General features: G+C 39.6%; 6 protein-coding genes across 18 annotated transcripts; 3 read left to right on the top strand and 3 right to left on the bottom strand.

The window, feature by feature from the left end:
- Nucleotides 1-2,125: 2,125 nt before the first annotated feature.
- klhl13 (kelch-like family member 13) lies at nucleotides 2,126-38,593 on the bottom strand. Of its 3 annotated transcripts, none has more exons than XM_051401648.1 (8): nucleotides 38,340-38,593; nucleotides 36,682-36,753; nucleotides 17,877-18,018; nucleotides 14,952-15,084; nucleotides 13,586-13,782; nucleotides 11,945-12,740; nucleotides 8,912-9,025; nucleotides 2,126-3,729 (listed from the first exon to the last, which is right to left on the bottom strand). In XM_051401648.1, exons 2-8 carry the CDS (start codon nucleotides 36,732-36,734, stop codon nucleotides 3,242-3,244), a joined length of 1,923 nt encoding a protein of 640 aa, XP_051257608.1. In that variant the 5' UTR covers nucleotides 36,735-36,753; nucleotides 38,340-38,593; the 3' UTR covers nucleotides 2,126-3,241. The 3 variants fall into 3 exon arrangements, with proteins under 3 accessions (XP_051257608.1, XP_051257606.1, XP_051257607.1); XM_051401646.1 differs by lacking the exons at nucleotides 36,682-36,753; nucleotides 38,340-38,593 and adding exons at nucleotides 22,501-22,572; nucleotides 31,505-31,863; XM_051401647.1 differs by lacking the exons at nucleotides 36,682-36,753; nucleotides 38,340-38,593 and adding an exon at nucleotides 31,505-31,861.
- Nucleotides 38,594-41,311: 2,718 nt separating this feature from the next.
- wdr44 (WD repeat domain 44) lies at nucleotides 41,312-50,629 on the top strand. Of its 2 annotated transcripts, none has more exons than XM_051400800.1 (20): nucleotides 41,312-41,881; nucleotides 42,936-42,969; nucleotides 44,010-44,093; nucleotides 44,495-45,104; nucleotides 45,442-45,590; nucleotides 45,695-45,790; nucleotides 45,921-46,057; nucleotides 46,476-46,559; nucleotides 46,659-46,765; nucleotides 47,174-47,325; nucleotides 47,410-47,548; nucleotides 47,637-47,698; nucleotides 47,836-47,952; nucleotides 48,066-48,188; nucleotides 48,292-48,483; nucleotides 48,616-48,717; nucleotides 48,830-48,945; nucleotides 49,177-49,304; nucleotides 49,409-49,543; nucleotides 49,627-50,629. In XM_051400800.1, the coding sequence occupies exons 1-20, from the start codon at nucleotides 41,805-41,807 to the stop codon at nucleotides 49,713-49,715; spliced, it is 2,733 nt and encodes a 910-aa protein (XP_051256760.1). In that variant the 5' UTR covers nucleotides 41,312-41,804; the 3' UTR covers nucleotides 49,716-50,629. The 2 variants fall into 2 exon arrangements, with proteins under 2 accessions (XP_051256760.1, XP_051256761.1); XM_051400801.1 differs by having other exon boundaries at nucleotides 45,460-45,590.
- A 121-nt stretch (nucleotides 50,630-50,750) lies between these two features.
- On the bottom strand, nucleotides 50,751-61,649 carry zgc:163098 (uncharacterized protein LOC100037380 homolog). Of its 6 annotated transcripts, none has more exons than XM_051400797.1 (24): nucleotides 61,357-61,649; nucleotides 60,076-60,160; nucleotides 59,781-59,892; nucleotides 59,151-59,257; nucleotides 58,904-58,971; nucleotides 58,678-58,802; nucleotides 58,499-58,563; nucleotides 58,253-58,418; nucleotides 57,947-58,146; nucleotides 57,181-57,224; nucleotides 55,841-55,945; nucleotides 55,686-55,752; nucleotides 55,362-55,531; nucleotides 55,105-55,267; nucleotides 54,912-54,991; nucleotides 54,586-54,673; nucleotides 54,371-54,499; nucleotides 54,039-54,228; nucleotides 53,663-53,752; nucleotides 53,527-53,590; nucleotides 53,262-53,412; nucleotides 52,279-52,389; nucleotides 51,227-51,405; nucleotides 50,751-51,128 (listed from the first exon to the last, which is right to left on the bottom strand). In XM_051400797.1, exons 2-24 carry the CDS (start codon nucleotides 60,151-60,153, stop codon nucleotides 51,008-51,010), a joined length of 2,673 nt encoding a protein of 890 aa, XP_051256757.1. In that variant the 5' UTR covers nucleotides 60,154-60,160; nucleotides 61,357-61,649; the 3' UTR covers nucleotides 50,751-51,007. The 6 variants fall into 6 exon arrangements, with proteins under 6 accessions (XP_051256757.1, XP_051256756.1, XP_051256758.1 ...); XM_051400796.1 differs by lacking the exon at nucleotides 61,357-61,649 and adding an exon at nucleotides 61,114-61,132; XM_051400798.1 differs by lacking the exon at nucleotides 61,357-61,649 and adding an exon at nucleotides 60,845-61,074.
- A 1,997-nt stretch (nucleotides 61,650-63,646) lies between these two features.
- lrch2 (leucine-rich repeats and calponin homology (CH) domain containing 2) lies at nucleotides 63,647-92,995 on the top strand. 3 transcript variants are annotated; one of them, XM_051402072.1, is made up of 21 exons: nucleotides 63,647-64,025; nucleotides 72,240-72,384; nucleotides 72,639-72,765; nucleotides 72,852-72,957; nucleotides 73,716-73,852; nucleotides 74,078-74,208; nucleotides 74,324-74,411; nucleotides 75,229-75,325; nucleotides 75,450-75,547; nucleotides 75,665-75,732; nucleotides 76,530-76,634; nucleotides 77,103-77,150; nucleotides 77,794-77,856; nucleotides 78,500-78,548; nucleotides 78,672-78,812; nucleotides 79,521-79,571; nucleotides 79,672-79,735; nucleotides 81,855-81,967; nucleotides 86,370-86,507; nucleotides 86,735-86,812; nucleotides 87,519-92,995. In XM_051402072.1, the coding sequence occupies exons 1-21, from the start codon at nucleotides 63,785-63,787 to the stop codon at nucleotides 87,636-87,638; spliced, it is 2,208 nt and encodes a 735-aa protein (XP_051258032.1). In that variant the 5' UTR covers nucleotides 63,647-63,784; the 3' UTR covers nucleotides 87,639-92,995. The 3 variants fall into 3 exon arrangements, with proteins under 3 accessions (XP_051258032.1, XP_051258033.1, XP_051258031.1); XM_051402071.1 differs by having other exon boundaries at nucleotides 63,650-64,025; nucleotides 77,082-77,150; XM_051402073.1 differs by lacking the exon at nucleotides 77,103-77,150 and having other exon boundaries at nucleotides 63,649-64,025.
- Nucleotides 92,996-97,717: 4,722 nt separating this feature from the next.
- On the top strand, nucleotides 97,718-107,781 carry il13ra2 (interleukin 13 receptor, alpha 2). Of its 3 annotated transcripts, none has more exons than XM_051402079.1 (10): nucleotides 97,718-97,881; nucleotides 98,166-98,293; nucleotides 98,656-98,807; nucleotides 99,878-100,034; nucleotides 100,141-100,261; nucleotides 100,996-101,180; nucleotides 101,320-101,474; nucleotides 102,106-102,253; nucleotides 106,601-106,718; nucleotides 106,812-107,781. In XM_051402079.1, exons 2-10 carry the CDS (start codon nucleotides 98,203-98,205, stop codon nucleotides 106,897-106,899), a joined length of 1,215 nt encoding a protein of 404 aa, XP_051258039.1. In that variant the 5' UTR covers nucleotides 97,718-97,881; nucleotides 98,166-98,202; the 3' UTR covers nucleotides 106,900-107,781. The 3 variants fall into 3 exon arrangements, with proteins under 3 accessions (XP_051258039.1, XP_051258040.1, XP_051258041.1); XM_051402080.1 differs by lacking the exons at nucleotides 106,601-106,718; nucleotides 106,812-107,781 and adding exons at nucleotides 102,639-102,705; nucleotides 103,087-105,672; XM_051402081.1 differs by lacking the exon at nucleotides 106,601-106,718 and having other exon boundaries at nucleotides 97,719-97,881.
- Nucleotides 107,782-112,447: 4,666 nt separating this feature from the next.
- LOC127364488 (transmembrane protein 47-like) lies at nucleotides 112,448-119,557 on the bottom strand. Its single transcript, XM_051402084.1, has 3 exons — nucleotides 119,226-119,557; nucleotides 116,532-116,672; nucleotides 112,448-113,451 (listed from the first exon to the last, which is right to left on the bottom strand). Exons 1-3 carry the CDS (start codon nucleotides 119,440-119,442, stop codon nucleotides 113,270-113,272), a joined length of 540 nt encoding a protein of 179 aa, XP_051258044.1. The 5' UTR covers nucleotides 119,443-119,557; the 3' UTR covers nucleotides 112,448-113,269.
- Nucleotides 119,558-121,161: the final 1,604 nt, after the last annotated feature.

The raw sequence follows: 121,161 nt of genomic DNA on the forward strand, positions 1-121,161 counted from the left end.
TAAAAAAAAAAAGGGTTAAACAGGGGCATTAAACTGTCAGTGCATGTAACTGAATGTCTTCTCTCAAATCCATTTAAAAATCAATGAATGCCTTAAAATGTGTCTCAAACTCAGACGAGGCTGTCCTTAAGCACAGCGGTAGGCTACTTTGAGCTAAATGCTAACACCAGCAGGGTAATATTCTCATTATAGTAATGCTATGTTGATGTTTGGCAGTAGCTTGAAAGGTTTTTACAAATTCACCATCTTAGTTTAGCCTGTTAACATTTTAACGGATGCTAATTAACGCAAAACAACATAACAGCCTACAGTCGAGGCCAACAGCAATGATTTTTACAGATATAACGAAGTACTGGAGAACTAATACTGACTTGGTGCTAGATGAAAAGTCATCAAAGGTCGTGTAATTCATTCCAATGACATTTTCGACCAGAATTCATGACAAACCATCCAATAGTTGTCAGGATGTGTCAGTAAAAAACAAAAATATCAATCTCATAGTGGCATTAGTCAAAGGATCACCTTAGTCACACAGATTCCTCCTCTGGGAACATGAATGTCTGTGCAAACTTAAATGGCAATCCATCCATTCCTAGAGCCAGGCTGCCATCATGGCTAAATATCCAATATTCCAATAAAGCAGTCCTGCACTGATTTGCAAATATACTGACAATTGCCCCATACATTCAGAAATATTAAAAGGTGGCGTCAGTCATTCTGGAGAAAGATAGTTGATTATTGAATCTCATTCCCCGGGAGCATGAATGCCTATTGCATGGCTCTCTCCGAGCCATTTGGTTGTTTCTCCATTTACCAAAACCATAATAAGTGTCGGTATTTGACAACCTGGAAAAATCTCTGAGGGCTGGCTAATTTACATCATCTTATCACATATAGTGTCACATCTGTGAGCCTTAATGAGGCATTTTATTGAGCAACGCCTCAAAGAGAATACTTTTTTTTTATTGAAGAATCAGTCTCAGTCTTTCAGAGTCGTTGCAAAATGGTCACCCTTTTCCCAATAAATTACACAGAGGCAACATATTTTCAGTCCTTTAATAGCTTAACTGGAGCTGCTCTGTATCACCTTCTCCTTGTAATAGTCCTTAGGGTCATGTGGGTGTGGGTTTGAGAGGTCATTTTTCTACAGCATCACTTCATCTACCCGTTTGACTCTTGCTCATGCCTTCAGATCCAGGTGATAAGAGATGGTTAACAGTGGATGATTTATTTCCAGTGCAATGTGCAGGGCGACATAGCACTGAATTCCTCCACTTTCACCATCTTCTGTCATGAATGCCTTTGCCAGCAGCTGAGCCAGTTACAGTTTCTATCTTCTGTTTATTCAGTGACTTTCCATTAGCATTAACAGCCTATTTTTAAATTTGTAAGAATGATGCAAAAAAGGTTCCATTAGAAGTACTTAACAACGAGCTGCTGCACAAAATAGAGCTTTTGAAATGTCACAAAAAAGGTATTAACATAGCACTTCTAAAAACAACGTGACAAAGCATCATAAATACAAACTAAAAGAAACAAGAGTCGCTGTGTTGTAAGACAACATGTAATTGTTACAAATTTGGCCAAGAAAAAAGGAAATATAACACACAGGAGTTTCAAGAGCAAAAATGTAATCACTAAAAAAGGCACCAAAACTAAATCTGCTGGTCATAAATTTAAAATTACCTGTTATAATGGCAGTCCTGAACTCTGAACAACACAGCCATTCAAATCTGAAATCACAGGCTCCACTGCAGCAGTGTCTCATTAGTGGGATATAATGAGAATATAATGAGGATTTAAAGCTCCAGACCAAACTCACCTGATGGTTACACAAACCTTTTGTTCCTGGTAACAGCATGAAGCAGACGTCTCGGACACCATATGCTGCTATTAAGGCTTTAATCGTCCAGGAGCAGGTGGGCAGATTGTGGGTGACATTACCGTCTGTCCTGATGGCAGGAGGAGAGGCGACAGCGGTGGTAGCTCCGGTTTACAGTTGACACTAGTCAGCAGCATAATGTTTATATCACAGGGAGGTAGTTCAGCAAATGGACCGAGCCATTGACTGCTGAGGAGGAACGTATCTCACCACACAATGTAGAGATTGAAACACACCGAATGATACTGGTTACAATTTACAATTTTATAACCCTTCCTTTAGATAGCGCACATCAGATAAAGGCAACAATGACAAAGACAATATCTGACCCATACATTATTTACTTACCTGACCGTAGTTAGTTCATTTGAGCAATTTATATCAAAAAGACAATCTTGATCATAGCCAGATTAATAATTTAACTCCTTACTGTTTACATCCAACCATCTCTTAATAAGAGTTAAACAAACTGACCATTTGTACAAACACTGCAGCTCATTCATTCTCTCACAGTCAGAGAGCTTCAATCAAATCATCAACAGTAAACCAAAACCAACCAGTCAACTATCCATTATAAAGAAAAATATAATATAAGAACACATTCTATTCTTTGGAAAGAGTCAACACGGTGAACCATAGTCTTAAGGATTGGCTGCCTCTGCTGAAGTCAGTAATGACGACAACATTTTAATTACTTTCAAAATTGTCTTTATTAAATTTAGAAAACACCATTTTGTTAACAGTTTCATAGCAATAGCAGGAAAGGACTGAAACTGTGAGAGAGGGAGAGAGAGAGAGAGAGAGAGAGAGAGAGAGAGAGAGAGAGAGAGAGAGAGAGAGAGAGACGTAGATGGGGCCTGGGCCAACCCCTGAGTTAAAAACCGGCTGTGTTTTGGAGCTCATCCATCCCTACGCGTCTGCTCTCTGGGGTCACCTGCATCTAACCTGGCATAGACTAGAAGAGAGAGTCAGTGTGGGAGTCAACAACATCTCAAGGTAGAACGCCTAAAGAAACCAGACATAAGAAAAACTTTGTAGACATCAGGTAGAAAAGTTGATTTGCAAAGTCACTTTTCAAGTCAAGGTATTTCCTGCCAAAATATACCGAGTATGCAACATTAACATGTAATTAGGTTGCCAAACCGTATCGGTATGTAGGTTTAATCACTTAGGGAGTGGTTTCTGCACAGCTTTAGGGGAGGTGGGCTTGGTGGGGGGGGGGTACTTGGGGATGCAGTACAGATGTTGTCCAAAGAGGAAGTGCAAACAATGTCTATAAGGAGTGTTGGTTGAGGGGGTTAGGTGGGCGAGGGGTTACGGGGGTATGAGCAAAAACAGGGCCCCCCCCCCCTTTACTCATCAAGGTGCTGAGAGTGGCGACTCTCTGGAGGGTGAGCCCGAGATATCCTCTGGGGGAAAAACTGTGAGTGTGCAAGCTCGGATCCCGCCCAGCGACTCGGGTAAGTCAAACACTTTGTGCCATTCGTCTTTCTCTGGGTCGTACTTCTGTACTATTTCCACCATGCAGCGATTGTTCCACGAGTAGCCGCCCACCACGTAGATCTTATTCTCAAACACGGCCACGCCCACGTCGCTCTGGCCCCGCAACATGGCAGCGATAGGTGTCCACAAGTCGAGGGCGGGGGAGTAGTATTCGCAGCTCAGCACGTCGTCGTAGTCGCTGGTGCCCCGGAAGTGATTTCCCCCGATAACGTAAAGCCGGTCGCCGACAGTGCACATGCAGTGGAGGCCGCGCACTGTTGTCATAGGTGCTTTCTGAGTCCATTTATCCGCATCTGGGTCGAAGCACATCAATTCCTTCTGAAAAGTGTCATGAGTGATTCCCCCTGCAGCAAGAGGAAAAAGAGAGAGCAAATTAGCCTCGTCACACATCATTTGGGGGAGGAAAACAGCTTTCTAGGCTTGTCAATCAGACCAATCTGTGACTCATTCGCCCATGTCAACCTACATTTTCATTTATCTAGGCCACGACCACCCATAACACTGGAAAGGCTGGAAGTCACATTTGCTTCAATAGCGTTACGAAGAACGAGAATCAGGATAAAGGCTGTACATCTCTCTTCATTTCACCTTTCCCCGATCCCCATTTCTCAAACCTCAACTCTAACTCGACAACCAGTACACAGGGTAAAACGTAAATTGTACAAACTAGTGACATCGATATTTGTTCAGCCTCTTTTCTGCACAACGCTGACAACGAGCACTCAGTACAAAGAGGAACAACATTACAAAACATTCATGCGCATACGCACAAACAGACTGTAGACAACGGGACACAAAAAGCTGAGGGAAAGTGGGGAAGAAAAAAAAAAAAAAACAGGACATGTCTACAGGGAAGGCTTAAAATAAAGAGGAACACAATCCCAGCATGCATTTGGGTAGAAGCCAGCCCACCCCTCCCCCCCAAGGCAGAGTGACTAGGAGCAAATGCAGTGAAGATTTGCAGAGCATGCCGAATAGAGGCAGAATCCCTCTTTTGCTGCTGCCCAGTGATCGTGTGCTTGGTGTATTGTTGAGGCCTAAGCTGTCTATTCAGCTGCCATGACTCAGATCTGTGATGCTGCACCTCCTTAACTGATCAAATCCAAAGATAGCCCGACTATCCATTTTCTTTATCCAAGTAGTCCACGGGGCAAGTCTGCTATTAAAATCCTGACAAGGGAACAGTGGTGAGTCGACGTAAGGTCCTTATAATTCCTCTCAAGAGGCCCTGCTGCTATTCTGATCCAATTCAAGGGCTTTGGCCTTTTCCCGGACACAATGATGTCTGATCAGTATCCCGGTATCCTAATGTCTAATCAGTGCCATTAGTGAGACACTAAGAGGGGAAAAGGTTTTGCCAAATTGAGCAAATCTCAGAGAGACGGGCTAAAAGCTTTTGCCCTTCCACAGACAGCACAGGACAAATTGGGGTATCGCTTGTATTGTCTGCTACATATGCCACATAAAAAAACATTCAGCCATGTAGAAGAGTCCCCTTGTAAAACCAGTGACCTGCTGGGTTGGTTAAATTAGTGCCGGCACAAGAGGGACCCAAAGAAAAGATGGCGAATAGATACAGAGGTGAGGCAGGAAAAGGGGGCTCAGCATATTCCAAAAATACCCCATAATGATAAAGAGGGTCCGGATATGAGCTCCGGTACAAATAACAACCTGTGCTTGTTCAGTCGAATCCCTCAAGGATGAACAATGAGCCACAACCAAGCTTAAGTGTGAACTGATCAATTTTTCTATATGATGGCTCAGAACGTATGAGTCGACAGTGAGTCCTGTATTGATTAGAAATGCCACTAAAATTTCCTGGGTTCCTCTTTTCACTTTTCAGCTCAAAACTATACTTTTTATTTATGGTCCCCATTCAGGTAAGATATATTCAGTAACTTGCATTTCTCCACTGACCACAGGCACACTCTTGAAGTCGGAAGGTCAGATTCCTGCAGGGACTGATTGACTGAAATGTCAAAAGGTTGTAAAATGAATCTGAGATCTTACAATCAAACACATTTCAGTCGTTTCTAAAATCACGCATTTACTACTCCCTACACAATAATTTACCCTCTATACTATAATTTACTCTCTATACTGAGCAGCAAATTTAAATTTCATGCACTTAATGAATCATCGTCATTTCTGGATGAATGTTGAGTCACACAACGGTAATTTTCACATCTATTAAATTGAACACACTGCATAGTGGGACTGTTAGCAGAAATCGTGCATCAACACTAGATTTTTCATTCCAGTGATCAAATGGGGAGAATGCTTGCAGATATTACAGATCACCACCCTTTTCTGCATAAAACAATCCAATTAAGAACCACTGCGATGTGGCCATTTCAACTAAAAATCAAACGCTGGCCTTAACAAACCAGCTTTCTTGCAAATACATTTTAAGCTTCCACACCTAGTTGGCTTCTAAGATAGTCCTTACTTGGGTTGTGGATCAACCTCAACGCTAATGAAATTCTCTGCAAATCATTTGTAACTTTAAACCTAAGTTATGAAGCTTACGCAGTACATGGCCTGGAGGAAAATTCAGGGCGAAAAAACAAAAAACCCTCCCATGAGAACGTTTACAAACCAGTTACATCAACAATACTTGTACCTTGTACCAAAGATCTAACCACAGCTAGTCACATATGTATAAATACGGTATATGATGTCACTATATATATTTTTTTCTTTAAATATCAATACTAGAGGTATACCGAAAAAAACAGCCAAGCTGATATTGAGACACTTTAGGAACAGTGTCACCATTACAGACTTTGCCCACCAGAGAGCACTGACAGGTTGATTTTTTTTGTGGGGGGACTCCCAAATATTCATATCAATATCGACCTAAAAAAATATTGTAACTGTCGGGCTAGAATTACTACAAATCATTGCAAAATATTTTAAAATCAGTAATCACAACAACTCTATTCTATGAGTCCGCTGTCACGACATCAACGGTCAAAAACGGTCTAAATTGTAAGAGCCCAGGATCTTCACACAGATCCTAATCTCTCAGGTGAGACGGTGAACCAGAGGCAGTGTGGCCCTGTGCTGGTTCACTACTCATGTCTGAACTCTGCCACACCACTTGAGCTGTGATGGTCTGTGGGCTGAGTGCATCTGTCAGGTCCATCCAGCTGACAGAATACTTTCAGACAGCTCAGCAGCATAGCCGGAGAATGTGACCTGATCTGCTGTGACAGACGGACACAGAACTGCACTTCAGCATGGGTCACCTTGCACGGCAAGACTGTAACCCCCGGGACTGCGGGCGCTACGGCAGGGCCCCAGCGCAACAAAATTCCTCAAACGGGCGATACTCGTTTACCTGTACCATCGCACTATTACGGACAGTTTTCATATGAGCCGTTGTGCGTGTTTCTTTCTAGCGTGACAACCCACAGCTGTATTCACATAACTGCTCGCCCAGCTGTATCCAAATGTTCATTTTCCCCCACACGCAGGTGCAAAGCATGACACTGTGTCATTGTGTTAGTGGCTACTGGCCTGCTAACGAGTGCATCACTGAGACATGAAACCAACAGAAAAGGAAACCATTAGAATATCAAAAAGGGTGAGCAATAAATACTATGTAGTGCAGAGTAGAGCCTGAGGCAACAAGATGGAAAAACAGCTGGCTACCAGCAGATTAGCTCAGTCCCTGACTATTATGTTATTCATCATTTCAGCTTATTTATTTAAAAAGTAAAAATTTATCTTTCATCTTTGCTCCACAGTCATATTAGGCTCGTCAAATCATGTGGTCTGCGTGGTCTCGCGTATGCCCCAGTTCCTTTGCTTGCCAAGTGAAATACTAACCAATTAAAAATGTTATAAAAGTTTTAGCTTTTGCTTATATAAACAATGATAGTAATCATGTCTGAAGTTTGTTGTTTGTTTCTCTCCTGTTTCCAGCCAGTCAGAGTTAGTTAATAAGAAATCAAATTAAAAAAAGGGGGCTACATGGACTGTTACCTTTTTCACATGCATGCACACACAACTGTTGCAGAAATGTAACGTGTAATGTTTAATTTAATGTGTGGAATTGAAAAATAAAAAGATAACTTTAATTAATATGGCAGGCCATGTGTTGTGCATGTCACTACACAGTATCGACAAAAGATTTGCAGGAATAATGAGATCTGTGGATTATAAAATTAAATTCACTGGTTGCGTGCACAGTAATCAAAATCAGGGAGTGTATCTAATAAACAGTGTGCATGCTGGTCAGCACCTTACATTGTAAATAAGCTTAATACTACTGCTGCTGAAGAGTTTTTTTTTAATATTTTATTTTCATTTGCCAAAGCCTCCCAGTTTGCACGTACAGTGCCAAGATATTAATGTTGTTAATGTTAATGTATGTTAATTCACCACAAATGTAGAGACTAAGCCTATCCCCCAATACCAATACACTTTAAACCTCTTGCAAATTGAAATTCTGACTTTGCTAATTTGTTTATTTTAATTTAGACTTTACTTGATCAAGCTCGGACTGCTTTGACACTACATACCGTACATGTGTTTAGAGATAACTTGGTCATGTGACTGTTGTTCAGCTGTGACATTCAGGGTACGGACTGCAAACTGTAGGAAAAAATCTGCACTGTTGGAAATATCCAGTGATCTCCTTTTTTCAGGTTTCTGAACACTTTTTATGTTCATGCGTTGTAGAGCGATGACAGTACCCACGACCAGGAGGGATTAACACAGGCTCTTCAGTGTTACACCTCCTACACAGGCTTCAGTCCTCTACTTTGCTCCATCCTTCCCAATTTCCCTTCCACCCCTCCCTCACCCCTTCCTTTGTAGAACCGCTGTGGATTAGTCACACTGAGAAACTAGGGCTCATCTCCATAACGCAGGATTTGTTTTCAACCCTGTGAAGTGAACACGTATTGACGTGACACCTCAAGAGCAAGTAGTTACTGCCCAAAGGCCCGATCTCAGTGTCCAGCCTCTGGTGGAGCACTGAACCCTCACCAGACTTTAACTAACTTCACCTGCATGCTTGGATAAATCAAGTGTGTGAGGAATCATTTGTTCAAAAGATACAAACCCAGCATCGGCATACTGTTAGAAATCTTATCACTGACTCACTGAAAACTCTCAAAAACCTCAGTGTGATCCCACCAACCTGCAGCACACTAATGAGTGTGTCAATCACAAAAAAAAAAAAAAAAACATGAACAAAAACACACACAAACTTCTCTCAGTGACTCATGGCGATGTACGAGACATGCAGTGGAGTCGGGGGGAAAGGGTATCACATGAGGTAAACTCAGAATACATTTTATGGTCTGGAACGTTATAAGATGTATTGAGCCATTAAATGCTTGGGAAGAAAAAGATCTATTTAGAAATCACAATGCACAGAAATTCACTTACTTCAATTATGACTGCGAGACATGAAATCTATTTTTAAACTCAATACACATTCACACATTACATATCCCTCTGTATTTGTGCTGGTTACAAATTAACTTACTTAATCTCCCAGGAGTCACTTACCTGAAATATACATATAACCGCCATACACCGTCCCAGCATGGCCATAATGCGGCTCATTCATTTTGGCAACATATGTCCATTCATTTGTCCTTGGGTTGTAGCACTCCACAGTAGCTTGAAGAAAAAGATGAAGAAAAAAAAAATAGAAGAACGTATTAGTAGAAAGTAGGTCAAGACACAACTAAGGAGGACAAACAGCAGCAAATGAGGCCTTCGAGGGTCTCAGCGTGGGAGCTAAAACACGGATTTAAATACAGAGTACACATCCCCACAACCCCACCAGCACCGACTGCACAGGAAATAGGGAGATTGTAGGATCCTTTATTGTAAGGTCCCTCAGGATGGTTCTACAAAATCTGTGAGAAAGAGGAACTGTGACTCTGGGTTGCTCATAGGTGAATGATTGGTGAGCAGCCGGGGTCCAGAGCAAGTTGGATAACCAGCAGGAGTAATGTAGACTTAGGCGTCGTCACCTCAAAGAGCCTTGATGAAGTGTTATAATTAAAGTGTGCTTTGTAGCCTTTGTATCAAACTCCATTGTCAAACATAAGGAGGAGAGAACATTTTACCACAGCATTATGGGCCATAGATAAGTTGTCTTTCCAACTGAGGAAGGACTCTGTATTTTTGCATGTCAGTAAGAGGAGTGGAGATATTAAACAAAATATCTTGTTTCACAGAGTGCAGCTATTGGAAAAGTAGTGGGTGAACTGATTTACGGTGGCCAGAGACAATAAGCAGCCTCAGCTGAAAACCACGAATAAAACTTTGCACTTTTTAAAAAGGTCTAAAGGTAAACTTTAAAATAAAATTCATACTGGTTCTGAAATACAGCAGTAAGCTGTAAGCCTTCCCTGGACCGGCTGGGGAAATCTCAGCGGGGAAAATGAGTGAATACCTTACTCTGCTTGCTCAACAGCCATCATCAAAGTGACCTTGAGCAGTGCAAAAAAAAAAAAAAAAAATCTTGCAGCCACTCAGAAGAAGTAGTACAATCTCATTAGAAAACAATGGATGTACTGAGCAGATGTAAAACACAGTTAAACTGAATACAGAGCAGGGCCAGACTTACAGGGCATCTATATTCAAAATCTTTTAATAAATAACGATAAACTGACTTGTGTGTATGTATGAACTCTGAATGCTGATTTACCAACATAAACCAGAGGCCGATATCCTCACTAATTTTACTTATGGGTATACTCATTTAAATAGAAAAATCAGATTTTCCTATGATCACCTGAAAAGGTCACATTCCTCTACAGCATGATTTTCTCTCCCTGCAGGTTGTTCACCAAAATGTAATAGAGCTGCAAGGGTGACATCTGGTAATAATTACTATGCAGCATACTGCTCTGACCTAGAGCATGGAGGTTGAGACCCCGTAATGGGATTGATAGATACTGTAAATGGTTTGTGGAGTGTGATTGATCCCAATAATCTCAGATGATTAACAGGAAATGAAAGAAGAATAACATCCAACTCTTTTGCTTTGTTTGAAAGGACTGCAAGCCAAAAAACACTGAAGACCACTGACTTGGAGGCCTTGCATTTTCTGTCATTTTTTCTTCAGTAGAGCAGGTCCTAAAAAGAGCCTATTTAAGCCTAGAAGATCATTAAAAGCAATTTTATATATTCTTAAGTGCAGCTTTTCTTTTACATTAAAATATCTTGTCACTACTGTGGCCTAAGAATATCATTTACAAAATCAACAATCTTGAATAACTGTCAAATGATTATGTGACACTGAAAATGCTTTTTTAAAATTAAAGTATGCATCAACAACCCCCGCCTCCAAATCTAAAGATATCATAATGAGGAATGGCATCTTAAAAATGAGACCCTGTCGTTCAGTCACATCAGTTTTCTCCAAAATATATTTTTGTCATGAACAAAACCAAGCCTACTGGCCATGGAGTCTGTCTACGTAACCAAAAAGAAAAACAACAAAACAAAAAAAAAAGAAAAAAGAAAAAAGCAAAGTGCACCAGTTAAGATTGAAAGCTTCCTCCTGTAAATATACATCTTGACGTCGTTATGCTTTTCTTTTATAATCTGGGCATTTTAGACATAACAATAAAACCACACCCATATAACCTACCCAGAGTAAACAGATATAATGCCGGGGCTGGGCACATCAAGGCCAAACCAAATGCAGGGAAAGGGCAGTGGAACGTAAAGTGAAAAAGACAGTTGTGTAGACGGGCAGTGAACCAGGGCCGTGTTCTTTGGTCTAATTATAACCCAGCAGAGAAGACTGCTCACACAGTGGCCTCCATCTCTGTCCGCTGCAGTTAGCTGAATTTAAGTATTGGGTGGCACCTCTCTGTGGTCCACAGTTACGGCTGCAGAGATTCCAGATTGGTTACTCAGCATCAACAACCAAACTACAATCAACAGATATAAATATATCGGTCCATTCAAGTGTTTCTACCAGCAGGGTGAACGATCAGTCCAAATATCCATGTACTGACTAAAGATGAGCCGGTACGACACCTTTATAATCGCTGACAAAATGTACACAACCTTTCACTTAATCCTCTCTGCTAGTGCAGTTCCTGTCCCAGCTTCAGCTGTGTCTCAGTAAAGTCTTCAACTCAACATGAAAGGGTATAGGCTGTGACTTTATTGTATTAGATTGTACTATATTATAAAGTGAAAAAATATAAAACATTTAAAAATATAACAACCAAATACAGCCTCAAAAATGATGAAATCACACAACATGTTGAAATGCTTCTACACTGATTTACATTAGATTGTGAAGGTGCACATCCTTAAAAATAATGTGCACATCCTTAAAAATCTATTAAATTAAACAGAGATTAACGCATGTGACATGTTGAAACAGCAAATGATGTGTAGGCACAACATTTGATTACCAGCACCGGTGTGCTTGCAGCCTTAATAAACTGCACATTCTTTCTCCTACTGCTCCTTGATATTTAAGTGTATAATCTACAATATTAATTAAAGGCTTCTGTTGTTGCTTAAAAGGAAAGATAAAACAAACAAGCAGGAAAATAAACTCACCGAGCTCCCCGGCAGCATTCCTTCCACCAACAGCGTAGAGGTGTCCCTTGAGTGCACTGAGGTGGAAGAAGGTACGTTTCTCATTAAGGCACGCCACCTGCATCCACTTGTTGTAGCGAGGGTCGTACCGGAACACGGTGTCCACTGCCGTCTTGCCTTTGGTGTCGTAGTTGCTTTGGCCACCCACAACGTAGAGAAAGTTGCCGATGACTGCAATGCCGTGTTGGTAGCGGGGTGCATCCATGGGTGCCAGTGCCTTCCACTCATGAGCCTTCTCATCAAAAAGACGCAACTCTTTACTCACAACTAGCTGCTGGCGCAGAACACCACCCAGGGTGACCAGGTGGGCACTGTCTGAGCGGATGGCTGTCCGTTCTGACTGCATAACTGGCTGCATGTAGGGCATCATTTGGTAGTTGCTAGCCTCCAGGAGAAGGTTGACACACGTGTTGTCCGTGCGCATAAAGTCCACTGTCTGCACGTGATTGATGAGCTCTTGTGGGTTCATGAGGGGAAAGCGGATGTTCTTCATGAGCTTTGGGGCATAGTCCATACGACCGTCTTCGTAGCGGAGCCAGCGGCAAGCAGCCTTGAACAGGTCCAACTCAGTGCAGTGTTTCAAGCTGTTGCTGGACAGTACAAAAGCCAACCTTTCAAATGGTAGCTTGACAAACTCTCCCGTGCCCAGCAGCGAGGGGAAGTTCTTCAGGATGAAATTGTTGACATATTTGTCCACCTCTGTGAGGTTATACGTGTTGGCAATGCGCCCCACCTCTACACAGTTGTCAAGAGAAACCTGCAGGGAAGAAGAAATCAAAATCTTGGAAAGCTTGAACTAAGACTGACAACACATCTGAGGACATGGATGATCTTTCCAACTTGTATAGAGAAACTCGCCTCCTCAGACAGTGATTTCTAATTATAAAATATCAGTGATTTAGCATTGAAGGACACTGCAATCAGAGGCAAATTAATACATAGTCTACACCTCTAACACAGAACATAAGTGGCGTACAAGAGCATTTGCTGCTTTTCTCTGTTTTATACCACTATGTAACTTAAAACATTTCAACTTTTGAACTGTGGGCAAAATACATAGCGGTTATACTAAATAGCAACTTTAAGATGTCAATAAGAGCTTAAGGAATTCATCGTATTTAAAAGTATAAACAAGATCACACTTGATCAACACACCAGTGTTGTCCACTTTCTACATACAAATGAAATCTTCATAGAGACTGACTGCTGTTGTTTTTTCTTTAAAATGTTACCTGTTGTTCTTCTCACCAAGCAGGTTTATCATGTTTTAAGATTTTCATCGCACTAACTGAGTTAAAATTATTATGAAGGATTATTTCTTTTGACTTCTTCTCAATTTCTACTTACAGAAAAACATCAACCGACAAATGTTTTATGTACGTACTTGCCTCCTCCTCTAACCTGGGAGGAATATTAAGAGCAGTTTAAAGCCAAAACATTTTGGGAAAGAAATTATTAAAATTAAACAGAGCATTTATTTGAAATTCTAATATCCAGTTAGCCAGTGACCCTTAACATGTTAAACAGCAAATGTACAACTAGTGAAGACTAGAGGGAAGCTGTATAGTGTAGTCATGTGCAACTTTGGGTCTGCTTACTTACCCCAGATATAAGAAAAACCTTGCAGAAGTCCAGCACAGGGAGGATTTGTAAGAAGCTGGCTGCCTCAAGTGTGTCTTGCAGATTCTCCATGTTGAGTGACAACTTGGCTGTGTAGATAAAGTCAATGATTTTCTTCAGGCCTATTCGATTGACTCCGTGAAGCTTGATGCACATTAAATCCTGTTCCTTCATTCCACCTGCATCAGGAGAGAGTTGGGGGATAAGAAAAAGGAGACGCTTACACTTGGTTCAGCTGATACATAATCTTATTTTGACTGACAGGTCGCCACATTTATTTGATTTCTGAAAAGAATTTGAAGAATAAAGCTTACATAACTCAACAAATGTTATTAAGCAGAAATATTAAAAACAAAACAAAATATCAAAAATACAAAAAAATCCATCATTTCATTTGTCTTATTTTGTGTCAATGAAATGTTTTCAGTGTCAAAAGGACCTGAATGTGTTAGGCAGAATCCCATTGCTCAGCATCTATGCTCACACAGCTCCCTTATCACTAATGAGCTATCCCTCACTCCAAGTCCAGTTTCCCCTCACTCCTACTTTAACAAGCTCCTCTTCTGTTCTCATTGCAGAACCTTCTTCATCTTAATCATATACTTTAAATGCCAAATCTCCAAATTTACATCCACTAGTGATAATATAGTATCAGACCCAAAATAACCCCGCCAACTGTTCCAATATCTAAATTCCTTTCTCCTTATATGCTCTGTAATGCAAAGAAATGACCTCTAGTCGTGAAAAAGAAACACCTTAATTGAAGTAGACTATAGTTTCATACAATGTCCGATCAAAGCAGTAAGGTCACTTTTACTTAAAACATCTGTTACCAATTTTCCTTGAGTTTAACTTACAAAACCTGATACATTACAACTGTATTTTCAGTTTTATTACCTTTTTGCATCCTAAAATTTTTGCCATGTTTAAAAAACGAGGTACAAGGTCCTTCTACCTCTGCATACAGTGCACCAAGAAGATCGAACGGGCCAACTAGTCACATTTACAATCATAAGTACTAATGACCATGTACATGAATGCATAACAATGACCAGGTTGGTTTTATAACATGGAAATCTTTATTCATATACAATACCGGAGGGATGTGGGCCCGAGGTCAATTTGAGTCATTTCTCAGGAGACAAAATGACAGTGACATGACTGCGACTGTGTTAAAGCATTAAAAGCTCATGAATAAAAAATGTTTTATTAGAGAATACAGTGCAGGAGGGAAGAAGATATAAAGCAATCAATGCAACACAAAAAAAGGAACATCAGTGTAGCTGGTACCAGTAAAACGGCTAACCCACAGATGAGCAGATGTTCTGGTCATGCTTTGCAGACTCACCTGTGAACATGGCTTTGAAATAGTCGGAGGAGGAGGCCATCATGGCGCGGTGTACAGGGAAAGCTTCATCACCGTCCCCAGCCACCAGTGTGACGTCACATAGTAAACCTTCTATCCTCAGCTGGTCAAATCCCTAACAGGAGAGGAGAAAGGTGGAAGATGTTACTGAGCCAAGCTGAGAGAAGTAGACCTCTGCAGAGTCCAGGCCAGGCTAAGTTGAACTGTATTTCCTGTCTAATCACAAACTTGAACTTCAATGTTTCATTAAAGATCAGTCAAAACAGTGTTTGGCCACAGCCCGCCAGATGTGAGCTCATGGACACAAAATGGTGTACGTCTGGTCTACTTGGCCTGTCTGACTGATTAGGGCCTACTTGTTTTCTTCACTGTCTGGCAAGTAACAGAATTACATGTTTGGAGCTACAGCTACACTTCATTGGCCCTTTGTAGGCATAGCAACATAGTATGGATTTGTACAGCATGGAGGCATTGCCTGCAGTATATCAGACTCCGGCTACACAGATTGATTCACTTCTTTTTTAATCTCTTCTGGGAAATTGTTGATATTTAAAAACAAATAATCCTATAATCCCCCCCAAAAAACAGAATGTACTCACAACATATTCTTCTTACATGTCTTCACTTCCTTCATTTACTACCACACTGTAAGCTTTTGGCATTAGATGGGGAAATGGATCAAATGCATCCTTTGTCTTTGTCCCTTCATTTGCCATGGCTTACCGGGAAGTCAAAAAATGTAGCCTCAATGGCATTCACGCACGAAAACATGCTATTAACATACTACTATAACATAATGAACTCCTGTAATATTCAACGGTTTTAGGTGGACTGCTTTTCAAATGCACCACTAACTGAGACTAAGACTGAGTGAGTCCACTAACTAACTGTGGCTAAAGGGTGTAAGTTCAGATGTCCTAGAAAGATCATTATCATTCCCCTTACTGTGCTCTGACACCAAAAGATTAATGTGCAGCAAAAGCAGCCAACAGCCATTCATTTTAAATGAGAGCTGTTGACGAAGGGCAGCCATTGCTGTGGCAGCAGCAAACAGCGCGATGCCAACACCCACCGCTACGGCTTTAGGTAACTTAATGCAAATTGGTGGTGACGTGCTAAAGCAGCAACCGAGAGCACACTGGAAATGTATGCTGTAATACAGTATCTTGCTTCTCCTTAACGGTGGCATTTTGATGGATTATTTAGTTCTCTGCTACATGGGAGCTGTTTTCTTGTTCTTTTTGTTGCTAAAATTAGAAATATAAGATACAAAAGAAGATATAATGTGTGGCTACACTTCAATGAGAAGGTGGTTTGTGTTCTTCAGTATCAATATGATGCTGTGTGCGTTAACTGTGAGGTGACTGCTTATAATGCATACATGTTTGGGAGGAAAGTAGGTCGCTTTAAGAACTTATTTAATTCTGTTACAGCTTTTCTGTTACATTCTTGGGGATAATTTCATAATATTCTTGTTGTGCTCACTCTTCATATCATATCAAATTACACAGAAACCAAATCCCAAATTATTCTGATTAATCATTGCAATATTACACAAGTTATTAAATTGTATCCTGGAATTCCTGCTATGAGCTCTTTGAGGTAGATTGGATTTTGCAGTGTGGAGGGTTTTTAAACTGCAGAGACATTTTCCGGTTTGTAGTCTTGTAGTAGGCATAGATTAACTTGGATAGTGCTTTATCTAATTTCAAAAATTATAATACATCTGAATCACTGTCTTGCTCGATAAATCAGCACTATTTCATGGATATATCATATCTGGATTTTTATTTTATTGTATCACTACTATGTGTAGTTATGATCAATTTATATTATGAGTCAAATGTATTCTTCTAATTATGTCATAGATCATAAATCAAAAAGTCACACACCAACTTTCCCTACGGTACTGGTTTCTTCCAAATGTTGCAGGATGAAATCAGTTCGCAACAGCATGCACGCACGTAGCGCTGAGCACTCTGTTGTGCATCAACGCTGGAGGAGATGTAGGCTACAGCTTAAAAGGTGTGTTGCTGAGGTGATAAGTCGAGCATCAATCCCTTTTTCAAATGTATGAAAATGAAACGCAATTAGGAAGTGAACTTGGAGAGAGTTGGTGGAGTTGGAGGCTTGCAGACAGACGTTAAGGTAGGCATGAAAATCCTATATTTGGTTATTTCTGCTTACCCCCTTCTCGCTTGCTCTCTGCTCTGATACAAGCAGTGTGTAGGTGTGGCTACAGGTTATATGTACTTAGGCTAGTGGTGATAATGGATCTTTCACAGAAGTGGAGCAGTTTGGAAAATAGGTTACTACTGCTCAGTCTGAGCTTTTATTGGCAAGGGAGTAGACACTGCTATGTGATGTCAGCACAGTCTCATCTGTACAATGTATGCATTGTGTATACAGCTATCACAATGTTGGCAGGTTCCTTCCCTCGGTCCTTTAATTAATTTGCATTGTGGATATGTATTATTTTTATGGGACTTTATACCCCTTGAAATTTTTGGGTGAAGTATACAAGATGTAGCTCTTTTTTAAAAAAAAGTGGCAGCAGTGTAGAAGCTAGTTTACAAGTGAGTGAATCAGTGAGTTTCATTTTCAATGACCGTAACAGATAATTTAAATGAAAACCTCTAAATAAATATGCAGCATTTGCCCTAATGTAAAGTGGGAGATTACTGAGCTACATAAACCGATTTAGTGAAGTTTTAGAATCATCCCAAGTCTTTGAGTACATGTCAAATTGCAGAAAATTGCATCATTTTCTGCATGCTGCCCCTTGTATATATCCTACATTATTCAGAGCATCTCTAAAGAAACCATGATTCAATTCTCCATTAGACAATAAGTGACTCAACATTTACTTCTTCATAGGACACTGTTGCTACGTGTCTGAACTCTCACCTGAAGAACCACTGAGCTGTGTGTGTTGCTTGTGAAAAATCGAGTGTTTCCTGTCTTTGATGCCTGAAGGTGGGCAGATATGCCCATATCACCATAGCCCAGAGCAACTTTCATGTGAGCGTCGTCGTCCTCCACGAGGGATCTGTTAGGAAAAAGCAAAGAAGTTTTTACTTCAAAAGGGTAGCAAAAACACGTGTTTCCATCTAATTTTAGCTTATGGAAAGTAGGACAGAGAAGTTTTCAAAGTGACACTACTTAAGGACATATTGCGTGGTGGTAGCCTAATTGTTAGACAAATTGTCATCTAGAAGTTGCAGTTCTGCAAGGTCTGAACAGCTGGGGAAATTGTGGCAAGGGAGGAGACAAAGGTGTACTCCACCCTTCCCAAAGTCTACTAAGGACAGTCAGGGGTTTTAACAGGGAGGGAAATTAGCACCAGCCAATAATTAACATCTTGGAGATGGAGCTCAGAATAGATTAGATAACTCTGTAATGAATCAGTAATGAATGACTCTTACCATTTAGAAGTCAAATGTCTCTTTTTTGTAAATTGTGAAATAGCAAAGGCAAACACTCAATAAAACTACAATAATTGCTTCATATCAGCAGTTATGTTGTGCGAATATGCAAACATCCCTAATTGATGAAGGATAAATACACAAACTGTAACTTTTTTCTAAAACAATGAATGTATTGTGTTGCTACACTGCTATTTTAGTGAAACCCTGACCTTTAGTTTAGTGCCACAACTGACCATTTCCATTTATCTGTCAGTGTTGTGAGTGCATGTGTGTGAATGAGAGGCCAATTGTAAAGCCCTTTGGATAAAAGTGGCACACAAATGCTGCCATTTACCACTATAATATCAAATATCCAAATTTAGAGAGCAGTTTCCCAAGAAAATGCACTGAACACATTCATGCTCCTTGGATGATGAACCCTTTCCATTTTGAAGCAAATTTGAATGACCTCACAGCCTTTCCTCTTGCACCACACCAAGGACCAGTGTTGCTTATTTCCAGGTTTGCTCCATCCACACTTCTTTTTACTTTATTTTGGGTTATGATGAACATTGTGGCCTCTAGGGGCCGCCAGCAGCTTTAAAACCCAAAATCCAAAGAGCAACACAGGAAGGTATTATAAAACCAAAGTATTTGCAAAAATAAGTAAGAAGGTGAAAGTGAAACAACTCAATTGAAGTTGTGCTTTACTAGAACATTTTGCAGTGCAATAAAAATATTGTGGAGGCTTATTGATAAACAGACTATAATGCACTTTTTTCTTTAGTGTTTTGACTTAAGCAGGACACTGATGGATGTGAAAGCTTGCTTCTGCTTCCTTCAATAAACAACACAGCTATGTGATGTATAATTTCTGAGTTAAATAAGGACACAAAATTAAATTAAAGAATTTTAAAACGGGTTGCACAGCATCGAAAAGATCATTTGTTTTCAGAAAAACTGTGACTAAAATATGAATCCCCAATACAACTCAATTTTCAGAACTCTGGAAGAAACCAGAATAACTCAAGACAAAACACTGCTAATGATGATTGAAGTGAATGAAACTTAATTTCAGAATGTGTAATTGATTTATAATCCAGAGATGCCACACTGAAACAAAACTCTTTGTTGAGTCTCTAAAAGCCGAAGGAAAAAAAAACCCTGCTCTGTGGGAACGTGATATATTAGTGATTTTCATCTATATAGTAGTAGTAGTAGATATAGTCCAATTCTTATGATTCCTGTGCTCTAGGACAGTCTGACTAAAATATAATGCAAAGTCCTTAACTGCTCCACAGAGAATGAACATGGAAAGATGGCAAGTGTGACTCAGAGCCCCAAAGGGAATACTCTGGGGATGGGAGTAAATTGTGTTCTGACAAAACTAACATTAGAGACTGACGCTCATTTGGGTAGAATAAAGAGTCTGTGGATCAACAAAATCAACCAAGCACTTGTCATCTATCAAATAGCATATCTGTCTCTAAAAGGTTGCATCATAAGCAAACTGCTTTGACTTTTATGCCAAGCTCAGTTGAACCTTCTTTCAAAAGTGAGTTTGCTGCCTCTATAAACAAACAAACAGCTGACCTCAGTGTATAATCTGTTAAAATAAGGTGAAACGAGTCATCTCTTACAGCATTTCTAGAAAAGCAGGAGTGGTTGAGTTGAGGCAGGTCAGTATTTTTTTGAAGTAAGACGAAGTTAAAATGAATGACTTGTGGTTCGTGCCTTAACCTACACGAAATATCTTAATTTTCAAACACTGAATGAAAACCGAGCTTAATACATTACAACTATTTTCCATGCAATATAAAGACATGACAGAATAGTCAATGAATGTGGCATCCCAGACTTAAAAGCTGCTCATTTTTAGATGAAGGTTGGCCTGGTTTTGATAAAATATTCTTTTACAAAAATGTCTGGCTCAGCATAGCAGTAAATTTGTGTCTTCAAACTGGCCCATGAGCAGGCAGAGCTTGTCAGATGTAGAAGACTAATGGTTTTTGGGTGGACTATTTATATAATGAAGTATTCTAAGTACTTGCGTGGATGAACACTTGATTTTTTGCAGTTAACAGAGTGGTTTTATCATTTGTAAGCGAATGTCCCCTGTGCCTTTAGGGGATATTGTTCAACATTTCTAAATAAAACATAGCTTTTAAATGCAATTAAAATGTTTTGCAGGCTATTGTTAAAGCCACGCGTCTTTCATGCATTTGAAATTAACTTGTTGATTAAAGTGGCAGGTTTAGGCTAATTATCTGATATTCAAAACTTATTTTACTTCCACTGAAAACAATCCTCTTTCTCCTCCTTACTCGTAATGACAGGGACACTAAAAAGAAAGGGGGACAAATGTGAAGATGTGCATGAGGACATACAGATGGGTGAAAAATTCAAGGAAAAACCTGAATGAATGAGTGGAGAAACATGACAAATGCAGATGTGTTCATACAGGACAGGCAAGGTCACTGAATGGTTTGATAAAAATGAAAATTATGTGAATTAACTGAACACAAATGAGAGACTGGAGAGGGTTCCAGAGACTAGGAGGTTTGTGCTGGTGTTTCCTTTAAACTGTCACTCATCTGTACATGCCAACAATAAAGAACGTCCTCAATTCTGAGAAGCTCCCATAAAAATATATTTTCACGATATCAGACCATATAAAAAACATTTATAAGTGAGCCACTCAGTATTGTGAATTCTATTTGAAACAGAAAAGCAGAGCAGTCAGAATAAATATATAACTGAGAAAGTGCAAGATCCTTCTTTGAAAACAATTTTAAAATGGATTTAGGAGATTTGACATTAAATTAGTGTCATTACATGTAGACAGAAATTTGGGCATAAAGGCTCTGAATAAGATTGCACTAATGGCTGAATCAATTATCTGCCAGTTTAATGATTTAAATGATTTCTTTGTTATTTCTACCTGCTTCCATTGGCATTTTAATATTAGGGGTGGGGAACAAATAAGGTATGTAAGAGCAGCAGAACCTTTTGCTAAAGTCGACTTTGTTTCTACACAGAAAAATGGAGTGGACCCTCTCATGTTCACAATGTGCAGATTAATAGGAAACTGTCCAGCTTTTAATAATTTTTATTAAAGTAACTATTGCACAGTGACGGATTAACTTTACAGAGTAAATGAGAATGCTGGGAGTTGTTTTCTGTTGTTCTTCTTGCAGTATACAAAAAAAAGAAAATTAAAATGAACATCATGCTCAAAATGCATAATCATGTTTATTTGCAAAGTTGTGAGTCACAATTGTTTAAGGTCACTTGGGGGTGTGAAGAGTAAACACCATAGACATGTTACCACGTCTTAGACTGCATAAGATAGTTAGAAAAGTCACTGAGGTTAAATAAAAGAGAAAGTTATGCAATTTGACCATGTTTAGTCTTACTGAAAGAAAAAATTACATGGCCACTTTATTGAAGGAATTGTGGGATGGAAACTTCCCTTCTATTTTCTTCTCAAAGAAACTTCACTTTAGGGCTCCGATACTCTGAGCCGACCTCAAAGCCAACAAAGGCTCACTGATCAAACGTTTTGTGCCACCTCAAGTTGCCTCACATCTTTGCACTTGAACACACCACAAAGACTTCAGCCGACAAAAGTCAACTGCAGTCTTTTTATTCAAGACTTTAATGAATAGGCAAAAGACATTTAGGATATATGATGGATAAAAATTAAGAGAAGGTCAGGTGGAATTTAATTGCCATTCCTTTCACATGCCGTACAAGATTTGAGGAGCTGGTAGGGTGATCGATGAGGATATAATCAACAACAAAGACAAAATAAGCACAAAAACATTTAAACTACTACTACCACAAGAGGTAAGGTAAAGCTCTATAATCTAGGCTACACATGCTTAAGGTCTATTACATTACACAGCTTAACGATTAATGCTCAAATACAGCACCATTTAGAAAATGAACGATGAGAGAGGATGGGATCGGTATGAAGGTACAGTTTATAGAGAGATGATCATGGATCAAGTCTAGCAGGAATTTGTGAAACACCACCACTAAACGCTGAGAAACTGGCAGGGCTTAAACAGTGGTCACAATCACACTGACACACAGCACAGGCAATGTACTGGTACATTTACCCCGTCAGGTGGTAAGTCGGACAGGCAGCGAGGAGAGAGTGGGTTGTCCAAACCACAAAGGAGTGTTGGTGGCTGCCGGGAACGAAACAAAGAAGACAACAGCTACAGCATCCCACATAAAAGTTCTGCTCCCAAAGACACCCGAGAACAGAGAGACCAAATCTCTAGTCGCATCTGTGGCATGTTTGAAGATACTTCGACTAAAATAAAATAAAAAAACTAAAGCATCACTGCAGCTCAGCCCTGACCAATGCAAAATAATTCACAGAATTAAACTATTAGCCTGTCAAATGCCTATTACTGATGCCAATTATGGGTTTATTTCAGGTGCATCAGGTTTTTTTTCTTTACTAATACTTTGATGATACAAAATGAAGATGAACCTTCAGATACAAAAACTGTTTTGTCTAGATATAATAAACTAGGTTTAAATGTTTTTTATGAGTTAAATGATTCATAATGTCACAGTTGAATTTGATATGGATGATGCCATCATGATTCAACACCACAAAAACAGTGTTTTAACAAAAGGAGAATAAATGGAATATAAACCCTCACAGCGAATAATATATCATGATATGTATTGCTCATGTCCTAGAAAGTATACTGTTAGGTCAGAAGTCTTACATCGGGGGGGTTAAAAGGATCACAAAAGGCTCCAGTTTCACCCATTTTTCATCACACAGTTCAAATACAGGTCTGAAATGATAAATGACCATATACATGGATATAAAAGCCTGTTATCTTTGAGTTTAAGAAAAACACCAACACTTGATCTTACGCTTGTACGTCGTATCTTAGATTCCCAGTATGATATTTAAATCTGGTGGTATCTTAGAGCCTCAGGTGGATGGCACATTTATTATACAAAAAACATTGGGAGAAGAATCAGAACTTGGTATGTTTGGTTATGGTACAGAAAAAAGTTGTTTTCTTAATATTCTAACTAGCAACAACATAAAAGCAAGACCTGTAATTAGTTCAGACAGAAGGAACTTCTCAAATTTACACTGTAAAACATTTAGCTTTTCTTCTGCAGGAAGATATGTTGTTAACTACAATGGGAAGGAGAAATAACAACAATGATATGCTCCAGATCCTATTTTCAGGTCTGTGACAGTTTGCATTTAGATTTGGAGCAGGATTAGGAGAAAGAGAGGGGTTGAAGGAAAAGAGAAAGTTGGAGGACTGAAAAAGAAGTAACAAAGAAACAAGGCTGGCGGTCTATCTAGTCCCTTCTTGTCAGTGGAAAGCTTACATCCTTCCTCCACTGACAGTTCAGGAAGCTAAAGTCAACTAGGCTTTTTCCCTGGGATGACAGTGGAAGGGTCTTAAAAGATTAATGAGTATAGCTTTGCTGTCTCATCATGCCTAGCCATGCATTGATAGAAACTTCATTAATCTAATCTATTTCAGGTTCTGAACATCTGAAAGACCATTGTCATGGTTTCTGGAGCAAAATATCTAAGAACTAAGAACAGTCGTTTAAAAAAAAAGAAGCCAGAAATCACAAATAAAATGTGTGTATTGCTAATGAAAAATTTATTGCGGCCCTTTTTTCTTGGGCTAATTTAGGCGCAAAATGCATTACGCAAGCATTTAGAAGTTGCATTCAATGTTTCTAGTTGCTTACAGCTACAGTGGACTAATGTGACACACTTTTAATTTAACCATACTTTTAACTTTTAAGAGGAACACAGGAAGAGCCTCAGAGCAAAAAAGATGGACAATAAGGCAGCAGTGGAATTGGCAGAGCAGCGAGAAAAAAAGAGAAAACACCAACATCTTGTAAAAAAAACAACAAAAAAAAAACACTATACCGCTACCTCATTGACAAAAAAAGATCACAAGACTCCTACAGTCTGGCTGGTGTTCTCAGAACAGCTGAATTCAAACCACTCACACAGAAAAATAGAAAAGGGATAAGAAAAGGTGACAAGGTCCATGGAAACAAAACAAGGTTTCTTTCTTTCTGAAAACCTCTGAAGTGATGTGAGTGGAGTCAGGAGGGAAATCCCTATTTGTCTTAGCAAGCAGAGCAATGACAGACACCTACACTGAAGAGTCTTCTCAATCACTGAGCACGACAATGCAATAAAGCTTCTACTCCCGGCAGAAAAAAAACATCTAATGACACAGTAGTGCTCAAGTACTGTTTGTATAAATGCAGAAAATAATAACCCTTTAAAATGTATTAAGCACTTTCCACTAAAACTTGGTGTTAAATGGCCTTTTATTGTCAAAAAATGTAAGTACCAATACAATGCAACATAATACATCAGTACCACAGAGAACACAGACTCATATATTACTATAAGCAGTGATGCTACGGCAGCAGCATTATTAAACTGAAGCCCTTTTTGCAACAGTACAGTATAGTATCACCTGGATTTCTCGTATTTCAGTGGATGTCTGTCGATGTCATTAAAACAAATATTTGGCTTTCTTTTTAGCGTACTTCAACATTAACATCAAAACATCAAGGTACAGCATGAGATAACTCATACGAGTATCCAATGTTATTATATTTTAATAGACAAATATGCTTAGATGCTTAGCAGCTGCATATTTTCTCAAGCTTCTACACCTTCCCTGCAGCGCCAACACTTTTTTTTTCTCTTCAACTCAACTGAAAAATTAACAATTGAGAGGGAAAAAAATAGAATTTCTCTCAACATTTCAGAGAATTGGGTGCAGCGCTTATTTCCCCTTTCTCCACCACACACAGTGAGAAGCAGTAGGGCAGTGAAAAGTCGGTAGTTGTGCGGTCTTAAAATTCTTCTCTCGTAATGCTTCTATTCCATCAAACAGACTTTTAGTGCATCTAAAATGTGACAACGGGTCTGGCGGATAGATTGCAATAAGAAAATGTGAATGTGTTCATCATCATAATGAATACAGTCATTTTTAATGCACCAAAATACAAAAATTAGCCATAATCTATTCAGCGGAGATACTCTTTTTTTCCTCAGTTCATACAGTTCTAGTAAAAAAAGGAAGCAGTCACTTATCAGACCGTTTCAAACATCTGTGCCCCATGTGTCTGACAAATGATGTTTGCTCTGCCCATTCTGATCAAAATTGGCACGTCTCTAATTAATACTCTGGCTTAACCAACTGAATGGATAGTTGCAAAGTGCTATTCACAGACTCAACAGTTACTCTTTCAAAGGCTGGAAATCACACATGGAATTCTAATTTTAACAAGGAATATCACGGAAACTGTAGGTTTAAACTGAACTGTTGTAGACTGAACAAGCTGGTTATTTTGAGATGGTCATATAACATAAAAGAAAAACAGGAGTACAGCATTGAAATATGGCAATATTTATGAGAGGATGTCTTTCTGTGCTTCAGCAAAAATACACAGTAAATTAGCAAAATGGGAAACAGAAAATGAGAAAACACCCAGGGTGTCACAAAGTTCATGGTGACAGATATGTGAATGGTATGTCTCCGTGTTCATCTGCTAGTCTCTTCATATTTTTCATCAGGTATAACTGCAAAGGAAATGGAATCAAGCATTATGCCCACTAATATTTCAAAAGTATTTGCTGCTCAATCTGTCTAGGACAAACTATCCACGATCTCCAGATAATTGCTCCAATCACTGCTAATAAACTTAGCAGTCTGTATGGCATAACGAGTCTGTAATTACACTTTATAATCAAAGAGCACTTTAAGGTCAGGGCTTTTGCTATAAAAAAAAGGTTGGGGAATTTATGAGTACCTAAAATTAAGTTTCCAAAACACAGTTTCAACAAGCACCACAAGTAGTCAAGCCAAGGAGGCTTCATAATGTGTTTGCGTGTGGGTGGAGCAGACAATCTGTCAACATGTACCAAATGCTTAATCAACCTGAAGGATTCTGTAAGAAGGAACACAACCCAGCTGAGTATGTGTGAACCAAAAGGACAACTACAGCCAGAAAAAAACTAATTTGTAAAGAAAGTTTGCATAATAATTTTTAGAAATAGCTACAAAATACACTGAACTGTGCAGTCACTGCAGATATGTGGAATAATTCAGCCTAATTATGTACACTAAGCGAGGGATGAATCAAGACCCTAAACAAAAAGCCAAGAGATGTCAGAGCAATGAGGAATAAGAAGTGTCAGCGTAATTTTGCCTGGACTCAAATTAGTAGAGAGCCATAGTTTAGCATACAAAGGGGCTTAATCTGTCACTATCTAAACAGGGATGCCTCATTACTTGCAGATCCTTTCATGATCATACAGGTCAGCGATACTGAAGTCTATATGTATTTTTAATTCCTTCCTATTATGTGTGACCAATTATTATTACTATTATTATTATTATAATCATTATTATTATTAATATTATTATTATTCACAGTATGCAACTATGCGAGCAGAGCAAAAGGTTTTGGGGATGGAGCTTTGGTGGGTATGAGAGGAAGAAACCTTGCACCTCTATGAAAAAAGCAAAGCAGCAAAGTGTAAAAAAGATGGAAGTGGTGAAGTAGCTTTGACCTGACCTGCTGATAGGGTCAGGATACTGAATTACCTACTCAAATAGGAGTTTTGGGAACCTGTGCTGTCGACTGGATTTTCTAATCCAGTGTTGAAACCTGCAATAACAGATTTTACGGCTTTGATTGTCCTCTCAGGGCTCGACAGTAACAGTTGTCCAGATTTGTTCAGTTGCCCTATAGATTTCTTTTCAAGGCAAACAGCAATATTAGTCATCTACATGTCACACTTGGGGTTCTGAGGGGTAATTTCTTACTCTAGACAATATTATGTCATCTAGACAGGTGAATCTGATACGAAGAGTCCGGTGAGGAAGTTCAATCATATTTCAGAGCATAAGGTTTTGGTTTTATTTTTGACAAAATGACATCCACTGACTGGTCAACTGTGTGGTGAAACTTCATCACAGTTCAGTTTCGCGTAGGTGTGTGTGTGAGATGAGCACAGACATGACAGTTTCACCCGACTGAACTCACTTGATGCTGTGCCAGTCAGACTGTCCGTGCTTCCCCTCAGGCCTTTCAATGAAAATAAATGATCCCTCGGTGGCTTCTGCATTTTGTACAAAATGGCCACAAGTCAGCAAGAACTTAATGTCCATTCCAAAGGGAGTGCAGGTGAATTAAAAGATCCACCAGAAATCTCTCTAACATCTCCATCTCTAACATTTTGAATTTTTCCAGCTGCTGACCAGCATGTGTCTCTGCATCCATCAAAATGGAAAAGCCAATACATGTAAGAACAAGACCAAGTAACAAACAATACATCCATTCTGACAACAGCCCTGAAAGACACATATTCTGTACATTCAAGTATTCCAAATAATGTGTGCTACTTCGTTGAGAATGCGCTCTTATCCATACATTCATGTACTGAATTTGTGATCTAACTGTAGCTGCACTTTACAGTACACTCATACAGTATGTTAGCTAAGAACGGCATTGTGGCTTTAACATCTCTGCCGGCATATCATCCCTGACTGGGTCCAATTAACAGATAAATCACAGTGGTTAGACCCTCGAGTATAATTCCACTGTTTTATGCATTTTTAACCATGAAAAATGTCTTTTGTCTGTAGATGTTCAAAGTCAGAGTAGATGAAAATCCTCCAGCACAAAGCCAGCTCTTATTCAGTTTGATGTCATCTGTCAAATCAACTTTGTTCTGATTATTTTAAAATAGATGAGCTGTTTAATTGATGGAACAAATTAATCTAGGTTGGTAATAGGTTTCAAAGAAACGTCCGTAAACTAACGGGCCATTTACCTCAGAGGCTGCACAAATCTTCCCACAGCAGTAGTGCAGGGGATTCAGCAGCAGCAGGATTTGTCAGCCACATGAGACATTTGAAGCATCTAGATTCACAAAAATCTGTTTCAAAGCTTTAATTTTACCTATAGATCTATGGAGTTTAATCTGGTCACACTAGCTTTAACTACATTCGAAACACTAGAGACATTCCTAAAGACTAGGCGTCATTCAGTACAGTGTTAAGCCATGTTCGAGCAGCCAGCACGTTTAGAGAAAGCTGTATTTTTAAAAACTGTGCATTTCTGTCAAAGAAAAAAATAATTTAAATCAGTAGAACAAACGGACAGCAGGAGATATATTACTTTTAGACTCGGATGTGCTGAAGCAAAAGATGAAGGTCAAAATGTGCAAGATGTGACTTCCTTTTTTTGATTTTCTTAAAGCTTAATTTTAAGCGTTTTTCCTTAATGAGACTGTTAACAACGACAAGGAACATGGGCTAAGAGAAAAGGTGTATGATATGTCCTAAAGATCCCTGACCAGAATCTTACAGGCTTTGCCGCAGTTAAGGCTGCTGGCTCACCATGACGCCTCCAAGAGGTGATTACTAAAGGCAGCAGTCACACATATTAAGTGCTTAGTACTGAACCGCTGTAAGATGAGGGATGGCATTCATTTCAAAGACTTTTTGTGGAATGAATGACCAACCCAATGAACGTTTACTGAGCTGAACGGCATGGCATGGCAGTGAACCTTAACCATTCCTTGCTAGCATGATATCTGCACCACAGGCAGTTGACCAGTCTATATATAGATTAGGGTGGTTTCAAAACAGGCACAACAAGCACATTGTGCAAACAAATCTTAATTCTTAATACAATGTATGTCAGTTGTCTGTATGTCAGATATTCCAAAAACTCTGTCTTCTGTGTCCCCCATCATCCTGCTGCTTTGGATACATATACAAAGATTACCCTAGCAGCATACCAAGTTTAAAATGTCTCTAAATCCAAAACGGATAGAGGCACCACTCAAAGGGCCTATAAACAGTGACTTCTCCCTGACCACAGAGTAACCTATAATTGGGGGCCCAATATCAGCCTGCTTCAAAACACAGCTTACAATATACACGTTTCAAAATAGTAAGTGGTCTGGTGGGGCAGAGCCACACTGGGCAGAATAAGGTGGAGCCTCAAGGCTTAAATATGCTTCACTTGCCAGCGTGTGCACACAACCTCCTATGAAGACATACAAGCATTGTAACGCCTTAAGTACACTTGATGCAATCTTGTCCTTGTGGTTTCATTTAGATAGCTGTCATAGCCTTCAAAAAGACACGCTGACATGAGGGTGTGAAGATCCTCTTCTTGCAATGTCAAGTATTGAAAATAATGTAAATACTGTGCATACAGTCTCTGCCTGGGTCTTGATTAATGCCGTAGCAGGAAGAGATACCAGCAGCACTCACTGATACTATACAGTTGTTAAGTCACTTTAACACAGTGACACAGCATGATAAAATAAAAATAAACTGCCAGTAAACCAAAATGATACTAGTGAAAAAAAGTATATATCGTATAATTGAGTATACGATACAGAAATGTACAGCACATGGCAGCATGTGACTATGACTATTTATATATAAATTCAAAATATACACCAGTATAAACATATGTTTTGTAGCTACAGAAATACTACAGGGTATTTTAATAAGTGACAAAAATACACTCAGAACTACAGACAAAATAGGTCCATGACAAACAAAAATATTTATCACTCCTATATTTTTTCTATGGTCCCACTTTGGTGTTACTTGTGCTGCTTTATTTTGAAGGAGTTTTATCACACACCAAGAACCAAACATTTTTGTTCACTGTTCACAACTTATACCATTACATTATGTACTAAAACATGTTTTTGACCAAAGACCACATGCCACATTATTAGCAATGAAACAAAAAATAACTGGAAGGCTGCCTATGTAATCTTCAGACCGTCTCAAATCTGGGCGGGGAAGTGGAAAAACCAGTGCATGCCCCTCAATTGCTACAGCCAGTAAGGTGCCCTTGAGCAAGGCCCTTAACCCCCAACTGCTCCAGAGGAGCTTCTCAGTGGCCAACAGAAGAAGGTGGTTGTCCTGGACAGCTTCCAGGTTTTGAATGTGTATGACTGTGTGTGAAGCAGGGTGTTCTAGCTAAACTAACTACTCTGGTTAAAGATTAAAACCGCAATATCCAAGTCAATAGTGTCAATAGTGAAGCATTCATCATGTCAAGAGCTTACAATGTGACACCATTTAGTCAAGATTTCCGTGTGGTTTATTTGGTAAGGGCTGTATGGTCAACGTACAGTCATATTTAGTACATTTAAAATTAGCCATGTTGCAGATGTCATCTGTTTCATGGAGTAAATTTAAAGGAAAATGTGCAAAAACTGAGGTTACAGCATAGATTTATCTTGTTGTGATGCAGTAATGTTCAAAATAAACATCCCGGTAAAACTAGCAAATTTAAGCTCTTAAGCTCATAAGTTAAGCTGTATGATAACTGGAAACTGTATAAATCCAATTTTGTAAAAGTCTATCCAAGTAAGCCCGGTTAGGCTAGGAATTTACCTTTAGGCTATCAGCTAGCCTAGCTTGTCATGAAAACTGTTCTTTTACTTCTCGCTCAAGATTTTGGTTCTCACTCTCTGTAGGCCAAAGCCATGTTACTGTTCAAAAGTCAAACGAGACACTTGTCCATTTAAGCAGAGCTCGGGAAAAGGGGTAAAGAGAGGGGATGGCGAGAGGCTGTGAGAAGCACTCCCATTCTACCCTTCCCCCCCTCCTGAACAGTAGCAGATGACAATAGCTTCTAAACCAGGGCACGCCAGACATCCTGACAAAGGCAGGCTCCTCCCAAGCTGCTGAGTCCCTGTTCCCAAATAAACATAGCCACAGGGAGAGGGCAAGAGTCGGGATGTGGTACTTGCCATGTCCAGACTAGCGGCAAAATGAGTCCCTCTGCCCAAGAGCAAAGCAATTCTGCCAACGAACCATAAAATGCATGCTGGACAAGGCAAATCTCTTGACACACTACAAGGCTCAATCGCATTCTGCCTAATTAGGGCTGCAACAAAAAAATAATGGTGTCACAATAATTTATAAAAAATAACAAATAAAAACCCAGAAAGAAATCCAAAACTGAAAAGCAAACAAATCAATCTCCATATACGTTGCCACAATGGTATAATGTGAATGCTATTTAGCTCTTACTCACATGTAGGCAGGCGAAAGGGGTGAGGACCTGGATGTCTTAAGAACTGGCACTGGGAATTTCCAGCTGACAGGAGAACCGCTTTTCCATTTCAACGGCATGTTGTTGTCACCAGAATGGTGCTACAGCAACACCAACAGCAAAGACCATTTCCATGAAAAGGTTTCCAATGCAGTCTTCCATCCCACTCTGCCCACACCATTTAAGGGGGAGGGAGAGCAGCAGTGGCAGCAGCAGCAGCAGCAGCAGCTACAGAAATACACTAGTAGAGGCAGTGCAGGCTACAGTCAGGGTTGTGACTTTAGCGGCAGCACTGAGAAGCCAATAGATTGCATCCACCACGACTCCTTGCCCTGCTGCATTCGCGGTTGTCTCGTGGTAGGAGGGGGAAGTAGCCCTGCCTTCACATCACCCTTTCAGGGTTTGTGAATAGCCCAGTAGCTAAGCAACAGTGCCACCTTGTTAAAGGAGTTGTGATTACAGTTCAGGGCAGAATTGGAGGGGAGATAAAAGGAAAAATAGAAAAATAACCATTATGAAATTCATATTACTTGACTTTGAACCAGACACATTTGATACCCTCTAGGGTTTAAAATGTGATTTTAGGGAAGTCCAAATTAAATTTCAGTCAGTGGTAATGATTAAACAAATTCAACAACTACAACTATCCAATGATGCCCAGTTATTATTTATGCTTTCAACTGTGGATTTTAAGTTTATAAATTATGTTGCAGCAAAAAAGCGGATCACTAAAGACATATTATTTTTCTAGTGGAAGTAGTAGTGAAATACTACGGATTAAATATTTTTTTATCTTTTCACCATATGGCATCATGGTATTCCAAGTTTTAGGACTTGGGAAGCCACAAAAGCGAATTAACTGATAATTCTAAAAACATGCTCACAAATTCCTCTACTTAATATATACAGTAGGCTTTATCCACATATCATTTTTGGACATGGCTGTATTTTAGTTCTTTGGCTAAACAAAACAGGCAGTGGGACAAATTTGTATTATTCTGAGCATTCTTGGGTGTAGCCAGCCATAGCCTGCCCTCGTGTATTCAATGTGAAGCAATAAAAACGTGGACCTGCACAGTTCAGCAAACACCTTATTTACCTAATGACTATTGCAAGCTGGTAGAAAGTGCCAATATCAATTTCACGTACTCGAGTTTTAAGCTATGCCATACATTTTAATACAACAAAATTGACAGTTATGAATAATATGTGCCAAAAGTTGGGTGAGCTTCCCTTCTGAAGCCCAGTAATCATGTTAAATTATGTTTTAACCTATCATTAGGCCCTGCAGTGAGTGGGTATCGAGTCATAAATCTACTGGGCTCTCCAACAGGTGACACCACTCTCTAGCTCTGACGTGACTTACCTTTGAGCTGACTTTAAAAATTCTACTCTCACCAAGCAAGGAGCAGATACTCCACAGCTTGACCTACCCTTATGTGTATGCATCTGCATGCTGAACTACAGTGGCTGTCGCAGCTGCCTTGAATGGTGAATGTGTGTGAATCCCATGGCCCATTTAGCTGTCCAACCACCACCACTTTATGGTTCTACTAGTCTTACCATAAAGCACTAGTTAGCAACCCCACTGGAATTTTTTTTTGTCAGTAATGTCCCTTGACCGGTCTTACAAAACAATATCAATACAGTATGAATCGATATGAATTTGTGTGCGAGTACAGGCAAGTCTAAAGGGTCAATGGTTGGTCCCATAGGAAAACACAGGAAAGGTGTGAGGAAAGGAGGTTTCTGAAGCTATTTGACCCTCTGACAACTTCTTCTAATGCAGTCTACTGGTGCCTTAATCCCAATGGCCACCTGGATGCCCCACCCTCTCTTGTGTAAAAAATATTAAAGAGGGTTTAAGCAGATTAGTACAATAGTAGTATAATTAAGTATAATTAGTTAATTAGAGTATATTGAGAGCAGCCTTTATTACATATTCTGAGTTGAAAACATACTTCCCCATTCTGTCCTTAATTGGTTTGCCTTGATTAGGCAAGCAGAGTAAATTGACTCTCAATTCATATCAGTATATTTCTCATAAGATCCTTTAGTGTTAATAGTGCAAGCAGAGAAAAATAACTTCCACAGCCACAACTCCAAATTGGTTTAACCCTGTATATGACAAAAGGTGAAAATACACACTGCTATGTTATTCTACTGAAACCATCAACTTAACATGGATGTTTGTCAAGTATAGAGAGTAGCTCTCCTGACAATTTCCACCCTTTAGGTAGCAATCACTCTCCTTAAACCGCAGTCCCACTGGATTCTGTCCTGTCCGGTATAAAAAGCTGCATACATGTCCAGATATTCAGTTCTTGTGTCAGATTGCAAACACACTGCATGTGTGTACAGGCACAACACTCAGTCTGTAGGGGGATATTTCTGCATATGACAGATGTCCTGCAAACCCAACCCAAACCATGATGGCTATAGTACTGTTGTTGACCTAATCACCACTTTAAACCAAACAGTTTTCTCTCCTATAGCATTATTACAAACTCTTGAAAAATATTGAACCAACTGATGCCTTTATTAGCCTAAATGACTACCTTGTGCTGTTTGTATAACTTTCAAACCTGCAGAGTTGGTTTACAAGGCCCCTGGGGAAGCTTCCTTACATCTTGGTCATGACCCTGTCTTGGTCATTCTTCAACCACCTGCAGCTCCATCCTCATGAGAACCTTGTCATCACACTTTCCGGCTTTGACTATTCCTCCTCCCAGTGTACGCTGTAAATGGCAGAATGACCTTGCTTCCATTGCAAGGGCAGCAGTCATGCCGTCTCTTCTGTCAAAGCCTGAGAGCTCAGCGCTACACCTGTTACCCTCAGTTCTACTATATTACTCTCCTCACACCCCACGTAAAGACGCCCATTTCAAATAATGCCTGTACAAGCACGCCTTTCAATTGTAAAGATCTTAATTTTAAAAGAATTTTGGGAACCCTTCCCCTGGGAATAGCAAAGGTTACATGTTGTATATGACAAATGCAAAAGCAATAAACTGAGGGACAACTGATGCCATAGTTAATCTATTTAAACTAGCCAACAGAGTATCTGTCTAGTATCTAAAAGCTTATGCTGTGGACAGACAGTCTGCACCTGTATTAATTACAGTACTTTACACAGAAATTGTGTTCCATAACTGCCCATCCAGTTGGTGTAGTGTCTCATCCACCTCCACACAGTCACAATTCTGTTCACCAGTAAAGGAGAGTCTTTTGCCAACAGACTGGATCACACAAAAAGAAAATATCATGCAAGCTCCTTTCTCTAGTATTTCAACACGCAGGTCTAACTCCCAGATGAGTCTGTCAGTGACAATTTGTCACTACCTACAGTAAAGGTACATAAATAAAACACAGGATCAGTAAAACTCAGTAAATATGTCACCTGATCTTTTATCTAAACTCACGCTTGACACATCTGTACACTGCTGAATACAATGTATAATGGCAATCTCTTACACCACTTTGGTTGTTGCCTTTCATGTAGACCTGGTCCGTAACTGTATTGTAAAACTGTAACACAAGGTTAGCAATTTTCCGGTTCAATAAGACTGGTCACTGCATCGTGTCTACAATATAGATCCAACACGACTGCAGTGCAAATAAAATGATGCAAAAAAATACTGGGACTCCAAGCTAATGCAAAAACTGAGGCGCTTTACCCATGTTCCAAATCTTTGTGATTGGCTGAGAGTTGTCACTTCTCTACTATAAAGGTTTCTGGAACCTTATAGTCGGTTGTCAGCAGCATTTAAGGTGTCAACGGTAACCGCAAAATATATAAGCAATGTTTGAGGATCCTACTACGAAAATATTTGACTTTCAAGTCCTAACATTGACATAATGTGACACAGATGCTTCCACCCTGTTCCTTGTCTTTGTCTTCTGTCATGGATCTCAAAACAAAAATTACAACTGACATATTTTATCTCATTGGGTAGTAATTACCACATAAACACACAAGTCACTGTTTACTGGAGGTCCCAGAAATAAGGAACCTTTGCAAAAAGCACAGAGAAGGTTTTTGAATTATGTCGTATAATAAGTACAAAGTATATTTCTTCCTGACATTCATGTGTTTGGGTGCGCCCAGTCATGGCCAACAGGGTGTAACAGGAGTTCCTGTTGAGGTCACACGAAAGATGTTCCTAATGCGAGATACATACCCTGCTAATTACAGAGGTTTCTGTACCTTCTACATTCGTCTTACTCTCGGCTTTTCTGCAGCTTCCTCAAACTAATATTAATCTGTAACCTAGTCAAGAAAAACAAATGCGTCATTTTCTCTCATACTAGAAGTCATAGACTGCTTATTAACTAAAGACAGAGAGCTATACAGCAACCAAAAGCTTAGAGTTTTTACATACAAGATTTAATTCAGTGGCCATTGCGTGATGGCTTTTCTTATTTGCTGATATTTTGTTGAAAGTTAAGAACAAAATCATGTAACAAATCTGGTAGATCATGTACTGTTGCTATTCAACTCCTAGATAATTAGACTTAACGGCAGGGACAGGGGGTCAGCTCCTAAAAACATTTGCTTGTTTGCCAGCACCAACACTGCGTCCAGTTGAAAACCCCTATTTCAGTATTTGTATATCAAAAATGCAGAAGTGGCTGTGACAAAACCATCTGAGTGACAGAATGACTCCTGGCAAATAGTGATAAATTAGCGAACATTATGCACAAACCATTCAGGCGTGGTATGGTGCCACAGATGAATTAATGTAGCGGAAACACAGTAATGTCTTTAAGTGACACTCTGGTCAGACTCTTAGCAGTGGTACTTAATCCTGGTCATTGAGCACCACAGCCCTAATGGGTTTCTTTCTAACAATCCAATCAGGGATTACCTGATTAACACCTCCAATTACAGGTGGAAACAATTTCCTAGCCACCAGGAACAATAACTGCTGAACTGTATACAACAACAGCCAACCATTAATTATTAATTAACCGGTTGCAATTATTAATTCAGAGCAGTGAAAAGAAAACCTTGAATTTTGTCGAGATTGCTTAAAAGTAGCTTGTGAAGTTTTGGCAAGGTTTGTGAGCATAATTGGAAATCTGTTTAATTAAAGCGAATCAATACACATATTCACAGTGATCAACGAAATAACAGAATACAAGACATTGTGCATTACCTGTCATGCAGTACGATGGGCATTGTCTCCCCTCTGTGTACAGGGTGCTCCATACCCTCGCCAAAACCACACCTCAAAAACAGAAACACGGTACATTCAACACAAGTCTTTCTTTCAAAACAACAAACATTGAATCTTAGCCAAGAAACACAACATAAAGCTGTGACATGTATGTATGTTTTGATTCAGCACTTATTTGTAATGTTTTACAGTCTGCAAACTATTCTTGATACAACATATCTCAGTGTTGTAATTGAGAAACCGTACAATTAGTCGTGCATGTAAGTTTTCTTATCCTGGTAACAACAAAGTCATTATTGTACTATAGATCACAAGTAACTCTGCCTTTCAGTTAGACACGGTTATATATACACATCTCAATGCTTTTTTTCCTGCAACTGAGCAGGACAGTGAAATAGAAATAAATAACTTAAAAGTTTCTAAACTGTCTGAATAAGCCTAATAATAGTACCAGACTTCAGTAAATATCAAAACTTATCTTTCAAGTTTATCCTGAAACCAAACATTTGTGTGCTTCACAAACTTTAACTCCAGTGTATGACTCATTTATAGCCTGTGGTAAACACTAGGAAGGGGAGCATATTTGCATTCATGTTTATTTTGGATTTAAAAGGTCCTAAAGACCTTAATGACAAGATGTAAGCTCATTTCTCGACTCCCCCCCACCCTCCTAACCCATCCGCTGCTGAAATGTGACAGTTGCATCATATTTCTAACTTGTTGCTTTACACAGAACTGGGCTAATTAAAGCTAAATATATCTGCCGTGTGTGTTACTTGACAGAACAATCTCCCACTTCTTTTAAAATCCAGCTGACATTGCGTACAAACTTTAAAAGAACCTGGTACACAGGTTATAAAAGTAGTTTCCTCAATAGTTACTGCTCCTGTTGACATAACACGTTAAAGTGACCCAAAGCTGGTGGAGTTGACAGCCTCTTGCCTCTGCACAGTGCTGTACGCCGAGCTCTCAGACAGACACCGAGTCGCAGAGGTTAGTCCTGTTAAAGCTGAGTGTGACACATGAGGGGAGAAACTAAGTCCACGCCGAGGTAGCTGCCTGCTAGCAAAAGCCTCCAAAGCTACCACCGCTTGAAAGTGTTTATTATGCCTGACTAAACCATTACACTGCCACAAAGAGGCGACGCTGTCAAATTGGAGCTTTATTAATTTTTCTGGCCATGTTGCCTCAACACAGTCTCAACCCCCCTCCTCCTCCTCCTCCTCTTCCTCCTCCTTCTTCTTCTTCTTCTTCTTGCATCTCCAGTGGGAGCAGGCTAAAGCTAACTAGCCCAGCTAACCATTTAACGTTCACATTTGCTAGCTTGAAATAACATTAGATCAAGACAGTCGGCTGTGAGGCTGTCAAGTTGACAACTGTGAGCTAAATATCGTCCGCTAGCTACATTAGCTTCACTACCGACAGTGTAAACGAGCAGGGGGTCTTAACATGAGTTAGTTGGGTTGGTAATTAGTTAACGTTAGTCTGGTTGGTTGGTAGGTTTGCCACCACCAACAAATGACTGTGACTGACTGTCAACCTGGTGTTTGCCGAGCTTCATACACTGTCTATGATATTTCGATGATTGTACGTATCTTAAATACACTCTGTAAACTTTTAAAAAGCAGATTCCATACCTTCAGAAACGAGATAACGTTAACTAGCGTCCTTGTTTTCCTTCCAAGCCCTCAAATCCACTTATACCGACCGGAGCCTCCTTCCTTGTTTTATCCAATCCAGTCGTCGTTTACTAGGAGAGCAGGAGCATCCAAACTTTCCATTGGCGGAAGAGTATGGCAATCTTTTCTCATTGGCTCAAAACTTCCGTTACTAAATAAAGTGGTTCTGAAGAGGAGTCGTCTTTCTTTGAAGCGTTTGTAGTCTGACACAAATGTCTGCATTGCTTTGCTTTAAAGCGATTCGTTATTGTAGTTTTGAGTGTGTCCTCTAGGGAAGAAATAGGCTCCCTGTTGCAAGTATAAACTCACTTATTCTCTTAGAAATTACTTAAAAACAAGTACTCCCGCAGTGTCGTTGATGCATGTGGTAATGTTCACAAAAGCAAAAGTGTGAGTTGGTGGGTTTTAAAGTGATTGAAAGGGAGATGAGGTAATGAGAGGCTATCATTATCCTCTGTTTCTACAGTAACCACAGAGCACTGGATGTGGTTGCTGGCTATATTACACTCAACCTACATTACTAATAATCTATTACAATAATTAAATTAATGTGTCGCTTACTTTATTGCATATTATAATAACAAATAATATTATTATCTCATGAGTCAACACTCATATCTTTCTATCAAAATTCATCTTAATATGACCATAATAAAGTTTGGTTTGATTATAATATGGTTTCTCTCTCTTTCTTCCTCTCCACATTCAGAAGCTCATATCTAAAATAGACTGAACAGTTGAACAACCTCTGTTGATAGATAGATAGATAGATAGATAGACTTTATTAATCCCCGGAGGGAAATTGGGTCGTCATAGCAGCCAGCTACATTAAAATACAATAAAATACAACAATAGAATAAAATACTTGGATAGAAAAGATTAAAAAAAGATAAATAGGTAGGTAAGGTGCAAAGAGTTGTAGTTGCAAGACGGTGGTAATAGTACTGATGACATGATGGTAGTGTTATTGTTAATAACAGTATATAATGATAATATTTATAATATTTATAATAATATTATAATAATATGTATATATAATTTGATGACTGAACAGATATACATGTATACACATAGATATTATACATTAATATTGATAATTGGTGGTTCCATCATTATAAATGACCTATTTCACATTGTCATTTGATTCATTGTTAATATGAAAATATTGGAGAATGCAGCTTTAATGTCACAGGTGAAAGGTGTGACTGATCGTTTGTGTTCTCCATCTCTTAAATACGTCTAAATACACAGATTTATAAGGCTACACTAAACTAAACATACAGAATCCTGAGTGTTTTATACCATGCTAGAATATATAGGCTATGCTACTAGTTCAGGTTTATTGTTTAGGTTTGTAGACTGTTGGACACATTCACAACATTACTATTATTATATAACTGTTTTAATGTACAGAAATAATATTTATTAATGTATTAATGCCAGATGTTTCTCTTTAAATGTTTTATACATCTCAGCATAGTGTTATTGTTATTACAGTAACTGATACATTTATTTTGTATCTACAAAAGATGAATAAAAGATTAAAAGTCAACATTAGAAAACCTCTTATGAAGTCCATTTTTAATTGTTTATTATACGTCCCTCAAAAAGAAACCTTATGATACAAAACACTGTGAGTTTGGGGTTTAGTTACCAACATTTCAATTTGTTTTAGCTTGACAGCGGTTATTTTTGCAGTTAATATCTGACCCATGTTTGATAGCATTAATGCATTTACAGTCTACAATTACGACATGACCAAAACAAAATAATGAATGCATTCATTAAAATGCAGTGAGGCTCTTTCAGTAATCACTTCCACCTTTTTCTGTCCTCTCAAATCACCAGTTAAATTGCAAGCTCATTATTAATCAACTGATGCATTGATCTGGAACAAAGACTGCTTTGGAACAGATCAAGTTCAATGGTAATTTTGCTGAACTGTTGGCTGGTTGTACAGTTTTAAGTGCCTGCCTCCATCATGTGTGAATGAATAGGACCTGCAGCTGCTAATTTATGTGAATGTGTTACCAACCAATTCCCACCTTGTGAGTTGCACTGCCGGCTGAAGAAGCATCCAACTGATACTGACGGTAACATGTAATTACATTTCAGAATCAGTTATTCCTATGATTTTAAAAATTGGTTTTATTATCACAGTGGGTGGCCCTCGGGTTACAAGGAGCAGAAAGAAGCAAATAAAGTTAGGTAGTAGCCTTTTACGTACAGAAGGGTTTTTTAGAGAGGATAGGCTAGACTCACGATATTAGAAGCTTATATCAATAATTGGAGCTGGCAGGGAAGGAGGCGGTAATTCAACAGGACTCTGACGTCTTCCTACAAGTTACAGAGCCAGACCATTAAATTACAATGATTGAGTGGGCAGTTTTAGCACAATACAGACATATCTGTGTAGGTTCATATGTCAGCTGGTAAGTAACAAGAAATTGCACTGCAGTAGAGTCAAGATATGTTTGAGGTGCTGTAGAAACAGCGTTAGTATGATAGAGATTGTCCACCAGAGAGCACTGACAAGTTTATTTTTTCTAAACTGTAAAATGTCCTTCTTGACCACATTTCTTTATTAATCAAAACATTATGATCAGAAATGTTAATTTATCTTATGTGTTAAACCTACATCAGCTCATAAATGTTATAAAATTTCCTTTTATATTGGTGCCTCAAATAGCATCAGTGAGGCTCTAGACTCTACCTATTATCTTCTCATGCTCGGCTGATGTTTTTCCAGCCTTAAAGATATTATTGCTACTGTTTTCTTTAAACGAAAATCTCCCTGGTAATACCAAGTGTCACATGACAGCCCATCCCTGGTTTTTCCATCCTCTTTGCTTGCTGTTCTTCAATGAGTCCAGTAGGGGGCAGCAACGTGTCGTAACCCCCCCCGTTACAAGCTGTCATAATAAGTGCAGCAGAAGAAGAAGAGTGCCTGTGCCCCGCCCTTTGACTAACCTCGTCAGGATGTTTTATTATTTTTTTAATTTTTTGTTGTTACTGGTTTGTTTATGACGCGGCTCAACGGCTCCGTTAGCCTGACAGTTGACAAAGTGTGTGCCGTTGTAAGCGCGCGCTCCCTGGTGTCCGCTCTCGTGGGAGCCGTTGGAGAGGATAGAACGCGTCGGTTAGCATTAGGCGTTGGTCAGTCGCACGGGCAGAGTACGTTGGTTAGCCTAGCATTCTGGCTAGCGTACTGTAACGTTATGACGTGACGTTGAGCAGGAAAGTGGTTGTTTTGACGACGCCTTTTTTTTACATTTATAACGTGTATCTCAAGAAAGCGACACACACGGAAAGAAAGAGGGAGAGACGACCGCATGTGTGTAACGTTTCCGTCCGCAGGTTAGGCTTTCAGACAGCTGCCTGGCGACTAACTTTGACGAGCTAGCGAGCTAAATTCATGTTAGCATGGCGTCAGATACAAGTGACACCGAGGAATTCTATGATGCTCCCGAGGACGTGAATTTTACTCCATCTCCTAAAGTGTAAGTTTATTCATTTATGGTGTTATGTGCTGTACTGCTGCACAGGCTGCTTGTTTTGTCTCATGTGCCTTTAGTTACAAGTATCCAGCCAACTTAGTAATGGCAGCTGAAGTTAAATTAGCAGTAAATCTCATCTTTTATAGAGCTGTTTCCTCGAGTCGGTTGCACATTGAGGTTGCTGTCTAATTAGTTTTATATTTAAAGTGTTAAAACTGGTTGTAATTGTATTGTTACACGGTAGTTCGCCAGCTGTTTGGTGTTTCAGCAGCTGTTTGATGCAGGCAGGGAGAGTCTACCTCAACAAGTCACATGATGTTATTCCTGAGACCAGGTCGACAGTTTATATATATATATATATATATATATATATATATATATATATATATATATAAACATTGTTTGCTGTAACACCAGACAGATGTTACCAGCTACCTGTCATTATGGGAGATTGGAGGCTTTTGGCAGGTGGACACAATGGCTGATATCAACAGTAACCAGGAAACATTGCTATCTATTCAAAGTAATGTTAGGAAATGCAACCACGTCATGATGGATTTAAGTAAATTATACCAAGACACCAACTGTTACTCTGCCAATTGGACTTTGCTTTGTCCATTTCACATTATGGCTCGGGACTGAATGAGAATTTGTCACAATAAATATAAAATGTAGATGCCACCGAGTTAGTCACTTCATTACACATGCATTGTTAGAAATACTATAAATTGAAACCATACTTCTGGACATATCAGGTGGTTGCTCAAGTGTTGATCAAGTTATATTTAATAAACATCAGCACATCACTGTATCAAAGACCACCCTTGTATGTGTTTGCTTTTAGACTCAGGCATTTGTTAGAAACTTTATTTAATGATAGAGGAGGTATGGAAATCTGTATTTCCTTTTTGGTCATAAGAGAGTCATAATTCACACACATTAATTGAACTCCTGAAATAACAACACATTTGGTTTCAGATTGTTGGATGTTGTTGGATGTTTTTTGACCTTCACTTTCATTGCAGTTTTTTAAAAGTGCCCCTTTATGCTTTTTTAGGTCACCTGCAAAGTTTGTCCTTCCTTCGCCTCAGGTATGTTTGTCTAATGCCAGCCACTGTTGAAACAAGCCAGTATTTGCTGAGTCGCTATTGGAATGATTATTCTTGCAGAGATTTAATGTTACCAAGGCATGTAGATAAAGTGGAGGAAGCTAATACATAAGGCTGCAGAGATCAATCAAGTTTTATCACATTAGTGTCCTTTTTTTGAGTCCTTTTATTTAATGTGTTGAGATAGTTTGTTCCAATTTTTTTTTTGCCAGATAGATTACATCTGATTGTGGTTGTTATTTGGCTAAATGACTGCTAGTTATAAAAGAGAGAACTTGTCAGACTCAGACATTAATAAAGGTACCAGGAACTGAGCACTTCTAACAGTGCACAGTTGTTTGAAGTTTTTAACTGTCTAAAGGTGATTATTTAAGTGACTTCAAGGTAAGATATTAGTACCCTGTGTGAAAACATTAACACAGCCTGTTTAGTAATGAGTCATTGACTGCCAGTATTCAACCTGCGTCTTACAGTGGTAAACTTGTGCCTCCCTCCTGACAGCTTTGAAAATATAAATAAAATGGAAATGAATCATCTGGCCTTGTTGCTCTGCCCGCCCTTCCCACTCAAACAGTTACAACTGAAATTTAAATTGCTATTTTCATGAGAGATCGTCAATAAGAACTACTACAACACAATACTGAACTGATATTGGAATGGACCCAGGAGTGAACCTTGCTCACAGTTCAGCATTAACCCTTCACCTTAAATCAACAAAGGGTACTGAAAACATTGATTTTGCAGCAAAAGAAAAGTGTGTCATGTAACAGTGTTTCATGCATGGATAAAATCAGCATGAAGATCCTAGAATTAACTTTAGAGTTAGTTCTTGGTGTTCATCTTCCTATCAAGCAGTCTGCATAACAAACACAGTAATTAAAAGTTAGCTGGATGAGAGCTAAAGATTTCCCTAAGTATGGATGTATTTTATTTACCTTGTCAAGTCAAAGCTGGCTTGTGACTCCTTATTCCCTATGTGTATGTTGGTAAAACATGTTTTTTTTTTATTGTTTTCTGAACAGCTTTCACAGAGATCAGTAAATGCTGCACAAGATGTGAGCTGCGGAGTGGCCGCAGCTGAGAGCCAGCAAGATGATTCCCTACTGGTATGGTTTTCTCCATTAGTGCCCACAGTATGTCCCACACAAGATGACTGACCAAATGGAAAGAGAAAAGATCTTTGACAGAAATATTTCATCATATTCTCCGATTTGTGTTTTGTATAAGAAAGGTGTAAGTTTGTGTCTATCTCATGTCAGATGTAAGATTGAGCGAATATGTTCGACGGTATGTTTGTGGCAGTGTGTCCTTTGCCACACAGCAGGTTTTTATGTGGGTATTACTCTGTGCTAGCTGTAAGAGTTTGTTTTGTGTTAACTACTGTGAAAAGAAAGAAAGAAAAGGTAGATGTGGAGACAATAATATATTTCTTTTGTTGACATAGGAACTTGGATCATAGTTGCTGTTTTTCTAAATTAACTTAACTACTATTTTCTCTTCCTCATAGATCATTGATAGCATCATTGAGGAGAGTCAAAAGGGAAATGTTGGTGAGGTAGGGCAGCTGTTAGATCAGCTACATGTTGATGTAAGAGAAGAACCGGAGCCACAGGAAGATAATAATGCTCAGGAAGTTCCCATGGACGTACCGACGCCTGCTCTCAAGCCTCAACTTGTCGAGAGGCCGGAGGAACAACAGGAAAGTGCAGCAATGAACGGAGCATGCTCTATACCTGCCGCTGAACCCACAGATTGCCCAGGGCCATCAGTTGGACCACAAGAAGGTGTTCAGCCCCCAGACATCACCAGCACTGTAGGACAGAGTCAGCCTGATGGGGCTGTTGCAGTTGCAGAAGGGGAGCAGGAGCAGAGACCTGCAGATATATTAGACCAGATCCCATTCACAGACAGGCAGACTGACTCGGACTCCTCTGGGCCTTTGAAACCTCCACGGCAATTCACAGTGGAACCAGACATTGTAGCCAGCACCAAGAAGCCTCCTCCCTCACGCCCACCCCCTCCCAGTGGAGGTCCTCCACCAAGACCGCCTCCACCATCTTGGCAGACTCTACCTTCCAAGAAGTCTCAGGAGTGTCTGAGGCTGAGTGGACTGGAAGGTAGGGAAAACCTTGCATGCACAGTTAATGGTATTAAGGTCTTACAGCTATAGTCAACCATCATTTTATAGCTGTTCTAACAATAAACTCATACATGTAGTAACCTTTTTGTTTACAAAAGGAAAAAATGTGCTCAGTGCTACCAGAATACACACATTTCTACAAGTATGTCTTTCAAAGAATGGAAGAATAGTTTGTAGCGCCGCCATCTCTATATTTGAGCACCTTGGCAAAAAGTGTTTCCTGATGTTTATTATTAATTACAGTGGTAAACCGCCTTTGCAAAGCAAATCAAAATAGATGACCACTTGGAAGGTTCTGTTGTGTGATTGTTTAGTATCTGCGGTCTGTCCAGTCAGCGGTGATGCTCTGGAGCCCTCCGGCCTGGTGTCTCCCAGCAGCACAGTGAGGAGTCTAACCAAAGAGCTGCAGCATTCCTTGGATCTTGCCAGCGCTACCAGTGGGGACAAGGTGGTGACGGCACAGGTCAGTGAGGTTGCGGACATGACCTCTTTATCACATTCACTATATATAGTGCAGCAGTTTACTTATCTATTGCATCATTGCTTGCTTTGTTTTTTTTTTTTTAGGAAAATGAAGATGAACAGGCCTCATCTGAGAGTGGCAGCCAAACTCCAGGCCCTCAGCGTCCACGTTCCAACTCTGGTAGAGAACTGACAGATGAGGTAAGGGTCCCTTTGTGTTTGTTTTTAGTGCCTTTATTGAGCTTGAAACTAAGCCAAAGCCCAACATCTTGCACATTCCTCTTACCAACGTTACCAACTATGCACTAAATATATACTTGTGTGTTAACAGGAAATCCTAGCCAGTGTAATGATCAAGAATCTGGACACTGGGGAAGAGATCCCTCTTATCCAGGCAGAGGAGAAACTTCCTGCAGGGATTAACCCTCTCACTCTGCACATCATGAGGAGGACCAAGGAGTATATTACGTAAGCAGACATTTATTTTTACACATACATTCACTAAACATGTATAAGGATTCATTCATTTCAAATGAATGAAACAACAGGCATTTTGACGACAAAGAGATATGGTAAGTTGTGCTTTGTCTAGTATTACAATATAGTTTACAAACAAAAAGTCAAAGGTTGAAAGACTACACTGAATCGAGACACCTGACCATGCAATTAAGCTTCCAGGAAAAAGTTTTTTCCTGGCAAGGGAATAGGCTTGTTTCTGTGGGCAGTATTGCCAGTGCTGACAGTATTGTAATTGTTATTACAGTATTCTCAGAGTTTGCATATGCACACTTGCAACATTTCCCCACTTTTTTAAAGCCCAATCATGTAAAAACAATTTGTACATTTTCTAGAGGAAGTTGATCTGTTTTTATTTTTTTCCTCTCAGGAACGATGCAGCGCAGTCAGATGATGATGACAAGTCTCAGACTCCACTGGCAGACACAGATGGAGGAAAACTGAAGCAGAAAACGTAAGTATTAGTGAGTTATTGTAGCCTGTTGCTGTCCTGTTTTCACCACGATCAAATATAGAATATAACAACTTGTTGTCCCCTTTTCTTTCTAATTAGAACTCAGTTTAAAAAATTCCTGGGCAAGTCTGTGAAGAAAGCCAAGCATCTCGCTGAGGAGTATGGAGAGAAGGCAGTTAACAAAGTGAAGAGTGTGCGTGATGAAGGTAAAAGGACACAACAATATGAAGTCGTTGTTCAGATGGTTAGATTTTACAGTACATTGTGGGTTTCTGTTATATTTTATGCTCTTCCTAGAACAGTGTATATTACCTGATAGAGTGGTTAGTTCCTTTTGATAAGTGGAAGCACAGGAAGATGCAGAGCACATTTTAAATGGATGTGGTGTTGAGGATATTACAAGACAAATAGCTGAATTCTAACTATAAATGGCAGCAGTAAAATGAATGCACTACTGAATCCTTAAAACCCATAAATCAATAGCATCAAAGATATTTTATTTTCCTTTCCCGTGTATCTACATGGATTATGTGGATGTTTATTTTGCTATGAAAGCTCAAGACAAATTTTGTTTTGATGAGCTCTGTCATGTTTTTTGTTTTGGGTGAGCTCAGTTTTCCATACAGATCAGGATGATCCATCATCAAGTGACGATGAAGGCATGCCCTACACCAGGCCTGCCAAGTTCAAGGCAGCACACAGCTTCAAGGGTCCCTTTGACTTTGATCAGATTAAGGTTGTGCAAGACCTGAGCGGAGAGCACATGGTAAGAGGATCTGTTATTTATTTTTTTTATTAATGTTTAAGAGAAGATGTGCACCATTAAATGTCACAACATCTTTTTCCCTAGGGGGCTGTTTGGACGATGAAGTTCTCTCACTGTGGCAGGCTGCTGGCAACTGCAGGCCAAGATAATGTGGTTCGCATCTGGGTCTTAAAGACTGCCTTTGACTACTTCAATAACATGAGATTAAAATACAACACTGAAGGTAGCCTCATCAGCATAGCAGATTTTTTTCTTGCATGATGATTGATTATTTGAATTAGTTTTTTTAATGATTGTTTTGTCTTCTCCAGGTCGAGTTTCACCTTCTCCTTCTCAGGAAAGTTTATGCTCCTCTAAATCTGACGATCCTGGGGTGAGTGAAAATAATAACACCCGATGTTTCAAATTCAAAAATATCTAAAAATATTACTATTTTTGTGATGGTGTGAGTATTGCAATGTTGTATATTTTCCAGTCTTGAGACTTCAACAGATTGTACTCTCACCCTAGGCAAGTTGTGTACCAGAGGACCCAGAGACAGAAGATAGGAATGCCCCTTTCCGTCAAGTCCCCTTCTGCAAGTATAAAGGTCATACAGCTGATCTGTTGGACTTGTCCTGGTCAAAGGTGATGTCCTACTGCCCTCTCTTTATCCTTTTTATCCCTCCTCTTTACACATTTTAGACTCTCAGTACCAGTTTTCTACCTCCTCTCATTTTTCCATTTTTGTGTCAATCTAGAACTTTTTCCTACTCTCCTCTTCCATGGACAAAACAGTCAGATTGTGGCACATATCCAGGAGAGAGTGCCTCTGCTGCTTTCAGCACATTGATTTCGTCACAGCCATTGCTTTCCATCCCAGAGTAAGTTGAGTCACCTTGCAGTACTTCTCTCAGCACAAATCACACTTCTATTAGCTTGGTTCGCAGACTGTATTTATAGTAACACTTGCTTCTTGTTTCCCAGGATGACAGATACTTTTTAAGTGGCTCTCTGGATGGAAAGCTACGGCTCTGGAACATTCCAGACAAGAAAGTGGCGCTGTGGAATGAGGTGGATGGCCAAACGCGCCTTATCACTGCAGCTAACTTCTGCCAAAATGGGAAGTATGCCGTCATCGGCACCTACGATGGCCGATGCATCTTCTATGACACAGAGGTACCCAGCCTGGCTACTTTCCCCCCCTGCTAATACATGATTTCATTATGTCCTTATTATCAATTAATCAGTTATTTTAGTGTGACGGTATTAATTTCATTGTGAACCACGTCTATTTTTGTACATTGTTAGCGTCTGAAATACCACACCCAAATTCATGTGAGGTCCACCAGAGGCAGGAACAAAGTTGGACGCAAAATCACCGGCATTGAGCCTCTTCCTGGAGAGAATAAGGTAACATCTAATCTCCACTACAAATACACTGCAGTATGTTTCATACCCCCATAATGAAGCATGACAGTCAGACTGGTTAAGTAACAAATTCCCACTTTCTTGCCCCCAATAGATTTTGGTGACCTCGAATGATTCCCGCATTCGCCTTTATGATCTGAGGGACTTGTCTTTATCCATGAAATACAAAGGTTATGTCAACAGCAGCAGCCAGATCAAGGCGAGCTTCAGGTGAGGATTTCATGTAGTTTTCACTTCAGTATTTTCAAGTAGCATTACTAACAACTGCGTGACAAATCCTTCTCCATCAACTGCTTCTCATGCAGTTTTCTTTGTCAGTTCCACTATTTAACAACCCAGACACCACTAAGCACAAAAAGTGCTTAACGTTTTTTTAATTGTTATTGTTGCACTGCACCTTGAATGCAGAAACTGACTTAATGTGGGATTCTCTTCCTGCAGTCATGACTACTCCTTCATAGTCAGTGGCTCAGAGGATAAGTATGTGTACATCTGGAGCACTTACCACGACTTGAGCAAATTCACATCCGTACGAAGGGACCGCAATGACTTCTGGGAAGGAATTAAAGGTAGCTGTGCGTTAGATGACAAACATAATTCTACTGTATCTATCTGTCTAATTAATTTGTTTGTGGTTGATTGAGCTGATGCTAAAGCTTTTCTTATCTTTCAGCACACAATGCAGTGGTCACCTCAGCAATTTTTGCACCCCATCCCGGCCTTATTGTTCCACAAGAAATTGGAGCAGAGAAACCAGAAGCAGAGTGTAAGAGCCTGGACTCGACAGACTCTGAAACGATACCCTCAGGTATGTTGAATTATTGTATGGACAGATTTCATGGCGTCAAGCCTGTCATTTCAGTGCTATAAAACAGTGTTGTCCTTTCACAGGAGCCCTTAAGACAGATCACACAGAGGTTCTACTTTCTGCTGACTTCACTGGAGCCATCAAGGTTTTCATCAATGTAAAAAAGTACTGAGCACTTCAGAGGTTGTCAGCGCCTCACATTCAGGCCTGCCTGTCGGAGATCAGTCCTAAAGACGAAGGACAGCCCGTCAGGGGCCAGCTTACATCGCCCAACTACCTAATGACTAATGCTCTGAGACGAAGAGCCGTCTGTAGCTTTCTCGGGAGAACAGGCACCCTAAAATGGAAGATGAGGGAATGGGTGGAAGAACTGTACAAAACAGACAAGGTGTGATTCCCTGTCACATTTCTATTTTTTATCTTTAATACCAAGCAACTGTGAACGGTTTGGCATTAAGAAAAAAGAGCCGGAAATGCCAAGTGTGTTCGGTTTGAGCAGAAACTAAGTCTGTTCAGATACATGTGTAAATTTACAGCTGTATGGTCATGGCTGAGTATAGCTAGGAGGCTATTTGTAACTGTATGGGCACCTTACTAGTTTCTTTCGCTCCCACATTTCAGAAATTAAGTTAACTGCTAAAAAGTGCAAGACACTGTCCTAATGTCAGTCACAAATTTTAATGTGTCATGTGTTAAGAGATGTAACCATTTGTCTTGAAAGCAAGGTGGTTTGAAATGTTATTTACAAATTATTTATGTTTACCAAATCTAGATCGCTTTTCTAAATTCAACTTCTGAAGCTTTCCTCTAAAGTATATCAAACATGTCAGTGGATGACAGCAAATCCACGGTGCAGGAAATCTGTATACAGTTACTAATGATTAGGGCTGGGTATCATAAATTTTTTCAGAAACAATAATGGCTTTTAAGTACTTTTGATAAATTGTTTTGTTCAATGAAAGCACATTTCATTATATGAAATAGTACTGTAAATTTAGTGTGTAACATTGCATACTTACTGCTTTTGTAAACAGAACCAAACGATGCTCTATTAATTTCCTCAATAAAAATTCCCACAAACTTGAATGCTTGTTGCTAACATTTTTTAACCTTAATAAAAAAAAAAAAACAATACCAACATTTCAGTAAAGTAAGAGTAAAAAGACCTTGATACCTGGCCCTACCAATCACATCCTCCACACACACATTCATCACCAACAGTGATTTATTTAGTGTCAGAACTTTGCAGCAACATTTCTGGTTATCATTTTAAAAACAAACATTAAAACAAAAATATATATAATTAGTTACAGTGTTCAAACTTTATCATACAAAAGAGTGCTGAATCTTGCATGAGTAGTGTAAGTTGGGACCAAGAGAAACAGACCTGTCAGTCTGTTTAAAGGGTATGTGTAACCCATGGACACTGGCAGGCTAGTAGATGACAAAGCCCAGAGTTGAGCATCAATGTTTGCTCTTCTTCGTCTTCTTGTGGGAGCGATGCGGTGACCGGGACCTGGACTTCCCTGCCTTCCGGTCTGGAGATGGTGATTGGGAACGTTTGGACCATTTGGGAGATCTTGTCCTGTTAAATGGGCAGAACGTATGACGACAGATTGATGTCAAGAATAACAATCAGGATCAATGCACTGGTACACTGGAAAAACATCTCATGTCACTTGCTTTAAGGGAGAGATGCTCCTTGATTTTCGAGTCTGGTCATCAGGATCTCGACTCCACGGTCGTCGTCTGACCCCGTCTTCACTTCTTTTGCTCCTTTCTTTGTCCCTTCTGTCATCCTTTGACTTGTCTTTAGACTTTGATGTCAATGTCTCGTTCTTTTCTTCATCTTTTACAAACTCCTATAGTGGATAGGGTAAAACATCCCAATGAAGTCAGATGTAGGCTTCTATGTGTTTGCCTGGCTTGTAACTCACAAACCCCCACATTCACACCTAATAGCTTGCAGGTTCTCCACAAGGGGGAGCTGTTCAACACTTGCTATACCTTTCCACCTACTGTAATGGAAAAATAATAGTATTTCAGACCTGCAGATGTAAGTATATAAAGGTTGACACCTACAAGCAGACAAAGTTGTTTGGTTGTTTTTTTTAACACATGCTGTTTTCTGTGTGTTGCCAAAAATGCAGCATCTTAATTCATTCAGTGAAACCACTGTATTGGCACAGTACAGTATACAAGTACTCCAAACTAACAATGAGTAAAGAACACTTGATAATGCTTGGAGCGGTGTAAACTGTTTTGAACAGAGACGATGCTCCAGTAAACAAAACATCAATTTTGCATGTTTTACTTGTGAAATACACAACACACAAACAGAAACCAAAAAAACTGTAGCTACACTTTCCTTCCCCGCAGAATGGTGCACTTTGGACTAAATCTCCAGATCTGGAGTTGTTCGTTCTGTGGCTCTGCAGTCGCACATTGGCTGTGTCTGCTTTTGAGTGCTTTGCATCAGTATCACTGTTTTTTTTTACTCTGCCAATTGACTAATTTCATAGTCTAACTTTAATGTACTAATAACAAGCACTTTTGTACATTTTGCTCCATACTGTTCGTGATTAAAGAAATATTTCTGGTAAATGAAAGTGATGGTTGCATTTTTGCTTTAGAGACCCCCCCTCACTGCAGAACAAATACTTATCTCTGGGTAAAATTAAACATGCAATATGAAATAAAAGGTACACTAATAAAAGAACTGTGCAGCAGCCTACCTTCTGTAGCAGTTTGTTCCTGTAGTGCTCCACTTGTTGTTGTATGCTCATTCCAGAATTCCTCGGCCTCTTGCCAGATTCCAACTCATCTTGGATCTGAACAACTTTTACCTGTGTCAGACAAATCTAATCAGTTCTGCATACTTATCAACAAACTACCATAGGGAGGCAGCTACCAATAGAATCAAATGGAAATGTAAGAGAATTAGAATATGCCAATGGAGCTAAAGCTCTAACTTTTCTTTTCAACAACTGGTGATAAATAAAACTCAAAAGGTTCGGTTGAGTTGAGCCACGCCTGCTCGATCACCCGGAGATCGTAGCGCAATGCATGCTGGTTAGATTTGTGTCCGACGTCATGCCTACGTGGGCAATGATAATCTCGAGAAGATCGAGGCAGCTGCAGTTTGGAGAGCCACGAACCGCAAGACCGCGAGGCATGAGGGGAAACGTCGGGCCGTAGCCTGATCAAAGAGCTGATAGGCTCTTAGTTTTGACAACAAACGCCACACAATTTTCTGTGTGATTTTAATATTTGGCTGGACATTGTAAGCTGTTTCATGTCTCATGTTGTGCAATGAAGATTCCATCCGTTAACAAACAGATCTTGTGTGGTTGATAATAATAACAATGTTTATTTATATATTTCTGTGACCTGTATATTCTTTGAAGGCTGCCGGAAACTGTCCCAACTTCACAGCAGCTATTTGTCACTGCCTCCAGCTGCTGCTGCCTGATCTCATCCACTTTCCAGGTGAGGCGCAGTTCATCTTGAACGAGCCCTACATTTCAATAGTATCTTCCATCCTTAATTAAATACGGTACATTTATTCAGGATATTGAGGTGGACATGGTGTGATGTGTGACTTTCGAAAGTGGATAGGTTGAATTGCAGCAAATAATACAGGAAGGCAACTTTGTTTCTATAAAAGCAAACACTGTTTTCAGCTAATCTTATCAATTTACAAAAGAAATGCACTTGCCTCCAGCTCTCTCAACCTTTTCCTTTTGCTCTCAGACATTTGAAAACTTCTGAGGGAGCTCTGGAAGTCTGCACTGTCATATTTGGACAAACTGCAGGAGTCATCACTGCTGTCGCTCTCTGAGTCCTCTTCTCCAACCTTTGAGTTGACACTGGGGAGGGGGAAGAGTACAACAATAAATCTCCAAACCATTTGACTGGTTATGTGTCCTGTGTTTCACAAATGTAGACAGATGATGCACTGATACCAACCGCAGAGGCCTTACCTTACATTCACTCCATCTTTGCGGTCTTGCTCCACCACCATGTCCCACTTCGACTCAGTCTTGGCTTAGACAGAAAGGAGAAAGATTAGCGGGATCGTAAGGGGGAGGATTGATATGATACAGAGGGGATCTTTACCTGTGTTACCTTGAGAATAAGTGCCAGTATCACCCGTCTTCTCCCACTTAGACAAAGGCACTCTGGAGAGAGGAATATTGCTCTCATCCACTAAAGAACAAAAGAGAAAGCTAGGTCAGGACAAGGACCAGGATTATGGTTTATGTTTGATACTTAATGATGTTTTTTTTTTTTTATTAATCCCTGTAGGGACAATTCTGTATTTGCATGCCATGTTCTCATGGAGATCAGAGTACACACTCAGCTGACAACCCGTGAGGGGGTGGATCAGTGTATTGATCTAAGACACTTGAGTTGGGCTGATAATCGACAACAAGAACGGGAAATTGTGGTATTCTGGTTGAAGGATGCTCTTTTCGATATGTGGTGGACTCACAGGGCATTCCGTCAATGTCATCAATGGCGACTCCTAAGGGAACACCGTCTATGTCGTCAACACAGACTCCATCCAGAGGGTCCCAGCCCAAGGGGCAGCCGTCGAGGTCATCTACAGGAGCTCTGTCCAAAGGTAACGCACCTACAGATGTGCTGTCCATTGGTGCACCATCAAGATCAGAGGATACTTCCTGGAAAGAGACAGACACACAAACATTTGAATCATCTTCATGTTTAAAGATTCTGCAACAAGAACAGCTGTCCAATTTGTTGAAATTCCGTTTAGAAAAGAGGTAACAGTGTCCATAATGAGCAGGCACATTTTCAGCTTACCTTCGCCGTCTCGGTCAGCTCCTCCACTGCTTTGGTAAAGCCCAGAAAGATGTTTTGAAGGTGGATTAGATAAGGCTCCGGGTATATGGCCCAGTCTTCCCATGCTCTAAAACAACTCATGACCTTTTGCTGTGGAGATGGGAGATGAAAATGTTCTTTTGTTGCTCTATTTTTAGTAAATGTCCTGGCGTGAGGCAAATAAAAGACTTCATTACCTTGAACTGTTCAGCCTGCAGCCTGGCTTGTATGTTTTTGTGTGCCGCGTTAAGGTCTCCAAATATCTGCGTCAGCTTTGTTTCAAAACTGAAAAGACGGAGACAGATTGTCAGATGGAGAAGAAATAGAAAAGGGATACAAGTGTGCATATTTTCTTTTTCAGACAGAAAAGGAGGAGAGAGAGGGGATGACATGCATTAAAGGGCCACAGGTTAGATCCAAACCATGGCCACTGCAGCAAGGACCCAACCTCGGTACATGGGGTGCCAGCTCCACCAGGTGAGCTATCAGGGTCTTACAGCTAAAAATTGAGGGAAAGACTTACTATTTACGGTAATATGATGCACCGGCTACTTTGGCACATGAGTTGTGCAAGATGTCTGACACAAGATACAGCCTGGCAATCTGTGGGAATGAGGACAAACAAAGTAAAATGTGATGTGAGTGAAAACACTTCTCTTTATATCTAAATTCTGTGTAACTTTGTTTATATAAATATTTAAAGGAAGCAAACTAGCCTTCTTCTGAAGGGGTGTCTGAAGCAAGGAAAAAGATTCTGTGATGTGTCCCACTACTTCCTCTGCTGCATCCGCTCGCTCGAGACAGAACAGCATGGTATTGGCAATATCTTCTCTGCTTGGGGTGAGCTCTTTAAGCAGTGTCTCCAGCCTCTGTCTGTGCCTGAAGGGGATTTAAAGAAGAACAACAGAGGTCAACATTCAGTTCAACTTCCATTACAAACATAAATGTCATCATGCCTGACACGCATACTTACTCAGCTCTGAGCTGCCCTTTCTTCACCTCCTCCTCAGGGGGAGCATCCTCCTCCACCTCTGCACTATCCTCACCCCTCTGAGAGTAGTCGTTTAGGACAGGGGGTCTCCATACGGAACCCCCCCGGAACATGCGGAAATCTGTGGTCCTCCACTCTGTCGGGGACTCTCCCTGTGGTGAAAATGAAGGCCAAGGACATAGAAACTTAAATACAGATACACCACAGTTAAAGCATCGATGAGACCCATAAAATGAGATTATCAAGTAAATGATTAGTACAGAACAGTTTAGTTCCTCCAGATACACTCCTGCAGTAAAAACTTACCTGGAGGATGGAGAACAGTTTCCAGCGATAGTATACGTGATCTTGGCTTTTGTTGTCAAAAAGGAACCTGAGACAATGAAGAAAGAGCAGATTAAACATGTACCCTACAAGGTCAACTATGAGACCAACACATGTCCAGGTACAGCAATACTGACCTGTAATCTGGATTGTTTTTCTCCTTGTTCATAATTACAGCTTCAAACACGTGGCCTTCACGCACCACAAACTCTATCATCCTGTGAATAAGGAATAATAGATTCCTGTGGGGAAAGAAGAGTGGATCAGACCAGGGTTTGTGTCAAAATTCTGCCTGTCAATTACATTTAGATTTACATTTACTAGTGGCCCATGCAAACGGCAGGCTGACTGCTAACAGTGTAAATTCATGTCTTAGAATTCGCTATTTCAAAAATGTAAAGACATGTACAAAATGTTACCGTCACTGTGGGACAGACACTATCAGCATATTTTAATATTCCAGTGTGTCCATGAAAGGGGTAAAACAAATCACACAAATCACAATATCTATTCATGAACACTGACTTAGGTTTTAAGAACTGAAAGCCCCAATACAAAGTTTACATTTAGCCATTTTTTCTAATAAAAAGATTGGTCTCAACTACAAAATTCATACATGGTCTGTATTTAGTTTTACAAATGCATTTTTCTTTCAGATGTAAAGTTCTCAAAATGTATACTTTCAGACAATAAAACAACATATTTAACTCATAATGAGTCAGCATCAGCATGACAGGATTTTTGCAGGACAAGCTATATGGAGTAGTTACTGTGGATTGGGGCTTCAGGCCTGAACAGTACAGTATGTTCATGCAGTGTTGCTGATTTTGTGTCAGAACTACCACTGCAGTTAGACTTTCATATTACTTACGCTACTCTAACCTGAAGCAGTACCTAGTTTGATTTATGGCACTAGCATGAATCTACTTCTGGCATCGTCTGACATGGGTTAAAATTAAATCTATCTGCCTTCTAGCTGTATCGGTCTGCAGTGTCTCAGCCAACCCATTGGAAACCCAGGGCTCAAAGACGCTGGTATAATGGCTCCAATGGTCATTTACAAAGGCTACAGCTATTCACAATAACACACATCATTTTTATTATTATTATGATGATGGGAACAACATGAATTATCTGAGGGGTTTGAGCAAACTAGAAGGAGAAAATACAAGTGTCAACAAAAAGTACAAATTACATTCACTGCATGTAAGTCTGAGGCCATGGGGACCTTTGACATCTACAATAAGAGTCCTCAGTCCTACACTGCAGATGTCAAAATGTCCACTAATGATGGCAAGTGTTGCAACACTCCAAACTACAGTTTTGGGTTGTTAACCATGTCCTATGTGTCAAATGCATTAATAGCTCTTAGGACTGGAACTTCCTGCATAAAATAATCAGTATGGACACAAGAACAGTGCACCACAGCTTCTGTCCCATAACACTTGGTCAGTGGTAGAAAGAAGAGTGTGTGTACCTTTCGGTTGGGATAACCACTTTGACTACGGCTTCGGACAGAGTCTGTTTGTGAAGTCAAATCAAATAGTGAAAATATTAAAAAGTGAGCACTTGTACAGATGAAACACTGCAGGATACATACAGCATAGAAAACGACGATAGCATTCACAGTCGGTGAAAATGGCGGGAGAGTGACACAGCTTTACTACTCCAGTACATTATTCTAAAATGCTAAACCATCTATACAACAAGCCAATCACAAAAGATTCAAAGCTACAAGTTTATATTAACATTTTGTATACACAGTCCAACTGTGCATTGCCACACCCTTGCATCCTGTAATATGGCACTTGCATGGACACAATGGTCAGTTAAATGAATGAACAAACGTGCAACAGAAATATAACATCCACTTTTCACAATGGCTGATGACATATTACAGTTTTGCTTCTTAGACATGGATTTATTCTCATCCAGCTGCAGTTGGAAATTTGTTTTTTTAATTAAAGATAAATTCAGAATTTTTAGTTTGTGCATTTTTCTGAAGTGGAAAGCTACTTCTTATACAAGTATATAGGAAAACCTTCTCTAAAGGCTCATGTTTCCTTCATTTTCACATTCTTGCACAGACTGTAACTCCTGTTCTACCAACGCCATCATCCCCAATGCAGTTAACACCCATTACTCATCACCTAAATATGAGAGCCTATCTGTGCCAAGTCAAACTCCACATTGCAGAGAAATAATGGTCATGCAGGTACTCCAGAGAACAGAGACACTTTTACCTTGTCAAGATCCCCTTTGGACATGCCCAGCGGCTTGGTGAAGTCATTGCGGAAGCGATCCCTAGGCTGAGCATTGAAAGGCAGACCAGATGGGGGTGGCGGTGTGGCCCTCACCCCCACTGGTGTGTAGAGAGGCTGAGGTGGAATGCGAGCTGGTTTACCCCATCCCAGCTTCATTTCAAACCCCATAATCACTTTACCTACAATTAAAAAACACATAAAACAAAAGGAATGGGAGGAAGACTATTAGATAAACCTTCTACTGCCACCGGTAAATCAAACCGATTTTTAAAGATTCAACTGTACCATCAAGTGCAGCCAAGGCTCTCTCTGCATCTTTCCGTGTCATGAAAGCCACAAAGGCTCTGTTGGAGGTCCTGCAGCGCTCCTCGTCTGTTCGGGGCCACATGATCTTCACACTGGCCAGGGGACCATACTTACCAAACTCTTTGCAAAGCATTTCCTCGTTCATCTGAAAAATGATACAAATGAAGAGTGAGTAATGTACGTCTATGTTGTGCTGAGCCAATCAAAGTCAGAGTGCACCTTTACCTTTGGGCTAATGCAGCTAATGTAGAGGTTAGTGGTGGTTGGCACTGTTAGGTCATCATATAATGCTGTCAGGAAAAACAGGATTGAAGTTAGCATGATTTAGGTGTTAGCAATTTTCGACTAATATTATTATTATTTTAAGAGGGACTCTTACTTAGATGACCTAGAGGGACTCTTACTTGATCGTCCTGACAATGGTATGTCCAGATCTCCATATCCTCCTCCTCCCCCTCCTCCTGTTCCTCCTCCTACGCCCGGGTCATTTTTCTTCCTTTTATGTCTTTCCTCACGCTCTTCTTGTATTCTGCATTTTTTTTAAACATAAAAATAGGCTTACGTAAGCCACAAAGATATCAACGGATTAAACTGAAACATGGTATCAGGCACATTTGCAAAAAGACTTACAGCTTTAGTTCTTCTTTAAAGAGCTCGAGGTTACTCTTTTTCTTTTCTTCAGTCTTTCTTTTAAATGTCTGTTGATAAAACAGGAAACAATTGTGGTTATTGCATTATTGCTATATGTGACTGATTGTACAACTGCACTGACCAAATTGAGAGATCATGAGCGACATTTAAAGATACGTGTAACTAGTGAGGTGCCATATATACTGTATTTCAGTGATTATAACATTACATCAGAGGACAAACTTACTGCTTTTTTGCTTTCAGCAGATGACACTGGTGAGACGTGCTGGGGCACGGGGACAAACTTCGTACCAGGTCGATACAGCTTACTTTTCTTGACCTCTGCTTCATCCTCTGAAAAAAAGTATAGCAATCCCTGAACACTGAATATCCAACAATGCATTAGGTAACAGTAATTTAGGTCTGTAAAAACAGGAGGAGGGCCACTGTTCCTTTGTTGGTCAGAAGGATATGAACAGCTTCCTGTAGAATAAGGCAGACAGATGGACTGTGGTTTCTTGCTGCTGTGTTTGCAGTTAATATTTAAATTAAAGGGATTATGTGTAACAGTAAGTTGAAGAACTCCTCAGTATTGGACAAGCTTTGTTTCTTTAATTAAAAGTGATAATGGACTGCTGACTATGGGTCCCCCAGAGTGGATGAATTTTATTAAACCATTCAAAAGATACGGGCCCTGTAAAAACTATTCCGCTGCTGAGTCAGCTCAATATTCTTTAATAATTATATTCTCTTAAGAGTTCCAGGTATTTCAGATTAACATTACTGGAGCAGATAATAACTCACGGTTCATCTTTTTGTTCATACATGCCGTTTAGCCGCATCCAATCATAACGCTAGATAAAGTCCGGCTGCTGACCTTTAGATGCATTTACGATACCCCCACGGACAAAAGTTTTCACTCCGCCTTTCTCACTGGTCTCGAATGACGCCAAGAATTCTTCAAAAACCTCTGCTGCTTTTTCTTCCTCCTAGAAGCAAGACACACACAAGGAAACATGCACAGTATATGTATTATATCCCTTCCCTCACTTCACTGCTGATCAAATACAATATTTTCAGATCATAAATGGGTTACTAATATGCATTTATTTCACCATCTTTGTTTTTATTGGGAAACAAATCCAATATCATAACTTCTATAACCTCCATACCTTTTTCTTGAGCTCCTCTTGTTCTTTCTTCGTAAGTGTTTTAATTGGAGTGGCAGGTTTTCCCTTTCTGTCTGCCATACTCAAACTGCAAATGAATAAATAAAACAGGAATGGAAAGGTTACTGTCAAAATGCCAAATGTGTACAAATCAATTTAGTAATTTATTGTTTAACATAAAAAAGGACGAGAGTGGCATCAATCTATGACGATTATCTCCTTACTTTTACCATTTTCCCTTAAGCTGTTTTTCTACTGTATAAATCCAATTATATGCATCTTTGTCTCAAATATGTCTGACACCCTTGATGTTATGTGTACAAACTGTGCATTACTTTCAGGGTCACTGGCCGAGAATAAACAGTAAGACACCTCCCTGGTCCCCTGGGGGACAGACAGGGCCCACAGCAGACGTACACTGGAGGGCAAAACAGCACAAATCTGTGTTTTCTGTTGTGTCATTTTACTTTAATTTGTATCATTTATGACACCCCTTCTTTGGTCAGAGAATACATACAAACAGTGTGTGAGTGAAACAAACAGAAGGAGCTGCCACAACTGAGAGTTTGCACATTTGAACAACACAAACCAGAATCGAATACTATTTATACCCCACATGCATTACAGATTGCTACAAAAAAAACAGCAACATAATAATCAGAGGGGATGCAAACTTGGGATGTCAAACACTCATAATAAGTTGGCTACAACAACCAGGCAGATTAACTCCATTACCTAGTGTAATGTGGCTGAATTTGATAATACCAAATACCCTGTATGTCCTCTGCTGCAGAGGTTGTTTTAGTCAGCATGGAGCACAGACGGTGTTTAAAAGGCCTGGACTAAATATAAGCTATCACTCCACTATGCTAACGTTAGCTAACAGTAATGTTTAGCTTAGCTGGGACTCAAGTGAGATGGTCAAGCTAACCCAGCGTTAACCTTTTAGAGCAAGCAAATGCTGAATACAGCTCGTATATGTCCATAATCCCGATAATCCCCCGACTCATACATCCCTTTCTAATCGCTATCATCTGCTACCTCTGGTATATCACACAGTGCATTCAATCCTCTGAGCTAGCTAACATAACAGTCTCATATTTTCTTCCAGCAACAAGCACCGACTAACCTCACCGGAGGAGGCTATTAAACCACACGGACATGCACACACACACACACATACACACACACACACACATACATACATACATACACACACACACACACACACACACATATATATATATATATAGCTTCATGGCTAAAGCTGAAACTGTAACTTACAACGTGTGTCATCTCTATTGCTTCACCATTTTGGTTGCGACGACAACTTCATTTCTATCACAACATGCTATCGAGAGGCGAGATATCCGACTGGAGCTGCGGAGCGGGGACGCCTCCTGCTCGGTCTGCACGGTGACACACACAGTCCGCCTCGGTGGTCTGCCTCTGTGCGGCTCTCATTCAGGAAGGAGGCTCACAATAGTGGACATTTCACTGATTTGGTGAAGTAAAAAGTCTTCATGTGTGTTTACTGCTGCAGTTAATAGACTGCTTCTTCCTGATGTTTCCATGTCACGTTTCCATGGTCACGTATTGCAGGATACATCAGCCCCAAAGCTTGTGTCACCTTTTCTGTTGTTTTTTGTAGGGTTAAATATATATTTTAGGACAGAGAATAGCATTCATTATTTTTAAAAAGTCCCTTTAAATTTTACCCACATTCCTCAAATTATCCTCTTGATTATTATTATTATTATTTTACAGAAACAGTTTGAACACAATGTAATATCAACCATAACAAATCTGATTTCATCATTTGTTTGCATGAATATTACATGTTTCATTATATACTAGACAAAACAGTGTAGATATTTTTCCTTCCTGGTTTCCGTGAACTACAGTTCATATGTTGCCATTCAGAAATAATAATATTAACTATGAAGCATGAAATATATTTCATTAATCTTTCACATACACTTTGCAGTGCTAAAATAATCTGATACAGAGCACTAAAAAGAAGTGTCACTGTAGGGTAGGCCTATATTTGTGTCCATTACATAAGATATGGAACTTTATTTATCCTGGGGGGAAAAGGGGCAAGTTCAAAAATATCAGTGAACAGATATCTAAAATATACACAATGCCTAACAATATAAACAAGGTTTTAAGGTGGCTTCTTGGTAAGGTGCAAATAGATATGTATAAGAAGTGGCATACAGCCAGGGTTGGGAGGGTTACTTTGAAAATGTGATACAATACACTTACTAATTACCTGTTAAAAATGTAGTCAGTACCCTAATCCAAGTATCACAATATTAAAGTAACGTTACTTGTTTAACTTCCCTTACGTTTGGATTACCTCAACACCAAATATGCAAAAAAAGACAAGAGAAAATAAATATTAATAAGATGTTTTGATGTAAGACGATAGAACAATGTAACCTTTGAAAATAAATCAAAAGTGTGTTGCTCAGTGTACGTTTAAAGAAAAACTGATCCTTCTAATAATCCCTATTTCTACTAAATGTAACTGTAATCTGACTACACCTTTTTTTTACTTTCTTTTGTATTCTGATTATGTAACTCAGTTACATGTAATCCATTACTGCCCAAGCCTGCACATAGCTCTGAATGTCCAATATGAAATCTCAAGTACTGTCAGTGTATTTGGTTAATTAAAAATGTTCAATGATTAATAATATTATATAGTAATGCTCCATTATTGCTCATTATATCTCATTATGTCCCGTAAGTCAGAAAGTTTTGACTGTAAAAAACACCAACAAAAATCATCAGTGGGTCAATCTAAGAGTGATTTATTTGCTGGTAGAAAGAAAAAAGGATAACATATTTTTGACTAATCAAGTTAAAGGTGTTGGAAACAATGGGACATGGAGGAAGTCAAGGCTAGAGAAAAATGTATTTTCATCTTTGAAGTTATCTTTTAATCACCATATAAGGCTGATCAGAGGGGCAGTGGGGTCAGTGTGTTTGGGACAACCAGAAGACAAATAGGGGCTGACATGAGGACCATTTGGGCAGATAAGACACGCTTGAGCTGACGGGAGGGGCATAAAATGCTACCATTTGGACCCAGACATATCTTGCTTATTTTGCTCATAGCTTCCACTCTTCAGTCTACCAGTAGCTACTCCCTAACCAGGACCCACATTAGGCAGGAGAGGATAAACCACAATCAAGGAACAATAGTAGGCCATAGGCTACATATGGTTTATAAAATAATCTCCTATATCATAACATTGTCATGTTATGAATCATCATGTTATGAATCGTATTCAGAAGGATATAGCAGTACATTACACACAGCATTGTCTGAATATCTGATATTGTTTTGATCACAGTGATTAAGCAGAATTTGTCAGTAACCCTCCACTGCCCTCCAGGCATTGAGGGCCAGATTTGAGGAAATCTGATTATTAGACTGCATGAAGGGCCCTTGCCTCCTGTCTGCTCCCAGCAGGGGCCCTGCTAGGAGTTTGGTATGAGCAGGTGGAGGAAGGGTAAAAGCCTAAAATGGCCACCATACCCTACTCAACATCACCATCACTTGCAGCAGCAGCAGCAGCAGTACCACCTCAGAAGCCCATCCCCTAGCGTCCGTCCAGGGTATGTACCCTGTATGCGCATGGGCGGAGAGACTGCCGCTGTGCGCTGATATTATTGTAAGAGTAATTTCTTTTTTACGAAAATGGCGTCTAGTCAGGGAGGTGTGGGAGCTGTAACGGCTCTACAAAGCCATCACTACTCTAGCGGACCTCACTGGAGCCCGGGTATCAGCCAGTACCAGCACCAGCAGCAGCACCACACGGCCCGCAGCCTGGACCGGGCTCTGGAGGATGCCGTGTGCTCGGGGCTACTGAACCTGAGCGGTAGGAAGCTGAGGGAGTACCCGGGGATGAGCTACGATCTGACCGATACAACACAAGCAGGTGGGTTGCTGTGTTGCGTGCATGGACTTACAGGAAAAACCACGAGAGTCAGTGCGCTTAATGTAGAAATGCGCTCACGGATTTACGCGTTATTAAGCGCAGCAGCATGCCCGTGTTGTGCGTGGATTTTTGTCTGGGTTTCTGGATAGAGGCGCATTAACGTGGATGTGACAATATTTAAAGGGGTATTGCGTCCACTGGGCTGGCTTCTGTAAATTCACATATACACCCTGGTTGTAATCACTGTCCACTCGGGCTCATATATCACTCCGGTTTACTGCACAAGGGGCTCGGCTGCCGTTCGTGTGGTTGTTTTGGTCGACGCCAACAGCTTTTTATTGCCCCCCCCTTGAGGCACATGAATGAGACGGCAGGCGCACCCAAGTCAGGCGCTGTGCAGTGGTTTGTACACCGAGCTGCAGTTGATTTGGCTCCGGGCTGCTGGAGCAGAATATGAATGAACCCACAGAGCCCAGTTGTAAATTCTTGCTCACTGAATATCTTTTTTTTTTTTTTTTTGCTGAGCATGTCATACACGTTCGTTTCTTCTTCTTTTTTTTTTTTTTTTTTTTTTTTGACATCTTCGGCACAACCAGACAAAAGATGCAGCGTACTTGCAGCCTCACCCCCCCTCCGCCCCCCTGCCTGCCTGCCTGGGTGCATATGCCCATATATCCCATAATCTGTCAGAGAGGAGGAAGACACTGGTCTGCTTTTGGTTATGAAGGTTGATAGCAGTTTATTTGGCTTTGGTCTGTTTTATCGGGTTTCTGCAAAGAGGTATTTAGAATAATGTGCTCATATAAGTCAGTCAGTAGGTCAGCGTTAGACTCACGTTTTCTGGAGGCGGTGTTATCAGGGTCAGGTCATACATACTCATTTGTATTAGACATGGCGCTTTAGGAGAAGGGCTTCTCTGACTTATACACATGAAGAACCCCATGATGGCACCTGATAAGATTGTATTACACTTTAGAAGAATATCTGTGGTTGTGAATTAGTGTAAAAAAAAAAAATATTATTAATTAGTCACCCTCCGTCATTATGTTGGATAGGTCTGTTGTGCTGGATCTCAGAGTGATAGTTTCCTCCTCTGAGATGTCCACATACCATATGGTGTTACTTTGTCATGTGCAGCTAGAGCCCTAACCCCAAGGGGATTTCAATTTTCTGCTCAAAGATTTTGGTTCCTCTTCATACCCAGACAGGTTTTTTTTTCTCGTAATCCTAACCTTTTTGAAAACTGGAATCTAAAGTTAGGTAAAGATATGTAGTAGACCATAATATATTAATTCTAGACATTAATTAAGCTGGCTCCAGCCTCTGGGGACAAATCACAGGTAGGTTATAGGTTTGTTTCACACTAACCAGATATTTTGAACATGAGTGCCGATTGTTGCTTTTCTGTGTCAGTGATCCAGATGTGTAAAGATAATGTGCTTGCAATGGATCCCTGATCTGACATGAAGCAGTATTTTATTAAGTAGCATGGTGATATGATGTAATATAATAATGTCATTTTCTTGTGCCAGAATAGTTATGCAGGTTGCCTTCGGGGGAAGACTGACACAAGAGGAAGTTAGTATGCACTATTTCTGGACTGCTGGGCTGAATGTACACATGATACAGTCTCTACCTAAAGCGAAACTATCTGGATTAATCAAGATTGTTGCATATAGGATTTTAAAATGACTGCCGTTATCATGAGCGCACATTAAATAACACTGGTAGTGTCATACGAGATACATATATACATTTCTGTCACACCTTTACTTACACAGTGAATAATCCCCATCACTGTGAAAGCTGCAGTGTTTTCCTCTCTTTTTCACATCTTCATTTTGACGCCTTGATTAAAAGGTGTGCCAGAGGGATGTCTCACTTACTTTCGAATGTGCAAGGAGAGATCAACACCTCGCAGCTACCATCCTTCACGTCGACTACAATCTCTGCTGTGAAAAGACGCAGCTCATTCAGATTTAAAATGGCAATTTCTTCCGAGATGAAAAGACAAATCCAGTAATTAAAACCAGTTCTCTCTTTGCAGGACTATTGGAATGTTTTGTAATGGAAGTCAGCAGGTGCAGCCTTTTTACTCTATTTTTAGTGGAAGAAATGACAGACTCCCCTGAAAACTAATTGATAGTATGAGTCTTTATGTCTGTGGAACATTTAGATTAGGACCCTTAACTGAGGCATTATCATGGTACCCCACATTAATTGGGTGTTTCATCCCATTGCTGGTTTTGGAACTTAAAATATTTTTTTTTATATAGAACAGGGTCTAACTGAGTGGCCCCCATCTGACTAATGAGCAGCAGAAGGCTTCAGTGTGTGCAGACTGAGAAAGAGAGAGGCCTGCTCACACAAGGGTGTCTGTTTGCAGTGTGCTACTGGCAGTTTGTCTCCAGTCAGTTTGTTTTCCCATGGGAAAGTGCGAGAGCTCTGAGCTGCTGCCCTGACCTTGGAGAGCGGCTGGTGAGCAGTGCATCAACCTGGGCAGATGTTCAGGTTCATACACGCCCCTGCCTGCCATTACCCTGCTCCCTAGGGCGCACACACACACACGCACACACACACAGACAGACACACACACACACACACACACACACACACACACACACACACACACACACACACACACACACACACTAGATGGTGTGCAAGGTGCTTCCACTGCAGCACCATTCAGTCGGTTTACATGTGAGCCGTCATTGTCAGACATACAACAAAGTGTAGGAGGCTCAGCTGCTGCACTGTGTGTGTGGTAGCTCAGGGGAATCCTAATAAACAGATGCATTTTTAAACCCACAAATTTGTTTGGTTTCTGAGAGAACATAATGACTTATTTACAGTATACTTAAGAATGTGGGTCATGCAGTAGATTGTGGTTTTAGTTTATATTCCCTTGTTTTATCACTCTGTTGCAAAATTGAAGGCTGCACAGAATCACACACTACAAATCTATCGCCTTCTTGCACATTCTTGCATCCTCTATCAAGGGTTTGGTGTCATATATAACAGCCAAATGAAAAGAGGTCAAAGAAAAGATAAAAAACTTGTGATTTTTGACGCCAACTGAGGGTACATGTGATGTGATGATTTGACAGCCAAGAACAAACCAAAAGCTGCAAGATTCACTGCGTGTCATGCCCAAACTCCTATAGAGTACTGCTGAGAGCTGGTTGAAACAGGTGACCAAATTAATTTGATTGTGTGTGACTTAAAGCACACAGTATGTCTCACACTGTAAGAATGCTTCTCCGTCGTTACATTCCTGAGAAGTTTAGCCCTTCAAGACTGTTTGTGAAGGACAATCGCCACAAGGACACAAGAATTATCAAGCCGGCATTCTTGGATTAAATAGTAGACTAGTGTAAATACCACAAGTGTCACTGCTCATTAAAGAGTGCATTGCAGGCCAACTCATTCAAAAGACTTCAAGAGACTTGGCAGTTAAAAACACAACACAGCACTACACTGTGCTTGGTGTTTCTTGAAATCAAATCAAATATTCTGGGCGTCTTATGAAAGCCTATCGTGTCTGCTCGTGTCATGGCTGCTCTGTGAAGAGTAACAGAAGCTGTTGGGAGGCTGTTTGAAAGAACGGGCTCCCAAAAAATACATTTTTACATGACCCACACAATATAGAAGATACAGACTGCACCCTTTACTCTTTTTCTTTACTTCTAAATAGTTTTTGAGCAATCACATCCATATAAGTGTAGTCTGAAACTGGTGATTCTTCCCTCAGGGCCCCTTCTGGGTGTATGTTTGCATGTCTAGACAACACATATGCATACCTGTCAGCAAGAACACAATGCCTTATCAAATGAAGGATGCCACTGATATTAGTATGATACTCATAGACCTTTTTTTTCCACAGCAGCCATTTTGACATGAAATAGTAGGTTAAAAACTTACTAGGTGTTATCAATGACACTAATTAAGGTTCTGTTCCATTCACTGTAGCAGAGACTACCGCTCCAGTGAGCCAACATTCACAGTAGCAGCACCCGGACTCTATCTGACCTGAATGTAACAGAACCTTAACTCATATTCACCTGTGTTTACCCTGTTATTTCATGTCAAAATGGCTGCTTTATTGTCACACTGTAAAAAAGTTCCTCTGTAACTAGAGGTTTTAATCATACAATATGATTGAGGGTTAAATAACTAACACTGCAATATATAGGAAACAAACATTGTGTACTATACACTGTGTGTGTATATATTATGTGGACATTAATATTTTGTGTACGATTGAATCTGTCTGCATATACCCATATGTGTGGGGTTGCTGAGTGTGGACTGATGAAGTTTATATCTTAGGGGACATATGTGGTGGAGAAGTGTAGCTTCTGTGTGACTTTAAAGCATGAACTACACAGTGAGTAGTGAAATGCCCCACAGACAACCCCCGACGAAGAAGCTGAGCAAATACAGCTGATCCAGAGACTGTCCAATCCCCCTGGCCAGACCACCCACAGCCCAGCCCAACCACTCCACCAACATCCGCCAGGTCACCCACAAGAGAACACACCTCTGCACTTACCCACTCCCAAACACTGCCAGTGATTCGGTGACACCCAATGTGGTCCAAAAGGTCCTGAGTCATCCTGGACACCAGCCTACCTTCCTACCAGATCCCATTAGGGTATCTATTGGAGCAGATTTATAGCAGGAGCACAGTTGACTCACCATCAAACACCTGAGTCCATACCCAGACACGCTCTATATGCACAGAAGGTACCTGCCTGCCCTGAACACCCAGCAGCACTCCTGACAACACCCAAAACCTCAGCCAGACACTGTGGTCACGTCTGCTGCAGGGCGCAGATGATTAACCACAATTAATCAAGTTTTTGTCATGTTCCTTCCCTGTTTTCATTCAACTGAACCGTATAGTAAAGTTGAGGTGCTACAGTAAATACCTTTATGATTTCAGTATTTTATTTCTGTTTCTCTGCGGATTTCTTGAAGACCACACGTGATATGGTTGTGCTTTTGTATTAAGCAGGGCTGCAACTAATGACTTCATTATCGATTAATACGTTAATATGTTTATGTTTTCTCGATTAGTTGTTGTCAGAAAATAGTGAGAAATGTTTATCACTGTTTCCCGAAGCCCAAGGTGACTTCCTCAAATCTCTTGTTTTGTCCACAACCCAAAGATATTCAGTTTACTGTCAAGAAAGGACTAAATAATGTTTTTCTAAAAAATTTACTCAAAACAATGAATTTAATTTAATTGTTAACAACAATCGATTAATCGACTAATAGTTGTAGCTCCAGTATTGGATGGTAACAGGTTTTTAATTGCAATCTTAAAACTATTATATCCTGTTTACTATCCCCCTGCAGCTACATGCATTAGAGAGTGAGAGAGAGAGAGAGAGAGAGAGAGAGAGAGAGAGAGAGAGAGAGACTGAGAGACTGTGGTCTGTTATTTGCCCCAGCACTCAGCAGGACATCTATTAGTATGGAGTTTGCTGTGTCATGGGAAGACTTAGCCTTACAATATCTGCAATAGCAACATAAATGAATAGATTGCTGATGTGGCCAGAGGGTGCAGCAGAGTGGAGCCTTGGTTTAGGGCTCGTCTGCCTGGCGGGCTCTGTCCTGCGGGAGCTCAGGGCGACCAGCAGGTGGATAAAAGGCCCACTGTGGGCTGCAGATGGTGCATGGCCTGGGTTGGAGGAGGGAAAAGGGGATGGAGATGGACAGGCTCACAAAGACTGCCTCCACCCACCCCCATTTCTCATCGACCCACATGATTCCACCTCTACAGAAGAATCCCCCAGTTGTGGGGCTGGAGGGAGTGAGGTGGGGAAGTCGTCTATGTACAGCTGGGTTACAGAATCAAGGTCTGAGCCTCAGGGAGAGGCAAAATTTACTCTTAATGGAAAATGAGTATACCCTGTGACCTCAGCTTTAGTCCGTCCCCATGTGCTAATTTCTGTTTCCCTTAACCCTTTCGACTTCTTTTGCCTTTGTGCCACTGACTGACTCATGGTCTGCTTCTCACTTCTGCTTACTGGCTGCTGTCAGTGCACACAGAGTGAGGCCTGTCTGGTCTATAGTTAGTAATTTAAGGCTTGACAGAAAAAATGCATATGCCTATTTAAAGGCACGGACACAACTCACACACAGTTTTATAAACATGACGCCATATAACCTCAGGGAGGTTACATTACAAATGCTATTTGAATAAAAGCTATTGATACGACATTTTGTTTATTCTTTATGCTATGCTTATCTGTCCAGGGTAAACAGAAACCTCTTGACAGTAAGTCAGTGAGTGTTACAGTAAAGTCCATGTAGCTTAATTGACTAATAAAGGGTGGTAGCTATATGTAACTGCACGCATTAAAGGGGGTGGTGGTGCAGTAGTGTTCGCTTTTCCGACAGTACGGATATAGCACTTCAGTTAGGTGGGACCGAATAATTGAAAGCTGTTTTTGTCTGTGGCTCTGCAGCTCCTCACATAGGTCTTTAAGTATTGTGTCACCCGGAGATAATTCAGAAGACAGGATCGTTCACACACACATACGCAGACGCACACACACACACACACACACACACACACAGACACACACACGCCATTTGCAGCTACTGAATCAATACATGTCTGAAGGTGAAGTCGATGTAAGGCAACCTCTATACGTATTGTTCTCATAAGTCCCCATGTATCCTCATGTTTCCTGGTTAAAAGGCTACTGTTTGTGTCGCACTTTAGAGAGTACGAGAGAAAGATACTGTGGAATTGTGTGTGTGTGTGTGTGTGTGTGTGCATGGAAATGTCTTGGGATGTGCAAGCGAATCAGCAGCCTTGAGGGATAATGTGCCTTAACTCCGGCTTTTTGCGTGATCCAAAGGCATGTAGACCTCCGGGATTGAGTCTGATTGATGATGTATATTAAAATTTAGTACATGATGCGTGTGTATGGAAATGTAATGAGCTTAACCATCGGTATCTGCCTGAGCATCCTCCTCTACCACCTCTACTCTGACACTCTTGGGGCAAGAGAGCCAGTATCTAAATATTTTATCATGAGAGGCAGATGCAGATGAGAGGCTGTGCTCATATTCATTGACTGGGGCAGGGATTACATTCATATTCTTGTTGCAGATTAGAAGCACCCACTCTTAGCTGATTAATGCAGGGCTGTGAGTTTGCAGCTTCAGTAGTAAAGCAGAGCACATGAGTTATAGTCAGGTCTGTTCGAACTGTGTTACACTTTTAATTCCAGCTGGTCTTTTATTGATATAGCATCAGTATTTACCAACTTTACCTTTCTCATGGAATAAATGTAATAATTTATTGAAAAATATAATTTAAAATATATAGAAAATATACTTGGATATATAGAAAATATACTTGGATATATAGAAATATGACGTGTTTTACAATACATGCCAATGCTTTATTTTCTTTTCAACAATACTTTGATTTACTATATCTCAATATCCATGGAAAATATATGGCAATGCTTTTAGCTTCTAGCATGGCGTGGCTCAAGAGATGGTACTGTTTGTCATTCAGTCCATGGCTTTGGTCCAGACTGAAATATCTCAACAACTGCAAGAGGATGGGTTGCAATGAAATTTTGTCCAGAGATTCATCTTTCCCGGAGGATGAATTTTATTGGCTTTGGTGATCTCCTGACTTCTCCTCTAATGGAGGTTCACATTTCTGGTTTTCAAATAAATATTTTTAACAATTTTTGGATTGGTTGCCAGGACACAATGTCTCCCTCAGGATAAATTTTGATAAATTTGTTGATTTCATTAATTTAAACCTCCCTTTTTTATTACCATTTGCTTGTTATCTTCTCTTGCTTGCAACTGATCTTTGATCCAAAAGAAAAGATGTGGAGTGAGTTCTAAAACTTTCCATCCATTCATACTTATCTAAAGCCATTACTGTGCCACTCCCAGTGACATCGATATTGGAAATACTGAGATATTACACTGCTACGAACACTCAAACCTTCAAGGCCCAAGACTCTGGTGTAATCTTAGACTAGTGTTCGATGAAGAGGCGCACTACCCATCTCTCCGTCACAGACACGTATTGATTAGTCTTTCAAGCCTATGGCCTTATGCCTAAAGCAATCCTAATGGACAGTGCCAAGATCTTGAAAAGATTGTAATGTGTATGTATGTTCAAAGTATACACATTCCATCAGCTCCTTTTCCTCCGCCCTGCAGATTTGTCCAAGAATCGCCTCACAGAAATCCCACCAGAAGTGTGTCTGTTCGCCCCCCTCGAGTCGCTCAACCTCTACCACAACTGCATCAAGTGCGTCCCAGAAGCCATTATCAATCTGCAGATGCTGACTTATCTTGACATCAGGTGGGTCATTGCTAACACTTCAGTTTTGGTTCCTTTGTTTTATTATATAGATTCAACAAAATTGTATATATGCGTGTGTTTGGTTTTATATCTCTCAGGAAGTGCTTGTTCTCCATTTCAGTACACTAACAGGGGAAAAATGCTTATATGAAAGAGAGGCATTTCCTCTTTTGCTGAAACTCAATTCCCAATGATACTCACAGGCTTCTGTATACTGTTTTAAATTTAGGTCAATGTTTTATCTTTCTCTACAGCCGAAATCTTCTATCAGTTTTGCCAAAATACTTGTTCAGCCTCCCCCTCAAAGTTCTGCTTGTGAGCAACAACAAGCTTGTGTCCATCCCCGAGGAAATCGGCAAGGCCAAAGAGTTGATGGAACTGGTGAGCAGCGTGTACGTGTTAGTGCATATGAACTTCTGCATATTATACTGCCAGAGTAATCCCATTTCTTTTGTCTCCCTTTGCAGGATGTGAGCTGTAATGAGATCCAGGTGCTACCAGCTCAGGTGGGGAGGCTCCAAGCCTTACGAGAACTCAACATCAGGAAGAACTGTCTTCACATGCTGCCTGAGGGTCAGTCCATCACTGCTGATGATCTCAGCCACGGCTGTTGCCAACACAAAGGCATTACCTTTTCAGGTTGTCTGTCGGTCCCATTTTCTTGAACCGGATATCTTCAGAATTTCCACAAATTTGGCATAGACATTCACTTTGAAAACGGCATTATTTGGTCAAATTTCAAAGTCACTGTGATCTCAAGAGCTGATGCGATAATTATTAATATTTTTTTAACTATCCATCATTCATTATTTAGTTTGACTAGGTGTGGCAAACGTACTAGTCTCGCAGCCAAGAATCACAGTGTTTGTTTTGTGTTAGCTGTCATGTTGCCATTAAAGAAGGTGAAACCCCATTGATGAAGATGAACAACAAGTAGCAAGCACTGCTTTCATACAACAGAAGCGAAGGAAACCTCTATAAAATAAAAATAAAATATATTAAGCCATGCTTAAACAATTCTCAACCGTAACACAACAAACTGTGCAGCCTCTGAAGATAACAGACTAGTGCATGTGTTGCAATCAGCGCTGTTCTCAAGACCACTTTTGATGAGTCCAAGACCAGGACAAGTCGAGGCCCAGTCAAGAACAAGAGTCAAAAAAAATGTTTTGCAATTCCATTGCTTATAAACATGGTTACGAGGCGGCCAATGTCAATACCCATTGTAGATTAGGTCTAATCCACCAGCATGACAAAGCCTACAATATGTTCTGCATTTCATCACATTCAATTAAAGATGTTTTTGAAACTCCTCTCGTCTGTACTTGCAGAGTTGGCTGACCTGCCTCTCATTCGACTTGATTTTTCCTGCAATAAGATCACAGAGATTCCTGCAGCCTACAGGAAGCTCAGGCAGCTGCAGCACATCATTCTAGACAACAATCCTATGCAGTCTCCACCCGCACAGGTATATGCATTTATCTCATAACTGTGTTTTTGCATAATATGTGGGCTTCAAATATGTATATGGTGTCAACATGCGGCACCAATGTTTTTTATAAAGATTTCCTGTATGTGGTTCATACGTCGTGTCCCTCACTCCTTACTCAACCTGGTGCAACTGCACCATCTACTGGATGAATGAACACAATTTCTTTGTAATTGTTAGAACAACTCTATTTCTATGTTTCAGATTTGTCTGAAGGGCAAAGTGCACATATTCAAGTACCTGAACATCCAGGCGTGTAGGATGGACAAGAAGCCAGACACCCTGGACCTCCCCTCCCTCGGGAAACGTTGCCTCCCACAGCCACTTACAGATAGGTACTGATAACATAACACACAATGCACCTACTTCTTTAACGTTTCTGTTCCTTCATGCCCGCATGGTATGGTATCTGGGATTCTTAATGAGTTCTTTGTTTTTGCATATTTCCAGCATGGAAGATTTTTATCCCAGTAAGAACCACGGCCCTGACTCTGGAATTGGTAGTGACAATGGTGACAAGAGGCTGTCTACAACTGAGGTCGGTGTTCAAACACTCAACATTAACTGATTGCATTGCCAAGGCATGATGAGCATGTTATGTGTGTTACCACTTACTTGAACATTTTGAAATACATAAATGTCAACCGTGTGGAATTTTCTTTCTTTTCTAACGGTGTGTTAAGCAAAGTTTAAGTGCTGCTTTAAGTGCTAAGAAAATGTGGGCAGAAAATACAAAATAATGGCAAATATTGCAACTAGGTAGTAGAATATCTGACAAGAATTGATTTGGTCAAATTCGCACAGGTATGTCTGGCTAGACGCTCAGGGTTGTAGCTATAATCTCCAAGTCAACAGTGGTAACGCAGATGAAGTAGAGGGTGTTTTAGGTGAAAGTGTGACGCATATCCTGCAGCACAATCATTAATAATGTGTATGATTACCTGAATATAGGAATCATTGTGTTTTTTGAGATGTTTTTTATCTACAGACACCAGGGGTCGCCTTCCATGTAGTCTGCTATTTTTCTACAGTAGCCCAGAATGTACAAACCAAACGCCGGCTGTAGAGGGAGCCTGTTGCATTTTTCACATAGTTTCTCCTACATACAGCCTGTTCTTATTCCCAGGTTGTCAAATACAGACACAAGTGGTGTTCAGTTAGTTGCAATCTACAACTTCACTGCTAGATGCCACTAAATTAAACAAACTGGTCCTTTAAAATGAAAACTACATGCAAACATTTCTTTTAAAAATATATTAGAAATTGCAATAGTAAGATGCAGGTACAAAGACCAGCACATAAGCCCATCTGAACCCAACTTATAGTTCACTCCTCGTTCTTTTCTTCTCCTGCAGCCTTCAGATGATGACACTGTCAGCCTGCACTCACAGGTTTCAGAGACAGCCCGTGCGGATGCCCTTTCGCTCCTCTCAAAAATGGATTCTTGCAAAGGTTACCGAAAATAAGTATCACATATTCCCTTTGAAAGCAATAACAGAGACTCGGGGTTGTTGAATGAAGTGCCTAGAATATAACAGTTTATGTGATGAACGCGGATGCTTCCTCCCTCTATCAGATCAGGATCTCTATGACTTTATAGAGCCAAACCCGGATGAGGATCCTGCTCTGTCAGAGTCTGATGGGCAGCAGAGCAGTCATGTGTCTTGTATAAAGGTATGAATCAATCTGTTTATCAATAGGATGATTACAAAAATAAAAGAAGGAGGTTCATAGGAGATAAAATCAATTTCTGGTTATTGGTTCCTGACATTGTGCGTGTGTGTGTTTTAGGAACTGGAGAAAGTTCTTAACATGTCTCACCAAAGCAAAGATAAAGACAGCTGGAAAGAGGAGTCTGGGTGAGTTTGTTAGTCAGTACAGTAATCAAACAATCAACCGGCACGTCTTGTACCAGACACTTTTTTCTTGTCTCATTCTTTACAAAAACCATGCAAATCATTTTTGACTGCAAAGACTGCAAAAACTGTAATAGACTAGCCGTCGACCTGGATACGTTTACAGATACAGATCTGCAGCTGCTGTTTTTCAGTGTGAACCAAACATTTTGGGAAAGATGTTTTTCTTACTATCTATTTTTTAATTCACCCTAATTGTGAAAATACATACTACTTGTGTACAGAAAAAAGGGGTTTTTAAATATATCAGGTGGTTACAAATCAGCTATTTCAATACATTTCCCAAAATGAGTCACACAGCACTGACTAATGGTTACGGTAGATGCCAGCTCAAGCAGTCAACTAGATGGGAAACCCCTAGTGCACAATAGCACCTTGAATCACCAGCTGCAAATACAGATAGCAGCCATCACTCTTTGTGCAAGTTGTGTATCAGTTTAAAACATCTGCCAGTATTTTGGGATGTTTAGACTGCAAAATGGTTATCATGTGCAGCCTTGATTTAGCCACCACAACAAATTTAATGTGGATATGTTTAGATTACATAATTTAGTTTACATACACATGACTAAGTCAAAGAAGTTTTAGTGTTTTAACAGCTGTACTGAGGCTTTCTGAATTTATTGTTTAGGTGATGTGGAATGCTCGCTTCTCTATTATGTTATGCCAAAAATGTCATGTAAGCTACGCATTGTACAATTTCTGGTGATAATAAATACTTCAATCTGAACTTTTCACAGTTCTGATAAGGAGCAGCTAGTTGAGGAAGAGGATGATGAGCTGAAGGAGGTGCTGGATCTGAGGAAGATTGCCGTTCAGCTTCTGCAGCAGGAGCAGCAGAATAGGTGTGTGGTTCTCCTCTTTCTCCTCCTAACAAAAGCCATCACCAAACTTAATGAAAACACTCTGCTCTGCCATTACTTTATATCTCCATTCATTACACTGCTTAAATCCACCTCTTTCTTCTCTGACTGTCTCCATTATCCTCATTATGTTGTATACTCATGTGAGCTGCTCCCATTGGTCAGGTGAACAGATTAGAGGGAGGAAGATTGTTTCCCAGAATTTGATATTTATTTGCATTCTTCAGGCTGAAACTGTACAACTGTGTTCCTCAGTATCCACACAGTTTTCCATGACATCAACAAATACCGCTCCATCATCACCATTTTACCTCTTTCACCTCTGCATATCAAATTCTTATCAGCACTTCGCTTACTCTCTTGTTCCCTGCTTTCTCTCCTCCACTCGGCTGCTGCACGTTTGATGTAATGCATTACAAACGCTTCTAGACGACGTTCCTTAATTTGCAGAGCAGAGAGTCTTATTCACCGACGAAGAGTGACTGGCCGGGCGCACAGGTAGATGGATTTTCTTTCAATTAATCAATCCATCAACAGGTAGATAACCGCTGATCGAGTCAAACAAATGTGTGTTTCCATATCTACGGTACAGTACACAATTAATGCTTTTAAAAACACACATTCCCATCCAGGCTTTAATGGGGTTTTTTGCCCTATGATTGGTGGATCAGTATTTGGAAACCGAAGCTTTTTCTTTGCTTGAACTTTTGAATATTTCCATATTTGAAGTGAAATTAGCTCATCTTTACCGTGAGCTGGTTTGCGCAAGCTTAAAGAGGAAGTCAAGCAGATACTCTTAAATACTCTCCCATCCATTGTGCAGATGAATTGCCATTTGTTGCTCAGTTGGTGAAACTTCTGTTGAATCTGACTCAGCCCATTGTTTTATTTTCGCAGGTCATCCATGTTTGTAAACATGTAACTGTAAATGGTTGACAATCTGCTTGCATCATTAAATATGAGTCATTGTTTTGACTCATCCTTTGACAACGTGCGTACACCCTGTAACTTGAGTCATTGCCGTGACTGAACTTAGGATTGTATGCACGCATCATGTAACATTAGTTACATGAATGCTGTTTTAACAGTTGTTGTTTATGTGCAGCTCTGTAACCGCACCTGCATCTGTTTCCATCTGCAGATTCCTAAGTCACTCTGGCAGCTCCAGCAGCAAACCGAGGCCCCCGGCTCAGACCGCTCGTAGGTATGTACTGTTCAGTCCTGCTGAAGCATATATTTGTAGTGGAGTCCTCATAGAGGGCATAGTAATGACCACCTGGGACCGAGCAATATATCTACAGCATATAATAATTGTTATATGCTGTTTGATGAAAAACTCATGTGTCCAGAGACAGTGAACTTTGGAAGAAATATAGATTTTTTCAGAATATACTGTAGCCCATTTTCAAATAAAAAATCGAATTGAGAGGCAAGGTATTTTCTTCCAATATGATATAATAGATTGCATTAGATCCTACTGATTAAACTGGTGATTTTTTTTAATGATTTATCCTGTAGTCCATAAAATGATTTAAATAATACTGTAAAAATGCCCGTCACAATATACAGGAGCCAAACATTACAATTTTTCTTCCGTTCAAAACACAAAGATGTTACATTTAAAAGATATAAAAGATAACAACAGATTCTCACATTTTATCTTCTGAAACCAGCTAGTGTCTCCCATTTCTGTAGTGTTTAACTTGAAGACATTGAGCCTCATGCAAGAACCACTCATACAAACAGTGTTCAAACAGAAAAGGTTCTTTCACAGGGGGCCATAGTGTCTTTAATGTTATATAATACTGTGATACAATTACCTGATGCTACTCGTGTCTTTATTCTAGTGCTTCTCTGGATGAAGGAAGTAGTGGAGCATCAGTGCTGAGTGGACAGGTACAAACCTTTTTACTTCAAAGCAAACATAATATCAGTAATATTTCACATATGTGGTGTTTATCAGTTACTTCGTTTGTGGTTGCAACTCCCATTCCTAATGTGATGTTGCTGCTTTTACAGCCTTCTTCGTCCTGCTCCTTTGATGGCAGCCTGAAGATGGATCAGTCGGATTCAGAGCCAAAGTGGCCCGAAGTTCCACCCGTCCTCAATCAGAATGAAGATCGCAGGAGGAACAAGTACCTGAGAAAAGATTATCTGAAGGTGTGCATACGTCTCTTAATTGATGGCTGGTTAAAATCAATATTCCGCAGAACACGCCTTGTTAGATGCCTGAGGATAATTCTTAGGCAACTGAATTGTTTTCTTTGGTTTTGAGATATTCATCTCTATAAAATTCCTGTTACTACCCAAGTTTATGGGAATTATGAGAGTTTTGTTTGTGGTGCTCTCACAACTGAAAGGATACATTTGAAAAACTTATCAGCAGTGTGTATCCGGACAATGTGGACAGTCCACAGATCTCACTGTAGACACTGTTTTAACGGGGTCTGCTTCTTTGTTTATTCCAATAAAGTGAGGTCTGTTGATTCTCCAGAGTAACTGGGACAATTTTATTTTTTTCAACTCTTTGAGCGCCACTTTTTCCACTTTTATATTTGGGTCGCAGTTTTCAGCCAGGTATCTAAGAACCTGGTCCAGTAAAACGTACAACTATCTGCATTGCTTGACACCATTACTGGTGGCAGAAAACATGTTGTGTGTGATTTAAAAGGTGAAAACATTTGCATCAGTTAAGATCCTTGAGAAAGTGCCAGGTTTTTCTCAAGAATCAGGAAATAATGTATGACTTTAATGATTTTATTAAACATTTGCATTCGTGGTCAAAAACTGGTCCAACCTGAGACCATGAGTACAAATGAAGTAAAACAATTAGTGTTGAATGATAATTTTTTTTTTTTTCTTTTCCAGTACAAGTGTCAGAGTGCTCGTAAAAACTCCAGTGGGAATGACGACAATGAGGTTGGTGACAGATAAAAAACTAAATATCTTATCATCTAAAAACTTCTTTCACTGCTGTCATAATGCTGTACTCTGATTGTAATGAATGCTTTGTCTTCAGGATGGCTTGCGCAACGCTGACTTCAGCACCACCCTGACTGTGTTTGGGTTAAAGCCAAGATCAGGTAATAGACAAGTGTTTTTTTTTATGACCTTTACTGTGTTAAATTCTGGCTCGCTGTTTTTCCTTTTCACTGCAATAATAAGCATGGGTTTAAAAATAACCTTCCACACGGTTATTATTTTAAACGTTTGTTGGATATCACCCATGCATGTCAATTGTGACATCAGTTTGTGCACATTTGAATGCCCTCTTCAGATTTCTCAATAAAAAAAAAAATACTAGAAACTCTTAAGACTTGATAAAGAAGAAGCTTAAGTAAATATTTGAAATTGGTAAACAGCAAAACATATTTGGAAATTACATTGTTTTTTGTATCAGTGGAGTGGAAAAAAGTCTTCGAATCAATGGAATTAGCTAGATTAGTCTATATTTGGTGCAGTTGGCTTGCACTTGCTGAAAGTATTACCACGAAGCTTGAAGAAACACTGAGACAGCGCCCTATTGTAACCTAAGCCTGATATCTGTTGTAATGTGAACATTTTCCTCTCCATGTGAAGCCAAAAAATTTTTTTAGGTGGAGTCTTTTCTCTGGAAGTGGGAAAGGTTTCTGAGGAACTGTTGATCTGTTCTATATCAGTGCATTAGCAGTCAAGTCAAGACACAACAGGAGTAGTGTCTCTTTTCCTGATGAGATTTATTTAGGTGCTACAAAGACATTGTGTATTAATAATTTATGACATAATGTCAAAACACTGGTGGTGGATCCCTTACTTCAGTAAAACTGACCACATTGAAAAATACTCAGTCACATTAAAAGTCCTTCATTGAAAGTGTTACTTAAAGATCCAGTTTGTAACAGGATCTGTTGGCAGAAATTGAATATAATATCAATTTCAGTTTAGAGTGTAGAATGATCTATGCGGGTGTACGGGAGCGGGTCCTCTTCCAACGGGTCCGCCATGTTGAACTGCCATGTTTCTACAGTAGCCCAGAACGGACAAACCAAACACTGCCTCTATGTAGGGCCTTTTTGCGATTTATGTGGACACCATAGATTCTCCTACACGTCTGGAGTAAAGGGTGGTTGGTTGCAATGTGCAATCTCATTACTAGATGCCACTAGAGGCTACTGAATGTGCAGATTGCAACTAACTCAACAAGACTAAAGCCTGTATTTGACGACATGGGAATGAGAACAGGCTGTAAAGTGTCTAGGATAAACTACGGTGGCCACGAGACTGGTAGGAAATGCAAAAGGCGGTATCTACAGCCAGTGTTTGGTTTGTCTGTTCTGGGCTACTGTATAAACAGTACGCTGGCGACCGACAGCGTATGTAGACCAAAATGTTTCATTCTAAGGTAGGGAAAACAGGATTCCTATATTCAGGTGATTGTACACTAATGAAAACAAGCCTATAAATATATACCATTTCTGCCAATAGATTCTCCTAAATGTTACATACTGGACCTTTAAGTAGAAGTGAAATTGTGAATTTGTTTTAAAATAAGAGCTGAACTCATTGGAAGATTACCCTCTTTGAATTTTGTCTTATATTTAAAGGTGCAAGAATGCATCATGTCTCACATCGTTTTCCAGCTCCTCATTTACCGGATCATGATGGCATGTACAATCGGACAAATGAAGATGCATTCACTGGACTTTTGACTATTGCTGCACACAAATTTAAATACTCAATCTTGCGACACATGATGTGATAAATTACAGCCCATGGTTTATGACTTCTCCTAAATTAAATTATATTTGGAAAACATTAAAATCGTATATGGTAAGAAACTGAGTTTCCAGAAATAAAGGAACCAATTCTGGTAATTTAACTGGGCTGCAATTCTAACAAAATAGTTTCATGAGGAGTTGTGGGAAATGTACTTGCCCATACAATGTTGCAGTATCTAAAGATAAAAGGTGACGCCAGAACTGTGATCTTAGACATTCTCTAGAAACTTTGGTTTTTGACCATATCAAATTACTGATTAAACTAAACTATACTTAACTATTTGGCAGAATTTCCTAGTCAGTGGCAATGGAATGTGTTCGTTTCTTATCACACTGACCTATGCTTGACTTTCTAGGATTATCAGTTATCACTGTTTCTAGTATTTTCTTCTCTTGTATCTCACTGTGTGTTACCTGTAACTGTACCCTTCATTTATCACTTCAGCCTTCACCAGAGGAAGCCGCCAGGAGTACGCCTCGACAGACCCCAGTTTCACCATGAGGAGGAAGATGGAGCACTTGAGAGAGGAAATGGAACAGATAGGACTCTTACGGCAGGTCAGAAGCCTCACTGTTTGTTTGTGCATTTGCATTTTGCACAAAGCGTCAGGTCATTCACAGGCAAAAGTCTGCCAGATCCTGCCTTTGTTCCAGTGTTTATACCTTAAGGTGAATAAGTGACATCTAAATCAAATGTCCAGGGGATTGTGTGTGCTCTTACTAAGTGTTCTCATTTAGCGGCACGTAAGTGTCACTTGGATTCTAAGAAGCTGAGTCATACTGTACAATGAATCAACCATATGACTCTTCCCATTGTGTAAGGCCCATTTAGTGGAGAGTTTATGTTCATAGTTTTTGTAGCAGTCATAGTGCTGGCTCGTACTAGTACTTTTTACTTGCTAGTAAAATTTGTAATTTCTTAGCAATAGAAGTATTTTTGCAGTCGTAGTAGCAGTTTATGAAGTGCTAAACTACGTTCTTTCTAATAATGCAGTTAAACCTGATACTCGTAATGTAGCACTAATATAAAGAAGCCTTGTTAGGGTGCCAAGTCTTCTTATCACAGAGGAGGCTATGTTTCGACAATTGCTGCCATTTTCAGACCATGTGTTGGCACACAAATCACATTCCAATGTGTTGTCTCTAACTAAAACTCTGACTTGACAATCGGTACAGCATATGACACCCGCTCTCCTCAGACTCTCGATTCGGGTAAGAAAAAGCTCTTTAATGAGAAAAAAATGTCCCAGGATGGACAGACATTCAATAGATATCATGTTTACAGGAGAAACCAAAAAAGGTAAAAAATTAAAGTATGGACAATCAAGATTACAAAAAATGAAGATGAATTGTAAAGGTTTATTAAGATGGATCCGGTAAGGTGTTAAGCTTCAGGAGTTGCCAAACAGACCTGAGCCACATGACCTCCTCTCCACTATAAAGACCTGGAATGAAGACTACACAAACACAAAGCAGCTCACACACACTATTTACACTGGTAGGAGAAAGGAAATAAACACACAGAGGAAGAAAGATGAGATGAGAGCTGAATCTCCGTAAGGACAGAGATCCAAAGTCGAAACATCTGGAATGAGGCACTGACAGCCAAGGGGAGAGGTTTTGTTATGAAGCTGAGTCTCAGTACAGAATTTGAGAATAATCAAAGTCTCAGCAGCAAGTTAGAGATTGTCAGACACACCTATAAACTATGTAAAAGGAGTTCTAATGTTCCTGGCTCGAAACCAGAGTTACTCAAAGAACACAGGAGAAGTAAAGCAGCTTGAAGATAAGAAATGGCACGTTTGAGATTCCTGGTCTAGAAGAACATGCGTAGAGACGTGAGGTCATGTGCCTGGATGAGATTAAAGAATGCTTCTGGGCATTTTGTTTGTTATCTGCAGAGACCTTGGTGCCACCTTTGACTGAGTTGATGACAGACTGACAAAAGACATCAAAGGTGTTTCACCCACCAGATTCTTAAAAACAAGATAACATCGCACCAGTCAGAGATGTATAGTTGTTACTTCACGCTTGCATGCCATTTTACAGGTTAAGGTGATCTGATATTCCTGAAGAATATTTCTGTGATGGTATAGAAGGACACAAAGAGGGAGTCTATTTTAAAGTTGAGAAGCAGTTACAGGAACATGGGGCATGCACAGACAATGCTTTCCATGCTGAGAAGAATAAAGCAGACATGTACTTGCCACCCAACCACGACTGATTCTTTCACAATATAAGAAGTTAGGGCACAGTCAAACAGTCCGTGACTGTTTCCAAGGTCGGGAATGACTTTTCAGTCTCAATAAAATCATTATCAGAGTTGGTGAGAAATTACACTTCCTCCTAGTTCCAGGAAATCCAACGGGTTTCATAAAAGAAATGGCATGGACCAGAGTTTCACATTTAGAAAACACCATTATTGCTGAGAACAAAATAACCCCTTGTTCACCAACTTTATGGAAAAGCACAAAAGCATTTGATATTGCACAACCCACCGTCATGTGTAAGAACACCATTTCTTTGACTCTGTTTTTTGACAGATAGTGTGCACAGATCCAAATATTCAATCTTGCAACAGCTACTGTGATAAATTTCACTTAATGGTATATCTATTTACTTATGCTACTTCAGGAAATGAATCAACAAGAACCTTTGGCCGCTAAAAGATGTTGAGACACATTCAGCTAAATTCAGTTATACCTTTGGCAGCTGTGAAACATATGCAAATCCCCTGACCTAAGTATTGAATATTTATTCATTATGCATCAAGTCAAGTCAATAAATTGTAGATGTTATGTGAGGTACATTTGGTACTGCTGTCTTTTGTTTAAAAATCCTAACCTGTATTTTATTTCAGCCCTTCTTTTGGAGCTCAAAAGTAAAATTCTGTTAATCCATATTTACTAAAGCGCCATAACCAAGGTTTCACAATTTAGTTTGGGCTCAAGAAATATGTCCTTATGGCATTCCCTTTTAAAGGTGCACAATTTTGGTGGAGGGAAAGGATGTATCAACACTGCAACAGAGGAAACGGTGTCAGAAATATTACAGGCACACAAAGAGAAACAGAGACTATTGCCAGGTCGAAAAGAGAGAGTGAAACAGTGAGTTAAGACAACTTTTTCAGTCACAGTTCAAACAATGAAAACACTTTATTAGGTAAAGACTGTATTAAGTAACTTTCCAGGAGCTCTCCATTCAGCACCACAACAATGCAAGACTAAAGCACAGCAATGCAACAGACCACTTATTTTTGCATGATTTTATCTTTCTGTCATTGGCGTCCTGACTCTTAGTGGTTTACAGCAGGTTCCGTTTAGTGCATTCTTGACCTTGGAAACAGTAGTTTGATAAAAAACTAACTCCATCCATTTCTGAGCTTTTTACCTCTCAGTCCTCCTCAGCTGATGGAGTTTTGGAGAAGGAGATAGCCCAGTTGTCATCACATGCCCTAACACTCCTCAGAGCTATCACACTTGACAACTTTGGGGATTACAATCTCTGTGAAATTGACAAGGACTCTGGACAAGAGACTGAATGAGCTGTCTGTGAACACTAGACGAAAGCAGGTCGCAGCCTTGACTTTGAAGGGGTGAAAAAGACCATGGAGGCCATCCACATTCAACACCTGTTATCATACTCAGGTCATTTGATGACAACTTGCTATCAGACAATTAATAATAAATTGGCCAAAGATTTCTTATCTGTTTAAAGTAATAATCTGGTCAAAGGAGTTTTAAGAACCACCCAAAATCCCCCATTTTGATCCAATCACTGGTCTTTTTGTTAAGTTGACAACATTAGGCTAATTAACTAATATTTCTTAACATAGTATAGCCTTCCTCAGCTTGTGGCAAGAGTGCATTATTACAGTTCCAAAAGTGTCTTCTATTTACTTTTACTTTTTAGACACACACAATGTGTCTTTTTCAAAAGTTCTGCATCAGATCCTATTTAGCAACAATTAATACAAATCAGAGGCTGTATTAACAAACATGCTGAGAATAATCTCAGAGAGCTCCTAACTTAGCCAAAACAATTCTAGCAAGGAGTCTGAGCTTAGGAGTGATTTAGGAACTTTCTCAGAGCATCTCTTAGCAAAGGACAGCACAGAAACATTTACCTTAGTAAAAATGAAAACTGCACTGTGATAATGACTATAAAATGAACAATAAAAGGCCTAATCATATAATTTAGTCTCTATTAAAACATGGTTTAATTTTGAAAACTATTTGATGGAATGAATCTTTGTTGAATATCTTGTAAGCCATACGGTTTGAAAACACAGGCCTATTTGCGCAGTAGCCTGTTCACACGCTGATAGTTGTTATATTTATTTGCTTACATTTACAAGCTAATGATTTTAGGAATTAATATATTTGATATTAATGGCAATGTAATTTGTGAGCATGCAAAATGTGAAAATGAACTGCTGAACTTGTCAGCTTAAGAGTCTTTTAAAAGTCCTCCAGTTTTTCCCCCTGATCTCTCTCAAGGGCTAAGATGGTCTGTGAATAACTTTTATCTTTACCAGAATCTAGTCCTAACTGTAAGGAGAAATTCATAATTTTTTTGAATTTTCTTAGAATTTCATCACTAGGAGCAACTCTTTGAAGTAGAAAGCTTTATGAATACTGCCCCAGATGATTTATTTGGGCTCATTTAGATCTGCAGTCTATTGGACAGTCTACTGACTACTACAATTACACCTACTACACACCCAGATCCCATTTCTGCCTTTTAGGTGGTTGCACTTGTGTGTACACCTACTCTCACTAATAGAGAATTTGCTGCCGTGCCTTAGTTGGACCTTCCTGGTTAATAAAAAACAAAAAAAGTATCTAAAGAGGAGATAGACCTCACTGTAAATAATTAAATAAACTCCTTTTTCAACCAAAATATGCATTGTTCTTGAGAGGACAGTGACGTCATTAGGTCAATGTTAATGTGTTTGCAGAACATTGAGTCCAGACTGAAGGTGTTGCTCCCAGATGATGTTGGAGCTGCTCTGATGGATGGAGTTGTTCTTTGCCATTTAGCCAATCACATTTGTCCTCGGTCTGTTGCAAGCATCCATGTACCATCTCCTGCAGTGGTAAGTAGACGTGAAACTTCTTGAAACGCCTTTTATTTTAAACCGAGTTATAGATAATTGATAAGATGCTACTTTGTGGTAATTAATGATATTTTCTTCTCACTCTCACAATAGTTGGATGTAGTGTTCTTTGTGATTTCCATAACCTACAAAACCTTACAGCTTCGTGATTGTTCGGGGTTTTTTGTTTGCTCTGCATTCAATTTCTAACATGTTCTGGCCTCCAGCCAAAGCTGAGCATGGCTAAATGCCGTAGGAATGTGGAGAACTTCTTGGATGCCTGTAAGAAGCTGGGTGTCACACAGGTAATCCATCATTCACATAAATATGCTACTTACTGTTGTATTACTTTACAGTGTTATTATATGTTGTTCAAATGTATGATCTACCAGTCATATCAACTGTTGATCTCTGTACAATACACCAACTTACAAAACTACTGTGATACTGACTGACTGTACTACAGTAACTCTCTACAAGTTCTGTCATGCACACTCACTGGTCTGGTTTGTTAGTTGAGCGTCGTACTGGTGGAAAATGTATCCCATAGCTAATGGAAATTAGAAGTGTTTATTTTCCTTGGCAAGATCTGCCTGTCAAATTAATATTTACATTTATTCTTTGTCAGATACAATTCTGTCAATACTGATAGGAATCTAAGTGAAAGCCATTCCCAAGTGGTATCGCCCCACACAGATTTTTGTATGGAAGCCATACTTCATTGGGAAATTCAACCACTACTGAACTACTTTTACTTTTAAGATTCAGATTCCTGGCACAGTCACACATACGCAAATGCAGGCCAAGCCTGCCAAGGTGAAATGTTGGCAGTGTAGGGTGTGACACACATGGAAATCAGTTTCCTGGTTTGTAGTTTGTTTTATGGTTCAATTGGGTTGATGCTGCAACTTTGCAGGTCAAAGGACTTGACTTGCATTTTTAGATCAGAAAATTACCAATTGAAGCATAATAAATATTGCTGTAACTGAAGACGTCTCTCCGCTAACTCAGGACAAGCTGTGTCTGCCCCATCACATCCTAGAAGAGCGCGGTCTGGTGAAGGTGGGTGTGACTGTCCAGGCTCTGCTGGATCTGCCTCCATTGAAGCCCACACAACTCTCAGCTGTTTGACACAAGCCTGAATGTTGCGTCCAACCTGCAGTCATCCAGCCAACCCCTCTCCCCAGCCCAAACCCGCACCCAATTACCAGGGACCAGAGAGCCCCTTTGGGCGAGGACCCAGTGGGCAGTGGTTCTTTGGGAGTCTGCTTCTGCCTGACTGAAACAGGAGACAGGAGGAAGAAATACCTCTGTCTCTTTATATGATGTCAGACATCACCCACTTCTTGTCCATCACATTTTCACTTGTATCCTGCTCCTAGTTAATGGGGTCATCCTGTATGTGTGTGGACTAGCAACGTGACTGTGTGTTTCCTGTGTGAGCTGCACAGTTTGAGACACACGGACACAGACAAGACAATGGATGATCTGTACATCCCTCTCAACATAAGCTCAGTGATTAGTGAGCCTGCAAGTGCCAGTTCTGACATATCCATGCTGGTGTTGGAGACATTGGCAGTGAGGAGATGACAGACATGTTACTCACTCTTTCACTAACAAGACCTAAGCTGCACACTGGCCTTGCAGCCACAAACCACTGACTGACTTCAAGGAGTTCTTACACTCTTGAGTTTCTTTCCCTTTTGTGGAATTTATTTTTCCATGAAAATTAATTTTTGACTTTGTTGTATAATGTTCTCTTTTTTTACATGGTGTGCATCAGGTCCCTACTGTATATTCTTTTCAGCAGCCAAACCTGATTCATAAGTAGTTGACTTATTTGCAAGTAAGTATTGCATTTGAGCAATCACAGTAGACATTCTGCCTTCTGTTTTCCCTGAAACTCTGGTTTCACATTTAAATTACTGTACAAATCATGTGCAACTCCGTACCGAAGTTCTCAATTCAAACCTGCATGCACAGAGGGAAGTGACATTTGACCACTGTGAGAACACGTGCTTGGCTGTGGTCAAAAGCACGGGGGTCCTGTTTTGTAGCATTTTTTCATTGCACATGCAAGGTTTCTGTATTTGCTAAATATTCTGTATTCTAACTTTTCTAAAGCTTTTATACTTTATTCCCAGTCATTGCCAACTATCACTTGCCATTTCTGTGGAGTTCATAACATGGGTGTGCCATGTTGGACACAAAACAGTCAGGATTTTATTGCTTTGCATAATCTCAGATGAAACATGTTTATACTGTGTGTGTTTATGAGTGGAGGCTCCTGAGTGAAAGGCTTCTGGATCAGAAAGGGGTTCAGTGCTGCTTAGAGGCTATCACTAATGCAAACCTTTCACACATGGCCTGATCTTAATGTCAGGCCACCCTGCTGTTTGTGGTTTCAGATACAGTTCATTATTTCAGGGAAATTAAATTATTTCTGTATTTATTCCTTTGTTTTATATTTGTATGTTGTTGTTTTGTGCATCTTAACCCTGACAAGATGTTCAGGTGCGGTGCAGCTGGACATTTAGATGTGTTTTCTGTATGATCCTGCTCAACTTAATGATTTAAAGCAGTAAGATGTTTTATTTAAGAGGATTTACTGACAGCTGTCACACCAATTGATGTAGTATTTTTAATTGGTTGACAGTAGTATAACATGGGAATAATTCAAAGTGAAAGCAACACAAAACATACCACATCTGTCAGTAGAAATGTTAACATTGTTGACAGCATAATAGGGGCTTGACGAAACACACAAGTGTGTTCACTAAGGCTGACTTTAGGGGTATTTAAAACTGTACAATGTGGCAGTACAATCAATTTCAACATAAAGCTGCACCCTGTTATCTTTAACCTTCTATTAAATCTGCACTATTATTAGTACTTTATTTATGGGCTATTATTTATAATTATACCGGTCTTCTTGTTAGGTATTTGGCATTTTAGTCTTGATTTTCTGGATAGCACAGGCAGCTGTGGTGCACCTTTCGTTTTTAAAATTAGCGGAAATTTATGTTAACCACATTATGGGTCCATTATAAATATCAAAGTAAAAAAAACACAGAGAAGCTCGGAGAACTCGAAAAGACATTTCAGTTCATTTAAAAATGCACCTTTAAAGAGAAGCTGATGCCTTCATGACCTGTATTGACCTCTACCTGTTGATATGACATCTTTTAGATGAGCTCTGAGCCTGTCATTGACACAAAGTCCCATGTTTACAACAGAAACAAGTAGGCAAGGCAGTTAGATCAGAGTTTTGATGTTTAGTGAGGACATAGCAAATCATAATGCAAAAACTGCTATATCAGTGTATTGTTTGTGTAGCTGAAACATCTTGGAGGACAACAGTACTTAGTGCCACTTCAACACCTTGAAAGTCCACATATATCATGTTAAACAGCATTGTAACATCTGAAAACATGACATATTGTGCCTTAAAGTAGTATTCTTTGGGTTTTCTGCAGTCTTACACCATCAGTTGTAGTCACCTTCTTTGCTGATGAGCTACAACTCTTGACTGGCTGCCATACTGGAGAAGAATTTAGTCAGAGCTCAATAATCGGACAACTCCATGGTCTACATTACATAAACAATGAAAATCCGAGACTTGTACTTGAGGTTTAGTTCATTGAGTCTTGCATGACTAGCACGTATTAGTTTCCAACTGTCTCATCGTACAAAGGTCCCACATTAGAATGTAATTTTATTGATGTTCCTGAGAAACTTCCTCTGAATGGGCTGTATTCACTGACTTTGCAGCATCATTTTCCAGAGAAGAAATGCCCCAGGGGTAAAAAATAATAGAGGTTGTCTGGTTTATCAGGATATATAGAAATATCTGTTCAGTCATGTTACACCCTTTTCTTATGCAGAAAGTCCCACAGAATTTCTGGGAATGCTAAAAGTGTATTGTAGGCTAATCTATGGTTGAGCTACATGCTGGCACTGAAGAAATACCCTAATCCATTATCATCTTCGTAATCATCTTTTATGCTCCTGCCACCAGTATCAAACGTGTATGTATGTCCCTATGTATGTGTCTACCCTTTAAAATGCTCCTTTTTAAAGGGGAGACATATAAACATCCAGTAAATAATACATGTGCAACAGTGGGCTGCATCTTAGAACAGCATCTGTGAAACATATTGTCTGCATTTACCACCATGTTAAATGTTCATTTACTGTGAAACACAAGCTGATGTACAATTTGGTGTAGCACACAGTGCTATGTTAGCATTACACAAGCTGTGCTGGCTATATCTGAACAACAAGAGTCACACAGCAAAGGCATTATCACTGAAGGTAGCATTGTAATTTCTCATGATCATCATCTGTCTATAATTACAGGTTTGAAGACAATGAGGACATTGAACTGATGTGTAACCTACCTCAGGTTTGCCTAATATTAGTGGTTTAGATTCAGATACGTTGCAGAAAAAGTTTAAAATTATGTGACTTGGCTAAAAATGTCTGGCCATAACTTACTGTATGTATGCACTGCTATCTCATATGTTACTGCACATAATCAGTTGTCTTGAGTTTTCAAATGACTCAGTAAATTTATGTTTCATGTCTATGTTTAGGACTGAGTTTGAATTTTTATAAATTTTTATGATACTGGCATCCAATGAGTCATGGTGCAAATGGAACTAGAAAAACACCACAAAGGAGATATTTTGTGGCCTAGTGTGGTCACTGCTGTGGTTTTTAATTGGGATTAAAGTAGATTTTCAGATTTATGGGAATTGTATTGCATTGCAATTGAGAACTAGCACAAACAGCCTGACATTCTCTCTCCTGAGAAAAAAACTGAACAATCCAAACCAAGTATTATATATTATATATCAATCTATGAGCCTACATGTAGCTGTTTTACATAAGGTGTGGCAACTTTACCCCACATAATTCAAACCATCACACACCTTGAAAGATCTTTGACCTTATAAAGGTAGAAATTCAAAGCTCTCCTCTCTCTGTTTTGCCGATGGATGTGCTAGACATGACTCACCCGACGTCTGATCTTTTTTCCCTGTTATGTCCATGCTAACACGCACTGCTTGTCTGAACATGTAAGTTTCCTTGTGCGTTCTCATTTGCATGTCGTGTAGCTATGTTTCCTTTTAGGACCCATGTTAATTCTCAGTAATTGCCTTTAGTGTTTAATGAGTTCACAGCCATGCTGGTACATGCATGCTAGCGGTGAGCAAGTGCTAAAATTATATTTGATTTACACACCTACATAACTCCAATGCAATGCAATTTAAGAGTGGGTATTTCCCCTTCCCTCCTTTAATGTGTGTGCTAGCCAGCACATCACTAGGATAGGTGTGCTGTCTTGTTCAGTTCTCTATTAGTTTACACTGTAAAAGTTGTGATGACTCATTCATCTATGAGCTAAGGAGAGCAAAACAAGATTCTTTTATGTTTGTATGGAGTGTATTTAAGAAATCACAAATCATGAAGATAATCTTTTACACCTTCATTTCAATGCCAACTATCCCTGTAGACACATATTTATACTAATGATTCTCTCTCAAATCTAATCTTCAGCTGTCTTAGTCAGACAAAACAATTGGGTATCCACCAATCTAGCTATCTAGATTTTCAGTCATTTTAATATGACATTTCCTCATTCCTCACGAAGAAGATTAGACTGTCACTGAAGAAGATTCCCTCTGGGTTAGTCCAACTCACTGCTGAAGCCTCATATTAGCTTTGGCTGAACTTTGAGAAGTATTTTTTCCTATAATTAGGACTATGGAAACAATGGAATCTCATAAAAAAACGCCCGTATGAACTAGAGGGAAGATTATAGCAATTGACAAACCTGTCAGCATACTGTATGTGCATTCGAGCGAGACAGACAAAAAATACAAAGCTATCCTTTAAAATGTAATAGCTGATTGTCATTTTATAACATGTGCGTGTTATCATCTGTGAACATAGTGTTTTACCCTAAGGACAGTTCTACTTTTTCTTTACTTTATTATTCGGTTCTTCTTTTGTGCTGATCTCACTGATTAATACATTCCATTGAAGATATTTTATGAGGCCTGGCACATTAGTATGTCACTCCCTTTACTCTGTATCATGGAGAAGTCACAAATTTTCCACAGATACTTAAGAGGTGCTGATCTGTGTTTCATAATGTCTGCGTGACTACAACTTCTGTAACGTCTCCTGCATTATTGGACAAATTACATCTGTACCTGTAGTTCGTTCCCAGTTCACACGGCTGATTAACACTCATCTCATCCAAAGAAAAGGTGAAACAGTGAGTCATGTCTAAATACTACACTGCCAAGAAAATTCAAACTAATGTATATAAGCTTTTTGTATTTTAAAACAAGTCAGATGCATGCAAGAATACTGAATGGCTGAAGTTGAACCTCTGTACATATCATCTGTATAAATTCCAGGGATTTCTTAAAACAAACAAACGTGGTCAATATCAAAATAAAGTCAAATTCTTTGCAGCTCCATCTGTCTTGTCTTTATTACATGAATCTCAAGCTCTTACCAGTAGAGTACCTTGCTAGTGCCACCTGAAGCAATGACAATGATTTATTGTGCGAATATGTAGATAACTGTAATTTGTTGTGACTATCCTGGATTTCCTCGATTAAGATGAAACAAAGAGAATCAACCACCTAAATCCCAAACTAATAAGGTAAACAGCTGTTCAGTACAAAACCACCTTCTGTCTTGTGATACCCGCAATGTCTCCCTCTTCCCTCTCCTCAGACTCTTCCTTCATGTCCCCATTTCTGAGCTTGTTCCATTTTGATCTGGTCCATGTCTCCCAGTCAGAGCCCTTTTTCAGCTTCTGCCTCTCTGAGTCAGCTTCTCGCAGACTGACCCTGTCTTATACATCTTTCTGTCAAAATTGTCCCACTGTCATTGCTCAGTTTGTTTCGTACTCTGCTTTGTGGTATTTCACTGATGAATCTTTTACTCCTCCCCAGTAATCTAGCACCATTTAATAACACATGACTGCCATCAGTTGTGGTGTTTCACATTTAGAGATTTGTCCACACTTCCTCACGGTCTTTGGGGCATGAGCGCATGATGCTGTCTTGAGGTTATGTGCAGCGGCAGGGAAGTGAGATAAATAATGTGCAGTCATTTTGGAGGCTTGAGGCTTATAAACATTGTTCTTTGACATTTTGTTGTAAGGATAGGGCTATCTTATGCACTCTGACCAACCTGTTGTATAATTTTTTTAATTCACATTTTTCTTGCCTTAAGTGTAAGCTGAAATTTTAGCATGAATAACAATTGCAAGATCCAGTAATATGACCTGACAGCCTTTTTAGGTTGGACTTTAGTATTTCACTTCAACTGTTATGTACGATCATACAATACTTGAACACATACATGCAAGCACACACATGCTAAAAATGTAACCTCCTGAGCGCCTGATTAGCCTGTCCTGTACTATTACTTGTGTGCAAGTCCTTTCCTGCCTTTTCCCTTTTGGATTTTTGTTTTTAGTCTACAAGTCAGCTGTCCACTGGTACTAGACCGTATCAGCTATGTCTGTGTTGGCATTTGGCCCAAGTTGTGGCTAATAACCAGAACTTTTTTTGTGACACGGTTATCCTGGGTTATCCTCCACATTTATTGCCAAGAACAACATTATGTCTGTTTTCAAACATTCGGGGCTTCATTCTTTACTGAAGAATATTAGTTATTATAGACAAAAGCAAACACTATGTTGAAAGTAAACATAATGACAAGATAAGAATTAGAATTTAAACTGCATGAAACCGCAGGGATTTGCACCTCTGACTAATTTTGTCTGCACCTGTTATCAGAGAAAGTCGGGTATAATGCTTTATAAGCACATAATCAGTATTAAATCACACAAATGCAAGTTATTTTTAATTTAAAAAAAAAACATTTTAATTAAAAAAAAACAGTTTATATATTATACAGTTAGGTAATACAGTTATTGTATGATGGACATAATTTAATATTTCAAATAGTAGTTGTAATAGTTGATAAAGTCAGTCAAAGATGATATCATGACTTACAAGTGAACTGAGGTTTATAAAGAACATATTTTGATTATAAACTTTAACAACAATAACTTTTAAACAATTTTGGCAGCATTTTCTGTGATTTCAAGTCATACAATGTCATAAAATTATCGTAAAATGATTCAATTTCAGAATAATTGGCAATGAACAGCGATAACATCAGTTTTCACTGTGAGTTGTCAGATTGACAAATCACCCTAGCAATCAGTTGTGTAAATCTTATCTCCATAAAAAGCAATAAATTGTAAAGTTGGGAAATAGAACAACACCACCAGGTTTTTGCCTTCAGGCGGCTGTCTGTTACTGAACAATATGTCATATTTACCCATCAAATAAAAAAAGATAGAAAAAAGATATAGTCAGGTGGAGTGGTTGATGGATGGGTTTACTGTTGGTATTTACCAATTTGCCAGACCATTTGATGGTTCCTGGTGACATATTTTTTATACTTTATGAATCTGCTGCTTCTCAAATTACCCCATGTCTTGGTCTCTGTGAAGCTTGACAGTGGTGGAAGAACTACTATGTTATTATACTGAAGTAATAGTAACTGAAGTAATAGTAACAGTACCAGTAGTGTAAGAAAAAGTCTGGCATTCTGAACTTTACTGAATAAAAGTAGCCTACATGACATAGCATCAAAATATACAATATATATATAAAGTTATATTATATAAAATGGTGCCCCATTTGTAAGGAACATGCATTTGTGGGATGAGCAGCAGCGCTGAGTATGTGGGTTGCGCCCATGAAAATTTGCCAAATCTTTTCTGAGGCGCCTGATTGGGCAACTAATGGGGCAATAGGGCAACTTCAAGCTGGTGTTCCGCAAAACCAAGTTGCGGCATTATTTGGAGTGACCCCTAGTACCATCTCCAAACTGAAGGCCAAGTTCCATATAACGGGGGATGTCAAAGACATGCCACAAAGTGGGTGTCCCAAGAAGACGACACCCCAAGAAGACCATTTCCTCACCCTGTCAGCACTTAGGTGCCGTAGGCTGTCTTCTACAGATTTGCAGTCAAGGTTTGCAGGATGATATGGCCAACGGCTCTCTGCCCAGACAATCCAGAACAGACTACACGCAGCCAATCTCCGGTCTCATAGGGCTGCCAGGAGTCCTGCCATGACTGCCCTTCACTATCAGGCCTGTTTGCGCTGGTGTCGGCAACACATGCACTGGAACCTGAACATGTGGAGGAATTATGTTCAGTGATGAGTCCAGATTCTGCCTACGGCAGTTGGATCGTAGGGTCAAAGTGTGGAGAAGATGCGGAGAACGCTATGCTGATTGCTGCACCAATAGAATAACATCTTTTGGTGGAGGCAGTGTGATGGTGTGGGGCGGCATCTCCCTCACTGGAAAAACGAGGCTTGTCATCACTGGAGGCAATCTCAATGCAGAGAGATATGGAGATGAGATTCTGCAACCAGTGGCAATCCCATATCTCCACAGTCTGGGACCGAACTCTATCCTCCAAGATGACAACGTTCGCCCCCACAGGACGGGGTTCATCAGAGACTACCTCCAGTATGTGGGAGTGGAGAGGATGGAATGGCCTGCCAGCAGTCCTGACCTCAACCCCGACCTGAACACTTGTGGGATCAGCTTGGGCGTGCTGTTCGTGCCAGAATGACCAACACAACCACTATGGCTGACTTTCCACAAATGCTGGTTGAAGAATGGGATGCCATCCCACAGCAGTGTGTGACCAGGCTGGTGAGGAGGAGGTGCCAGGCTGTTGTGGCTGTGTATGGTTCTTCCACACGCTACTGAGGCTCCTGTTTGTGAAATGAATAAATTGTTTAATTGCCAATATGTCTTGTTTCTTTAAACTTCAATCACCCAATCCACCAAACACCAAACGAGTCAATGGCAGAATAAGCTGTTTGGCATTGGCAGAGAAGATTTGGCAAATTTTTCATGGGCGCAACCCACATACTCAGCTCTGCTGTTCATCCCACAAGTGCATGTTCCTTACAAATGGGGCACCATTTGAAAGGGAACTAAACAGGATTTCCAATGGTATAAGATTTATTGCCAAAAAGCATTGTTACCACAGAGAAATAATCAACCAAACACAAATGTCCTTACTTTTTGTGCTAAGTTTATATATAAATATATACAAGTACTAAAAGTTAAAAATAAAACATTATTCAGAATGGCACCTTTTAGAATAATGTACTGTATCATTTGATTATGATAATTAATGCATTCATGTGTAAGCATCACTTTTATGATACAGCTAGTAAAGATTGGAGTAATTTTAACAATATTGCTCGGTAGCTTAATCTATAAGACATTATTTCTTGATGATTGTGTTTTGTATTAATCTGAATCTGAAGAGTAACTAGTAACTAAAGCTCTCAAATGAAAGTAATGGAGTAAAACTTCCTCTGAAATGTAGGGGACTAGAAGTATAAAGTGGTGTAACATGATATTACTCAAGTACAAGTACCTCAAATTAGTAGGCTATAGTATAGGTATAATACTTGAGTATAGTTACTTTCCACTGATAGATATCCACAGCAGTTGGATTCAGACCCTAAATTGGGATGCAGTTCATGTTCAAGATCTTGAACCCAGTGAGGCATCCTATCTGTTTCTGATAGTAACTGAAATGCGTCACAAGGCACACTGTGTGGGTGATGGATGACATGTGGGTGCTGGCTAACATTATGGAGTTAACACCAAACAGGTGACAAGTACATGAATCAGGTGAAGGCTGTTATTTTTCCCATGACAACAGTGGGAAACTGATAATGACAAGGACCACTATATAGTAGCAACTGGACTCTCTTACACCAAGTAAAAGTTTTGTTTCACTGACATCTTGTGGTTTGAAGTTTTAAATCTGTTGCATCACTGACCACCATGCACTTGCATTTACATAGATCGTTTAGGTGTTTTTTGTAATATGATCTTTATATGGCCGAATGAAGGGAGAATTTCGGCGGAATTATTACTTATCCAAAAATCATGGTGGCAGAGCATGATCCAACAAGTGTCAAAATGTGTTATTAAAGTGTAACTAACTGTTTTCTGAACCAACAAGGGACTCTCCCTGTTTCTCCGCTATCTCTTTATCTTCCTCTTCCTAAGAGCACCATAGAGATGTTCACACCAAAACAATACAAGTGCGGATACCAGATCCTTTTTGCCAGCAGGATCAGACGCTACCGGAAAAAACACAGATTTTGTATTCTGATGCAGTCGCTTGCTCAAGCAACATAAATGGCTCCGTCCACCCACGCCTAGTCAGTTCTCTAAACTCTGCCTGAACGTGCTCCGGAGAGAAAAACGCCCTCTCACTTAAAATGTAAGTACATTTATCTCTTAAGTCTGACGGATTTATTTGGTCTGGCAACATTTTATTCAATATCATGTTTTTGTTCATAAGTAGAAAGTCATTCCAAAGATCTCTTTAAGGTCATTTTGTGATGTTTTTATTTAGTTTTTTTGATTTTTATTCTGTTTGATTAATGCGACTGGAATTTTAATAGTAGACTTTAAAATGAGCGCAGTTCTGAATATATTTTCATTCTGTTTTGTTTTCCAATTTTTTCAATCTTCATTTCTTTTTGTTTTTTCCTTTTTTTCCAGTTTTCTTTTTTTAAAATAAGTGTGTATATAACTGCTGATGGCGAGTAAATCCTGGCTTACTCCTCAAGTGACACTGGTGCTGCTCTTAATTACTTGGAGGGAGAGCATGTATTGCAGTGGAGTTACAGGTTGGTCCAGATTTGTTTATTTCAATTATTAATTTATCGGTCCTATGCCACCCTTCAGTTATACCTGAATCATTTCAACCCCCGACAAACCGAGATCCTTACCGTGCCTTGCAAGCCAGTCAAATTAAAATATGAATGAATTTAGCAGGGCGCACAATTAATAAATTGTTCTGTTGAGACAGGGCACAGTTGCCAGTATAGGATTGATTTAGGATAATAATGCAATAAGCAGTTATCAGAAATTCTACTTGCCATTTATATTGTTAAAATTCTGCTTTGGATTTTATTATTACATTGTATTAGTATACCATCCTAAAATACAATAGATACACACTGTAAATAAATTTCCTTTTCACTTACAGTGGATCCTCCTGAGGACATTGTGATATTAGACCCTGGTCATCTTGGACATCTTGTGATTACATGGAACATCCCAGCAAGCTTGATTAATATGAGAGAGTGCCCAAAACAGTATCAGCTGGAGTACTTCGACACATACAGGGACAGATGGACTGTAAGTGCATATCATTTTAATCAAATCTTAATCTGAGGCACTTACCTCCTGCCAAGTATGATTATTATGTGATGAACAGAATCAGCTGAAGGCAATTACAGTAATGGTAGCATTGTCATGCCACCTTAACTTGTGTGTGTAAATGTGTGGAAGTATTAAAATAGCAGCATGTAGGTGCAATACTTTAGCACACTTCTGTGGAAATGCACCACACGCTGGTTTAGTTCTGCTGCCATATCCTCAGGTTGGCATCCTCAGGGGGTTTACATCATATGTCATAATCATACATAATCATCATCATTTTAATGTGAGAACCAGTTTGTATGTTTTTAATTTCTTGTGGATACTCTTTGATCCTTGGAGAATATTCCAGTAAATTTCACTTCTAAAATGCCTTTCATCACAACCACTTAGTATGTTTTCTGTTTTTTTTCTTTGGTGGGAAAAAAACAGAGCCTAAGTAATAGATCTAAACTAAAACATATGTTAATGCATCATGATATGCTTGACTAAGAATGAACTAACCATAAAATTCTCATGTCAGCCTTATCTTGACTGCGTAGGAGTAAAAGAACAATACAAAGATGTTAACGTTTCCAAAGGACGCTGGTGTCTGACGCAATAAGGGGTCAGATTACAATGACAAACACAGATATGACTACATCAGTGATAACGTCTGTGCCTATGACAATGACCCTGGCTATGGTGATGATTACGACAATTTCTGCTGCCATGGCTATGCATTAATTAAGCTCTTTCATAATCTCATGTAGTCAATTGTAGATGTTTAAAGCTTTATCTTGACATACTGTAAATTAATATAATTTATGCCCATCCCTGTCTCATTGTTATTTGTTAAAAAAGTGTGTTTATTGTTGGCAGGACACCAGTTAGGATACGATACTAGAACAGTTCAGGGCGTGATCTTTTCAAGTTAACAACTGAGGTGTAAAATTTGATTTCAGACTGGACAGACAGCAATAATCAGCTTGGGATACAAGCATTTAAATACCCAGAACAACATTTCAATGGAAATCATGAATAACAGAAATTTGTTTCTGGTTTGGCAGACTATTAGGACCGCCAGGAGAACATACAGTGCTCAGTTTGATCTGACAAAAGATGTTAGAGTGAGATTGTACACCTTGCTGAGTGGACCCTGCACCAATGGCACTATGATCAAGAGTACGAGCTACACTGAACTGGTCCAGAAACCTACTAACACAGGTAAGACCTAAAGGTGTAATAGATGGTAGTAAAAACATCAATAATTAGATATTTGGAAAATGTATGAATTGACATTGATTGGCTTTATTCACCTTTCCACCTCTAGGTGTTGTGGGTACAGCAGTTCAGGATTTTGTCTGTGTGTACCATAACATGAACTACATGATGTGCAATTGGGAAAGAAGCCCGAAGATGCTGGCCGACTCACAGCAAAATCTTTTTTTCTGGTACGTTATATGTCCATCAAAGACAGTTTGTGGCCACACCTGCAGAAGTCAGTTAGTCCACCAATTTGCTCCAGAACAAAATATCTCCCTTTGAAATCTTGTACAGACATTCACAGTCCTCAGAAGATAAATCCTAACCACACTGGTGATCCCCTGACTTTTCATCTAGCACCACCACTAGGTTGGTTTGAATTGAATGTCTCAACAACCTTGGATAGATTGCCAATACATTTGGGCAGATATTCAAGATCCTCAGAGGATGAATCCTAACAACTTTGCTGATCTCTTGACTTTGCATCTAGCACTACGAGCAGGTTGAAATGCTTACTTATGATTCACCTTGACAACTCATGGACTGACAAAACTGCTGCAGCATTTTGGAGTGAAGCTTTTGCTATATCATAAAATCAACAGGAAATCAACTGCACCTGAAATCCTGGTAGAAGTTCTGACGGAAGCTTCACGCTAACATGCATCAACAGTTTGTTTCTTTTGTTCGTGCACCTATAAAATCCACTTCAGTGTCATCAGGAACAAAATTGTCCCAGTTATGTTTGGAATTGCTGATGATACTACTGAGTACCACTAAATAAGGGCCACAGACCCTTGAAAAATGGAAGTGATGGTTAACATCCAATTTACATCTTCAAACCTCACCAACTCTCAACAAAACTGTATGAATGAATCAATAGAACCCATCTAAGCAGTGCGTTATCTGGTTGTCTCTTCTGCAGGCACGGGGAACTGGAACAGGTAGAGGAATGCCCAAGATATGTTATTTCGAGTGGAGTCAGGAAGGGCTGCAACTTCACAGGGATATCGCTCCCTGATTTTACTGATATAATCTTCTGTGTAAATGGCACATCTCCTGAAGGGCCCCTGATACCAACATTCATCTCCCTGCAAATTCAAAACTACGGTAAAAGAATGTTTGCCTTCTGGTAATAGTACAGCCTTAATATTCAGTGAGGGTATTGCCCTCATGTTTTGAGAGTTTGCCCTCTGTGCCTCCTGTCACAATCTATAATCTGCTCTTTTGTGTTTTAATGTTAATGCAGTAAAGCCTGAAATCACGGAGAAAGTAATTCTGCAAACAGGTCCAGACATGCAGCTGGAACTAAACTGGGACCGTCCTGTTGGCAGTGTTCCTGGACACTGCCTAAAATGGGAGGTGGAACGCTATCAAGAGGGACCTGATGGAAAAACCGCACCGGTATGGATAACCTTATATGTACATAATATAGTACATCTTCTGTTGAGTAACTCTAAGGTACTCACTGTACCTGAAAGAGGCTTTGTCCCAATAATCCTTGAGCAGAGGGTGGACAGCTTTTCACAACCCTTTTTTTTTTTATTGGCTTCCACAGATCCAAGACTGATGAAAGCATTGTAGAGCCAACTGCAGATTGACATATAATACGCTTTACAATTTATAGCTATATATTTAAGTCTTCAAGATTTACTAGTATTAGACATATTGTCAACATCAATCTATGCTTGTCAGTGTTAACAATAGCAGACAATTGGGGACACTGTAGGCACAAGATCTTGGCAAGTCGGATGATCCCACACTTTAACAGACCCAACCCAAGAGCAATGGGGATGACAAAAATAAGTATATAAATATATTCTTGATTTTATTTGTTGTGCAAAGACCACAACACATACAGGACAGCAGTGTTAAAATACCTCAACACCACCTTTAATAAGGAAGTGCTTACTTTGAAGCAAGGTCTTTAGCTCTTACAGATGTGCCATAAAACCAAAAACAATGAGCTAAAAGAGACTCTACATATTTGTGGTTACATTTAAATAACTTCTTTACATGTTTTCGTTGTTGACAGGTTTATGTTATAACCGAACAGATGAGCCTAACTCTGCCCTACATCCACGACAAAGAGAAAAACTGCTTCAGGGTTCGGTCCAAATTGCAAAAGTATTGTGCAGACAAAAGCTTTTGGAGTGAGTGGAGTCGTCCAGCATGCCACCCAGGTAAAGATGTTTCGATGTACTACGACATTGCATTAAAACACCAATATTTTCTTCCACCGTGTAATACTACCCATTACAAAAAAACCTGATATATAATAGATACAAATAAATATATAAATACAATTAATAGCATGGAATCAGTCCACTGGCATGACAAGCTTGGTGTGGAAAAATACTGTTAATCGTCAATCAATCATCAATATCCTCCCTGTCACTGTGTTTGGATGTTCCCATGAGACTTTTCCCCATAACATAAATAAAACTTAGTTTAAATTCCTGAAGATTTATATATAATAACACATTTCTGAAGGATCTATTCAAAGGGTATTTTCGAGTGAATAAAGGAATTACAAAATAAGCTGTGAAGCAACTTTTTTGTTTAAAGCCACATCAGCAATCAGTCACATCAACTTTGTGGATTCCCGGCTTGAAGACTCCGATGCCATAAAATGGTCAGTTTAATTTTTATTCTTTATAATTATTTGTATGATATTACAAAAAATAAATTGTAAATATATTTGTAATATTTTAAATCAATTATGGTTATTGTCTATCCTTCTGTTGTTATGTCAACTTCAATTTGAGTTTGTTTTGCTCGTTATCATTTTCAAAGCTGAAGAGAATTTAGATTTTAATGTTGTAAAGAGATCCATAAAAACTACATATACATTGTCAACATAGTGTGGAAATCTCCCTTTAATCTGATATATACATAAATACCTTTAATATTATATTCAATATTGTAATTCAATATTAGAAGGAATTATAACATGGTTTATAAAAACTACACATCACAATTTGTCCTAACTTTCTAATTTGTCCTTGTTTTATAGACACACATGATGCCAAGTTCTGGTCCTTTGGAGAGAGAGATGAAGGATCGTCTTCTATTTAGGCTTCAGAGAGTTTTGACAACATCCTGAACAAAAGGAAAATGTTGCAATAATTGTCAGTGGCTTAAAATAATAAATGTACAAAAAGTAAATATTTTGAACATCAAACAATAGACCTCTAGTATCTAACTTGGTTAATTTAAATTTCTTGGTCAGTAAGTAGGGTCCTGCCTTATATTAGGCTTTATTAGTTTTTGTTGAGTGTTACATTATACTTAGATTGCTCTATTTTAAAATACATTTTCATATTGAAAAAGTACATGTATGTAAGTACAGTAATAAGCGTACTGGGCCCTCATGAGACGTAGGCTAACTTCTCATTAACCAGGCGCACCCCCAGAAATTTTTCATAGGGGTGGACCCCCCCGGCCCCCCTTTCACGGAACCCCTGTGAAGATACAAAGTGCTCTTTGCAAGTTTAGGTTACAAATATCTACGAATGTGGCATGAACCAAAGGTACTGTTACTGAAGTTATTTAACTGACTGAGGCACCTTGATGATAAACTAAACAGTCACGACTTTGTTGTGGCTGGTCGTGACTCACACAGTCTGTCTACAAGGTATCGTTTTGTCTTTTTTTCACCACCAAAGAGTGGGAGTTGGCCACAACATCTGCAGTGACTCAGATTTGTGAGAAAAAATTTTTTTTCTGCATTAACGCCTTTCTACTTTATGAGAGATACTTTTTCATGGGAAAAAAAACAAAAAGTAAAACAAAGCCCCTGAGCCAAACCCAAATCCTGTATCCAGCCTCAAGCAAGCTCCAGTAGACTCATGCAGGGCTCTGTCTCCCCTCTTCACTCCCTGCAACTCCACTTAAGTATGGGGATATTTCCCTATTTTTAGGGGGGGGGGTCTCAGAGCGAGGACTTACTCAAAACACATCCATTATTACAAGCCTGTACGCCTACTTGTTTTATGTCAGCACATATAAGCACATATCACATCCATCCTTTTAGACATGATGACTGCATAACATGGCTGTAAATACAATTCAGCACCAAAATTGAGCAGGTCCAGCGGCTCCAGTGCAAATGGTTCAGAGCGGGTCTTTTTTTCATTTCCGATGTCTGATTTAAATTGACGTTTAAGACATAACGCCCCCACGCTTCAATGGTGAGGACAAGAATTGCATGCAGGCCGGTATCTTTATTAAAGTGAAATAGTGATGCGTAATGCGCAAATCATACATTAAAAATAGCCTAATTTTACACATGATCCATGATTATGACAATACAAAAAAACAAAACAAAAAGGAAATGCATGGGGAAAAACAGTATTTTGCCAATATTTTAGAGACCCCCCCAAAATTTCACAAATCATGTTTTCAGGGGAGCTCATGTCTCATTAAGGGGGGCTGAGACCCCCCTGGCTCCCCTGTAGTTCGCACCCTACTACTTCGCATACTTTTTCCCCAGAGCCACTCTGGGCAAAAAGTAGTATCTCTCTCTTATGACGTAGAAAAAAAGCGTTAATTAAAAAAAAAAAAAAAATTCTCACAAATCTGTGAGTCCCTGGGGTGAGGGTTAGGGGGGACCGTGTTGTCCCGCGATCCGCTAGGCTCGGTCCTGAACCATGAAGGTGAACTTGTTTTCCTGTCTAGCGGAAGCCGCTCTGCTATAAGGCTACTACAAAACAAAACGTAAAAAAAAACCCAGTATCTAGTTATAAAGCAAAAACTATAATAGTCCCTTTATTCCAAAAGTTTTAGGCTATAAAAAGCAAGAGAAGTATATTAAATAAAGCAACAGAGGGCGGGGTTCAACACTGGCCTGGGAACGCCTCGGGATCCCCCAGTCAGAGTTGGCCGATGTGGCCAGGGAAAGGGAAGTTTGGGGTCCTCTGCTGGACTTGCTACACCCGCGACCCGATCCCGGATAAACGGATGTAGATGAGATGAGATGAGATGAGGGCGGGAGTGGATGAACTCAGTTAAAGAGTAACACCGCCCGTACGAGACGCTCTAATAGTAAAGCGAACGCGTCCGCAACGAGCCTGGTTTCCTATTGGGGGATTTTGACAGGGTCATTACTGTCAGTGGTCATGGCACCGAGGATCCAACAGCAGGGGCTGTTAGAGTGCGAAGTTTTAAAGGAAAGCATTTTACAAATCTGCACGTGAAATCAATAAAAGACCACGCTCCTGAATGAAGATAGGGATATACCCCCCCCCATAAGAACAGGGACTGTGGGCTCACCATTAAGCACTTCTGTGTGCACTGTGAAAGCACCCGATACACATCGCAGAGAGTGGAAGGAAGGGAAGGGGGGGGGGTGTTGTCAATACAGGTCCTGTGACTCATTTTTTGTAACTTTTGGAAGTCCACCAATACTGGAATAACTCATTCTTTTGTTGGTTTAATTTTTACTCGCTGATTTCTTGCCAAATTCTTGTAAAAAATCTGTTTATTTCAACACTGAAGAAGTGGACTGAAAGTATCTGTAGATTCATGTAGATAAATGAAACTGTCATTTGGCATTGAAGCTACACAATGTTTTTGCACAATAAAATGTCTGATCAAACTGTGTGCTGGTATGAGTCTCCTTCATTGTACTCCAGATGTTCGATAATGGTGTCTAATTTTAGGCCCCTCGCGCATTACCCTGTACATAAATAATATCTATTTTCCAACTGAACGTTAAAATTTTTATGCTGATGAAACCATCTTTTATTTAATCAATTCTACTGCGCATAACTCCAGAAAGACTAAATGTATGCATTTCACAAGAGCAGAGAGCTATGATGTCCCTACTTGGTGGAAATATAATTATACAGTACAGCATTATAAGTACTTTGGAAATTTGGTAACATGGCAAAAAAAACAACAACATAAAAAACATGATACAATCCACTATATGACTGGATTTTGGAGATATCCTGTATATTTATGTTGCTGTTACTACCCTTAAACCACTGGATTGGGTGTACATCCATATTGGGTGAACAATTTGCTACACATGGCCCTGCATATTCATAATCTCCTTTAATGTTTGGACGTTGAAAGAAGAAAGTGACAGGGATTTAAGTTCAATCAGAAAGTCAACACTTCACCCTCATGTTTAAAACCTCTAATACAAAATACTATAATACAGCTCTAATACAAATATTTGGATTATGTCCAAATATGAATCTTCTGCTTTGTTTGGAATTTATATTCGGGCTGACTTGTTATAGATGTAGATGTAACTTTGTCTGTGTGCATTGAGAGTGATGGGACTGTACAAAATGTGCCAGAAAACCAAAAACAATGAGCTAAAAGAGACTACATATTTTTGGTTACATATAAATATTTCTTTACGTGTTTTTGTTGTTGACAGGTGCATATTTTAAACACTTATATAGATTTTAGTTGACTTGTCTTTGTGAGGATCAGTGATAAATGTTTTTTTGCTTGTAGGGATATTTAAATATACTGAAAACAAACCAAAACCTTGTGTGTGTCTTTTCTTTTAGAAAAGAACGAAATCAAACTTGAACCAGAATGGGACATGGTACCTGTTTATGTGTATATTGCTGTTACCATCATCACCATACTGGTGCTGTTGCTGTGTGTGGGGGCAGTGCTCAAAGTGTGAGTAAATACACAAATACTGTGTAGTATGCACACACACTGAGATATTGAAATGTGAAGGTAAGCTCACTCTAAACTGTTCTTCCATTGTAGGAGGAGTTCAAAACAAGTGAAGAAACCCGACTCTCTGCTCACCATGCTGTTTGCCAGAAATTCAGTTCTTACAGTGGTGGAAGCCTGAAAAGACATGAAAACCTTCACCGCTCTCAAACAGACCTCTCTCATTGTTCAGGGTGCATGATTAAAAAATTACAGAACAAAACTCTCATAGATGCACACAGAGTCATCACTTGAGATTGTTACACATTACTGAAGACATTACATATTAGGTTGACGGTTACAGCTTTACAGAGTTATTTACAAGAAAATCTAATCAGTATTATATTATTTCAACCTTCTGTCCTATGCTTGCCTTTTTTAATTTATATTTTTACATTATGGAAAAAAAAGTATCAATCGTTGTCATTGTCAGTTTTTGTTGTTTACTTGCCAGCTGATTTAGTCAGCAGAGTTACTTGGAATAAGAGCGATTACTCATTCTTTGGGAATTAGTTTTTGATGTTTTACTATTTGCCAGATATCTTGCCAGTTTATCTTGATGTTGTGGAGAAATCACAGATTTTATTGATTTCATTTTTATGTTTATTGTTTAATTGTTTACCTTTTGCCTTTTTTACAGTTGCCAGTTAGCTCAGCCAACAAAGCTTTTATAATCATAATCATATGAGTATACAGGGATAATACACATGAAATGGATTTTATTGTACGCTTCAAGCCAGTGAAGTCTTTCATCCCTTACAGAATTTATAATGAGACTGAGTGGGATTTCTTTACTTTAAATGGGTTAAAACTGAAGAAATTAGCGTGTCACGGGTTTGTAATGCCACTGCTCCTTGCCAGTTTTATCTTGAAGAGTTTTAAGTAACTCAGCATGACTGCAAAACAATGTTAACACATTTTTGTTTAAAAATATGCCAAAATGCCTCAATTACGTATTATATGAAATGTACCTCACCCACCCTTTGATTTTTGTATATTTTTTTGTATTAAATGGTAAAGTTGGTCAGATGTTGTCATTACTTGTTTTACGAACTTTATGCATCATTAAAAAAATCTTTTTGTATTCAAAATCTGTCACTAATAACTATAGCTATACAGATTTTATAAGAGCATAAACAAGGGCTGAAATTCGGAAAATGAATGTATCACACACAGTTTTCATGCTTATATACTATTCTGAGCTCGTACGTCTTTGTGTTACTGTGTTTATGGGGTCTGAGAGGCATCATCACACTTAATGCTTTGTAATAATCATCCTAATCATTTTAAGACAGTGTATTATAGAAGAGGGGTTCCCAAACCTTTCAAAAGATAGATAAAGATAATAAAGTCCTCAAAGTCACCCAATGCAATAAATCTATACAACCAAACCCATTTCTTTCCTTGTTCTAACTTCCAAAAATTTGATAAAAGTTACAATATTCTATTCCTCCTTTTGCGAGGGACTTGCTACAACCACTTTTATAGTATATAAGTGGATATAATGACTGCTAACAGTTTGTCACTCAAAACAACACTACAGGCTGCAGCTGAAACTGATACATGTTAATGAACTTGCTGAACTCTTTGCATGATTGAAAGCCGTCTTTCCTCCAGAAGACAAAACAAGTGGAGACTAAAAGATTTCTAAGACTAAACAAGTACAGGCTATTTACTTCTGAAAATAAAAGTGGTATATTAAAAATAATGTACTGTTTGCATAACCATGTCTTTCATCATTTGTTTGAACTGTTTGTTTGATTACAGCGAAAGTTACCACTGCTGCATTTTGCATGTAATGTTTGCATAGTTAGATATCAGATTGCTTTGATTGCATTTTCATTTTGTGTTTTTCAGCCTCAGGGGCCTCAATACCAGTCATGAAGGACAGTCTAAAAAGTGCTGTATTGATTTTCATAAGTATCCTGCACTGTTGCATTTGTATAAAAAATGAAAAGTGTCTTATGTACATCAGGACATGTAGTTTATCAAGATGACTGCATGACTCTTAACATTTTTGGGTTGCATGGTTGAATGCACCTATTGTAATTTGTTTGGATAAAAGCTAAATAATACTGTATTGTAATAAGAAAATCCAATGTAATCAGTAACTCTCAAACATTTTCTCTTTGATTTCCACATGCAACACCAGGTAAGTTGTGAATATTCTGCTCAGCATCTGAGAAGAACAAGGAATTATTAATTTGAAAACATTATTTGTATGCAAATAATAGTATTTTTCAACTGTGACATTTTACTTGCAAGTAAATAGCCGTCAATGTGAAGAATCAGGGTCAAGATTCAGTGAGGACTGTGACTTTTGTTATTATGTTACAGTTTTACCTCTGACACACATGACACAATACCAATATACATGGTAAAATACGCTGCTTTTGACTGTTTATAAAGAATAGGTTTCACTTTTTACAGCTCTTGGTGCCCTCCAGTGACCAGATAATATATTGCACTCAACACATTTAAAAATGAAATGTTATGGATATTTTTAGTGGACTACATGTGATTTATATTGCCACTGGAGATCTTGTTATGAACAGGATTTCTCATTACCTTTCCGTGTGGCTATTTGCCTGAAGAAGAACAGAGCTGGATTCATAACGCCAAAGGAAGCTCTGATTTGGATCAACAGTTACTATCATCCTTGCCCTTAATTAACACACAGACACAATTCTGTTGATGCTTCACATATATCTCACTAAACTCATCAATATGCAATGCAAGCAGACATTAAACTTAGAATTTTCACTGCATGATATTTTCTTTTGTGTTGGGAAAGTAACCATCTGGATCTGCTGATACTGTTTTTTAGCAACTGATCCAACATTCATTGACATCCACAAGGTCAGCTAGGCAGCTGACTGCTTCCCACACCAGGTCGCCTTGTTCATACCTGACTATCCATGTGCAGTGTGTGTCTACGGGTAGTTGTGTCTTTCTTGTTTACTGCATTTGGCTCATTAATAACATGAGAGAGTTCTTATGTGATTAATCTGTGAATAAGTGCGAGAATCTCGAATAAAGTATGCACTCACTCACACTAATACTTTTGTGTTATGGGTGGTTATTGGGTGCAACCTCTAGTTGCTCTGAGTCTCGTCTGAATGAAGCACTCTTGCTGCATGATAAAACAGAAGATAATGGATGGTTTGCAGCTCAATGAATAATAGAATTATTCTGAGGAGAAACACAAAAGTTATTCAAGTGATTTGACTGTTGTATTTGTGTTTCAGGGGACCCAGGGGACTGCAGGGCTGCACAAGCGTGATAGTGAAGGAAAGTGAGTAACTTTTTTTCAGGTTAATATGTAATTTTGGTGGAGCCAAGCTTGATAGACGATTGGTTGCAGGGTAATGTGTAGCCTAGGTGTTACTTTTCAGTCTATTTATCTGCCTTATTAGTCTGCAGAGGACGTCCACTGCTGAGGATCAGAAGAGGAGCTGTACAATTTCAGGTTTTCATTCATAATTTTCTTGGAATTTTTAGGACATCTGTGCATTATTATATCGCTCTGAACAATAATTTTCCTCCCCAGGCAACGAGGTGTCAGAGTCCATCTTTGTCTCTGTCCCCCAGGTTCAGTAACTGGAATCTGTCCCTGCAGAGTGAAAGAGTGCAGGGCCTGGCTGGTTACTGCGCCTAGGGGCCAGACTACTCTCCAAAGGCCACATTAGCTTTACAACAAGAAACTTCACTGCTTGAGATTTACAGTCAAATGTGTTGTCTGTCCTAATACCTAACAGCTGGAGTAAAGGTTGTTTGGGGTTGTATTTCTTTTGCTGATATTAGTTGTGCTAATGCTCTGCAATTACAGCTGTAGTCATGTCCAAAGAATTTAGAAATGAGAGCATGTAGTAGCAGCTGCAGAGACGCAGAACTATCTTCAACTGCAAAAATATTTTGTGTGAAATCAGCTTATAATATGCATTTATTTACCCTTTTTAATTTTTGTTTTAAATCAGTGCTTATCTTGTGCTTATTTGTATCAGAACAATCTCGCCACCAATAGCGCTGGAGGCTTAAAGTCTGTTTTCCAGCTTATCTTACAAAAAAAAAAAAAACTAAACAATTCATATAAAACATTTTTCTATCAGTGTTCCTCCGCTTTATTTTCATAGAGCATGGAGAAAGACACTAGATATGATCAAGTTTGGACACTTGTTAGAGAAAGAGTTATGAGGCATGACTGTGTTCCTACATGGTGCTAATGCGGGTGCTGAATGCAGAGACAGAAGCAAGCAAACACACTCAGATCACAGGGGGGAAAACGGGCAACTGGCACTTAGATTTACCATAAAACATGAACAATACCTTTGGTGAGACATTTTGCTCAAGTGCATATTTCTCTTTACTATTCAGTGGCATTTAATGTAAGAAGAGCCATAACTGTGTGGGTGGAGTGCAGAGAATGAAGAGCTACTGGCCCATTTTGGCCTTTGACCTTTACAACGCACCGAAACTAGTCAGTGCATAATTTAACACCCTGTTCTGCAGAGTAGAAGCAAAGAAACTCGCTCTGGGAAATACATTTGCATATGATGTTGATCAACTGACTAACTGTGGGTGTTTGTGTAACCTGAAAGTTTTAAAATGTTCTGCCATAGTAGATAATATATCATATATAATATAATAAATGTTTTTTGAAATGTATATATCTTTCACTTTGTGGTTCTCCAGTAATGTTTAACCAAAATGACCATGTATGTGGGACATGAAAGTAATGTGACATCACATCTACGTCATGCTTTATGTATGTATGTAAACTGTATGATGTGTGACCTCTCTGCCAGCCTGTCATGTAACCATGTCACCTTTAACTCGTAAGTCACATTTCGAAGATTCCCGAGAGGTCACTGCTATTATAAGACAACCACTGACCTGGCACCTCACACACTCAACACACCACATTACACTACTCACAGGAGCCCAGTATCAGGTTCACATGACACAATCTTTTGGGTCTTTTCCCCTTGGAGCTGTTGATTCAGGTGTAAATATTGTCCACAGCTGGGAAGTTTTCACACTGCTGCAGCTGCGCAAATTGTTTATTTGCAGACATTCCCTTTCCAGAGATTCTTTAACCAGCTGTTACAGAACAGAACTCTGTGGGGGTAAAGAAAGTGTGTACAGGGAGACTTCACACCGGGCTGCTCAGGTGTGGCTGTGCCTTCTGTTTTACACAAAACACTCAGGGAAATAATACAGATCTTTTTAAACTTGTCTCACATTGGCACACTTGGACAAAAAAACATCAATAAACTACATTATGATCTACAATCTAAAAAGGTAAACAAAAAGATTGATTTGGTCTTATTTTATAATCAGTGGTTGCAGTAATTTTAATTTCAGCCTGTGAGCACATTATTTATGACAAAAAAGTTGTAAGTTTTAACTGCAAAGCTTGTTTTGTGCTTAGCAATAAAACGTTTTAGGATTTTTACACATCAACCGGCTGCAAGCTGGCAACCTGGTGATGTCTCTTTAAAATTCATCGGGTGGTTCCTCTGAGGAATGTGTGCTGTTTGCTCCAAATGGCGGGGGGACACCCTGATGCCTGATTCCACTCTTAAAATTCTGTCAGAGGTTAGTTTGTGAACCACTGGCATCAGAGCGATAGATAAACTGCAGGATGCAACATTGTAGTATTGAAAACATCAATCATTCCCATTCCATACTTCAAAAACTACAACTGTTTATTCCGAAGATTCCTTCATGTAGAAATACTTTGTACACATTTACATTTTTCATATGAGAGAAACTAGTTTCCAAACAAACCATGAACACTTGAGAGCCCTAGCATAAATCGAAGCTGTCTAATTTACACTTCTACTATCAGAAGGCTTAGCATTACTAGATATGTTTCAGCTAGAACACACGAAAGGTAGAAGTTCAGTTTTTCAATATTCATAAAGTGGAAAATGATGCCATAAATACATTAACAACAAGCTTCGTCCTTGTGAAATGCTACAAAAAGAATAAAAAAGGAAATGTGGAGATAAGTCAGTCCCTTTAAATGTTCAGTCACTGCACATTCAGGTCTATGCTGAGAATCTACTGTCCTGTTTCTCTAACAATAGAGATCCAGGTCAACGTGCAGTGGAAGCGTCCAGTATCTGTGGCTCGTGCCTGTCCAGAAAGCTCTCTGTGCTTTAGCTTTGCCCGCCTCACTCCCGATTCCGGCAGGGCTCAGAAGCCCACTGGCGGCATGGGGAGGAGGGGTGGCGGGGGTCCTACTCATACAGCCCTGGCCTAAATTAGGCCTTCAAAACCTGTCTAAAAATAACAGAGAGAGCAAGACAGCAAGAGAAGCAGAGAGATCAAGTCTGTGCTCACATATGCATTGGCTGTGTGCAGAGTGAAGCCCACCTCCTGTATGGGAATTTGTCTGTGTGTGTGTGTGTGTGTGTGTGTGTGTGTGTGTGTGTGTGTGTGTGTGTGTGTGTGTGTGTGTACATGTTTATGTGTGTATTTCCAGTGGGCGGGGGTCGAAAAAGGACTCAGTACATTGCATCCTCGTATATGTCCGTCCGCAGGCAGAAAAGGATCCCTCCTCCCAACATGAAGATGGTGGCTCCCCAGCCGAGCCCGTAGCCCCAGTTGAACTCGTGATAGGTCTGAAGAACTGTGCCGTCGATGAACTTGATCGGGTAGAGGACCAGAGCACAGGCCTGCAGAACCACTGAAACCAAACGAGAGTCACCATAAGAGTCTTAGTTGTAAAGATGGGCTGCTTTTCTTTGTCTTATGTGGCCGTAAATTTGATAGATTTGAGGTTGGGACAAAATAAGCAATGTGAAGATGTCCTATCTCAGGCTTAAGGAACTTGGGATGGTCATATCAAATGTTGTCATGCTTAAATACTACAACAGTATTTGCGTTACTGGTATCACTTGAACCACCATCACACACTACTACTACTACTACTACTACTACTACTACTACTACTATATTATAAAACCAAGTACCATGAGGTCTATAAATGAAAATACTGCCGGTTCTACTTTTACCTGATGTTTTATTGCATTTGTATCCTCTTTGCATTTCTCACAATTTTTACATTTTTTGCAAATTTTGTTTTATTCCTTTTTCATATTGTTATTTTATTCTGTATCGTCTGTTTCACCTTCTTTCTTACTTTTGTCCAACAACAAGGAGTATGTTTCTGCTTTCGGCAATTGCAACCACTTAGTCCATATCAGAAGCACTGTTCAAGTAAAGGACGTGACACAAACAAACACAGAGCTACCAGCCAATGCACTGCTGTAAATCAGATATGTGAATATATGGCTGGTTTTGAAAAGAAAAGAGGAGGAAAGATTTTCAGTGCCTGCACAGAGAGAGAGAGAGAGAGAGAGAGAGAGAGAGACAGTCACTGAAGGTACCCAGAGAATGGTTATATAAAGTGATTATGTATATCAGTGTTTCTGCTGCTTCAGGTGATCTCCCCAAAAAAAAGAAAATGTTGAGAGTAGATAAAAACATGCTTATGTAATTTCCATCCTTTTCAACTGAGCCTTGTACTATTTACATTTGACTACCAAAAAATTACATAACAGTATGTGAGAGATTTGACGAGTAAAATTATTGTTTTTTTACTCTCAATTCAGGTGATGCAAATAAAACAAATATTGTGTCATACGCAATACAAAAACTGTTGGGTCTCTGTAAATAATTTATAAGGAGTACAGTCAGACCTGCTCTATCTGAAAAGTGTCCTGAGATAACTTGTTATGAATTGGCGCTATACAAATACAATTTAATTGAAATATAAAAATGTAAATGTATTTAGCCATGATGCATTTTGTTGACAAACATATAAAGTGAGGAACAAAAAAGTGCTTTCCAGTGCAAGGTCAAAAGAAGTAGCAGTAACAACATTATAAAATATGTTTCAGCGTTAAAAGGATTTTTATATTTCTCATGGAGCCTCCATGAATGCTTTTCAAGAAAAAACATCTTTGTATGAAACACCTCCCTGTGGGTTTCTTTCTTTTTTCCCCCTGACAGTCACATGGAGCCTGTGTAGATCCTTTGTTTTGTGAAATGTGGAATAATTTTCTAACAATCGTCATTATCCGTTTGACCTTGACATCACTGACGGAAAATTACTTTAATGCCTCCATCACTGTGAATCATTTCCCCCTTTGAATCATTCAGGACCATGAGCTACCGGTGGTCAAAGTGTCGACGTCGCTGCATGTGTGCGATCAAAGGCGCACTGGGGCGCAAGCTACTTCAGTTCCTTTTCGTGCATGCCAGGTGACTCTTAAGGAAGGGACTTTGTGTGACTACGACTCCACCTTTCCTTCCTACAGGACGGAGCAGTAGGAGTGCAGGGAAACCACGGCAGCCCAAGAATGTGGCGGTGTTGATGGAGTCCAGACTGAGCTTTGCAGCCCGCTGAGGTCATATTTCCGGACAGAAAATAAATACCACAGAGCCACGGTCCTGCCAAGGGGCATTTAACAGTCCAGCCCCTCTGTTGCTGCTCTGCTGAGGACTGTGCGCCTTATTCTCGCAAGGCTCTTAAAGCAATTACACACAGGAAAGGATAACACTGCATTCCCACGCTTTTCAGTAAATAGCTAACAGTGAAAGGCACTAAGTCGCCTGCACACACTGGTCCTTTGTGACTGATGTTTTCAGAGACAGAAATCACTTAAAAGACAGAGGTTTGTTGTCATTTTGGGAAATACACTTATTCGCTTTCTTGTCAAGAGTTAGTCGAGAATATTGATACTATTCAGTTAAATATGAAGCGAGAGCCAGCAGCTTAGCTTAGCATGACGTCACTTTGGTTTTTGTACAGATTAAATAAACTAGACATAACATGTTGATGTTGGTCAGCTTTAGAGATGCTGGTAGGCAGATTGTATTACCTTTGGACAGAGGGAGGATAGCTGTTAAGATAAGCTAAGCTGAGAAGGAGATATGAGAAGGAATCAGTCTTCTACAGAAACTCACCACAAAAACCATTGTGTGGTTCAAACTCTTCCTTTTAGTCTAATCCTACAGGTTTATTATATAAAACTGCAGAAGAAGGAAGGGGGTTTTGTGACGTATAACAGGATGTCTGTTTCTTATATAATCCAATTTTATTTTGGAAACCGGCAAAAAAATGGAACTGGGAAAGAGTTAAGTGGTTGTAAGTGGTTAGTGTTTCATCGCTGTTGTTTAAGTAAAATAAGCACAGGCTATGAGTCAGTTATCACAACGCCTGTATAGTATATGGCACAATGTGTCTTGACTGCTAAACCTTTGGTTTAATTACATGTTTTATAGATAGATCCTCACCAGTGTCCAAGTTTGGTTTCACCCAAAGGACTGTCTCACAAAGCATGCAGGGGAAGTGCAGTCCAAGTATGAGGCAGTGCTGGGTGAGGAGTCTGTGGTGGCTTTTTTTCCCCTCAGTGACTTCACTTTGTTGGGAAGTCTGCAAATTCTGCGGCTGCTTATTCTTGGCCCATGAGCCGGCAGCTCCCCAGACTCCACACCACAGAAAAAATGAGCTCAACCAGAAGCCTCATTCAGCTGCTTCTTTCCTTCTGCACCCTTCTATTTAATGTGAGCACTGGAACAAAAACCCTCCTGTCTGTATGGAAATTGTTGTGGCTGTGGTGAATGTATGTGGCAACATATGTTTCTGTTTCCAAATGTACGTGAGTAAGATGTGTTGGAACATTTGACAAAAGGCAGAAAAGTGCAAATGATTTTAGAACTTTTGGTGCAAAAGTAACAGAAAGGAAGAGAAAGGTGTACCTGCAGTGAAGAGGAACACAGCCACCGTGCGGTAGTGCCGTCTCTGTGTCCCCCGGCAGAGGGAAATCAGGGCCACCAAAAAGGCCACCAGAGTTGCCACGGCACCGGCCACCAGCAGCACCAGGGTGGCAATCTGCCAGTCTGCAGGACGAGACACACGCAGGTTAGAGAGGAGCATCCCCACAAAAGCTTGATTCATAGGACAGCACCGTTGAATTGAACCGCTGTGTTGACAAACACAAAACAAGGGCTAATCCCACAGAGTGAAGTGAGTGAAGCAGAATGGCCTCCACCAGAAGCCGGTTCCATCAGGAGTAACAAGAACCTGATTGGTGCTGCAGTGGTCACAGAAACTGGATTCAACCTGAATTACATGTTATTAAAGGTAATTATTTTAGACGCATGTTTAGAGGGTTAAAATTAAAATCTCAGAAGTTAAAAACAGTCCTTTGAAATATTGTCAGTATTTTCACATTTATGTAACAATAATGAATCATTGGTTGTACATTGTCCACTGCTCATCTATCTCCACCAAGGTTTATTACATTTCTATTGATTTCTATATTAAAAATTAAAATTAAATTCTTGGTGCTAATGTGAAGTTCTTGCTGCACGTGTAAGTCAGCGTGTTTAACTGCTGTGACGTCTCTTTGGAGTTTGTGGTCGATGAAGCTGGAGTTTCTGTTCGGGGGGCTGTTCTTTTCCATGTCGGTGCAGCCGTGGTGGCTTTAATACAGCACATCTATTCTATTTATTTCAAACAAACTCCAGTTACTCCCAGTGGAAAAGTCCAAACTTGTGTCAGAGAATCCTTTCCTGGAAAGACCTTCACAAACACCAGGTTGTTAAAACAGCACATTTTAAAGCTTTTCTAACTGAGATTAACTCTCTATACAGTAAAGCTTTGATTCAGAGTCTGAAAACAGAAATGTATTCAGAAAATACATGCTCAATTTTTTTCCACTCCTGCCTGCATTGTGTGTTCCCTCTTTGATGTCAGTGTCAGAAGAAAGCCTCACCTCGAAAGACTCAAAAGGAGAATTTGCATTTGAAGAAGCGCACAACCTCAGCAAACAATCTTTGCTTGGTGTGTTGTGTGTGTGTGTGTGTGTGTGTGTGTGTGTGTGTGTGTGTGTGTGTCTGTCTCTTCTGACTCCCTTCTCTTCAAAGAATATTTAACAGTGTGCTCACATCACATTTTTTCTATCCTGACTGAAGCTATAGGTCAAAATAACCGTTATCATCTGCATTATTTTAGTCGCTTGCTATTTACTCTGCATCGGCCAGAGATGGACTGAAATCCTAGAACCTTGGGATAGGTATGAGAATATGTGCATAATAAATCTGCTTTGCCTTGTGGTGAACTGCCCCTTTAACCCCAACACGCCCCTCCACTGTTGCTTTAATAAGCTCTGCAGACACTCAAAGCAAAAAGCCCGCCTCCTATTCACAACCAACACATTCCACAATATCAGAGAGCGGTCAGTCACACCAAGGCTGTGTTTGCCCCCCCTTCATAGCTGTGCATGTTTGTGCCTGTGATGGTGGTCAAACTGCACCAAAAGCCCCTTTAAAAACCTCTGAACAGATCAAATGTTTTCTACACTTCTGGCAACGCATAAGTAAAAAAATAAACTGTTTATTGAATGTATATGTCATTTTATATGATTTGCTCTGAGCCTTTTAATGGCTGTTTTACAGTAGAGACAAAGCTCTGGCTAATAACGAGCCAACCTGCTGTACCAGCCAGCAGCCAAATGCTGGTAAATCTGGCTCTTTTAATGCGGATTTCCTCCCCTAGTGGGGAAAGGAAGGGGGTTGGAGGCGTAAACACTCATGTCCTGTGGCTCCTCTGCTTGACAAAAGGCAACCTGTTGGGTCCAGGCCTAGTGAGGTGGATGATGGGGAAGATGCTCAATGTGTGTGTCTGTCTCTTCAAACCCACTCGAAGCCTTCTGGTGGTTGGAGCGGAGTTAACTGTGTGTGCGCCATAAGGGATTATATTTACTGTTACTCTATTATCCTGAACACAGAGGCTGAACATTTAAATAACGTTTAAAAGCATCAATGTCAACATTTAACTGGTAACACTGAGTCACCAGCCCTTTGTTGACTGACTCACCCTACAAAATAAATCACTAGTGTCACTAAATCAACACACACTCAGATGCCTCATCCTTGCTCCTGAATTAGGGGGACATTGCATTGGGCTGAGCATCACAATGTGTTTGTCATACAGTGACACCACGTCACTGCACTGGTATGAACAGAGGAAATGTATCAGCAGCACAAGAAGCCCTGAATGCCACAGATGCTGGACAGAGACCAACGAGCCAACTAAAACAAACTGTGCCTGGGAGACGATGACCAGAGCTGCCAGACAAATATTCCTCTTTGTTTTTGTCCTAAAATAAATGCCCCTGATAACATGGTAGTTTAAAACCATCTCACATGGAATAATTACGCATTGGATAACATGAGATTCCCATTTAAAAAAGTACTTTTGCTACTGTACTTTAATCATAAGTAAACAATGTAAACCATGTAACACTTTTCAATAATAAATATACAGTAGTTTCCACCATGTCTGGTTCTCTTTCCAACAACAGCATCCGAAACTCCCAAGGACAGAAAGTTATAATCAAACAACCCCCCCCAAAAGAAAACAAACAAACAGTCAATAATAATTCCTACCAGATGTGAGGGTGGAGAAGCAGCTCCACTGAGCCTCCTCTGTCTCGAGCCGTGCCTCGGACAGGGAGCAGGACTCCCACAGGGACAGGGAGAAATGCTCCGCGGTGACCCAGGCTGGACTGAGCAGAGCCACCACGTCCAAGCACAGCGCCAGGAAGACGCACAGCAGAGCGATGAGCTTGAAGGGCCGGAACACGTACACCTCGTTCACAGACATCTTCTCACAACAAGGTTTACACCGCTGCAGGTCAGTCAGATGAGCTCGCTGGAGGTCCGCGTGCGTCCTCACCCACCATAGCCTTCACTGCTTTGTGCGTGCGTGCCCAGCTGGAAAAGTTTAACGGGGGACTTCCGGTTAGATCGGGGTTTTCAAAATAACAGTGTTTTTTCAGACTTTGGAAAAAAAAAATTCTATGCACTATTTTAAAAGCCCATTGACTTCGTTATTATTATATTTTTATTTATATTATTGCTGTTATTAATGTAGGTCTATTATTCTTCATTGATTACTATATCAATAGTAATGTGTTTTGGCTGTCTCAAAAGCCTGTGTGGTTTTATTTGAGGACAAAAAAATAAATAAATAAATAAAAACAACATCCAGAAGAACGTTTAAAGTTTAAATTTAGTAGGGAAGTCAGTTAGTTTTAACTTTTTGTTGTGGTTATTATCTGTTTGAAACAATATCCTAACAAACAAGTTTGGCTTCTTATGCTACAGAAAAAAATAAAAGCAAAAACAATAGCAGTTAAAGAATGGGCAAAAAGAACAAGCCACTAGACATTATGCAAATTAACTCTTTAAACCAAATCCTAAAGTTAAGTTAGGCCTACATTTGTTGGCTGTGATTTCATCGTCACATTCAGGGAATATGGGCTGAATGGGACTCATAGAAGACTAGAAAAGCATCTGGGTAAATAAGACCAATACAACAAATTTAATTCATATAAATTCACATAATTGTAATTTGTGATGCAGTAATCGGCTCAGTGCAGAATCGAAGTCCTGCTCACCCAATCCTCCCAGTCTGTGCTTTTATTTTGAACGCCACGATAGGAAAGAAGACTTGTTTACGCTCTTTAGAGGCAGCAACATCTTTTCACAGGGTCAGTAAGTTAAAGTCAGTCAAAAAAGTGCTTTCCAAGGGGCATGAACTCAACAAAGTTGTTCAGATATAAATGCAGAGAGGAAATACATAAGTAAACATCAACACAGGAGATACTTTACAGAGGATAAGGACATTAAAGACCCTATAATCAATCATAGGATTGATTACATGAATAAATATGTATCTCCCCTTGTATCATTAGATCCATCTTTACAGACCCTGTGGATGGAGAGTAATCCATGTGTCAGAATATCTGAACTATCCCTTTAGTGTCAATGTCTAAAAGCTGAGGGTGGAGTAAATGTTGTAATGTGTTAATGGTCCAGCAGATGGCAGACATGAAACATTTTGGATGCCAAAGGCCACAAAACACACTGTCTGCTGTATCTACCGCTAATACACAGAGGCTTTTGTAATTATTAGTAGTAGATGACATTTTATGAGCAGCAGCAGCAGCAGCTTTTATATGGACATACAGGCCACAAAAGACATGAAAACCCCCAGTGCTTGGTGAAAATTGTTGTGACATAACAAGAAAAGAACTGTCTATTAGCTTGTTGGTCTTTTCTCTTAATCCTGTTTTGGATTCCTCACAAAGCCAGTGTGTAGGCCGAGCTCACAGATATTTTTACATCTTTTGGGAAACAACCCTTTGATCCACGCACAAACATATGTCGAGTTTAATATCTCTTACGAACAGACGCAGAATTTAAAGACCACCAAATAAATCCCCGGAATGAAATGTTAAATTAGACTAGATTTGACTACAGTGTAGTGCAGTGAGTCCATTCAGTCCACATGTCTCGTGAAATATTTCCATCTCCTGGT

The sequence above is a fragment of the Dicentrarchus labrax genome, unplaced genomic scaffold, assembly GCF_905237075.1.
Source record: "Dicentrarchus labrax unplaced genomic scaffold, dlabrax2021, whole genome shotgun sequence".
Lineage (NCBI taxonomy): Eukaryota > Metazoa > Chordata > Actinopteri > Moronidae > Dicentrarchus > Dicentrarchus labrax.

Coding starts and splice junctions, on each gene's coding strand:
- klhl13 (XM_051401646.1), bottom strand. CDS start 31,602: ATGCCGTTGAAATGGAAAAGCGGTTCTCCTGTCAGCTGGAAATTCCCA. Junction 22,573..31,504: donor CCCCTTTCGCCTGCCTACAT/GTGAGTAAGAGC, acceptor CGTTCCCGGCAG/CCACCAACACTCCTTTGTGG. Junction 9,026..11,944: donor GAATGCTGCCGGGGAGCTCG/GTGAGTTTATTT, acceptor TTTTTCTTCAAG/CTACTGTGGAGTGCTACAAC.
- wdr44 (XM_051400800.1), top strand. CDS start 41,805: ATGGCGTCAGATACAAGTGACACCGAGGAATTCTATGATGCTCCCGAG. Junction 47,953..48,065: donor TGGACTTGTCCTGGTCAAAG/GTGATGTCCTAC, acceptor GTGTCAATCTAG/AACTTTTTCCTACTCTCCTC. Junction 48,946..49,176: donor CAGATCAAGGCGAGCTTCAG/GTGAGGATTTCA, acceptor CTCTTCCTGCAG/TCATGACTACTCCTTCATAG.
- zgc:163098 (XM_051400794.1), bottom strand. CDS start 60,884: ATGCTGACTAAAACAACCTCTGCAGCAGAGGACATACAGGGTATTTGG. Junction 58,803..58,903: donor TTTAAAGAAGAACTAAAGCT/GTAAGTCTTTTT, acceptor AAAAAAATGCAG/AATACAAGAAGAGCGTGAGG. Junction 53,413..53,526: donor AAAGATGGAGTGAATGTAAG/GTAAGGCCTCTG, acceptor CCCCCTCCCCAG/TGTCAACTCAAAGGTTGGAG.
- lrch2 (XM_051402071.1), top strand. CDS start 63,785: ATGGCGTCTAGTCAGGGAGGTGTGGGAGCTGTAACGGCTCTACAAAGC. Junction 74,412..75,228: donor AGAGGCTGTCTACAACTGAG/GTCGGTGTTCAA, acceptor CTTCTCCTGCAG/CCTTCAGATGATGACACTGT. Junction 79,572..79,671: donor GTGGGAATGACGACAATGAG/GTTGGTGACAGA, acceptor CTTTGTCTTCAG/GATGGCTTGCGCAACGCTGA.
- il13ra2 (XM_051402079.1), top strand. CDS start 98,203: ATGGCGAGTAAATCCTGGCTTACTCCTCAAGTGACACTGGTGCTGCTC. Junction 98,294..98,655: donor GTATTGCAGTGGAGTTACAG/GTTGGTCCAGAT, acceptor TTTCACTTACAG/TGGATCCTCCTGAGGACATT. Junction 106,719..106,811: donor GTGGGGGCAGTGCTCAAAGT/GTGAGTAAATAC, acceptor CTTCCATTGTAG/GAGGAGTTCAAAACAAGTGA.
- LOC127364488 (XM_051402084.1), bottom strand. CDS start 119,442: ATGTCTGTGAACGAGGTGTACGTGTTCCGGCCCTTCAAGCTCATCGCT. Junction 116,673..119,225: donor CTTCTCCACCCTCACATCTG/GTAGGAATTATT, acceptor CTCGTCCTGCAG/ACTGGCAGATTGCCACCCTG. Junction 113,452..116,531: donor TGTGTTCCTCTTCACTGCAG/GTACACCTTTCT, acceptor GTTTGGTTTCAG/TGGTTCTGCAGGCCTGTGCT.